Genomic DNA, 144,179 nt, shown 5'->3' on the forward strand with positions numbered 1-144,179 from the left:
CGGCTCCAGCTCACCAAATGGGTTGCATGGCATTAAGCAAATTGTGACACCTTTCTGAGTTCTCCATCTATAGAAGTGCAGACTGACAAATGGGCTTTCTAGGCTCCTTCCAACATTGATGTTTTAGATATCTTTAGGTCTCAGGAATGTTTTCAACCAATAACCTAGCAGGCATTTGGAAGAAGGACAAGTTTATATGATGGCAGAGAAAAGGCCCAGAGTGGACATCCTGGAAGCTCCTGGAAACCATGAACAATGCTGTGCAGGCTTTGAACGAAGAGGCAAGAATCACAGAGACTGGTGAACAAAGAAGTCGATGTGGTGACTTGATGGCAACCTTACTGAGCGAAGTACTTTTCTAGAAATTGTACAATCCTTCTCTGGAGCTGGCAACCTGACAGCTGCCAAAGCTCATGCCTCTCCTCATCCAGTAAATATTTACCAAATGCCTATTATGGGCCAAGCACTCCGCTAGACATTTGGGGTATAATAGTGATCAAAGGCATCATTTTGAGGAGCTAATATTCTAATAAAATATATGTTATATGGTAATAAGTGCTATAGAGAAAAAAATAAAGCAAGGAAAGGGAGGGGGGAGCTGGTGGATAGATGCAGGTGTTACTTTAAATAAAACTGTCAGAGAAGGCTTCACTAAGAAAATAATGCTTACGGAGAGACCTAAGAATGATGAAGGCAACAGCCATTTGGACATTTGGAGAAGTTGAAACCAAGCAGAGGAAACAGTAAGTGTCAAGGCAGGAACGTATCAGGTATGTTCAAGCCCAAATTCAGGACAACACTTGTCATAGCCACAATGCACAACATTATGAGACTCCTTTCTAGATATTTGCAGAGAGCTCAGTTGATATAATAAGTATTAAAAAATCAAATAGATTCAGGGTCTCACAACTCTGACCCTAGCTGTCCCCTTGCTACACACAGCCATGGGTTACTTGCAATGCGGCATGATATTTACACTGATTTATCATAAGTTCACATAGCCTCTAGATATGGTTTCCTCGGCAACCATACTTTTCTTCTTGTTATATTAGTTTCCTTTTCTTTTTAACAGATAAAACTATTAGTTGGGAAATCTGTTTTGTTCTGCTGTAAGCCCTTTCCCTATTAACACTACCCAAAACACACTTTAAGATTAAAGCTTTTTCCTTTGGAGAATAAATTCCACATTTCAGCATAGCCATCCAGTCACCAGGATTATTTATTCCTGCATAGCAGTGACCCCCTAACTTGCAGCTTCTCCCTCATACTTTCTTATGCCCCCAATTTTATTTTTGCTTCTATGTGATAAATTTCAGGCAATCTGGAGCCAACAAGAAGCAAATTTTGAGATAAGGACGTAAAGGTGTTAAAAAGCATTTAATATGAGCCCAAGGGTGTCTACTTAAAATGCTGATGTTCTGGTATCCACCTGATGTAACTGAGAAGCTGAGAATATGGAATGGTGAATTTCATTCCATGGCTCTTCACAATTTTCAAAGTCTTTTCATATGCCTTAATTTACTGTCATGTGGTTCCCTCCCTCACTATTGACCTCCTAATTGCTAAATTCCATGGAAATTCTGGGTTTCCACTCACCCTGGCCTCCCGGCAGCATTTGAAGCTCTTGACACATTTGCTATGTCCTCAGCAATGTGATTCTATTCAGTTTCTTCCCATCACTTTCTTTACTAGACCTCATTGGTAGACATCTCTTTCTTAACACACGCCAGTTTTGGTGTTTCCTTGAGTTCTGGCCCAGCCCTTTTTACTGTAAGATATCCAAATCCTCTTGAGTCCCCTGCCTTTGCATATGCCAAGGATTCCCAAACATAGCCTGTAGTCCTAATCACATATTCTCCACTCATCTGGCTCTAAGTTTCCAGTTGTCCGGAGGACCTGGGAGTCTAACAGGTGCCAAAAACTCAACAAGTCAATAACCAAATAGTTTATATCCAGTGCCTTTGCACATGATGTTCTGTACTGACTTTCTTTCTCTCATCCCCACTGTGGCCCCTACTAGTACATTTTCACAACCCATTCCCTATTCAGACTTTTGCTCAGACATTGTGTCCTCTGTGATCCTTCCCACAACAATAATCAATTTCTCCTTTATACTTCTTCTGCAATAAATAACTTTGTACTATTACTGCAATGAACATCTATCACTGCATATACACACTATGCTCTTATTTTTCTTGCACTAGGATTTTTAAAGTCATCAGTGGTTTTGTTGATCTATATTTCCTCAGTGCCTAAAACTGCAGTCTATAAATGTGTATTGAATAATAAAAGGAAGAAGGGGGGAGGGAAGGAAGGAAGGAAGGATTGACAGGAAAGAGGGGAAAAGAGAAAAGAAAGAAGAGTGTCTTAATCAACTGTTGTTGCTTGTAACAGAATACCTTAAACTGGATAATTTATAAAGAAACAAAATGTATTTCTTACAGTGCTGGAGGCTGGGAAGTCAAAGAGGCACATCTGGTGACAGCCTTCTTGTTGGGTCACCAACAAGAAGAGTCCCAAGGTGATGAACAACATCACATGACTTGAGAGTTGAGTGTGTTAATATGCTATATCAGGTCTCCCTCCTCTTATAAAACCACTAATGCCACTCTAATGATAAACCATCAATCCATTAATCCATTATCCATGAATGAACTAATCCATTCATGAGGGTTCTACCCTAATCACTTCTTAAAGACCCCAGCTTTTAATACGCCATGTTGGAGAATTTCAACGTGATTTTCTGAGGGGACAAACATTCAAACCATAGCAAGAGTTCTCAAAACACATCTTAATTTATATATAGAAAAAAACAGATTCCAGGAAATTTTAAAACTTGTCCAAATCCCCATGGCTAGAAACTGCAATTCCCACACTCAGATGCAGCCTTTTGATTCCAAATGACCAGCACTTTCCTCCTACACTACAGGAGCCTCAGCTGCCACTTTTCCTTCTGTTTTGCTAGAAAATAGCATGGGCATTTTAAAAAAGATAAACCAGGAAGGATAATTCTTTTGGCTCACAACTGGGACAGGACTTTTCACCCAGCCTTTCCCTGTGCTTCTGCAACTTAAGAGGGAAAAAGTATGTTGATCTCAGCAGTCAGCAGGAAGTCATCAAAGCATTTCTCTGAAAATCCTACAGGATTGAAGGTGTCCAGACACATCTAACCCCGTGATAGTTTCATAGTATGCAATCCCAAGTGAACAAGTTGGGAAATGAAAGGTTGTGAGCATGGCTCACTTCTGCCATCCCTGTCTCTGGCATTGCAGTAGCACTGCTTTTAGAGCTTTTGGAGCCCCTTGATCCTCTGCCCTATGGAAGCACTCCATTCAATGCCAGTCAAATGGCTAAATCCAGTGGGCAAAATGAATACACTGACTGTTTCTGTCTACTAGAGTTTCCTTGATAATGAGTGAGCTTAAGAGGATGAGGATGGGAAGAAGAGAAGGGTCTGGTTCTGTCCTCACTCCTCCCCAGGCAGCTTGGTCCTGGCCTGCTTCAATGCGCACAATGTGTCAAGTGAAATGTTGGCCAGAAGTCCTGACAAACTCAGCCTCCTGCTGCTCAGAGTCCAGATTGGGGCCCTTACTTCCTCATGGGCAAGAACTAGTTACAAGAGAAGGGGAGCAGCACAGCAGGGCGACTGCCAGAAGGCAAAGGCTTCTTTAGAGTTCAGTGCTGAGTGAGCTTCTCACTCCCAGCAGGCCCGTCCAGTTATGAAATTTTGCCTCCATTTGGAGGCTGTGGCAGCAGTGAAGGTACATAACTCAGCTCTCTTACTTCGAGAAAGGACTTTCCTTTCAGCTGCAAGGACTGCATTTATCTGATGGCCTCCAGCTGTTGAGTGCTCTGATTTCACCTCAGTTTCAAGGAAGGCTGTACTCTTCCAGGGCAGCACCCAGGTATGGCGGGTGTTCTCGGACCTGGACATTTCAGTCCTATGCAGGACTCCTCCAGTGGATAATCCTTGCCCTGGGGCTATTTTTGGGTTGGTCAAGGCTTTATGAAATCAGCACTACAGTCAGAATTTCCCTTCCGCCTCCACACTCTGTCACAGGCTTTGCACTCCAGTCTTTTGCGCTCCTAACTCTGTATCAGTACTTGCTTCCAGAAGAATCTAAATGACACAGTGGTCTCTCCTGGGATCCTGCCATTTATCTGTGCTTCCCAGTGCTTTTTACTCTTCTTTTTCTATTTGGTGATATTTTTACTCTACCTATCTAATGATATTTTTGCTCTGTTTATCACTATCCATTCATCAGTTGGAGGTTGACTGTGGCATAACTGGGGAAAGAAGACATCATTTTCAAATGCAACGTTAACTTTGTGTACTAAAAGAGAAATTACTTCACTAAGGATAATTACTCAGACTAACATTCTAACCTCAACACCCATTGTATGGCTTCCAGTTGTTTGCACTCATGGACACGGGCCTGAGCTCTAAAGGACTGTCCTTGTCCTGCCGCCACTTTAAAAAGTTCTAATTGTCAACTCTCCTAGCTTTATCTGGGCATTCAAACACTGATTCTTAAAATGACAAATTACTGGCACAAACAAAAAAGATTCAATATGAAGACAAATTTGGGTTTTTTCCTTTCCAAAATGTCGTCTATTTTTGCCTCTTTAATCTTATTACTAGCTGGGTAGAAACTTTGAGTTCACAGCCCCTTCCCCTGAGGGGAAATAAGAGAGGAGAATTCCTTTGGTGGTAGGAGGGGGCATTAAAAAGTTGAAGGGAAGAAGTAGGATGGAAAGTATCCTATGGGTTAATTCACAACTCATTTTTGTAATGGAAGCTGTTGAAGTTCCTCCCTGCATCCTTTCCCGAGCCAGTGCACCCATCCCTGGATGACGTGAGTACTGGCTGCTTGTGACTCTCTGACTCCTGCCCCCTCCTCTGAAGAAATGACATAAGCTGATCTGCAGCTGACCTGCCACCACCCTGGGCTATAATCAGAGACTTACTGAGATGGAGGCCTGAATAACTGGCCCCCATTCCTAAGGTAAGTTTTTTTCCTTCAGGCCAGTTCTTTGCATCCTAAAAAAACTTCTCTACAAAACAATCACTGTGGTAGTGGCCATGCTATTTGTGAAACTGGTAAGAAATTGGCATCAAGTTTGCCTTAATTCACAGTAGAAAAAAGGTTAATTTATTAATCTATCCATTTACCCTACATTCATTTAGGATGTACTCCCTACATAACTCTATGCAATGTTGATCTCAACATTATGGCTTAAAAAATTAATGGCTTAAAATAATGATAACCTTCATTTTTCTCATGAATCCAAAATTTGGGCAGAAGTGTCAAAGATAACTTATCTCTGTTCCACATGACATTAGCTGAAGCACCTCAAAGGCTGGGAACATTCTCATCCTTTCAATGTGGCAGCTGATGCTGGCTGGTGACTGAGCCCTCCACTGTGACTGAAACTACCACACATAGCCTTTCATATAACTGCTAGGCTTTCTTACAGCATGTTGGCTAGGTGCCCCAAGAGAACCAGGCAGAACTTGTATCATCACTATGACAACCTCAGAGTCTCATAGCATCCTTTCCACCATAGTCACGGGCCTATCCAGATTCAAAGGAAGAAACTGCTTAGTGGAGGCATGTCCATGTCACACTGTAAAAGGTCATTTGGAATGGGAGATATATACATATATGCAGCCAACTTTGAAAAATACAATCTACAACAAAAATATAAGAGGTACACCCAAAGCCAGTTGACCTTTATAGCCACTTTCATAGGGTGATGTGAGTATAAGCCAGAAAGCAAGAGTAGGAGTGAGCCCAGGGAAGTATGGTAACAGCATACCCAGCCTTCCTAGGCTAGAGCAGAAGGCTGAAGGGATTGTCATTTTCATAACATCCCTGAGAATGCAGTACCCACTGGATGTGTACATCAGACGCTGTCTTCTCTCTGCTTCTCCAATCATGGCAGAAACTGTTGTAGCCAGGTGAGTTCATTTTATGGTTGACTCCCTTTTTTTAGGTAAAGGAAAAATACCAGGTGAAATTAAATTTAATTAAGGATTCTTGAACAGATAGAAACATGGAAAAGGAAATTGAAAACCCTTGCAATATCTTATTATAGAGAAGCAATTGAAGCTACACATTCCTCTAATGTCCAGGATTGCCAAAAGTAGTAATTTTTTCATTATCCCTCACGTTTCTTTATTGAGCATATTTCTTTAAAGAAATCAGAGCCACAAGAAACAATTTGGTCTGTCCTATTAGTCCTGATATCTATGTAGTAGGCAGGAGGCAGAGAAAATAAATTACAAAGGGCATGATCTTCAGTGCCAGCAGAGTTTGAGTGCAAATCTTAGTTTTACTGTTTATTAACTTTACAACCCTGGGCAAGTTGCTTAAACTCTTTGAACCACATGCAGCAAATATTTATTGAGTGCCTATGCAAGCCAAGCAATGTTTTAGGTACTGAAGACAAAACAAAACAAACAACATCAAAACACAAAGTCCCTGCCTTCACGGAGCATTCATTTTAGAGAGAGAATAAACAAAAAACAGTTTATGTCAGTGGTGATAAGTGCTACACAGAAAAAAATAATACTGGAGAGAAAGAACAAAGCATGAAGAGAATAGGGTAAAATTGGACAAGAAGACTCTCTTATGAGAACCTGGAGGAAGGGAGGGAGAGAGCCACATAGATGTCTGAGGAAAGAACACACCATAAAGAGGAAACAAATGCAAAGGGCCTGAGGTTCCATTGTGCTTGTCATGTTTAAGGAAGAGTGACAAGAAACCCCAATGAAGTCGAAGTGACGAAAGTAAGTACAATGGAGGGGAAAGATGGAAGAGGAGATTGGGAAATAGAAATGTATGTAGCCAGACCATGGAAGGCTTCATAGGCCACAATAAGGATGGTAGGTTTACTGCAGAGCATGGCAAGCCATTGGATGGCATTGGACAGAGAAGTGATATGATCAGACCTTAATGTTTGTCATGGATCACTTTGGCCACTGGGTGGAGAGCAGGGAGTCAAGGGTGGAAGTAGGGATACCAATTAGGAGACTATTAAAGCAGTCCAAGTGAGAGATAGTTGTGGCTTGGATCAGGCAAGTAAGGAAATAAGAAATGGTTTGATCCTGTTTGTATTCTGAATATAAGAGCCAAGTGAATGTGCTGATGGAACAGAAATACAAGTATGGGAAGGCTGTTATGAGAATAAGACAAATAATGTGTGAAGTACCTTGCATACTGCCACATTCTCAGAGAACACAATTTGCCAGCCCACTTCTGCCCCACACTCCTACATTTCTTACAAGTAAAGCAAAATCCCTGAGAATTCACATGATATGTTGGAATGATAGGAAGGAAGAGAGGGGAGAGGAAGTTCCTGCTTTAGGGAGCACAGACACAGCTGCCTTCCTTCCTCCCAGGTTGCCAAAATTCATTCCACCCTGGAGCGCCCTAGCTAACAGGAAACTAGAAATCCTACTCAGGTCAGAAACAGTATGGCGATTCCTCAAGGATCTAGAACTAGATGTACCATATGACCCAGCCATCCCATTACTGGGTATATACCCAAAGGATTATTGGTATATACCCAAAGGATTATAAATTATGCTGCTATAAAGACACATGCACACGTATGTTTATTGCAGCACTATTCACAATAGCAAAGACTTGGAATCAACCCAAATGTCCATCAGTGACAGATTGGATTAAGAAAATGTGGCACATATACACCATGGAATACTATGCAGCCATCAAAAAGGATGAGTTTGTGTCCTTTGTAGGGACATGGATGCAGCTGGAAACCATCATTCTTAGCAAACTATCACAAGAACAGAAAACCAAACACCGCATGTTCTCACTCATAGGTGGGAACTGAACAATGAGATCACTTGGACTCAGGAAGGGGAACATCACACACAGGGGCCTATCATGGGGAGGGGGGGGGGAGGGGGGAGGGATTGCATTGGGAGTTATACCTGATGTAAATGACGAGTTGATGGGTGCAGCACACCAACATGGCACAAGTATACATATGTAACAAACCTGCACGTTATGCACATGTACCCTACAACTTAAAGTATAATAATAATAAATAAATTTAAAAAAAAAAAAAAAAAGAAAAATTACAAGTGTTCTCTCTCTACCTCAGCCCTTTGCATATGCCACTTTCTCCCTCTCAAATACTCCTTTCTTTGGTTCTGCATCTGGGACCTGCTACTGATCCTTTAAGAGTCAACTTGTAATTAGAGAGCGATTTTCAGGACTCCTAACCTCACGTTGTCCCTCTTCCTTGTATGTCAGATACTGCCTCTGACGCTTCCCCATGAAGCAGAAGCTTGCCATTACTTCACACTTTACGACACAGGGATCATGGCAGGATGGAAAATCCATCCACATTACCTTTTTTGTCTACAAAGACAATGTTGTTTCTTTGTTTGTTATGTAACTGGTATGTTCTTCCTCACAAGCATCCCCCAGGTGAGTAAAATAAGAAAACTAAATTTAGTCTAAGCTGTGATTCTTGGATCTGATTCCAAATGTAAAGACTCTGTTGAATTAAGCTAAATGCTCAGAGATCCTCAGAGTCTCTGCCATGTCTAAATCTACACTTGTGGTAGGGTCGCCTCACCTCTCCCTACAGGCAAGTGACTGTCCCCATGGCAAGTCTCTCCTCTCAGCACACCTCCTCTCCCTTCGCAAGTTATGTTCATGCCACTGGAAAACCAAAGGTAATTCAGGGTTGCCAACTTCATCCGAGCCACAGCTATGGCCATTGGACTCCTTTATCCCCATTTCCATTTCCCTTCCTCCTTCCACATCTGCCAGAACTAGACAGAGTGGATTTTCCTCCCCATTTTTTCTGGATTTGCAGTGACCTCCCATGCACAAAATTCTATGACCAACTCTCTTGAGATTTCTGAAGCTCTTCTCATAGGCTCTATCTCATCCCCCTGAGTGTATTATCAGGAGGGTGGACTGTGGGGAAGGGAATCTAGTGTCCTTGAATTGATCCGGTGCCCTCTGACTCTCTTCTGGCTTAGGCTGTGAAGAGGTAGGGCTAGGCTATGCCCTAGAGTGTATTCCCTCAGGGGAGGTCAGTACCACCCCAAGCATCCAGCCAGAAGCTGCTATGATGTCCCTGGCTGGTGTGACTAGCCTCTCTGTTTCTTTAAGAGCTGGAAGTACTATTCCCACCTTGGACCCTCCCTGATGCCTCTCAGGGATCCTCAAAGTCTCTACCATGTCTAAATCCACACTTCCTATAGGGTCATCTTCCCTCTCCCCATAGGCAAGTGGCTGTCCCCATGGCAAGTCACTCCTCTTGGCACATCCCCTCTCCATTCCTGAGTTCTTTTCATGCCACTAAAGGAACTAAAGGTAATTCAGGGATGCCAGTTCCATCTCCATTCACAGCTCTGGCCATTTGATTCCTCTAGCCCTATTTCCGTCTTCCTTCTTCTTCCCACAACTGCTAGAACTAGAAAGAGCAAATTTTCCTTCCTGTCTCTTCTGGATTTGTAGTGACCTCCCATGCATAAAATTTTATGATCTCGTCCACCAGACCTACTTCTGCTATGTTAAATGGGAACTAAAATAATTTAGAACATTTTCTATCACAACTTCAGGCCTGTGTCTGTCATCTAACATCACAATAAAATACTGCATAACAACTACAAAACCTTAGAGTACTCTAAATAAGCACTTATTTAACTCATGTATCTGGATGTTGACTGGCATCAGCTGACTGAGGCTGGGTTCCACAGAAGTGGTTCACTGGGGTGATTCTGTCCGTTTGTTCCTCTTCTCTCCCCTGTGACAATCAAGATAACCCAGGCACATTATTCTCAAGGTGATGGTGGAATAAAGGAAGAAGCCCAAATGAGCAAGCATCTTTCCAGCCTCTACTGGCCTCAGGTCTGCTGATATCCCATTGGCCAAAGCAACTCACATGGAGTAGTGAAATGTGCTCCCCTCAAATTAGAGAGCACTTTAAATTGCATGGGTAAGGTGGTTTCTGATGAGGAAGTAAAAAGCAAGGACATGAACATGGACATCTGGAATATTGACTATTTTAGAATGACTCTTCTACAATCCCTATTTCCATACCTCCACCATGAGACTGATGATTATTTTGGACCAACTTGAATTATTATCCCTGTTGTAGAATTAATCTATTCATCAGTTTCTCAACATAAAGCTGCAACCCCTCTTAAGTTCAGGGGCCATGTTTTATTTATCTTTGTAAGCCCTGAGTGCCTCGATATAGTAACTGTAATGGATACCATGGTGGCCTTCTGTTGCCTGGCAGTCATATGCTTTGGATGACTTTGAGCACACTTCCAGTTTTAGACATAGACACTGTATTAGTTCATTTTCACATTGCTAATAAAGACATACCTGAAACTGGGAAGAAAAAGAGGTTTAATTGGACTTACAGTTCCCCATGGCTGGGGAGGCCTCAGAATCGTGGCAGGAGGTTTTTCACATGGTGGTGACAAGAGAAAATTAGGAAGTCGCAAAAGCAGAAACACCTGATAAAACCATCAGATCTAGCGAGACGTATTCACTACCACAAGAACAGTATGGGGGAAACTGCCCTCATGATTCAAATTTTCTCCCACCATGTCCCTCCCAAAACATGTGAAAATTATGGGAGTACAATTCAAGAAGAGATTTCAGTAATGACACAGAGCCAAACCATATTATTCTGCCCCTGTCCCCTCCAAATCTCGTGTCCTCACATTTCAAAACCAATCATGCCTTCCCACCAGTCCCCCAAAGTCTTAACTCATTTCAGCATTAACCCAAAAGTCCACAGTCCAAAGTCTCATCAGAGACAAGGCAAATTTCTTCTGCCCATAAGCCGGTAAAATCAAAAGCAAGTTAGTTACTTCCTAGATACAATGGGGGTACAGCTGTTCAAAATGGGAGAAATTGGCCAAAACAAAAGGGTTATAGCTTCCATGTAAGTCCAAAATCCAGCAGGGCAGTCAAATCTTAAAGCTTCAAAATGATCTCCTTTGACTCCATGTTTCACATCCAGGTCACTCTGATGCAATAGATGGGTTAGATGGGCAGCTCCACCCTTGTGGCTCTGCAGGGTACAGCCTCCCTCCTAGCTGCTTTCATGGACTAGTGTTTGGTGTCTGCAGCTTTTCCATACACATGGTGCAAGCTGTCATTGTATCTACCATTCTGGAATCTGGAGGATGGTGGCCCTCTTCTCATAGCTCCACTAGGAGTAGTACCTCAGTAGGGCTCCGACCCCACATTTCCCTTTCTCACTGCCCTAGTGGAAAGTGGAGGTTCTCCATGAGAGCCGCACCTCTGCAGCAACTATGCCTGGGCATCCAGGCATTTCCACACATCTTCTGAATTCTAGGCAAGCTTCCCAAACCCCAACCCTTGACTTCTATGCACTCTCAGGCTCAACACCACATGGAAGCTGCCAAGACTTGGGGCTTGCACCCTCTGAAGCCACAGCCCAAGCTCTACATTGGCCCCTTTCAGCCACAGCTGGAGCTTCTGGGATGCAGGGCACCAAGTCCTTAGGTGGCACACAGCACAGGGCTGGCCCACAAAACCACTTTTTCCTCCTCTGCCTCTGGGCCCGTGATGGTAGGGGCTGCTGTGAAGACCTCTGACATGCCTTGGAGATATTTTCTCTATTGCCTTGGGGATTAAAATTGAGCTCCTGGTTATTTATGCAAATTTCAGCAGCTGGCTTGAATTTCAACTCAGAAAATAATATTTTCTATTCTGCTGCATTGTCAGGCTACAAATCTTCTAAACTTTTATGCTCTGTTTTCCTTTTAAAACTGAATGCCTTTAACGGCACCAAAGTCACCTCTTGCATGCTTTGCTGCTTAGAAATTTCTTCCACCAGATACCCTAAATCATCTCTCTCAAGTTCAAAGTTCCACAAATCTCTAGGGCAAAGGCAAAATGCTACCAATCTCTTTGCTAAAATGTAACAAGAGTCACCGATGCTCCAGTTCCCAACAAGTTCCTCATCTCCATCTGAGACCACCTCAGTCTGGACCTTATTGTTCATATCACTATCAGCATTTTTGTCAAAGTCATTCAACAAGACTCTAGGAAGTTCCAAAGTTTCCCACATTTTCCTATCTTCTTCCGAGCCCTCCAAACTGTTCCAACCCTGTCTGTTACTCAGTTCCAAAGTCGCTTCCGCATTTTCGGGTTTCTTTTCAGCAATGCCACACTCTACTGGTACCAATTTACTGTATTAGTCCATTTTCATGCTGCTGATAAAGACATACCCGAGTCTGGGAGAAAAAGGTTTAATTGGACTTACAGTTCCACATGGCTGAGGAGGCCTCAGAATCATGGTGAGAGGTGAAAGGCACTTCTTACATGGTGGCTACAAGAGAAAATCAGGAGGAAGCAAAAGTGGAAACTCCTGATAAACCCACAGATCTCATGAGACTTATTAACTACCGCGAGAACAGTATAGGGGAAACTGCCCCCATGATTCAAATGATCTCCCACTGTGTCCCTCTCAAAACACATGGGAATTATGGGTGTACAATTCAAGAGGAGATTTGGGTGGGGACACAGAGCCAAACTATATCAGACTTATCCCTCTATAAGTTTGTATGAGAATATGTCAAGGACAAAGTTAATCAGTGAATGACATTCCCCTGCACCCAGAGTTCAGGGATGGTTCTTTCAAAGTGAAGCTCAGAATTCCTGTTAGCTTGTACAAACTAACACCTAACTTCCTCACCATCAATGAGAAACCACATAGCCCTTGTCCACTGGCAGCCAAATTGCTACCATCAGGAAAGCCAGTCTAGCACAAAGCAGACCTGAGAGAATCACAGATGAAAGAAGATGGAGACATAAATTGGGCCCTGCCTCTTAAGTTTTCAGTTAAATACTTCACACTCCCATATCCCTACTCCTTGGCATTCTCTGTGCCCTTCTTTCTGCTTAGTATTTTCCATATCACTTATCATCCAAAATATTGCATATGTATTTATTGAGATGAACATATTAATTTGTTCTTTTGCTATCTTCACACACTAGAGGGCAAGCTCCTCGTGGCTACAGACTGTTTTACATACTGTTCTATCCTCTGCATCCAGAACAGTGTCTGAAACTTAAAATGTGTTCAGTAAGATTTGCCAAATAGATGAATGAATGAGTGGATGAATTAATGAATAAATTATTTAGGTCAGTTTAGGTTGAGTTTTCCATGAATTACCACTAGAAGACTCCTGATACACATGGTTCAATACACACTTGCTGTGTATCAGGAGTCTTCTAGTGGTAATACATGGAAAACTCAACCTAAACTGATCTAAACAATTTATGGGTGGAAAAGTCGATGAGAGCATGAGACACAAGAGCTGTCTTCAAAAATTCAAAGGTCATGCTGTAAAAAAAAAATAAAAAAAGAAGGATTAGATTCATTTAATTCGTTCATTCACTCTGTGTGGTTTCAGAAGTGGAAGTTGTATTAAGGCTCAATACAAAGAACAGTTTTCTAACAAGCTGCTCAAGGTAGAACGTGTTGACACAGTAGGTAATGAGATTCCTGTCACTGGTGGTATAACAGGTGAACCCAAGCTACTGATAGAAACTATAGAGAGTATTCTTGCAATAGTGACAGGCTAGATGCTGGATCATTTTCCATATTGATAATGTATAATTCTAGACTTCTTTCCTGGGCCTCCAGGATACACATGCATCTTAAATTGTGAACAGATGAGGATGTCTCTTTATTATATAGCTGTCACTTGCAAAGATTTTCTGTCTAGTCTTAGCTGTGACACTTAGAGTCCTGTGACTTTGGGAAGGTCAGCTTGCCTCAGGGAACCTCAGTTTACTTATCTGCAAAAGGAAGGGATAGGAATGAATAGATGAAATATTTCAAAATTATATTTGTGAGGACTCTTTGGCAGCTTGATGCTGTACTAAAAGCTTTACAGTAGCCTTGGTTTAATGTGATTTTAATAATTACAGAAATCTTTACACTGTGAGGGACACACAACTATTAACCTCTTTCTACAAATCAAGAAACAAACACTCAAAAGGCTAAGTAACTTTTCCCAGGTCACAAGACAAAGAACTTCTGGAACATGGAATCTGAATTATTAATCAGGACCCCAACTTGTGGATCTAGAGCTTTTAAGTCAATCAAGGTTGAGAAAACTCCTACACCCTGTAATAGCCAGGTAGGCTCTTCCATCTCTGAAGGTCTGGGATTACAATCTTCTCCCTCAGGCTGCATTCTAAGGATTCAAAACTAAAATCAACATAGGGCAGCAAGAAAAGGAGCCTCATCCTGTACTGCTGGTTCCTCTGGGCTAAATATCTCCACATACCAGATACCAAAACAATTCCCTAAAAGTTTGTGTTTCTCAAACATACCCTACCTCTGTCCCTTCAAAATTCCTTGACCATAAGTAAACACTCTGAGTCTGAATTTTCCAATTAGGGAATCAGGACCAATGTGGGTAAAAAGGATAATATTATTAGCATCTCCATTTTACAGATAGAAAAATTGAATTTTAATGAGGTGTATAACTTGTGCCAGGTCATTCACAGCTATTAAGTTCAAGACATTTGAACTCAGCAGTAGAACTGAGTCTAAAAAGTCCATCCTCTTCTCTTTCTTTCTTTTTCTCAAATATTGTCCTGGAAGAGATATAAATAATAGTTCAATCCACTTTATACTTTTAGAGAAATGTAACTTCTCCTAATTTGAATTGTTGGAAGAATTGTTAGAGGTATTACTTGTCAACCTTTGCTCTAATGAATGGCCAGATAAATTATTGTGCAGAAACATTGTAAAGTTTCCTATTCTGACTTTTGATTAATGATCAGTTAGCTACTGCCGCAGCAATGCTGTGCAACAGAACACCCCCAAACTCAGGAGCTTAAGACAATGATCATTTACTGTCATGGGTATAGGGGCCAGTTGGGGGTGGCTTGGCTTCAAACTACTGCATCTGAGAGTTGCCTGATGTAGGCTGGGTTCAGCCAGGTACCTCCACTTCAAGCTGCAAGGCTATAGTCTATGTGTCTCTCATTTCCTTGAACCACCTAGGCAGAGCATGTTCTTCTCACAGTCACAGGCATAAGAGAGCAAGTCAAACTACCCAGATGTTTTTTAAGACTCTATTCATATCAAGTCTACTAACATTCCACCAACCAAAGACCATTCTATCACCAAACTCAAAGTCAAGGGATAGCAAAGTACACTCCACCCATCAAGGTCGCATGGTATACTAGTTTGCTAGGGCTGCCGTAACAAAATACCACAGAGTGGTTGGCTTAAACAAAAAAAAATATTTATTTGTTCACTCTTGTAGAGGCTGGAGACTGGAAGTCCAAGTTCAAGGTATCAGCAGGTTTAGTTTATCCTGAGGCCTGTCTTCTTGGATTGCAGATGGCCACCTTCTGGTGTGTCCTCAAAGGGTTTTTTATCTATGCATGTGAATTCCGAGTGTCTCTTCCTCTTTTTATGAGGATACCATTGTATTAGATTAATGCCCCACTTTTATGACCTCTTTAATATTAATTGCCTTTTTAAAGACTGACAGTCACATTGAGGGTTAGGACTTCCACATGTTAATTTGTACAGAACACAATTCATTTCATAACATGGGGTTAGTAAATTTGAACAATAATGCTTGATCTCAGTTTAAGTTTTCTACAACTTGGAGTCTGACTAACCACAGTTTCAAATTCTGACGTCACCACTTCATAGCTGTGCAACCTTAAAAAGACTATGTGTATTGCCCTACTTGTAAAACTGGAATAATAATAGTAATTAACTCATGCATTTGTTCAAAGTTAAACCATTTATAAAAAGCATATAGCACAGGATTTTGCACAAAGTATTTGCTCAAGAAATGATGCTTGTGTTGTGGCTCTTCACAGTTAAGAAGCTTTTACTTTATTCAGGGAGGCTGCACAGGCTGTGGCCTCAGCTACATGCCTTCTTTCTCAGGACCTGGATTGTCTCCTGTAGCAAATTCTATTCCCCCAAATCCATCTTCCTTCAATCTGTTTCTGCAATATGGTGATGCTTTAAAAAATAAAATCCACTTAACGTTTCTCTGCCAATAAATTAGAGACCAGAAAGCAAGAAGATGGTTACACACTTGTCTTTCTAGATATTTTGCAGATGGCTTGTTTGAAGCCATGTCATAGCTGCTGAGGCCCCAGCTAAGTGCTGGACTCTTCACAGCTACGTGAGAAGCCTGTGGGCTCAGAGGAGGACACTGCGTGCCTTAAGTATTGTCCTTTGGGAGATTCTTTTGGGAGTTCTTTTGGGATTAAGGATATAGATCCAAAAAAATTTTTAATAACTTTACAGTCACTTCTCAAAATCAGGTTTGTTATTTCTCAAGCTACAGGCCACTGAGAAATCAGTGAAACATCGACTTCCAATGTCCTCTTAATGCCTCCTCAAAAGAACTGATTATCTACCTACCCTCCTCGGATCAATTCCTTCAAAAATTAATTATTATGTCCAGTGGTCTTTAAATTCTCAGATCCCACTCCAAATATTCACAGCAAGCAGCTGGGCTGGGAAGCACAGGTAAGGGCACCAACATGTATTTCTTCTCTATATACCAACTTATTTAATGATCACAATCTGCCCAAAAAGCAGTTAATGTTTTCCACTTTTTACCATAAACAAGATGTTAAAATTAAGTTTTAAGCAAGGCACCAAGACACAACAGGTGTACATGCCAAAGTTAGATGCCAGACAAAATGCTGGATATAAAAGGAAAGGTTTGAGAACGATTTCCACATTGATTGGCTTCTATAGGCAAATCACAGATATGAAAAAAGGTAAGAATATGGAAAGAGAACATTTCCTTTGAAATATATCTACAGAGCAATGATATTCAAAATGTAGCCTCCAGACTAGCAGCATTAATAACTTGGCAACTTATTAGAAATGTAAATTATCAGACCCCACACCAGAGCCACTGAATCAGAAATTCTGGGAGTGAGGCCCAGTAGTTTCTGTTTTAATAAGCTTTCAGGTGATTCTGATGCAGGCCAGAGTTTGAGAACCACTGATCTAGAAAAAGCTACGTTCTCACTACCTCTTTTCCCCACCCAAGAAACATCCCTAGACTGCCAAGGGTAACCATTTGAGACCATCTGGGAAACCAGGGTCAATTTAACAAGTGGCCTCCCTCACTGCTAGCCATTTTCCAAGACTGGTTTACCCTAGTCATTTGTGGGGCATTATTCCCCAAGCCAGGGGATTTAGAAAAGACAGAAATAAAACCAGGCTGTCTATGAGAAGACTTCCAAGTTTTCTAAAGACATGTGGACTGGTGAAAAGTCAAAACCCTAACCCATCCTCTCTTCATTTCTGTGCCCTCATAGAGCTTGCCACACTGACTTTTTCTAATCCCCGGAAGAAAAAAAGATGAGTCAAGGACTCCTGGGGAAGTTCCTCAAAGTCCCTGCCGGGAACAGAGAGAATTGGCAGACCAGTTTCCCTTACTCACTCAAGCACGCAGACTCAAGTTCAGTGATGAGGAAGGTCTTTGTATGAATCACTCAGGAAGGCTAATAGGTGTCTCCTGGAGTTATGATATTCAGTGAACTGAAATATGACCCTTGTCCTCCAAATAGTGGAGGGCAGGGAACACAACCTGGCAAGTCGATTTAGTGCTTTCTAAAGTTCAGTGCATTGGTAAAGGTGTGCATTTGCAAGTTTCGTCCTGCAAAGGATATGTATTTTCTACGCACCCAACAACAGTGGTATGCATAAAAGAGGCAGCACAGGCTTCTCTTAGGCACTGTATTAGTTTTCCAATGCTGTGTAACAAAGTATCACAAACTTAGTGCTTTAAAATGTCATTCATTTACTAGCTTACAGTTTTGCAGGTCAGAAGTCCAGGCACAGCATAACTCAGTTTTCTATTCAGGGCCTTAAGGAGCTAAAATCAAGGTATCAGCTGAGCTGCATTCCTTTCCAGAGGCTCCAGGGAAGAATCTGCTCCCAAGCTCACTCAAGTTGTTGGCCAAATTCAGTTCCTTCCTGCTCTAGAATGAAAGTCCTTGTTTCCTTGCTAGGTATCAGCTGAGGCTGCTCTCAGCTCCTAAATGCCACCCACATTACTTACCACATGGCCTTGTCCATCTTAAAAACCAGCAACAGAAAATCCCTCTCACATTTTAAATATATGATTTCCTTTGTCGCTGACCTCTACGTCCAGGTTTAAAGGGTTTGTGTGATAAGACGCAGCCAACTTGAATAATCTCCCTTTTGTTTAACTTGAAGTGATTGTTAAAGTAATCTATACTTAAGTACAAGGTCAACTAATTAATTAACATTAGTTGCATGTGCAGATCTTTTTTTCCATGTAATGTAACAATCACAGAAGTCATATCTCATCATAGTCTCAGATTCTACTCACATTCAGTGGGAGGGAATTATACAAGGGTAAAGGTTGTTTCTGGTCATTTTAGGATTCTGCCTACCATAGACCATTTTTTAAAACTAGAGAGGTAAGTGGGCCCCAGCAGGTAAGAGACAAAAGTGGATAACAGCTAGGGATCCTCCTTGGAGGTCAAGGATTTTGCAAAAAAAGGAATCTAAGCAAAAGTATTCCCAAATAGCTCATGAAAGTGTCCTTTGAGAGAGATATACAGGGGGGGCTCTAAACTCTGCCAGGCCTCAAAAGCAAGGAGCCAGAGAAGGATAACACCAGTTGTCAGATGCATAAGAACTTTCCTGTATCCTCGTTTGCCCTCCACGCTCTATAAATTTTCACCCTGGCAAGGGCAAAACCTCTGCTAGCAAACCAGGGAAAGGGGTAAATGCTGGGACAAGAAAGAAAAGTCAAGTCATCACCCTCTCTTCCCTGAAGGCAGGTGGCCATGAAATGCAGGTCTTACCCAGGTAGGGGAAGTCTTGTATTTGAATGAAGATTAAAGTCATGATTAATGTCTGGGCTGAACTTCTTATTCTAGAATTGCAAGTGTGTTTTATTGTTCATTTCATATTCCTTTATTTAACGTAGACACAGGTTTTCTGAGAGTGAACAGAGAAGTCATGGAGACTCCTGAGTTTTGTATAGTGACATAGAAAAGCCCTTCTCCAATTAAAAAAAAAAAAAAAAGGTTCAAAAGAACAGTGTAAGACAATGAGGAAGAGGCAGAAAAACTGCTGCACCCTGATTATACCCCAAACATTATGGTTATTCCACATACTAATAGATACATGTGAGACAACTGAGTGAATTAAAAAGTGAATTGACTTGCCCAACATACACAACTAGTGAGCTAATAAGCCACTGAGCTGGGATTGGAAATCAAGTCTTCCTAACTCTAAAATGTATTCCTTTACTATCATGCCAAGTAGGAATTTTGACAGCAGGCACATTACAAATCTGAAGGACAGAAAGCCATAGAGGAGCTCCATAGAGATACATGCCCACTCCCACTATGAGTAGGTATTTACCATCTCTTTTGTCTGCACCTGGCTTCTGTTCAGGTTGCAGAATCCAACATGACTCTTCACTGTAGTGTCTCAGTACCTTTAAGAAGCCTTAACTGTTCTTCCTAGATGAAACCCCAGACATTCAGACTTTCTAAAAACAGGAGGTAAGGACTCTGTTCTGAGAATAATCTAGTACCTCCTGGATAATCCATCAGTCTGATCTATTCATGACCAGAGGATTTAGTTCACTTGAGATAATTCTTTCTCAGTCTTAGTGGGAAAAAAATATGCAACAGTCTCCAATTTTTATCTTCCAACCAGAATAACAGTTGTTTTCTGGGGTGACCATACCCCAGTGTAGTGAGAGAGGAAGGGGCGCTCTCACTGGAAGAGAAAGTACACTCACTGTGGTTTGTGTCTTCTCTTTCCAACTCCAAGCAGAAAATTGCTACAAAGGAGGAAAGAATGACAGAGAAGAAAAATCACACGTACCAGCTCATGCCAGCAGGAACTGTGGAGCTGGGACACGCATAGGACACCAGGCAGTTAAACGAGGCTCAATAAGGAAACTGAGAAATGAGGTCACAGAGCACAGTAGAGTAGAAACAACAAGGACAGAGAGCTAGACAGCCTGTGATGTGTGCAAACATGGGATTCTGGACATGCTTAACCAGCCCGTGTGACTCTCTTCCCCTCATCTGATAAATAGGCATGCAGCTCCCTAGAATTGCTCTAGAGGATGAAATGAAATGACATGTATATGCTTGGTACTTAGTTGACTTGACTCTTGGTTGTCACCACAACCAATACTATATCTTTTGGCCATTGCCCTAGGAAATTGAAATTTTTAGAGAAGGCTTCGAGATTTATATAAATAATATAGTTCAAATCTGTGATGATATTTGTAATCAATATGGATGTCCACACAGCCTGTGCTCCTCCATTCATCAATTCCTTAGTTCCATCTAGTAGAGTCCATCACAAACATTGTGTTCCCAATTTGTCATGAGGCTGGTGGTCAGATGAGACTCTCAGGGGGAAGATGGACATGACTATTCCCTCCCTCTTCAGAATCAGTGATGGAGTGAATGAAGAAACATAAAGCAGGAATAATTGTATCCTAACCTTGAACATGAGATCTGAGTGCTCTGCTAATATATTTCCACAGCACAAAAGAAGGGAAAAGAGAACTGTAGCAGAAAACACAAGGTACAAACAGGCAGCCAATCTTGAGTGGCTAACTTTGCAAACTACCCAAGCTGATAAAGCTGCAGCCACATAATAATCCTCTTATCCGATTGTCAGCCAAGATGAGAATGTGCCACTGGGCCTTGAAAACTGTAGCTGTGCAAGAACTTGAAATGCCCTTACTTGAAATTTCATGAGCAATGTCTTCACTTGTCTTCTTAGTTATTATACTTTTGCTTGGTGTTAAGAATGCCTAGATAACTAGTCAACATCCTCATCCACAAGGAACTCACAAATAACAGAAAAAAACAGATATCATATTAATCAAGGTAATTAATGCCATCTGCCCAACATACCCAACATTTCAGTGGCTTAATACATTACAAGTTTATTTCTTGCTTATGTCATGTCCAAATGTGGGTCGAGTGGCCTTCCTTCACCCTGTAGTTACACAATATGAGGCATAAGACCTTCAAGATCAAAAAGAGATGGCTGGTAGATGGCAGGAGGATCACATGGGATGATTTCAAAAGTCGAGTTCAGAATTGGTACACATCACTTCTGCCCATACCTCACTGGCCAGAACTCAGTCATACAGAGCTGACCTAATGGCAAAGGGGTCTAGGAGATATAGAAGAACACACAACACACTGTTGCTGAGTCTTAACAGTTTCTGCCATAGAAAAACAAATTTATGATGGCAATTCAATGAGTTAAGTGCACAATGTGGCATAGGTTTGTGATGACACAAGGAAGGGAGACCTGCTTGGGCAGGTCTAAAAATGTTGCATGGGAAAGAAGACACATGATATGAGCCCTAGAAAAAGAGTAAGATAATTGTGGGCAAGAAGAGGGGCATTTTCAGGCAGAGGCATGGATGCATGGACTAGTGTGGCAAGTTTAGGAATTGTAAAAAAATTGGATGCCTGGAAAAGAGAGTGGACAAGAAATGCATGCAGTAGAGACTGGAGTGGTGAGTGAGAACTAATCCTGAGGTTAGGAGGAAAATTTCAGGGGCACAGGAAAGGCATCCTTGAACCTAGGGTTCTCACCAGGCATCAGGACAAAGTCTGGACTCCAGGTATGATCAGATATGTGAATTGAGTCCTTGTAGACCTTCAGCCAATAAGCAAGTGAAGCCATATTCACAGGGTTAACAAGAATTCTGAACAGAAATATGGTTATAATTAAACATCAATCATGCTGCACTTTGGCCCACTTCCTTACTGCCAAAATCACATAGCACTAGATACTGACAATTTGCATCCCCATTGTTCCTATAGACAAGATCTCTGACAGAATTATAAGGCTTTTGTTTAAGCATTGCTTAAGATGTTTTTGAGATCCCAAATTCCGGTGGAACAGCTGAAGCCAATCAGTTGGAAGACCCCCCACAGAGGAATCAAATCAGCATAAAAATATAGTTTCTTCATCTCCCTGTCCCATGACTTCACCCTGTACTCTTCAACCAGTCAACATTCTCCACAATTTGGTCCACTCCAAAATCCTTAAAAAACCCTAACCACAGGAGAGGGATTTGAGGGTTCCTCCCATCTCCTTCTCTGCTGAAACACGGTGTCTCAGTTCACTGACTTACTGCGTGCATCAGGTAATGAACCTATTACAGTTACACAAGGCCTCCTACGTTTCCTGCTTCCATGACAAAAAGGCAGCATTGTAACAGCGATGATTCTAGGCTGCTTTAAGTAGCAATACCAGGCTTCTTTCTTGGGTTAGCAACATCATGCAGAAGGAAGGTAAGCTTGAGCATCAGAGAGACCCGGATTCAAATGCTTTTCTGAAGTTACTCTCTAAGTCGCATTGTTTCTAGAATGATAATAATGACTTCCATAGAAAAATAGCATGTGGAAGAAGTGAAATGCTGTTGTAGAGCCGCAAGAATGGCATCTGATGGAGTGGATCTTCCAAATGTATTATTAGCACTTCCCACTCCCTGCCACATCCGCTTTTCTCTCCCTGTTTCTAATGCAGCTTTTGCTCATACAGTTGATGGACTTAGATTGCTCACAGGGAGCTCTTCCTTTTCACTGAGGTGTCTTTAGGCTGCGTCAGTTGAAGTAAAGCTGTTTACTGCCTTAACCCCATGCTCCGACACACCCACTGGGTAAAGTTCTTAGATGTTCCTGGAATCAGGCTGCCTCTTAGTCTCCCCTTGAAGCCTGCCTGACATTGGAGTCTAGAAGTCTTCTCAGATCCATTATCTCATTACATATTGACAATCACCCTCTGCAACAGACAGCATCACTCCCATTTTACAAATGAGGAAAACCACAAAGGGATCTGACAAACAAAGCCAAATGTATTCCATTTCCTTTAATCCAATTGCCTGATACTCTCCTTGGTATAAAAAAATGACCACTCTTTATTCCTGCCTTAAAAAACAGTAGGAAAAGATGGAGATGCTTTGCCGGGAAATGAGATGGCTCTAAAATCAAAACTTGTCAGACTAGTTTCCCCAGTAAAGCACTTAAGTAATGAACCTAACTCTAGAGATAAAGTACAGAAGGCACAGCTAAGATTGTTGTTTTTAACATACGCTGAACTGAAATAAAATGATCACCAAGTAAAACAGAGGGCCGTAGTGTATGTTAAAAGAATGACCCTCCTCCTTTTTGGCTAGTGTTATTTTACTGAGAAATCACATAACCCATACATAAGATGTACACATATATATCTACCCTTTTTTTTTTTTCTTTTTGAGACGGAGTCTCACTCTGTTGCCCAGGCTGGAGTGTGGTGGTGTGATGTTGGCTCACTGCAACCTCAGCCCTCCGAGTTCAAGCAATTCTCCTGCCTCAGCCTCCCGAGTAGCTGGGATTGCAGGTGCCTGCCACCACACCCAGCTAATTTGTGTGTGTGTGTATTTTTAGTAGAAACAGGGTTTCACTATCTTGGCCAGGCTGGTCTTGAACTCCTGATCTCATGATCCACCTGCCTCGGCCTCCCAAAGTGCTGGGATTACAGGCGTGAGCCACCGTGCCTGGCCTACCTACACCTTTGTATGTAAATGAATGTAAATGTATATGTTCACACACTCATATACTCCAATTAACACAAACCAGCCTATATATACATTTTTTCTTTTTTACTTTATTCTGACATATGTGACCATAGCATAAAAATGGGAAAAAGGACACTTTGGATAATCTGACCCTCCCTCCATCCATCAAAAAGAGTAAACAAAATTGAAAAAGTGAAATGAAGCTTAGAGGGTACAGCATCTCATAGCCAACAGCTCTGATTCAAGTAGCTTCATGATGCATCCTTTCCCTTCCATTGGCTCCCATAGCAGAAAGTATCAGGGCCCACCCAGGTCCTTTCAGGCCACCTTGGAGGTCACCCGCAGACTGTTTCCGTATGCACCACTCTTGGGTCCTGGGCGTATGCTCAGCCTGGGCTTAGGACAGGCCAGAAGTGCCAAGGAGGTAATGTCCTGGGAGCCACTCTCAATGCTCAGCTGTGATAGGAGCTAGTGAGTAAATGTCCCAGCTTTCTCACCCCTTATAGGGACAGAATCTGAAATGTGCTCTAAACAGCCCCTTAAAAGGTCACCATCAGGATTGACACCTGTTGCCCATGGCAGTGACCTGCTTACCAATGCACCCTTTTGGCCTTCCCCACCCACCCTGTCCCACTTCCCCACTCTCTTACTGTGCTGCCTGAGATCATTGCCCAAAAAATGACTTACCCGGATCCCTATCTCAGGATGTGCTTTTAGGGCACTAAAACTACAAAAGTTTCCTAATTCCAAAGCCTCTAAACCAGGTCTCCAACCCCTCATATCAGCATGTCTCCCCCTAAATTCCCTGAATCTTGACATATTTTCCAGATAGTTCCTGAGAAAATGGTCCCCGCCCTGTGCTGTGATAATTTACATTTTGTCTCCCCTGCTGGTCTGTGGCAGGGATTCTGTCATTTACCAAGTGCAGTGCTGGAACAAGGCAGGTGTTCCATAAATGACTAGTGAATCGTCATGTCCTCTCTCTCTGAAAAGCACACACACACCCATCTCTAACACTTCTGGCCTGGCTCTGCAGCCCTGGGGTCAGTCTTACGGAGTTGCTTAGAGGCTTGCAGAGGTATCTGGCCTGGGATCCAAGAGTACCATGGGAAGCCCATCAGTCAGCTCTGGTAATATGCCTTACTATAACTGCAGACACACAGATGGACACACGGACAGGTCCCTGGCCACTTGTGCTCTGTGTTGGCGTTGTGTGTGCCTAAGGGGGCTTGCCTTGTTATAGAACAAAGGGAGAGGCTGCAGGTCACTCCCGCCACCCACATAATTCCCACCAATTCCCAGCAGCTCCTCTCGTACCTCCCTGTAGTGTCCCTGTTCCTAAAGAACACATTCTCAGCTCCTCAGGATGACGCTGTCTTGAAGCTGGACTCTCAGACAAAACCACCCCACATGTTCTGCCAGCAGATCCAGTGAGCAGGAAAAGTCTCATGGATGTCCCAGAGGGAGTTTCAGCAGCCAGAGAGGGATGGCAATCCCGCAGCTACTCAACTTCAGTGTGAGTCCTCCCCTGCTTTGCCCAAGTTGCTCTTCAAGCTCATTCTCTGACACCCATGACCTTCCCCAAGCCTGAGCTCCCACAGACAAGCTGGCACCACACACTGTATGGTAATTGTCATGCACGTCCGTGTGAGGAGATCACCAAACAGGCTTTGTGTGAGCAAGATGGCTATTTATTTCACATGGGTGCAGGCGGGCTGAGTCCGAGAAAGGAATCAGCGAAGGGATATAGGGGTGGGACCGTTTTATAGGATTTGGGTAGGTAAAGGAAAATTACAGTCAAAGGGGGTTGTTCTCTGGCAGGCAGGGGTGGGGGGGTCACAAGGTGCTCAGTGGGGGAGCTTTTGAGCCAGGATGAGCCAGGAAAAGGAATTTCACAAGGTAATGTCATCATCAGTTAAGGCAGGAAAAGGCCATTTTCACTTCTTTTGTGGTGGAATGTCATCAGTTAGGCCATCTGGATGTGTATGTGCAGATCACAGGGGATATGACGGCTTAGCTTTGGCTCAGAGGCCCGACAGTAATGCCTTCTCTACTGGACTTCTTGAGAACAGGAAGAGTTTGTGCATTCTTGTCCCTACTGCCTATCATTATGCCAGTTACACATAAGGCATTTTATATGTGTGTTGAGGACAAAAGTAAGCAGAGCTTTCCACACCAGGTGGAAACGGGCCTTAACAATGTATATTTCCCTTGGAGAGGGAACACAGTAATATACATTCATTCAGAACACTGAGTCTTTGATGTGTAAAGGGGGATCTTAAAAGAGGAGAGGAGGTTTAGAACGGAGAAACTTGAGGACAACAGAGGCATGCGGAGCTTAATTCACACAGAGAATAGATGGGAAGGATGATGCCGAGAAGGGAAGAGGATGCCATCCCCTCTCCGTGCAGCATTTCTTTCGATATTTTAAAAAGAGCAAGAACTCTGAAGATAGAATTTGATTTGCAGCCTAGCTTTTCTGAGATTGTTCATAAAGGACTATGAAAATGCCAAAACACAGTAACAGAGGAGTCTCGGGAAATGAGCTCAGGCCTGTCAGCATTTCTGATTGTTAACCAGTCACACTTGGAGCTTTATTTCAAGCCTGTTTGAGGCCAGTGGAGAAATGAACAGGCCATAGCTACACCAATTACTTTCCAGATGAAGCTTCAACAGTGTGGAGGGAGGTAGTTTCTATTTGTTGACTCAACCTAGAAAATGGTTTAGAAAATTTCCTGGCAGGTATTAGCAGGAACTTGATCAAGGAATAACTCTAGGTAGAGATTTTTTAAATGAAATTCAGAGTAAACACCATAAAGAAAGTCAGCCTTGCAGTGAGAGAGGGATGCTGGCATTCCAACACACCTGGTGGAGACTGAACCTGGCGAGCAGCACACAAAGCTGGCTCTCAGACATTTGAGACCCTCACCACAGATTTGGCAGTGCTGGAGACGATGCATTCAAGCCCTGGCCTGGTGTCATGGAAACCAAGTTTCATATGCACGCTCATCCAAGGTCTCCTAATTTACTGTCTAAAGCAAGCTTCCTCACCATTCTCCATCTGTTTCCATTTCTACATTTCAAAGTTGGAGATAATCCTCTTAAAAAAAAAAAACAAGTGGAGAAAGTGAGTACTTATAGAACATCCACTATGTGCCAGGCTAATACTAGATGTTATACATGAATTATTCCGTTAATCTTCACAATGGCCCAAAGTAGTTAGGTAGGGTGAGGTAATGTATAGCAGTCAGAATTCAGGTTTAGAGTTCAGAATTCTCTTGAAAACCACTTTGTTTTAGAGAAATGGATTAATACAGAGGGTATTAAATACAACGACTAAAGACTGAAGGCTGGTGAGAACTTCTGCTAGCTTTGAAAAAATCAGAAACTATTTGAACCAGAGAAAGCCCCTGCCAATGATTTCATCTGCATGTCACACTGATGTGGGGTTCACAGAAGTTCACCTGGAAGCTACTGTGAATTTCAGGTTCGTTACACGTCTACATGGCTATTCTTCAAAACAAGAGAGCAACAAACGCTTCTCCTTTTCTGTCTTAAAAGGCTGCCTACGTGTCTCACATTGGCAAAAACTTAAACCAGAACCCTGTTGACCAGGGGGTCTGGAAAAAGTAGTTTTCAGAATTTTAGCCCCTAAAAAACTAGGAAGAGCTTAGAATCAACAGTCAATGTCCTGCATTGAGAAATACTATTATGTTTATCTTATTACTGAGGCAACTAAAATTTCAAGAAGTTAAATAACTTTTCTCAAGTTCTTTCTGCTAGTTTGTGATGGGGATAGAATATTATTGTAATGAACCTGGGTGTTTCTCCCTCCAAAACCTAGGAGAAAGAATGGAATTTTGATTCATGAGGAGGCACAAATTTGTTCAATTGCATCCAGAGAGGATATTTCTTTGTTTGCATTGCTGCATATCCACTAACCCTGTCAGCATGAAGGAGACAAAAAAAGGCTGGTTTCCCCATAAACTATGCAAGAGTCTATGTGATATTTGTCCATAAGAATTAGGAAGAGTGTAAGGGCAATAATATTAATGCCTGAGAAGAAACCTTCAAGTGTAACCAGGGGAATGCAAGTTAAAACCACAATGAGACACTGTGTCACATCTACCAGACTAGCAAACATGAAGTGCTAGCAAGGAAATAGAGCCACACCAACTCTCTGCCACTGCTGGTGGACATGATAGATTGTTACAATCATGTTGGAAAACAATTTTCCATTACCTCTTTTTGAGACAGGGTCTCACCTTGTCACCCAGTTCAAAATACAGTGACTGAATCTAGGTTCACTGCAGCCTCCACCATTGGGCTCAAGAGATCCTCTCACCTCAGCCTCCTGAGTAGCTGGGACTACAGACATGTACCACCACGCTGTGCTAATGTTTTGTATTTTTGTAGATATGAGGTTCTGCTATGTTGCCCAAGCTGGTCTTGAACCCCTGAACTCAAGCCATCAGCCCACATCAGCCTCCTAAAATGCTGGAATTACAGGCGTGAGCCACTGCACCCAGTTTTCCATTACCTCTCAAAATTAAATGCATTTACAGTCTATAAGGGAGGAATTTCATTCATATGATTATCTCCTCGAGAAATTACTGTATTTGTACACCATAAGATGAAATACATACATAAATGTTTATAATAGCATTATCCATAATAGATTAAAACTTAAAGCAAACCTAATGGCCATTAACAGGGTGAATAAATAGAGTATATTCATACATTGGAATATTACACAGCAATAGAAATACATAAATTACAATGAGATGGAACAAGATATATGAACTTAAAAGGTTTAATGCTGAGGAAATAGTCACTATTCCATTCATATAAAAGGTAAAAACAGACAATACCAAATAATATACTGTTAGACTCCACACATATGTCACAAAACTATAAAGAAAAGGCAAATGTTAATTAAATATGAAAAATAATGGGTTAATTTAGGGGGAGACAGAATGGAGTAGAACTAGGGAGGGACTTGGAGGAACCTTCTGTGATCTTAATAATAATCTAAGTGGGACAGTGAGTTCAAGGCTGTTTACTTTATTATTCCCTTACGTTATAATTATGTATACTCTTTGTATGTATATTTGTACACACATTTCTTTGTATATTTCATATGCAAAGAAAATTAATGTCATAGTGGAGATTTTCTATCAGCCTCTGCCTTTCTCCAGCCCCACCCAATTACAGTTTGGTGCCGGGGTAGTGGATGTAGAGCCTGTCCATCCCATTCTGGGCTTTCAAATTCAGCCCACTCTGAGACAATATAAGGTCTACGGCGGTATATGAACTCCATCCCCAGAATTCCTCCTGACCACCTCTCATTTGACAGCTTTACAATATGAAGAAACCACGTTGATTAAGAACATGAATTTTAAAACCTGTATTTGGTTCCCAGCCCTGTCACTAAGTAGGGTTGTGACCTTGGGATCATTATATAACCTCCATATTTCTCTGCCAGTCTAACAGTACTTATCTCCTGGGATTGTTGTTGCAAAGGTGCAGTGATTTAATCTATGTAAAATACTTAGAAGATTGACTGCATATGGTGACTATAATTTCATTGTCAGGTTTTACTATTACTTCTTACTTTTTCTCTTGCCAGATTTGTTGATCACCCCATATTTCTTGCTTGACTCCACATCTCAGTAATTACTATGTACTTGGTCCCATTCCTAAGAACAGGGATCAGCAAACTACGGCCTGCTGGTCAAATTCAGTCCACTATCTGTTTCTGTAAGTAAATTTTTATTGAAACACAGCTATGTGCATTCATTAATATATTGTCTGTGACTACTTTCCTATTACAAAAGCAGAGCTGAGTGGTTGTAACAGACTGTATGATCTGCAAAGCCTATCTGGCCATTTACAGAAAATGTCTTCTGATTCCTCCTTGGAATATGGTTGAACTCTGCTCTCCTGGCTTTGATCTTGCCCATCTCCCATAATCTTTCTGCTGCAAACAGGAATCCACAAATCTGTACTCCAACCTCAGGCACAGTGACAAATGAAGCCAACATAATTTATGTTCTTGGGCTATAGGGACTATGAAATCAAGTCCACTCCTTTTTGGCCATTTTTCATCATGGATAGAAGGGGTTAGACACATCGAGTGCCCAGGCCACTCCTGAGCAAGGCAACGCATGTGACAGCTGACTCTGGCATGAAAGGCTCACTACCTCCTACTAGAAATTTCCAACAGCATAGCATGTGATTACCTCACTTTGAAATAGAATATGTAGAAACATAATAAATATGCCAGGTTACATATTTATAAACACATACAAAGATAAGCATTTACTGTCACCATGACCTGGCCATTAAAAGGTTTTAACTCCTGAATATTACATCTTCCTAAGTAAGATAAAGCCATTAAAGCAATAACTGTGAAGTCATATGATTCTCTCAATGGGTCTCAGGAGGAAAGAGGCCAATATAAAAATAGGTGTCTATTTTTTTTAATGTAATCCCTATTCTGCTGACTTCGTCCCTGTGACCTCAGCCAACCAAGATAACACACCTACTTCACAATTCTAAATGAGAAGTCCTCTAATAAGGGTGAAGGGTGACACAAAGACAAAATCTAAAAAGAGAAACCACAAAGACTGCAAAGACAAGGAGTTTCAGCAAATCACCCATTCCCACCCAGGGAAAGAAAGAAACAGCAGTGTCCTCCTTTGTGTGCTATTTTGGTCACATGTGATTAATAGCCTGTCACACTGTCAGGAGAACCCAGACTCGATCAAATCGACACATGGCAGCTCTGAGCACTAAGGCGGGGCACATTTCAGCACAGAATGTGCCAGAGGGATGCACTGTGTGTGTGTGTATATATATATATAGAACACATACCTGCCACTTGCATCCCTTGATCCTGAAATACTGCTGAAATTCCTCTCCCTACACATACTCCCAGAGTTGTGTGTGTGTGTGAGTGTGTGTGTGCATTTTCCCATTTCATTCAGCAAGCAGCTGTGAAAGCTGTTATACTGCCTACATAGCATCAGAAAAGGATCTGGTAAGTGTTTAATGAGGGGGAGGTGTGATAAAAGGGATAAGGCAGTTAAATTGGGTAACTTAGAAAAGAATGAGATAAGATAATGAATGTGTTGCCATGGAAACCAGGTCATAGGCATAATCTAATACTGCTCTCTATCTGTAACATTCTATATTCTGAGAAATGGGCAAATCCTATTATTTTTACTTATAACTATTATCTTTAGAGAGATATTAATAGTCTAGTCAGTGCCTTATTTCCCCACTCATTAGTGAAGCAATACATAAGTGAGATACAAACATGCCCTCTAGACTAGAAGAATGCAAAAACCCTTTGTGAATCCTAAAAGGACTCGCTATATATTTGTTCCTTTTTAATTTGACTGTCACATTTCTCTTTACTTCCCAAAACGTCCTATCCTCCAAGCTTGCTCTTTAATAAAATATGCACAGGAGAATGCCCAATAAATTGATACATTTCTGTAAAATTTTGCTTCATAACCAAATGCACCCCAACTGTCTGTATCAAAAGAGCCCTTCAAGTAATCACCCTGGAAGTTCTTGGGCTGGCTGATTCCCCAGGGTGAATATATTTATAATTCCTCCTTTGGCACATGGGAATTAAGGTGATTTTAAAATACATGTTAAAATACTAAAACATAAATAAAAATGAAAATTTAGGACTCAAAAATGTAAAATCTAAATGAAAGATCAGCATGGGGGCGAGGATGGTGCAATACATATTCACAGTCCTTAATGTCCTATGTGTGCTAGTTGAACTAATGTTTTGAGTGTGCCTTCTGGTGGTCAAAGCAAAAAAGAAAGCATGAAATAATAAATAAATGAGTAAAATGAAACATCTCTCAAAATAAGCCAAGCTTTTCTTAGAACTTCAGTATTGAAAGAAATTTCTTACTTGGAGGTTCACACATGAACCACTCAGATATGTTGTGCACAATAAACCAAATGCAAATACAAGAATCGGTTTATTAGGACCTTCAGCCATGAAACCAACATGCAGATCATGAACGCAATCTTGAGGGGTGGAGAGAGAGATGTAATGAAGGGGAAAGGAAGGGAATAATATGAAGAATTTATAGAGTATTTTTATTTGTCCTGCTTGGTCTAAGAACTACAATACTTTCAAAGAGAAATCCCTCATATTCACTTCCAAATATCTGTTAGTTCAGCTAACCATTAGGGAAGAATTAGAAAGCAGTGTTTTTATCCTCTGATCTAGAATGTAGATCTATTCCGGGTTTAATGATGATCATGTTGATACACGGGCCAGATTTACAATCTTTTATGAAAATAGAGGGCTAATTCAAGACTCTCCAACCAATTCCCAGGTGACGATGTTATTGCATAAGCCATTATTAGAATGAAGCAAACTCGAGATGGTTCTAAAGAGTTAGTGCAACTGGGTTATCCTGGAGAACTTGGTCCCATTCAGACTCCAGCAAAGGCAGAGGCCGTTCATGCTCATCGTATCTCCATGGCTTCTCTACATCTCCCAGCTCCCTTTACAATTAGGTTTGGACGATATAACAAAGTTTAAACCAAAGGAATGTGGGAATAAATGCTGTAAACCCTTAAAAAGTCCACATTAACCTTCCAGTTACTTTCTTCCTTTGAAATGGCAACCTTAGAGGCCATATGTTCCAAGTGGAGTGGCTCCATAAAGCAGTAATGTGAGCAAGAAAAAACTTAAAGCACACACTAAGCCACTGAGATTTCAGGGTTTACCTAGTATGAGTTAGTCATGGATTATCCAGATGACTAATAATACACTAGCGGATAAACTGTCTTCACCATATTACCTGTCATTTTTAAATCATGTTTCAGTAATTTTATTATAGATGTTATATATTTTTGGCTTAAATACCTTTGTAAAAATATAGACAAAAATTTGCAAGATATAACTACTGAACTATCTTTGAATGTATACCCTTACAGACCCAATTTCTCTCTCTCTCTCTGCTTCCTTGCCGTCTCACCTCATGCCTTCTTTTTTTTTTATGCTTTATGTTCTAGGGTACATGTTCACAACGTGCAGGTTTTGTTACATATGTATACATGTGCCATGTTGGTGTGCTGCACCCATTAACTCGTCATTTGCATTAGGTATATCTCCTAATGCTATCCCTCTCCCCTCCCCCAACCCCACAACAGGCCCCTGTATGTGATGTTCCCCTTCCTGTGTCCAAGTGATCTCATTGTTCAATTCCCACCTAAGAGTGAGAACAAGCGGTGTTTAGTTTTCTATTCTTGCGATAGTTTGCTGAGAATGATGGTTTCCAGCTTCATCCATGTCCCTACAAAGGACAGGAACTCATCCTTTTTTATGGCTGCATAGTATTCCATGGTGTACACGTGCCACATTTTCTTAATCCAGTCTGTCATTGATGGACATTTGGGTTGGTTCCAAGTCTTTGCTATTGTGAATAGTGCTGCAACAAACATACGTGTGCGTGTGTCTTTACAGCATCATGATTTATAATCCTTTGGGTATATACCCAGTAATGGGATGACTGGGTCAAATGGTATTTCTAGTTCTAGATCCTTGAGGAATTGCCACACTGTCTTCCACAATGGTTGAATTAGTTTACAGTCCCACCAACAGTGTAAAAGTGTTCCTATTTCTCCACATCCTCTCCAGCACCTGTTGTTTCCTGACTTTTTAATGATTGCCATTCTAACTGGTGTGAGATGGTATCCCATTGTGGTTTTGATTTGCATTTCTCTGATGGCTAGTGATGATGAGCATTTTTTCATGTGTCTGTTGGCTGCATAAATGTCTTCTTTTGAGAAGTGTCTGTTCATATCCTTTGCCCACTTTTGATGGGGTTGTTTTTTTCTTGTAAATTTGTTTGAGTTCTTTGTAGGTTCTGGATAGTAGAGACATAGAAATATAATTAGAAAGAAAGACATATAAACAGTGGATGCCAGACATAAATAAGTAGGTAATAGAGAAGCAGACAGACATCAAGCTTAGATATGCTTCTGTAAGTTTCGGGTGGGCATGTTTTTACATAACCTCAACAGGTGATTGTATAAAGGCAATCCCTGTTAATTTATAAATGTTGGCATTGAGTACTGAGAAGTAAACTGAGATTAGCAGTTAGAAAGTGGTAGGAGAGCATTTTAACTCAAGTAGTTCTACTTCAAAGCCTGCATCTGAATCACTACTTTCTACTGGCCTGAATTAATTATCTTTCATTCATTCCCTCAATTTTTCCAACACCAATTGTTGCTTAACTAGTAAGGTAAGTGATAGGTCATTATTGTTTCTTTCCTGTCTCCTGACAATTTGTGTTTCCTTTTCTGTCAACTGTTTTTTTTTTTTTTAAGGATTATTTATGTATTTATTGATTTGTAACAGCTCTTTATAAAGATATTAATTTTGTATCTGCCATATTTGTTTAAAAATATTTTTCCAGTGTTCTTTTTTTCCTTTAATTTTTCTTTATTTCCTTTCAAATCTTTCCTTATAATTTCCATTATAGTTTTAAAGCTCTTGTCACTCCAAACTAACATAAACATGCACTTATACTTTCCATGTATGCTAATCGTTTCACCATTACATCCTTTGTCTACTTGAGAGTTATGCTTATATAAATGCTTTGAACCCTCCTTAATTTTGTTTCCTTGAGTGTTTTCATTTTTCATAGTTTTCCAAACAATATTAGTGAATATTTATGTTTTATTCTATTGATTTGAAATACTATATTATATGGTACATGAATTGTGATGTAGCAGGGAGAGCAATCTTGACAATCTTGATTTGTAAAGAAAATGACTCTAGTGTTTGCATTTCAAGTACGATGCTGAGTGCTTTGTTAGATATATTTTTATCACATGTATAAACTATTCTTCTAGCTCTATTTTACTTATAATTTACTTTAATCATAAATAAATAGCCATATGTTTTCCCTTACTAACATAACGGATTATCATTATATATTTTATTAATGAGCCATCATTAAAATTCTGTAATAAAACCTACTTAGCCATAGCACATAATTTCTTTAATATACTAGAGTTCAGGCAGTCACCATTTGTTTAGAATTTCGCATTTCCATTCTAAAAGAAATTGATCTATAGTTTCCCGTAGTTAAGCTAATTATAAGAAAAGAAAGAGGGAAACTTACCTTTTATTATCAAATATTTCAAGTGGCACAAAAATTTTGTGTTATATAATGGTTTGAAAGAACTCATTTCTAAAGCCTTACGGGTCTATCATTTTTTCACTGGCTATTTTTAGATACTTTCAATAATTTCTTTCAAGCTCTATTCAGCTTTTTTCATATTTATTCTATGATTGATTTTTATATTATCCTTTAAAATTATTCTTTCATTCATGTCTTTATATTGGCATATATTGGACTAGAATTCTACTTTTTTATGTTAAATGAGTTAAATGTAAACAAATAATGATTTAGTTACATCTTCTTGATCATTCCTAATAAACTATATGGTTATTTCTTTTTCTTTCCCTGGTCATGTTTATGAGATTTTGTCTATTTTAGTGGTCTTAAGTCTTTTTTAAAAAAATATACAAAAAACCTCTAATATTTATTATTTTATTATTTTCAAATTATTATTTGAAAATTATTTCCATTTGTGCTTTTATTTCTTCCTTGGATGGACATAATTCAAATACAACCACTAAACACAACTCATTAATCCTATTACTGATTTACCTTTATTCTGTTATCTACTTAGTATATAAAATATTGCATCCTACTATTATCTTGACTTTTTCAAATTTTTTTAATTTTGTACATTCCTGTGTCATTCATTAGCTAAAGTTTTGTGATTATTTTCATTTTACCATTAGTAATGTAGGCTTTGTCCCTGTTGCACATTTTATATTTTTTCATAAAATGTACTTTTTTAGATCAATCCTTTCTGTCATGGGAGGACACATTTGTCTCCCTTTATCCTTCACCTTCTGCCACGTGAATATGCATCAAGAGGGCCCTTGCCAGTGCCACACCTTTGATCTTGGACATCTCAGCCTCCAGAACACTGGAGAAAAAAATTTATATTCTTTATAAATTGCTCAGTATCAGGTATTCTATTAGAGCAGCATAAAATGGACTTAGGTGCCTACTGGAAATTCATATAGTTGAGTTTCATGTTACTCTAGGAGTTTTCACATTTACATTTCACAGATTTCATGTTCCTAAACATCTTACAACCACATGATCCTGCAAGACAATTTCAAAGAGTGGGAAATATCAATTAAAATCAAAATGGAAATGCTTTGTGGGCATATATGTCCTTCATGCATGTTTGTATACAACTGTATATGTGTGCACACATGTGGGTGAGTTCATGCATACATGTAGTGGGTGTGTCGTCTGCAGCCAAAGATGACCAAAGAGACTGAAAAGTCATCTGACCAATGAGGACTAGGTAAAAAAGATTAACTATCTGGAAGAGCATGTTCATTAGCTTCTTGACTCTTTACAAAGGGTTGCAGTCCAGCATAGCAGCGGTAGCAAGATCCCATAAAATATGATGAGCTATCATATTTCCTATGAAGGCAGAGGCATGTAGGCAGCACAGGGGAGACAAACTCAAGAGATTCAGAAAGACAGGTGAAAGCTAATTTAAATAAAAGGTTGAAATCAAGACTTAATGACAGAATAATCCCTCTAGGAGCTATAGAATTTTACTTCATATCCTTGTGCATATAGGTTGACAGTGGTAATACCTGAAGTAACAATTATAGCTTGCCTGATCTTTGAATAATCAAATTTGTAACAGTGTTGTGATATTTCTGTCAACTTCATGTAAGATCTCAAAATAATTTCTTCATGTTTAGAGGCTCATGCTGGCTACCACTATGGACTGCCTGAACCCTGCAAAACCCTTCTCTACAAGTACTGCACTTGGCTAGCCCAGTTGAGCTGCTAATTCATCTGAGCCAGAGACCCAAAAGGACCTCCCCCAACACAGGGTCCTGGCCAACTGCCGGATCCTGGTGACTGGGCTTAGTCAATCATCTGTTTTTAGAAAGAGTGGCAAAACCATACCCTGCCAAAAAGAAGAGGTAAAATCTGGACTTCCTGAAATGTGTTACTGAAACATGCTGTTTTGGAATTCACTATTCCACTGAGAAATTCTCTCTCCTTCCCACAGAGAAAGACTCATGAGGGTGGAGAGACTAGGAGCCAAAATCCACCTGCTCCCCACTCATTTATTCAAATTGAAAATAGATCCTAAAGAACTATGTGATTTTTTTCCCTGGGAAAGTGTAAAAATATGTCTCTGTTAAAAGAAGAATCATTTTAATACAGCCTTAGGATGATCACATAGATTTTTGAAAGTGAGTTCAATTCATCGTCTTCATTAACAAGTATTTATCTTTCTTATCTTTCTTGGGCAGCCTCCCTTCCACTTTTTATGGCCTATAGGTTGAGCTCACCTGCTCCATCAGCATACAGTATCGGGGGAAAATGCTTAAATACATTTCAGATGTAAATGAACATCTTGGGAAGGAAGCATCATAAGTAAAGAGCCATCCTCACACACCTGTTGCCTCCTGAGGGCAGTTTCTCCATGGAGTCCACTGTGACCTTGTTGGCAACTATCCTGATGATCTAGAAGAGGACACAGATTGATGCTAGCCCATCTCACCTGCATCATGCTATTGGCAGCCCAATTCCATACTCTATCCAGAACTACTTTACATACTGGTATCTCCTTCTTGTTTTATTATATACACAATGTAGTCAACATGAAAACCAAGAAATATGATAAATAAGGAATAAATGAGGCACAGGTGTTCCCTGCAGGTCTCATCACAGCACAAAAAACTAACCCATTAAAGAGGCTCCGCTGCATTACTTTCTCCTTCAGCAAATTTTTATGGCCCCTTACACCTACATGTACAAAACAGGAAGAATTGGGAAGTCAGATGTGCATTTCTAGTGCTCCCTGGTTAGCAGGCCCTGGAGTAAGTGAAGCTTGTGTTTTTCCAGGGAAGTAGCCAAAGAGACACTTTCATGTGCTCTTCCCGGTGAACCTACAGGCAGCAACCCCACATGCCAAAAGTGCAGACTGATGACATGGCCAAATGTTCCACACAAAGCCTGATGTGCTACCTCTTGTTGGTGTTATCATCCCTCTTCTGCAGTCAGAGCCTGTTCAGAGCTACACAAATCCTCCCTGGTTGCTTGAACCCCAGGCACTGGACAATCCCAATATGCAGCTTAAACCCAGTTTTGAAACACCAAGATCAGATTCCAAGATTCTCGTGTAACATGCAGACATACATGATCATGCTTTTTTAAAAATGTTTTTGTGGGCACGCAGTAGATTATATATATATATGAGGTACATGAGATGTTTTGACACAGGGATGCAATACATAATAATCACATCATGGAGAACGGAGTATCCACCCCTCAAGCACGTATCCTTTGTTACGAACAATCCAATTATACTTGCTTAGTTATTTTTAAATATGCAATTACATTATTATTGACTACAGTCACCCTGTTGTGCTCTCAAATAGGTCTTATTTATTCTTTCTAAACATTGTTTTTGTACCTATTAATCACTCCGAACTCTCCCCAGCCCCACCCCCACCGCCCCGCCCCGCCCCTACCCTTCCCAGCCTCTGGTAACCATCTGCATTAGTCTGTTCTCATGCTGCTAATGAAGATATACCCGAGACTGGATAATTTATAAAGGAAAGAGGTTTGATTTACTCGCAGTTCAGCATGGCTGAAGAGGTCTCAGGAAACTTCCACAATCATGGCAGACAGGGAGGCAAACACATCCTTCTTCATCTGGCGGCAGCAAGAAGAAGTGCCGATCAAAAGGGAGCCCCGTATAAAAACGTCAGATCTTGTGAGAACTTACTATCATAAGAATAGCATGACAGAAACCACCCCCACGATTCAATTATCTCCCACTGGGTACTTCCCATGACACATGGGAATGATTGGAACTACAATTCAAGATGAGATTTGGGTGGGGACACAGCCAAGGGATATTATCATCCTTCTACTCTCTATCTCCATGAGTTCAACTGATTTGATTTTTAGATCCCACAAATAACTGAGAACATGTGATGTTTCAGAACATGCAGTGTTTTTCTTTCTCTGCCTGGCTTTTTTTCACTTAACATAATGATCTCCAGTTCCTTCCAGTTGTTGCAAATGACTGGATCTCATTCTTTTTTATGGCTGAACAGTACTCCATTGTGTATAAGTACCACATTTTCTTTCTCTATTCATCTGTCGAATTACACTTAGGTTGCTTCCAAATCTTGGCTATTGTGAACAGAGCTGTAAAAAATATGGGAGTGCAGATAAGTCTTTGATATACTGATTTCCTTTCTTTTGGGTGTATACCCAGCAGTTGGATTACTGGATCATATGATAGCTCAATTTTTAGTTTTTTGAGGAACCTCCAAACTGTTCTCCATAGTGATTGTACTAATTTACATTCCTACCAATAGCATATGAGGGTTCCCTATTCTTCATATCCTTGCCAGGATGTGTCATTGCCTGTCTTTTGGGGATATAAGTCATTTTGTTATAACTGGTGTGAGATGATATCTCATTGTATTTCTTTGTAGTTTTGCTTTTTATTTCTCCAATGATCAATGATTCTCTGATTAATGATGTTGAGCACCTTTTTATATGCCTATTTTCCATTTGGAGGTCTTTTGAGAAATGTCTAGTCAAATATTTTGCCCATTTTTTAACCAGGTTATTAGATTTTTTTCCTGTAGAGTTGCTTGAGCTCCTTATATATTCTGGTTATTAATCCCTTGTCAGACACGTATTTGCAAATATTTTCTGTCGTTCGTTGCATAATGTCTCTTCACTTTGCATGATCATGCTTTACCTAGATAGTAATGTGCATGACTGTTTCTACCATCCACTCTGCCAGCTGTGGCTAGTTAGAGTGCCAGGTTAATAAAACCAGGCCTGTCAATTTCCACTTCCAAGGAGTGTCAAGAGAGGATCGTAATTCAGGTCTCTAAGATTTGTGAGAAATCTTCATATAGGTATTTAACACAGATTCTTCAAGGAGAAAGTTCACATGTTATGTGGAGGATGTAAATACTTTAGCCCGATCCACATGTCTACAATAAACATATCAGTCCTTTCATGGAATCTGTTTCTCCATCTTGACTAAGGGACTTAGATAAGGCAAACACAGATAGGTCAAATTGAAGTGTAACTAGAATTCATGTAGCTGAAATTACTAATGGAAAGTTTTTACCACCTCTATGGTCTTGGATGGTGAGACATGTTTTCACACAGAGCACAAGATAATGAGAATTTCTAATCTGGACTCTCCTCATTATTAAAGCACATCACTCAGAATTACCTCAGAAGGGAACCTTCCATGAATGAAGCCTTGTGTCACTAAAGTCATTAATATTACTTGTTTCAGGCATGAATGAGACCACTACATAAATTTTTCTTTGAAAAATAGGGAAGAAGGGGAAAACAAAAACTCAGTATGTTGCTCCTATGTTGGTTATTATGAACAGTAGCAGCACCAACAATGAGTGAGCTCTGAAAGTAATAAACATAAATGCAGAAAATATAAACAACCAGAGCTATCTTCAGCCAAAGATCAATAAAGCAGCAATCTCCTGACATTGTGTAACTCTAGGGCTCAAGGTGTGCCTCAGAGTGGACTGATTGCTTGCTTTTTGGAGGCATTCTTCCTGTTTTAGAAGGAACTGTAGGATAATCATCAGACAGATTTTTGCAGGCTGAAATGGGGTCTCTCTATTGCTTGGTTTTGTTTTGTTTGTACAACTCCTCAGTAAAAGTTACCAAGAAGGTATAAAATGACACCGCACAGCTCTATTGCACCATAGTATTCAGGAAATCAAAGTGCTGAATGTCATAAAAGACATAGAAAGGGCCGGGCACGGTGGCTCACGCGTGTAATCCCAGCACTTTGGGAGGCCGAGGCAGGCGGATCTCGAGGTCAGGAGATCGAGACCATCCTGGCTAACATGGTGAATTCCCGTCTCTACTAAAAATACAAAAAATTAGCCGGGCATAGTGGCAGGCACCTGTAGTCCCAGCTACTCAGGAGGCTGAGGCAGGAGAATGGTGTGAACCCGGGAGGCCAGAGCTTGCAGTGAGCTGAGATCCCACCACTCCATTCCTGCCTGGGCGACAGAGCGAGACTCCATCTCAAAAAAAAAAAAAAAAAAAAAAAAAAAAAAAAAAACAGACATAGAAAGGAAATGCGAGGCATTTGCAACAGTGTGGATTCAAACCCCAGCACTGAGGCTCTGCTCTTACAAGCAATTGTTTCAGGTCAAGTTTTAATCAAAGAAAGGGGCTCAACTTAAAGCTTGTTTAACAACACGAGGTGATCAGTACATCTAGAATGATCAGACAAAATGCCAGCACTCCATCAGGGTACAGCTGCTTGCCATCTTTCCTCAGGTTGTCTTGAAAAAGAAATCAGGAAATTTAAGTTGAGCCTTCCTAGGAAGATAATTTGCATTGTGATATTTAATTGCAAAAAAAACAGCTATTTCAGAAACCTATCAAGAGATTTTTAGATGTATAGTGAAAAAGGAAAACCAGCAGCCTAGGAACTTGTTGGTCACGATTCCAACATTCAGGATAATACAGTTAATTTAGAGATGAAAGGACTGAGACCTAGAAAAGAGAAATTGTACTGAAAGATGCAGAACTAAAGCCATTGGAAATTTAGAATACAAATAGAAAAGACATGAATGAAGTTTATTTAAAAACTATCTATCAGAGTGGGTAAAATGAAGAAGACAAACAATACTAAGTGAGTGTAGCAATGTGGAAAAACTGGAACTTTCGTAGCATATGCTGCTAGTGGTGGTGTATATTGGTACAATCATTTTGGAAAACTGTTTCATGGTGTCTACTAAAGTTGAGCAAGTGTCTATTCTATGACTCAGCAATTCCACTCTTAGGAAAGTATACAGAAGAAATGTACAAACATGTTCACCAAAAGGCAGGTACTAGACTGTTCAGAACATCATTATTTGTAACTGTCAAAAACTGAAAACCCTCCAAAGTCCATTAAAAAGAGGCTAATAAATTGTAATATAATCATACAACAGAATACCATGCAGTAATAATAACAAATAAGCAACTACACATTGCAACATGGATAAAACTTACTTATGTATCATTGAGTAAAATAAGTTTGAAACAAAAGATTACATAACATAATGCCATTTATACAAAGTTCAAAATCAAGCATAACTAATCTCTGGTGTTAAAAGACTGAATGTTTATGGACACAAGAGAGACTTTTGGAAATCTAATAAGGTTGAATTTTTTAAACTGAGTAATGCTTACATGAATGTGCTCAGTTGGTGACAAGTCATCAAGCTACACACTTAAAATTTGAGCACTTTTCTGTATGCATGTAGTACTTCAATAACATTTTGATTTTTGTAGCTGGTTATAGATACAGAGGATAAGAGAAATTCATCCCACACAAAATTGTTCTTGACAAACTAACAAATGATATATAAATTCAATTATTAAAATACAGAAACTTTTTCAGACATAAAGAATTAAATTTGTCGATGAAAAGGGTAGTAGCCTGCCCTTTTCTCAATTAAAAAGAAAAAAGTAAACAACAATAAGCATTGTAATTATATCCTACCAAAGTCACTGAAATTCAAGGTTAACAAACCACCTTGGGAAGTTCAGTTTCTGGTAATGGTGAATTACATAATTCAGAACAGCATTCCCACTGAAGATAGCTAGTAGAAAAGCTGGACAAAATACTTTTTTAAAAACATGCTGGAAGACACTGAAAAGTGAATAAGGTAGTAAAGAATTGCAATCACAAGAACTGGGACAAGTCAGAGATGTAAGCTGAGCCCTCCATGAGCAGCCACTTTTGGTGTGGGGATTTGCAAGTCCTGAGAAGGCAGTGGAGAGTGCTGGCAATGCGCTGTTTCTTGACCTAGGTGAGGCACACGTAGATGCTTTTTTGTGCTTTGTAAATTTTCTATATATGTGTGATAGTTTGCAACACAGAGTTGAAAAGGAAATATCAATCAATCATTTAAATCAAAAAAGAGTTAATTTTAGATTTATCCAAAGCCCGTACTATCAAAGCCAGAAAGCGGTAGATAACTGGTCCCAATGATCTGAGGAGAAAATACTTCACAAGTCGTCCTTCAAGTATAAAGTGTAAAGGCAACAAACATACATTGTTTAGTATGCAATAACTTTGAAAAGCCAGCACTTGTGGGCCTTGCTTGAAGAGAGTACTAGAGGATAAAATTCTGCTAGCAAATACATATATTAAAATATAAACAATCGGAAAGAAGAAACATAAAATGAGGACTGGTGGTTAACATTAAATTCGTTTAAATATAAAACTTAGTCTAAGCAACTGTGAGAATTATGAGATCACTGGTTCTTTTAATTCCACTGAAAATTTATCTCTGCTAAATAAAAGGATTATGTTTAATATGTTCAATAAAAATAGCATGTGCCTTATAATCCCAATCTTGATAATTATGTTTTTTCCCTCTCTCTCCCCCCATCTATATGTACTCTATATGTATATTAATAAAGAAATATCTAGAATTGTGTTTATAAATGTTAAAATCAGGGCAGTGGAATTTTAGGCAACTTTTTTCTTTTTGAATGTCCCATTTTTGCATTTTTATTCAGAAATGAACATGTTTGTGAAAAATAAGTTATTATTCTTTAAAAAATAAACTGGGAACAATATACACAAAAATAAAGTCTATACACAAAAGTCAGCTAAGAAAGTATATTTCCCTTAGCAACACTGAAGGAGATATTTAAATATAATCAGCATTCAATGAACACATAATTTAGTAATAAAAAAATAGCTGACAGTTTGTAAATTATTCATATTTTAATTTTTCAATTATTTACTCTTTTCAAATATTTATATCTCCCTTTAAAGCAAACACACTTATTCAGGAGTATAACATTTAAAAGGAAGAAAATTTTGTATCAAACTGAGTTTAAATTACATATTGGAAATTTAGGTTCCACAAACAAAAGAAACTTCCAATAGTAGAAAATAGTCAAAGCTATCTTAAATGCTTACAGTACTAAGTCCTTTGTTAAATTCAACTTTTCTAGAATCACTGTTTCTACCTAAAATTATCCCCCCTGCCCCTTGTATTTTTGCTCCTAGCACATGCAGTCTTCTGAACCAAGCCAACAGCTTCCATCACTTTTGGTGTTCTCTTCTGCTTTACTCATGACATCCAGTCAAGGCCTACTGTTGTAACACATCCTCCAATCCATCCATTTTCATTGCCTCCACAGTCAAGCCCTAATTCTTTAGCATCCAGACTGCCTACTATCCAGTGGCCTTACATCTAATCTCTCCACATTCATTCATTCATTCATTAGATTACTTACAAAACCCACTTAAGACACTTAAACCCACTTGGGACACTAAGCTCAGAAACCCACTTAAACCCACTTGGAAATTAGGCTCGGACTTTGGAGACCATGGAATGAATTTCTTCCCATCAATTGGATTAAAATCCCACAAGGAGACAGGCAAGCAAGAAATGCGTATGATACAGCACGGTAAAGGGAAGCAACAGGCCCCAAGAATGAGGAATTATCCATACAGAAGTCCCCAAGGTGTAGTTCACTATTCAGTGATCTTTCCATTCATTCATGTGCTGAAGGTACAATGATGAACAGGAGACAGTGGAGTCTCTTGGGGGAGTCAAACATGAGCCAAAACAGAAATATGATTAGAACTTTAATAAAGATATGTACAAGGTACCTTGGGAGTCAAGCTGATGCATCTTAAGTCTGTCTGTGGATATTCTGAAAGACTTCCCCAAGAGGATGGAGACTGGGCTGAACCTTGAAGGATGAGTGAAGTTCTCAGCTGGCAAGGGCAGAAATGTTTAATAGGTGAAAAATTCAGCCTGTCTTGGCCACAGAGTGAAAGGAAATAAGAAACAGTAGAAAGACAAGTAGGATCAAATGATAAGCCTGAGAATATATTTGGTTCTGCTTTTTTTTCTTGGAAAACTTTTTATTTTATTTTTAATGAACAAATAATTGTATATATTTATGGGCTACATGTAATGTTTCAATATATGTATACATAGTGTAATGATCAAATCAGCTAATTGACATATTCATCACCTTAAATATTTATCATTTCTTTGTGGTGAGAACATTTAGTATACACTGTTTTAGCAATTTTGTAAAATAAATTATTATTAACTACAGTCATCATGCTGTGCAACAAATTACCAGAATTTATTCTTCCTAAGTGAAACTTTGAACTCTGTCCAGCATCTCTCCTTTCCCTGTCCACCTTACCCCCTCAGCCTCTGGTAACAACCCTTCTACTCTCTACTCCTATGAGTTCAACTTCTTCAAATTCACATGTAAATGAAATTATGTGGTATTTTTCTTTCTGTGCCTGGCTTATTTCACTTAGTGTAATGTCCTCTAGATTCTTCTATGTTGTCACAAATTACAGAATTTCCTTCTTTTTTAAGGCTGAATAGTATTCTATTGCATATTTAACACATTTTGATCCAGCCGTCTGTCGTTGAACACTTAGGCTGACTCAATATCTTGGCTATTGTGAATAACACTGCAATGAAAGTGGGAGTGCCGATCTTCCTTTCACATCCATATTTTCTCTCCTTTGGATATATAGTGGGATTGCTGAATCATATGGTAATTCAATTTTAGTGTGTTGAGGAACCTCCATACTACTCTCCAATATGGCTCTACTAATTTACATTTTCACCAACAGTAGGCAAGGTCTCCCTTTTCTCCACACCCCTGCGAACACTAATGTTTCATATTTTTGTCATAGTCATTCTAACAGGTGTGAGGTTACATCTCATTGCAGTTTTGATTTGCAATTTCCTGATGCTTAGTGATGTTGAGCATTTTTCCATATATCTGTTAGACATTTGTATGTCTTTTAGAGAAACATCTATTCAGGTCCTTTGCTCATTTTTAATTGGATTATTTGTTTTCTTGTTATTGAGTAGTTTGACTTACTTACATATGTTGGTTTTGCTTTTTCAAAAGTTCACTCCGGCAAAAGTGAGGAGTCAGGACAGTAAGGGATAGACGTGAAGGCAGAGAGGCCGACTAGAAAGTGTCAAGGTAAACCAGGTGAGAAATGATGAGGGCCTGGCCTAATACATTTTTATAAAGTATTTGGCTTCATTCTCTCTCAGTAGGGCTTGTTGATATAAATAGCAAATGTCAGAAATGATTAAAATCAGATAACCTGTGTTCTGGTATTCAATTCTTGACTTTCTGGGTGAGACCTCTACTCAGACAATGAGCACGGGGAGGCAAGATAAATAGGTTCTGCTGGTATCTGTGGCTCCGGTAAACACCATAGAGATTACTAATCTGTTTTAAGTCAATGAGCTCTAAAATCTGCTTTAAAAAAAAGCTATGAACCTTCCTCTCAAAAATTATATACACAAAATGTTGATGTGTCCCAGTGTGTCCAAAAGTAATGAAGACTCAGGTTCTATACTTACCTTGAAGATTTGGTGGACTTTGCAGGAAATGCTTCAAACTGATAATAGAGCAAAGGTCCTTGCAGATATTCATCTTGTAAATGTGGGCCTGACAGTGTGGGAAAGACAGATGGAAATTGTGGGGCTAGCTCCTAAAACCCAAAGTTATCAAGTACATCAAATATTAACTTTGAAGGTAGTATTCCATAAAAGAAGGGATCTTACCATTAAGAAATAGTATTGGGTGAATCAGCTAAGTCTACATGATGCCTTTGGGAGAAAGGTGTTTCAGTACAAAATTGCCTCCATGTGACAACAAAATAATACAGGCTTAAACTAGGTAGAAGTTTATTTTACTTTTACATAAAAGTCAAAGCTGTTAAGAAATTTCTGTTGTTACAAATTTATCTGTGATGCAGGCTTCTACTGTCTCATTTTCTGCCGTGGATGTTTTGTCCACACAATTTTTGGATGTTTTGTCCACATGATTTTTAAAATGCCTCATCATTATATCCACACTCTGAACAGCAGGGTGGAAGAAAAAGGAAAAGGGTGTGTACCCCTCACTTCCAGGACATGGCTCAGATATTTCACACAACTCTATGATTCCTGCATCTGGAAATTAATCACATAGGTAAACCTACAGGCAAGGAAAGTGGGGGAAATGTGCCTAATTAAAAATTATTGTAGCAGGGGAGAAGTGCAGATGTTCACTTATGTTTTCTTCTAATCAGCTTCCACATTTGATGAGTTGATAGCTACATTAAACAGCTTCCACATTTAGTGAGTGGGGAACTATATTCAACTGCAAGATTAAGTGAGTAAAATTTAAACTTTCCAAAATTCAGGAGATATATATCACCAATACGATGGAATATGAGATATTAGCCTTCATCTGTCCGCAAAAAAAATTAGATAGAAGATAGATATCCACAAACCAAAATAGCACAGAGGGCTCAAGGACCTATTAAAAAATCTGCAGCAACACAGTGGAGCAAAAACCCAAAGAATATTTACACAGAAAGAATCATTGGTGAATTCAGCACACTTGCGACACTAGGACATGGCTAGGAACAAAGAAGAAAGGCAAAGGCTATTGGCATCAGTCATATGGCAAGAGCCACCATGGTCCCCAGTGGCCGGCTCTTCAGTGAACACTGGCGTCTTTTGCCACTGAAGTAACAAACAGCCATTCTCACTGGAGAACCCGAGAAAGGGAAACACAGCTGCACTCCCATCCCCCATCCAAGAAGCAACCTCTGTTGAGCCACTTCAGGAACAGAGCTATCACCTCTCTCAATCCCAGAAATACCCTGACCATAAACACACAGCCACCCCATGAATGCCTCCTCCTACAGACCCAGGCTCTGTGGCTGCACTACCCCACCAACGTCTCAAACACTGGAGCCACTGTCATAACAAGCTCTTTCACACTCCAGGGCCCACAACCGGGTTCTTACTGTGTAGGTCCATGGTCTGGGCACTGGTTCTGCCACCATAGAGAGCAAGGCCCCACCTTAACCCCTGAGCACTCTGATTCTATGAAAGCCTATGCTCGTATTCTCAGCTCCCTGGCTGCTTCACAAGTACCTGTGCCTCATATAATGATACTAACAAAGTAGCTGGGTTTGTGGGTGCCTGAGCCCCAGGTACTTGATCACCCTGCATAGAGAGCTAGGCCCTGCACTGACCCTGGAGTTGCTCTAACTCTGTGTAAGCCTGTGCTCCTTTTATCAGGTCCCTGGATGCTTCATAAGTATCACTGCTTTGCATACTGTTACCACAACAGTAGTGGAAGTGCCTTCGCCCCTGGTTCCAGTACCATTACTGCCTCAGATCCAAGACCTGTAATTTCTCCATGCATGCTTTGGATTCAAATCTCAGCAACATGGCTACCTTATGGATGTCACTTATCAGACACCAGAGCCACTGCCACCATGAGTGGCTCTATAAGCCAGGCACAAGATTAAGAAAAAATCTCCTCAACCACAACTTTGCCAGTGGGAGAAAAAGAGATCAGGAAATCCTAAGCAGTCATCACCACCAAAGATCCCAAAAACCCTCATTGTCACTTTGAACAACCAGAGTGATGACCTCTGAGGATCCCTGAAATCACTGTCAACACCCACGTCAGCTGCCAGAGCTCTCACTGGTGCCAGAACCACTGTATCATAACCAGCAAGCACACTCACACACACTCCCCCCAATAGGGGAAGGTCTTTCCAAAATAAAAAAGTCCATCAAGTCTGAAAGAAGTGACTGGTCAAAAAAAAATGGCCAAACATCAATGTATGGCAACAAGAAACATTAAAAACCAAGGAGATATAACACAGCCTACAAAAAAAAAAAAAAAAAAAAAAAAAAAAAAAAAAAAACCCACAATAATTTTCCAGCAGTTGACCCCAAAGAAATGAAGATATAGAACCTGACTGGCAAAGAATTCAAAATGATTGCTTGAAGAAAGTTCAGATAAATTCAAGAAAATACAAAGAAATATTCTTTTAAAAAAAGGAAACAGTAAGTGGGGCCAAAATGATAAATTTAACAGTAAAATTATAATTTTTTTAAATCAAACAAATTCTGGAGCTAAAAAATATAATGACTGAAATGAAAAATACAATAAAGGGTGTCAACAGCAGAACTGATCAAGCAGAAAAAGAATCTGTAAACTTGAAGACAGGTTATTTGAAAATATATAGTGAGAGGAGAGAAAAGAATGAACAAAGCTGATGGTATTTGTGGGACAGTATCAATAGCACAATTATTCAAATGATAGGTGTTTTTAAATGACAGAAAAAAGAGGTTGGAAATATTATGTAAAGAAATGATATAGAAAATTTTCCAAATATGGAGAAAAATACAAATATCCAAGTATAGGAGGCAAAAGTCTCCAATCACATTCAATCCAAACAAAACTATACATCATGACATTAAATAGTTGGTCAAAAATCAAAAACAAACAACAGACCCTGAAAGCAGAAATAGAAAAAAAAAAAAAAAAAAAAAAAAAAAAGCCAATAACATATGATGACGTTTCACTAAGGTTAGCAGATTTCTCAACCAAAAAACCTTACTGACCAGGAGAGAGTGAGATGACACATTAAAAGTGCTCAATAGGCCGGGTGTAGTGGCTCATGCCTATAATCCCAGCACTTTTGGAGGCTGAGGCAGGCAGATCACGAGGTCAGGAGATTGAGATCATCCTGGCTAACACGGTGAAACCCCGTCTCTACTAAGAATACAAAAAATTAGCTGGTCATGGAGGTGGGCGCCTGTGGCCCCAGCTACCTGGGAGGCTGAGGTAGGAAAATAGCATGAACCCAGGAGGCGGAGCTCACAGTAAGCTGAGACTGTGCCACTGCACTCCCGCCTGGGCGACAGAGCGAGAGTCCGTCTCAAAAAAAGAAAAAAAAGAAAGAAACTGCTAAATAAATTTAAAACTGCCAACTAAGAATAGTTTGTCTGGCAAAGGTGTTCCTCAGAAATGAAGAGATAAAGACTTTCCAGACAAATAAAAGCTGAAGGAATTTATCACTATTAGAATTGTCTTGCAAGAAATGCTAAAGGAAGTTATTGAAGCTGAAAGAAAAGGACACTAAGTAGTAATATAAAACATATGAAAGTAAAAACTCCATGGTAAAAGTACAGATGCAAATTTAGAATGCTCCAATACTGTAACAGTGGTGTATAAATTACCTGTACTTTTGGTATAAAGGTTAGAAGATAAAACTATTAAAAATAAGAATAATTATATATTTAAGAGATATACAATATAAAATGATGTAAATTGTGGCATAAACATAAAATATAAGGGGATGAAGTAGAAGTATAGTTTTTTATGCTGTCAAAGACACATTGTTATCAAAAAAGACACATTGTTATTAGCTTAAAATATCTTATTGTAACTATAAAGTGTTTTATGTAAGTCTCATGCCACAAAGCAAAAGTTATAGTAAATACACAAAAGTTAAAAACTGGCCAGGCACAGTGGCTCATTCCTGTAATCCCAGCACTTTGGGAGGCCAAGGCGGGTGGATCACTTGAGGTCAGGAGTTCTACACCAGCCCCGCCAACATGATGAAACCCTATCTCTACTAAAAATATAAAAATTAGCCAGACATGGTGGCAGATGCCTGTAATCCCAGCTACTCAGGAGGCTGAGATGGGTGAATTGCTTGACCTGGGGAGGTGGAGGTTGCATTGTGCTGAGATGGCGCCACTGCACTTCAACCTGGGCAACAGAGTGAGACTCCATCTCAAAAAAAAAAAAAAAAAAAAAAAAAAAACAAGGAAGAGAGGGAGGAAAGGAAAGGAAAGGGGAAAAGGAAAAGGAAAAAAAAAAAAAAAAAAAAAAGGAAAAGGGATAAATACAAAAAGTAAACAACCAAAGTATTTCAATAGAGAAAACTGCTTGATCAAAAAAGAATATAGCAAGAGCGAATAAAGGAAAAAAAGATGTACAAAACAACCAGAAAACAATAAAAAGGGCAGTGATAAGTTGTTACCTATTAATAATTGCCTTGAACATAAATAAATTATCCAATCAAAATATATAAAGTCGCTGAATACATAAACAAGACCCAACTATGCCAATAAGAAAAGGACTTCACCTTTAAGAACACACATACATTAAAAGTGAAAGGATGGAAAAAGATATTCCATACAAGTAAAATCCAAAAGAAAGCAAGGGTAGCTGTATTTATGTTAGATAAAATAGACTAATTCAAAACTGTGAAACAACACAGAGAAGATCATTCTATAATGATAAAGGGGTCAACTCATCTGGAAGATAAAATTATAAATACATATTCATCTAAAATCAGAGCATCTAAAGATATTAAGACAATATTAATAGATCTGAAAAGAGACATAGACTGAAATACAATAACAGTAGGGTACTCCAGTACCCCACTTTCAACTATGGACAGATCATCCAGACTGAAAATCAAAAGAGAAACATTGGACTTGAACTACACTTTAGGCCAAATGGATCTAACAGATAAATGAACATTCTATCCAACAGCTGCAGAATGCACATTCTTCTCAAGACACAAGAAACAGTCTCCAGAATAGATCACGTTAGGCCACAAAACAAGTTTAAACAAATTTAAGATTGAAATTATATATATTTTTAAAACACATGGTATGAAACTAAAGTCAGTAATAGGAGAAACTTCAATAATTTACAAACATGGAAATTAAACAACATGCTCCTGAACAACAAATGGGTTAATGAAGAAACTAAAAGTAAAATACAGATATTTCTTGAGACAAACAAAAATGAAAACACAACATACCAAAAATTATGAGATGTAGCAGGAGCAGTTCTAATGGGATATTTTATAGCAATAAATACCAACTTGAAAAAAGAAGAAAGATCTCAAATAACAACCAAATGTCAATCTCAAGGAACTAGGAAAAGAAAACCAATTAAGCCCCAAATCAGCACAAGGAATAAAATAATTAAGATCTAAACATAAATAAATAAAATATAGATTAGAAAAACAACAGATAAGATTAACCAAACAGCTGGTTTTATAAAAGTATAAAAAAACGGAAAAATATTTAACTAGACCAAAAAGAGAGGACTAAAATCAGAATCTTAAAAGGAGACATTACAACTAATACCACAGAAATACAAAGAATCATAAAAGGCTCTTATGAACAATTATAAACCAACAAACTGGATAACTTGGAAGAAATGGATAATATCCTAGACCAAAACTAAATCATGAAGAAATGCAAAATCTGAACAGATCAGTAACAAGTAAGGAGATTGAAAGAGTCATTAAAAATTTGCCAACGACAAGAGAAAACCCCAGGATCTGATAGCTTCACAGCTGAATGCTACCAAATATTTAAAGAATACCAAGCCTTCTCAAACTCTTTCAAAAAATTAAGAGCAATGAATACTTCCAAACCCATTTTACAAGTCCAGCATTACCCTGCTACTACAGCCAGAGAAGGACACTACAAGAAAAAAAAAATTACAAGCCAATATATCTAATGAAAGTAGATGCAAAAAGTTTTCAACACAGTGCCACAAATCAAATTAAACAGTATATTTAAAGTATCATTCACCATGATCAACTGGGATTTATTCCTGTGATCACTGGATATATGCAAAACTATGAATGTGATACAACACATGGACAAAATTAAATATATAAAAAATATGATCACTCTATAGTAGTAGAAAAGGTATTTGATGAAATTCAACTCCCTTTCATAATAAAAACTCTCAACAAGTTAGGTATAGAAGACGTGTATCTCAACACAATAAAGGCCATATATCAAAAGCCTACAGCTAACATCATACTCAATGGTGAAAAGCTGAAAGCTTTTTCTGTAAGAGCAGAAGCAATACAACAAAGTCACCCACTTTTGCTACTTCTATTCAACATAGTACTAGAAGTCCTAGCCAGAACAATTAGGCAAAAGAAAGAAATAAAAGGGATTCAAATTGGTTTAAAAGAAGAAGTTAAATTGTCTGTTTGTAGATGACATGATCTTATTTATAGAAAGTCCTCAAGACTCCACCAAAAACTGTTAGAACTCATAGACAACTTGCTTAGTAATTTCTGCAGATACAAGATCAGCACACAAAAGTCATTAGTATGCAAACTATCACTCCACTACACTAGCAGCAAACTATCCAAAAAAGAAATTCTTTAAAATATCATTTACAATAGCTATTAAAAAACTTAAGAGATACATTTCACAGTATACAGTGAAAGATCTGTAGACTGAAATCTATAAAATGTTGATGAAGGAAATGGAAGAAGACACAAATAAATGGAAATAAATCCTGTATTCATGGATTTGAATAATTAATACTATTAAAATACTACTGAAAGTGATCTAAATATTCAATGCAATCTCTATCAAAATTCCAATGATATTTTTCACAGAAATAGATAAAACAATTCTAAAAGTCATATGCAACCACAAATAACCTTGAATAGCCAAAGCAATTCTGAACAAAAAGAACAAAGAAGAAAACATCATACTACCTGATTTCAAAATTTACTACAAATCTGCATTAATCAACACAGCATGGTATTGGCATAAAAACAGACACATAGGGCCGGGCGCGGTGGCTCAAGCCTGTAATCCCAGCACTTTGGGAGGCCGAGACGGGCGGATCACGAGGTCAGGAGATCGAGACCATCCTGGCTAACACGATGAAACCCCGTCTCTACTAAAAAATACAAAAAACTAGCCGGGCGCGGTGGCGGGCGCCTGTAGTCCCAGCTACTCGGGAGGCTGAGGCAGGAGAATGGCGTAAACCCGGAGGCGGAGCTTGCAGTGAGCTGAGATCCGGCCACTGCACTCCAGCCTGGGGGACAGAGCGAGACTCCGTCTCAAAAAAAAAAAAAAAAAAAAAAACAGACACATAGAATAGAGAGCCCAGAAATGAACCCATCCACTTATGGCCAACTGACTTTCAGAAAAGATACCAAGCACACACAATGGAGAAAGGGTAGCTTCTTCAATCAATTGGTGATTAGAAAACTTGATATCCACATGCAGAAGAATGAAATAAAACTCTCTTCTCAAACTACATACAAAAACTCAATTCAAAATGAATTAATAACAAACATAATATCTAAAACTGCAAAACTACTAGAAGAAAACATAGGAGAAATACTACATGATGCTGGTCTTGGCAAGAACTTTTTGGATATGAACTCGAAAGCTTAGGCAACGAAAGCAAAAATAGACTAATGGGATTACATCAAACTAGAAAGCTTTAGCATAGCAAAGAAAACAACACAGTGAAGAGACAACCAACAAAATGGAAGAATATATTTGCAAACCATACATCTGATAAGGGGTTAATATTCAAAGTATATAAAAAATTCAAACAGCTCAGTATTAAGAAAATAAAACACATATTAAAAATGGACAAATGGCCTGGACAGACGTTTCTCAAAACAAGATACACAAATGGCCAGCAGGTAGATGAAAAGGTGCCCAACATCACTAATTATCAGAGAAACGCAAACTAAAACCATAATGATCTGTCACTTCATCTCTGTTAGAATGGATATCATCAAAAAGACAAAAAAAAAAAAAAAAAAAAAACTAAGTGCTGTTGAGGATATGGAGAAAAGGGAACCCTTGCACACTGTTGGTGGAAATGTTAACTAGTAAAGCCATGTGGAAAACTATATGGAGGTCCTGTCAAAAAAATAAAAATAAAGCTACCATATGATCCAGCAATGTCACTACTATGTATATATCTAAAGGATCTGAAATCAGATGTCGAAGAGTTAATTACACTCTCATGTTTATTGTAGCATTATTCATAATACCCAAGATATGGAATCAACAAATAAATGAAATAAAGAAACAAATAAAGAAAATATGGTGTACACATACATAATGGAATACTATCCAACCATAAAAATGAAGAAATTTCTGTCACTTGCAACAACATAGATGAACCTGGAGGTCACTATGTTAAGTGAAATAAGCCAGGCACAGAAAGACAAATACCACTGGATCTTACTTATAAATTGAGAGTAAAACTCGAATTCATAGAAACAAAGGCTAAAATGATGGCTACCAAAGACTGGGGAGTAGGAGAAGGATGTTGGTCAAAAAAACACTAAATTTTAGTAAGACAGGAGCAATACGTTCATGAGATTTATTGTACATCTTGATGCCTACAACTAATTGCAATACGTTGTATACCTGAAAATTGCAAAGAGAGTAAACTTCAAATGTTATCACCATAAAAAATAAGTATGTAAAGCATAAGTAGCTTGATTTAGCTATTTCACAATGTATACACATGTCAAAACGCCATGTTGTATACTGTAAATATATACAATTTTTACTTGTCAATTAAAAAATAATAAAAAATTAAACTCTCCAGCTTGTCTTGTTTGAGAACCACAAAAAATGGTTTATAATACCAGGTATCAAAAGCCCTAGTCTCTTGGGCCAGAGAATCAAAAAGCACTGAAAGTGACCAAGGTGACATTGCAGAAAGTGCAAAGAGTGATACCTAATAAGCACATGAATTAGGACATGGTTATCATACATTATCAAAAGCAACCACAGGAGAGAGGGCAAGGCACGGGGTCCACAGCTTTCAGTGACTACTGAAACTACTTGATAAATACCATCAACAACAAGAACAAGAACAAGGATAAGGGCAAAAGTCAGTATTGGTCCTCAAGAATGTAGTTGCCCTGGGATCCATCAGGGAAGTGGCACTGGTGTCTGAAGATTCAGCCAGAACACTACTTGAAACTTCGTATAAGGATTATTTTCGTTGAAAATAGCAATGCTACCAGCATCTAGATGATGTGGATGATGTATCTGGAGTTATCCGTGTGTGAAGAAAGCGATAGAGAAGAAACCCTTGAGGAAGGTCTGAATTAAACCAATCATTCTCTCACGTAGGACATATACACCTGCTTTCCTCATGGAATTTTAGGGTTAAATGTTACCTTTATTCCAAAACACATGCATTTTGTTTCTTAGTAGGTTGGTGCTATATGAAAGTATGAAAACAGTCTGAGAGACTAGATTTCAGAGTCTGACTTCCCTTCTTGCTGGCACTGCAGCCTCAAGTAAGTTATTTACGATCTCTAAACTTCAGCTTTTTCCTTACATTAAGTGTAGAAGTTACTTTGGTGAAAATGAATACCCTCACAGTGGTAAATCTTCTCATTCACTTTGTATCTCTTAGTAAAGTTTTCCTTGTGCCACATTTCTTGTTGACAATATTCCTGGATGTTATATAATTTTCTTGCTATGAAGACAGAGATCTTCTTCCTAATAATATCCACCAGTATGCAATAAACCTAATGGTGTTTTACATGCATATTTTCTAACTAGCCACTGTAGGAAGCTCTTTTATTAGTCCTAATACTTTTACAGTTGATTTTTTTAGTTCTTTAGGAAAATAATACAACAGCTTACTGGAGTCTAAGTTCTATAAATGTGCAGATTCATGACGGTTAATTTTCAAGCACCAGGCAGAGTAACTGGAACATCCTAGGAACTTTTATTAGTCATTTTTTTCTTTGTTATACTGCCGAAACAGGTAACTCTAATTCCTCAGTTGCTTTAATCAACAAGAGTGTATCTGAATCACATTATATGTTGGCAGCAGGTAGGCTGAGACTCTGTTCTACAGCTGTAGGTCTCTTTCTATCTTGTTTTTAATCCCAGAATCCATGCTGATAGAGCAGATCCTATCTAGGACATCTTTTCTCCTGGCAGAAAGGAAAGAACAATAGCAGAAACACAGGTAAAGCTCATTCTTAAATCTTCTGCTCAGATGTTGTACACAGCACTCCTGCTTATAATCCATTGGCCAAAAGAAGTCATATGGCTAAGCCTAAGAACAACAGGGAGCCATATTTCTCCTACAGGGAACCACTGCAAGTCACACAGCAACAAGCAAGGATGTATTAATCCTTTTTTGGGTAGGGCAGCAATTTGGGAACAACAACGCAATTCATCACAGTACTCAGGAACTGCTTGCTGAATAAACTAATGATTGCTTACTTTTTATTTTACCTTTGTCCTGTATGGACATGTATTGGATTTGGACTCTGGTTTTTTCTTTATTCCTAGAATTTCAAAATATTTTAGGCTATATTGGGGAATGAGTGTCTATTTATTCATCTTATCTAGACCTTAGTGAATCTTTCATATCTCTAAATTTTATTTTGGTGGGATTTTATTTTGTTTTAATCTTAGAGAAATGTATTTTTACCACAGTTGTCTCTTATTTTCAGTTTTACATTCTGCTCTTTATCTAAGTTTTGTTACAAGTATAGTTGATATCCTGCATCTATTCCCCACATATCTTTTCTTACAAAGTTTTAATATCTTCATTTTTCTGTGAGCTCTGGCAGTATTTCTCTTGCAGTTACCAGGCTCCTAAATCTATTTCCTGTGAGGGGCATCATTGTTCATTTCATATAACTGACTTATTTAAGTTTTCTTTATGATTATCTTACCTTAGAAGGATCAGGAAAAAAAGAAAGCATGTGTCAGCCTCTATAGAGCATTTTTCAATAGATTAGTACATTTTCCCTCAAAAGAAAATTAAAATAAAAACCATATGACTATGTTTGTGTTGGACATTGTGTTTTGGTCTGAAATGTGTGATAAATTAATGAAACCTGGGTAGACATATGTTTTTATTTTTATTATAGGTAAGGGACTCATTAATCTCACTTTGCCCATTTTGCTAGCACAACCAATGGTTCTTATTTTCACTCTTAGAAAGGGTCTGGTTTGGAAAATACATTACATGGTCACCCTAATCATTAGTCACCTTTTGTTTCCTTTAAAATCAGAGAAATTAAGAATAATTCAACCCCACTCCTCTGGATATTCTTAGGAGGATATAAGTTGCTGAAAAACAATTTCTCACTTCTGATGTTACATCCTTGAGGAAAACAAACCAGTGCAAATCTGAGCCTGTTTTGATAAGCAAGAAAGAAATGCTATAAAAGGGCTGGTCTATAGACAAATAATGGGATTGCTGCATTTGATTAATATATCCACACTTCCCTGGTCTTCGCAGATGATAAAAAGCAGAGTTCTCATGGAGCAGGTTCATGGACACGCCATATCCATCATTAGGTAAAGTATTCGCTTTCTCTGGTATTCACCTGGCCAGGGACTGGGGCAAACCTTTCTGGGTTCATAACACCAAACAATTGAGACTTTTTTTCTTTTGGTAAATTTGTTTTATCTGAGTTCTGTCTACATAAACTTTTGGGAAGGCTAATGGAAAATGAAATATGGAGCAGATAAATCATTCAAGTTAGTCCAGAAGTCCTACTGCAATAGACTTCTTTGAAAATCTTTTTAAAATTCCTATTAATTATTTTGTCTCCAAGAACTTTTTCCTATTTCCATGAAAAATAATTGTTTCATGATTCTTTACTTTTGTTTTATTGACTCAATCTTCTCTCTGATCTCATTGAGTTTTTATTATTTTTTCTTTTAATAGCAATAAGTTCTTTTTTAATGGACTATTTGTCCATATTGGTATCCTTGTTATTACTATTTTGATTGATAGATAGACAGTTAAATATTCTATATATAGAAATATTGGTGAAGGTTTTTATGTTTATTCATTCTTATGTGATGGTAGGATATTTATGTTTGTTTAGTTTAAGGACCCATATGCTATTGAAGGTTATATGGTGCAAATATAATAGGGTTCAAATCTTTAGGAAAAGACTGCAAGAAAAAGAAAAAATTTGAATTTATTGAGAAATAGTCATCTTTTGAGAGACAGTATGGGTATGGGGGTATTTTGGTGAATACAGGCAGAAGAAGCCAGATTTGAACAGAAACATCCTTTGGGGCTAAACACTCTTTCCAACTCCTAAACCTTTTCTCCCTTCCCCAAACTGTCTACCTAATCAAACAGAAGGAAACCCACTGAGACAAGAACCCCCGCTCTAAACTAGCCCAGTATTTGTATGACCTTCAGTTCAACATGCACATCCCAGGTCATTTGGGGTGACACTGTAGGATTATTCCCACTCTGTATAAATCCTTGCACATTGTATAGGGTTTGTTGGAAGCTCTAACATGATTATAATTTGCTCCTCACACATATTCATTGCCAGTAACTAATCCTCATTTCTAGGCCCTGTTTGTTCACTCAGGAGGAATTTACCAAGCTTTTTGTTTGGTTGGTTTTGTTATGTTTGCCAGGGGTCTTCTTAAATTCCAAGGTAGGCAATTCCTCCCTATGAGGATAATGGAAACTAATCCATTCTTTTTTCTTCATTCTTATCTCTACTGTCTCTTCCCATAAATCTCTAAAGTTTTAGGATGATACCATTTGCTGATTCACAGCCATGATATAGGAATTTCTTTATTAATTGATCACATTCACGAAGCTGTGAAAGAATGAAAGAATTAGTGCTGTGGGCTTAGATGGCTGTATAGAACAGAAGTTGGGAGAAGTCCATTACTCTGTTTCAATGTGCTTCACGTCATATGTCCAGTTCATTCCAGTATGCAGATATTTCCGTGGGTTTCAAAGTAACCCCATGAAACATTCTTCAGTCACATGAAATGGCAAAGTGACCCTTCATCTGAGTCCTTCAGCAGACATCCCTTCCTTCTATAACTTTGCCTGGTATCTCCAAGGCCACCAACAATTAAACCAATGTGGGATTAGCCAGTATAGAACACCAAATAATTGAATAGACTTTCCCAAGGTGATAATACTGGGTATTCGCCTCTCATTCTTGCTCTGGTTCTGGAGTCAGGCTGTTCTCTTATTTAAGGTACTGAAGCTACATAACCTATTTGTTGGAATTTATGCTATAAGAAGCTCATTAGTGTTACATCCATTTTTTTCAGCACGTGATCCAACATTGGAATTGTTGCCAATAAAGATTACATTATACTCTTGGTGCTTTATGTACATAGGTAATTATGATCACATTGCTACTATGTGGTTTAGAGAGGTTGGTGTTAGAGTGAGGGGGTAGAGGCACAGTGTAGTTATTAGTGGCACCACTGTCTCTGTTTCTAGTTCTGTTTAACTACTCAGCAAAATGCTGGCTATTTAAGAGTTTCAACAGAACAGCAATTTGTGAAAAAAGATATGTGAGTTTACTGGAGTTATTTTTAACTTTGAGCTCCACCTACACACACCTGCTAAAATTGTGGACAAGATGGAGGACATGTGGTAACAGTCCTTGGGCTGAAAAAACTCAGAGGAATCTAAGAGAAGCTTAAGGGCTCTGGGATCCTCTTAAGGGAATTGCAGACTCTGTGAAAATGTTTCATCCAGGTATCTTCCCTCTATTTTGAAGACTTGAACAACCAGAAGAACAAATTGCTGATTTGAATTCCGAGTAGGAAGCATTAATGTGTAGACCTTCAGAACAGACTGTCCTCACCTGAAAAGATCAGCAAGTCATGCATATTAACAAAGATGAGATTAAGGCCTAAAGAGGTTAACAGTTTTATTTTCAGCTGGGTAAACAGTGGACTTGGGTGTTCTAATTCCTAGCCCAGAGTTCTCATCACCACCCCACACACACAGTGTTCAAAGGTGTGTGTCCATAATGGTCTGGGCAAGTAAGTGACACTTCATTCAATAAGACTGATCCTTCGCTGGACATGGTGGCTCATGCCTGTAATCTCAGCACTTTGGGAGGCCAAGGTAGGGGGATTGCTTGAGCTCAGGAGTTGAAGACCAGCCTGGCCAACACGGTGAAACCCATCTCTACAAAAATTACAAAAACTAGCCAGGTGTGGTGGTGTGTGCCTATACTCCCAGCTACTTGGGAAGTGGGGGTGGGGGCTGAGGCAGGAGGATAGCTTGAGCCTGGGAGGTCAAGGCTACAGTGAGCCATGTTTTTGCCACTGTACTCTAGCCTAAGTGACAGAGTGAGACCTTGTTAAAAAAAAAAAAAAGAAAAGAAAAAAAAGAAAAGAAAAGAAAAAAGACTGATCCTTAATTTCCAAAAAAGACACCTATACTAAAAGCTTTCAGCTATCTCTGATTATCCTCTCTCTCACACTTCTGATCACTGAGGCGGGACTGTTCAAGCTTTCATATCCATATCCACCCTCTGTTTTCCTGCTCCACAGGTGCTGTTTCACCTATGTCTTCAGCATTTGGGGCTCAGTTCTTGTGATGGCATCTTAATGCACTCCTTTTCTTTTACTCTTTCACATTGCAGGTTTTCACACAAGCAACAGGTATATCTTCTTCCTGTGTGATTTGAACCACTTCCTTCCTAAACAACCTGTTCTAGATTATCATTGTTTACACAGTCCCATCAAAAATCCTTAGCACAGCTTTCCAGAGCCTGAACCTAAAAGGATTATCCTGCTTCATCTCTCGCAATTTCTCTTGACCAACTCTATGCTCCTGACACAGGGGCCCGCCAGACTTTTCCAGGAAAAAAAAAAAAAGCCATGGATATTGGCTTCCTTTCAGTGTCCCAGGTCTTGATACATACTATACTTCTATCCAGAATACTATGCTTTTCCTTGCAAATTATCACAATTTGAAACAATGTATTTAATTGAGTGTGAATGAACAAAACAATAGTTGGATTTAGTACTTATTCATTCCACTTTGTTTATATTCCATAATTTACTCTTCCAATTCCTCTAGATTAAGAGCTCATTGAGAATCAGAACCATAGTACCCTACTCCTATGTCAAGCACCATGTATTTTTCCTGAAGAATAGTTACCCTGCTATGCCCTTCTTCTGTGTTCCTGCTGCTGTGATGTCCCACAAGTGAGTCTGCTGCCAGGACATTCTGACCTAATTGGTATGGGACCTGTATACCCCACTTTCCTATCATGGCATGCCCGGAAAATGGAACATAGTAATGGCTACTGTTACAATGAGGGTCTGGTCCATACCTAGCTGCTACCACTGGTCCTCTCCCCAAAGACAAATGCATACCAATATCAAAGAGAAGGCCCGTGGTCAAATGTGCACAGTGCCAACGCAGGCCATGCCTGGTCAAGGATCGAGGCCTAATGACCTGGCTAGCAGGTCTCAGGAAGGGAAACTGTCCAAAACTTAGATGCTAATTTCCCCATAGGGTTTCCTGAGGCCACTTTTCAGAGGAAGAATCCTTGAAAAACAAGAGTTCTGGTAGAGAAATAGTTCTCTTACAGTGACTAAGGATCGGCAGGGTGCGGTGGCTCACGCCTGTAATCCCAGCACTTTAGGAGGCAGAGGCGGGCAGATTACCTGAGCTCAGGAGCTGTCGACCAGCCTGGGCAACATGGTGAAACCCCATCTCTACTAAAATATGAAAAATGAGCCAGGCATGGTGGTGCACGCCTGTAATCCCAGCTACTCATGAGGCTGAGGCAGGAGAATCACTTGAACCCAGGAGGCGGAGGTTGCAGTGAGCCGAGATCACACCAGCCTGGGCGACAGAGCAAGACTCCATCTCAAAAAAAAAAAAAAAAAAAAAAAAAAAGGTTACTAAGTATCTATATGCAGAAGGGAGACAATTTTCCCTATTTCTCGTCAGGGGGATTAGTCTTCAGGTGGGAAAGGTCCTCGCTGGAAAAGATCCTTATAGAAACAGGGTCCTCACAGAAGAAGGTTTCTCATGGGTAGAGGAACCTCAGGAAAAAAGGGTTCTTAAAGAGGAAAGGTCCTCATGAGGAAGTGTCCTGGTAGGGAACAGTCCTCATGGGGAAAGGTCCTTGTACAGGAAGAATCCTCTTGATTCTAGAATACCTATAGGAGAAATGCCTTTGTGGAGGAAGAGTTTCTGTCAGTAAATGATCTTTTTGAGAATTATTCCTCTACCAGGACCCTTCTTCTTTCCTAGAAGAGTGGGAAATGTAAGGATGAGGCTCCTAGAGTGCATGTTTGGAAGAAAATCAAGGGACCTAATAATAGCAAATGTTCCTTGAACTCAAACTGTGTACCAGGCACAGCATGGTACCCTTTACAGTAGTAGCTCATTTATACCTTAATAATACCAGGAGGTAGGTACTATTATCACACCCATTTAATGAGGATAAAACTGAAGAACAACAAGGGTAACTAACTTTCCTAAATCATACAATTGGAACATGGTAGAACCAGAGTTTGAATCTAGAACCCAGTTTCTGGTTCATTACACCATTCCGCAATACAGCCAAAGACCTTACATTAACCTGCCGTCAGAAAGAAGTCGAAGATTCTATAACCCTGGATCAGGATACCATAGTTTGTTAGACTTTATTGCTTTCCCATTTTGTTAACTCTGAAATAACTCCTTCCCAGAAGAATAAACCACAAAATTCTTGAAACACAAAGATTTTAGTGTCTGTTTCAAAGAAGCTGAAGAGACTGAGTTTCTCTTACTACTAAGTTTTGAAAGAGGAAAATCCAATGGTGTAGTGCAAATTGGCTACTATTGAGAATAAAAAGCAAAACAGAGTACGTCCTTGGAGAATTGGTTCAAGGAAACAGCTTAAAGAGCTGGTTTGGGGCTGACTAGAGAGAGCTTCCCAAGGGTTCTTGACATCATCAGCATATCCGATGACACGCAGAAGTCCAATATGAACCCAATCCTAAGACACTGTCTGAGGCCTCTTTGAAAGAACACCCATCACTCGCAACTGGGGCATCAGCCCAGGAAACAAGCATCTGCCTTTAGATTTGAACTGTGCTCCTGCCCAGGGGCTGCCTAAATTATAATTCCAGGTGTTGCAAGAACAGTACACCTGTTTTTTGTTTGTCTAGCCAATGTGCTTTCTGAGAGTCCTAACCAAACAAGACTTCCAGAAGTGAAGCAAAAATAAAGCAAGTGAGATGGACACAAATGCTGGATAATAACGCAGAGAGCTAGTGAACTAACGGAAATTTCTGTGGACCACACTGAAAATTAACTTTCAACAGCTAAGGGCCAAAATTAACCCCAGGGTAAAGCAGATTACAGATTAAATGACAGAGTGTTTAAGGCTACAATCTTGAATTCAAGTCATCGATAGCTTTGTGTCAACCCTTACACCAAGTTGCTCCACATACAATGACTAGTTGATCCCATGTAAAGATAAGCTATAAATAAAAATGGACCAGCTTCAGATCTACTCATTAAAAGATAATAACAATAAAGAAGAAAAGAGGAAAATAACACAAGATAAAATGCATCCATATGGAAACAGAAGAAAGACTCGCGCAAATAATTCTTCAAAGTCTCAAAGAATTACACAAAACTCTTTCTTTTAAAAAAGGGCTTTAGGGCCGGGTGTAGTGACTCATGCCTGTAATCCCAGCACTTTGGGAGGCTGAGGCGGGCAGATCATTTGAGGTCATAAGTTCAAGACCAGCCTGGCCAACATGGCGAAACCCTGTCTCTACTAAAAATATAAAAATTAGCCAGACATGGTGGCAGGTGCCTGTAATCCCACCTGCTCAGGAGACTGAGGCAAGGAATCTCTTAAACCTGGAAGGCAGAGGCTGCAGTGAGCCAAGATCATACAACTGCACTCCAGCCTGGGCAACAGAGTGAGACTCTGTTTCAATAAAATAAAGAAATAAAATAAAATAATAAAATAAAAACAGAAAGGACTTCAAAAAGAGAACTAAAGGTTCAAAATCTTCAGAAGAGATTATAAGATAATAAAAGGAGTAATAAAGTGACCTGATACAGCTCAAGTAGAAATGTAAAAGAAAAATGAAAACATTGCAGAGATTAAAGTCATATTAAAAGCAGAACTCTATTGACTATATATATATATCTAAATTTGTAACTAAAACACAGCCAGGACCCTAACAGGGTTTAGGTAATATTCAAAGAGTCAGAAAAAGAACAAAGATATTCATTTTATTTTAAGAGGACTGATAAACTAAAAAGCAAAGAAGAATCAACATATATATATATATGTGTGTGTGTGTGTGTGTGTGTGTGTGTGTGTGTGTGTGTGTGTATAATTGGTATTCTGAGAAAGAACAAAAAAAATTAACAATAGTAGAAGTACATTTGCCTAAAATAAAAAATATTACATCCTGAGGAGGAGTGGTGGAGGTAATTGATTACAGCATATTCATTAGCAATTCTATTGTAATAAAAGTACCAAACATCAATAATAAAAATAAAATAAATTAGAGACTCAGGCTTCTACTTTTAATAATAACTAACTAGGTACTTTAGGCCAGTTCTCCCACTGGACACTCAAGAATTAAAAGCAAACATAAATGAGGAGCAAGAAAATCTAAACTAAAACATGAACAAAGAAAAAACCAACAGAAACAAGAAACAATTAAAACAGCTTACAGAAGTTTAAGATAATGGAGTTCCCAAACAAACTTAGAATAACCATCTTTAATATATTCAAGGAGATAAAATACAAGATTGAAGATTTTGAAAGATAATTAAGAATTATGAAACTAAACTAAAAATTATTGAACTGAAAAATACAATTAGCTAAATCAAGAATATTACATACAGGTTTAGACACTGGTGAATAAAGAATTATTGAACTGGAAGCAAGTTCAGAAGAAAATATCAAAAGTGAAACATGGAAAGATAAAAGGATGAGAAATACAGGAAAGGGGTTAGAAAAAAGTAAGACTGATATCATAAAATACCAGAATGAAAGGATTGTATAGAAGCGATATGTGAAGCAATTATGGGTAAGAACTTTTTTTTTTTTTTTTTTTTTTTTTTTTTTTGAGACAGAGTCTCGCTCTGTTTCTCGGCTGGAGTAGTGCAGTGGCAGAATCTTGGCTCAGTGCAACCTCTGCCTCCCGGGTTCAAGCAATTCTTCTGCCTTAGCCTCCCAAGTAGCTGGGATTACAGGCACATGCCACCACACTCAGCTAATTTTTGTATTTTCAGTACAGATGGGGTTTCACTATGATGGCCAGGATGGTCTCGATCTCCTGACCTTGTGATCTGCCCACCTTGGCCTCTCCCAAAGTGCTGAGATTAGAGGCATGACCAACTGTGCCCAGTCGGGTAAGAGCTTTTTTAAACACTGATGAAAAACTTTAAGCTACAGGTTCAAGAAAACCTAAACAGAGTAATTAAAAAAAAAAAAAAAAAAAAAAAAAAAAAAAAAAAAAAAACCAGTTAAGCTTCTCATAATAAAATTGATGAAACTAAATAAAAGAGAGTCTTTAGAAAAGTGTTATGGTCCCTTACAGAGGCAGATGGACCCCAACCCAAAATTTGGTTCACATGTCAAGACTGAAGGTGCTGCACACATGTTAAAAGAGTATGAAGAGGTTTATTATTTACATAATTGAGGTCTCTGGGGAGAGCAGAGCAAGCCTCTCAAACAGGTCTGAAATGGCTTGAGAGAGCAAGGAAAAAAAATACTGGCCTAGGTTTTTACTGTATTTAGAGGGTGGGCCAGGGTGAGAGTTTCCTCACGTGGGCAGAGACTCACGTGGTTTGAGTGCCACTGGCAAAGGAGGATGCACTTGAGCTTTCTCATCAACTTGTCCGAATGTGGGGCAGAAAGGAAAGAAGAAGGTGTGAGTCCTAAAAATGGTTAGCAGTCAAGTATTTTTTAATATGGCATCAGACTTCTCATTACAAAGAGTGACTCTCAAGTTGATAGGTGACTAACATCTCAGTAAAAGCAATTGAACGAGAAGACAACTGACACATAAATTCAAAGTGCTGAAAGACAACAGTGTCTGTCTGGAACTCAATACTCGGCAAACATATACTCAGAGAATGAAGGTGAAATAAAGACAAAAATTGAAAAAATTCATTAGCAGCAGATCCAGACCACATTTATGGAAATAACAAAGGATGTTCTTCAGGCAGAAAGAAAATGATCTCATATGGAAGCTTGCAGATGAAGGCAGAAATAAAGAGCAACAAAACGCTAAATATGTGTCAACCTAAATGCATATTTTTGTGTTTTATATTGTTTAAAATACAGAGAGAATTAAAATGTACAACAAATACAACAACTCATATAAGTTGATAAGATGTTAAATAGAGTTAACATCTTTAACATTGCCTAGGAAGAAGACAAAAGTTCCAAATAACATTAGACTTTGATTAAGACAGATATATATGGTGTTATCTCTAGAGGAACCACTAAAATAAATATATATAAAAGGGGGAAGATTCAAATGGACATCTAGACAGAAAGAGAAAGTTATATGCAGACTTACGGGGTGTGTGTGGGTGGGGGGAGTGTAAGTGTGTGTGTGTGTGTGTGTGTGTGTGTGTGTGTGTGTGTGTTGGAGAGGGATCTGGTGAGGTTTTTACTGATCTCAGCTTTACCCAAAGCAACATTTAATTTAATATCAGTAGAAAATGGTGCAACATGCATAAATTCTAAGTAAAAGAAGGCATGACAATAATTGTATACATAGTCATTATTCAAATTCAAATGAAACTGAGAAATATCCTGAAATATGCAAGAACTCAGGAAATCCAACACCTATGAGCCCTGCATGAAAAGACATTATTAGAATAATAAAATATACATAAAAAGCAATAAATCAAAATAAAGAAAGAGGAATGGAAATGCCAAGGTGAAGCTGATGATCTGTTTAAAAATAGAAGAAAAATTGACAATTGTGGGAATTACAGTTAGAAAAAGGGCTTTAAATATTATAAAACTTGACAATATTAAAATAACTAATAAAATTAGAAGTGCTGAGGAAAGACAGAAAAAAATGTTTGCTAATTTTTTCATCTTTTTAGAAAGATTTCCAAAGGTACCCTTCAAAGTCAAATTATGTGGTTCAAATATTATTCCAAACTCATAAAAGTTTTCATAATTGTTTAGAAATATGTTTTATAATAAATAAATATTTACCTTGAGTGCAGCCATTTTAATTACAATTTACATTGTACTTTTTAGGTAAATTTCTAAACCTCTACCTACATACCTAGTTGGTTATCTGTACATAAGCATGGAGAGATATCTGAAGTAATTTTCTTTTTTTTTTTTTTTTTTTTTTTTTTTTTGAGACAAGAGTCTTGCTCTGTCGCCAAGGCTGGGGTGCAGTGGCGGGATCTCAGCTCACTGCAAGCTCCGCCTCCCGGGTTTAGACCATTCTCCTGCCTCAGCCTCCCGAGTAGCTGGGACTACAGGCGCCCGCCACCTCGCCCGGCTAGTTTTTTGTATTTTTTAGTAGAGACGGGGTTTCACCGTGTTAGCCAGGATGGTCTCGATCTCCTGACCTCGTGATCCGCCCGTCTCGGCCTCCCAAAGTGCTGGGATTACAGGCTTGAGCCACCGCGCCCGGCCTATCTGAAGTAACTTTCATCAGAACTTTGTTGATTACTTCTAGGGTTTGTTTTTTGTTTTGTCTCTGGGAAATGGAATTTGGAAGAATTTTTACCTTTCTATGATCTTCTCTGCTGATTAAATGTATTATGAAGGGCAAGTAGCATTTTTTAAATAATAAAAGTCATTCTTATAAAATAACAAAATTGGAGGACTATTTGCAACATATATGACAAGCAATAGTTAATACACAGCAATCTAAATAGCAACAGGAAAAAGATAAACACCAGAGAACATGGGCAAAAGACATGAAGACCCACAAGCATAGCCAACCAAAGCAATATGGACAAATGGGATCACACTAAGTTAAAAACCTTCTGCACAGCAAAGGATAAAATCAAGAAAGTGAAGAGACAACCCACACAATGAGAGAGAATATTTGCAAACAACCCATCTGACAAGGGCTTGAAAACCAGAATATATTAGCTTGGTGCAAAGTAATGGCAAAAACTGCAATTACTTTGCACCAATCTGATATAAGGAGCTCATACAACTCTGTAGGAAAAATACTTAATAATCCAATCCAAAAATGGGCAAAAGATTTAAATAGACGTTTCTCAAAAGAAGACATACAAATGGAAACAGGCATAGGAAAAGGTGCTCAATATCACTGATCATCAGAGAAATGCAAATCAAAACTACCATGAAATATCACCTCACATCAATGACTTATATCCAAAAAACAGGCAATAACAAATGCTGGCAAGGATAGGGAGAGGAGGGAACCCATGGACACTATTGGTGTGAATGTAAATGAGTACAACCACTATGGAGAACAGTTTGGAAGTTCCTAAAAAAACTAAAAATTGAGCTACCATATGATCCAGCAATCCCATTCCTGAGTATATACCCCAAAGAAAGGAAATCAATATATCAAAGAGATATCTGCACTCCTATGTTTGTTGCAGCACTGTTTACAATGGCTAAGATTTACAAGCAACCTAAGTGTCCACCAACAGATGAATGGATAAAGAAAACGTGATGCTTAGACACAATGGAGTACTATTCAGACATAAAAAGAATGACATCCTGTCATAGGCAACAACATGCATGGAACTGGAGATCATTACGTTAAGTGAAATAAGCCAGGCACAGAAAAACAAACATCGCATGTCCTCACTTATTTGTGGGATCTAAAAATCAAATCAATTGAACTCATGGAATAGAGAATAGAAAGATGGTCACCAAAGGCTAGGAAGGGTAGTGGGGGATTAGTGGGGAGGTGGGGATAGTTAATGGGTACAAAGAAAATAGAATGAATAAGACCTACTATTTAATAGCACAATGGGGTAAATATAGTCAATAACAACTTAATTGTATATTTTAATATAACTTAAAGAATGTAATTGAATTATTTGTAATGCAGAAAATAAATGCTTCAGGGGATGCATACCCCATTCTCCATGATGTAATTATTACACATTGCATGCCTGTATCAAAACATCCCATGTCCCACATAAATATATATACCTGCTGTGTACCCACATTTTAATAATAATAACAACAATAATAAAAAGATATGAAGAGTCAACACAGGAAGAGAAAATAGCAAATATCTATAAATAAATAAACAATATGATCTACTCTATTAGTCAAAGCACAAAAAATAAAAACAGAAGATACAAATATTTGTTTATCAGTTTGGTAAAAAATTGAGACATTACCGGTCTACCTTTGGTGAAGGTACGGAAGTGACCTACTTGTGCATTATTGGTGTGTGACTCCTGGTTTGCTACTTTTACATCCTATAGGCATATAATTTAGAGGAGACAAAGCGTGTTGTGTATTTTTAAATATAGTGAATTTTAGGCAAAACGGGACATTTAAGAGATATCATATGGCACAATAAATATTCATGCATAGGAACTCTATTCATGTTCCAGTTCTCTTCCAAAATATTCAGTCTTGTCTTTTCTCTCATATTCCATGAATAAGTTTCTGCCACTTTACAGCGATTTCCAAACTAATTTTATTACCTTGAATCAACAAAAACAATCAGAATTTTCAAACACAACTAATGGGAGTGAGAAATGGTACAATCACTTTAGAGCACTGTTTGACCATTTCTAATAAAGTTAAAATACATCTTCACCACAACCCAGGAATTCCACACCTAGCTGAGTACTCAACAGAAATGAATTTATATGTCCATAAAACCCTACACAAAAATATTTATAGCAGCTTTATTTATAATAAACAAAAACCCAATGTCCATCAACAGGAGAACAACTAAATTATGGTTTATTCATCCAATGAAATATTACTCAACAATTTGAAGGCATACTACTAATACGTAAAATAACATGCACGAATCTCATAAAACTTATTGAGCAAAAGAAGCCAGATGCAAAAGAGTACGCATTATTTGCTTTAATGTATATGAAGTACTAAAACAGGCACAATTTATCTATGGGGAAAAATGTCAGAACAGTGATTATCTTTGGGGAGGGGAGCATTGACTGGGAAGACATGAGAGAATTTTCAAGGGTAAGAGAATTGTTCTATATCTTGATCTGGGTGTTGGTTATAGATATATGCAAAGGTTAAAATTCTTCTAGCTGTACACTTATACTTTTTGCATTTTATTTAAATAAATTAGGCCTCAGTAAAGTACTACTGGCTTGAAAGAAAGGCTATTTCCTCTACCTAAAAGGAACTGAACTCTACTTGCTATTACCATCCTCCAACCTTCCTAGCACCTTCTCTCCCAACACTTAGTAGACTCCTGCTTGCCTGGAAGTCACTATGGGCCGAAGAGGATCTGAAGATCTGTGTGGATTCAATCCAAGGAGAGAAAGGGGTGACTGACCTCATTTCATGACTTTGGATGAAGCTGTATCTATGCTGTTTGGTAAAACGGCACAAATGTAAACGAGGTGTAAACTGCTTTCACATCTCATTTAGGGAACAGATGAGGCGTGAAATGCATTTCACAGGCACAAGTACTGGAGGGGTATGCTTAGCATGGTGCAATGTAGAACATTTGTTCCTCTTCCCTCAGGGATCCTGGATTATTTCTGAACATGGCTACTGTAGGGGTAGGAGGAAAAGCAGGTGGGTGTAAGCGCAGGAGGAAAAATAAGGGATCTGCTCTCTTCTATCCTTATAATGCCCTCCTCCCTTTTTCTGCCTGCCTACCTCCTACACACCTGTTAAAGTCCAGCTCAGATATCACCTCTGTGCTCACTACTCACTCTCGCCGATTCAGTGGTTCTATCTGGTCACTCACATAACTTGGCTCAGCATTCAAATATGTTACTTACTTCCATCTATCCTGCCATCTATAATGGCAGAGAATGTGTATTCTTCCTGTAATCGAGTGTTTAGACTCAGTAATTGCTCAATTAATTTTTTAGGAATTAATGTGAACTGAGGCAGCAGTGATAGGGAGGAAGAAAAATGTATCTAGGGATGGCATTTTAGCAGCAAAACCTTTTCCAGACACCCAAAAGAAATATAAAGTTCCAAAGGCTATTTAAGAGCTTAAAAGATTTATATCATTGTATATCTCTCAAAGACACACATGTGCACAACCTTCAGGGCAAGGTTACTTGTAAAAATAAACGTGGGAATTATATTTTTTGATCTTTGAAGCAATGTTTTGCCTCTTTTGTGAGAGGAACATTGATATCCTAGGTTTATGTTATTGTGTCTCTATCACCTATTCAAAAATATTTGACTAGTTTTGTAGGCTTTTTCTTAATAATAAAGGCAGATGTTTTTGAAGAGAAGCGTTTGGGATTTTGTTCCCAGTGTCACTGCCTGATAATAATTGCATATGTCTCCAAGTAAGTTGCAACTTATATATTGAGCGTCAACTCTTTACTTAAGGTGACTAAAACAAGGATGATTCCAAGCTAGAACACAATGAAACTATCATACTAGAGACATTTTACTTAGAGAATTTCAGTGAAGTCAGGAAAACTGAGGTGGTAGCGTATTGTGAAATAAACAGTTCACTGAGATTCAGATCTGAGATCAAGTCTAGTGACAAACTTGACCTTAAAAAATTGCTTAACATCTCCAGACCTCCATTTTCTCCTAGGTAAAATATATCAGTTCTGGAATGTAATTTGTACTTGTTCTGTGATCTAATGATTACTTTCCTAGGAAGATACTGCAGACAGGTACCTAAATTCAGATGCACCAAGATATTCATCCTCACATTGCTTATAAAAGCAAGGAATTAGAAACAAGCTGGATGCTTATCAATATGGGCATGGATAACTAACATTTGCATGTTAAATAGACCCACATATCCTAATTAAATTGGTCTCAAAAACAAAAGATTAGTGAAAATAAAAGACGCAGTTTGGGATTTACAGCACAAAAGCATTTAGGCAATCCCACTCAACATCGAGGGGAATGAGAATGAGTATTAGAGATAGAGGAGACAAAGATAATATAAAATATTGAATAAAATCAAAAGGAACTATATATGAAGTAATGATAAATTAGGTATTAAATCTTGGTTTATCAAAGCAGAGACAGACAAAGATAAGCAACTATTTCTAAGTGGGTAAAGTTTTATTTTCCTGCTTATCTCATGTCAGAGCCCCAAAACCCAAGATTTTCAATAACTTTAAACATGGTTTCACATTCTGACTGTCATCCACTGTATTTGCAAAGAGGTTAGGCCCCCTCATGTTTAAATAACATATGCTGTACAATGTAAGTGGTAGATTGTCACAGAATTTCCTCAATATTAGCAATCAAGGCATCTTTTATTGTTAGTGCGATGTTAATTGGGACCATGCTAACATTTAATTAATGGTAAGCACAATAGATCATTTGTCAACAAAGGGGGGTAAAAATATTAATTGAAACATATGTGAATGGTTATTTGCTGGGTGTAGGAAACATCCCACAATTAAAGTTAATCACAGTGTGATTAATTGATTTTAATTGATTCAAGATGGGTTCCTGTGGCATAACATAAGTCTGTCAATAAAACTTATAATTAAGCCTCATTATGAAAAAGCAAAGTTATTGAGTCAAGCAGTGAAGAGGAGAAGCAGAGACAGGCTGTTTCTTTATAATGCAGAAGGAAAGAAAGACCAACAGCCCAGGGAGGACAATAGTGGCACAGAGACTAGGCGTTCTGGGAAGGTAGAAGAGACTCAGAATAAGTCTTCAGCCACATATGGGAGCATACTTAAGCCTGGAAAATGGAAAGCGATTTATCAAAGCTTTGAAGATGAAAGGGTTGGGCAAAAATCTGAGTCCACAGGTGGATGGGGAAGGTCAGTGAGACCAGCAGCTCTGTTCATCAAATATACTAATAAACATGGCTCATATACCCCATGGGGTGTACAGATGCATGGATCCAGGATGTACCAGAGGCTCTGAAATGCACTGGAATGGGCAGGACCTGTCAGTCCTAGGAGACAAGAGTAGATTTTTCTCTATAAATGAAGATTATGTTGGATCCTTTTCTGGTTAACATTGGCAGGGCTCCCAGAGCCTCCTGGGCCCTGGATGTCAGTCTTGACTGTTATTCATAACTACAGATGCCCACATGGCATCTAGGAAGTCTTATTTAGGATTCTCACTTCAGCATTTGCTTCTGATGGGTATTCAAGGCCAATACTTTCATTCAATTATTCTAAACTTAGAAAATCAAAGTAATTATCACTTGTTTTCACTGTACACATGACATCTAAGGCCTTCCATGATGGAGTCCCATCAAATTCTATGACTTCTTCTCACTCAATTCATGAGGAAAGCTTGGAACCTGCCAACTAAGTGCTTTTTTTATAGGTGTTGGGTGTGGGTATAAAAACCTCCGTGTTTTAGTTTGAATTCCACCCAAAGTAAAACTGTGGTATAATAAATAAATCTAATTTTTGTCCTCAGTTCCTGGTATAGAATTTCAAAAACCCTTGGAACTTCCTGAATGATAGGGGTGTCTTTGTTCTTCCAATGAGATGGCATATGGCAGGGTCCCTACATAGGTTCAGGATGTGGGCCAGTCACTAGGAAGACTAATCACATGATTCAAGGGTTGGAACTCTGATTCAACCTAATCTTCAGGGAAAGGAGGGGAAGCTGGAGATTGAGTTCAATCACGTGGCCAATGAGTTTATCAATTATGCCTGTGTAATAAAACCCCAATAAAAATTACGGATGCTGAATCTCAGTGGAGCATTCTGGCTGGTAGAAAACATGAATGCGCAGGGAGAGTGGTACACCCAGATGCCACCAGGGAAGGGCATGGAAGCTTAGTGTCTCCTCTTCCTAGATCTTGTTTGATATGGTTTGGCTGTGTCTTCACCCAAATCTCATCTTGAATTATAGCTCCTATAATTTCCACATGTTGTAGGAGGGCTCCAGGGAGAGATAATTGAGTCACAAGGGCAGTTTTCCCCATACTGTTCTCGTGGTAGTGAGGCAGTCTCATGAGATCTGATGGTTTTATAAGGGGAAACCCCTTTTTCTTGGCTTTTATTCTCTCTTGTCTGCCACCATGGAAGATGTGCCTTTCACCTTCCACTATGATTGTGAGGCCTCCCCAGCCACGTGGAACTGTGAGTCCATTAAACCTCTATTTCTTTATAAATTACCCAGTCTCAGATATGTCTTTACCTGCAACATGAAAACAGACTAATAACAACATCCTATGCGTCTTTTCTATTTGACTGTTCCTTAGTGGTATCCTTCATAATAAAACTGTAGTCATAAGTATAGCACATTCAGTGAATTCTGTGGAATTTGTTCTAGACATCATTAAACATGAGAGGGTCACAGAACTCTCTGAATTTGTAGCCAGTAAATTAGAAATATAGGTGATCCCTGTGACTCGCAATTGCCATCTGAAGTGAAGGCAGACTTGTGAAGGACTTTGGCCCTTCACGTGGGATCTGTGCTAATACCAGCTAGTTAGTGTTAAAATTGAACTGAATTGTAGGACGCCCAGTTGGTGTCAGAAAATTGATATAAGAACATGAAATCTTGAGACAAGAACTTGGTTGCAGTTCTTAAGATACAGTCCCAAGAAGCAAAAGTAAAGAAGTGGGAAAAGTAAGACAGAGAAGGGAGAAAAACCAGCATAAAGTACATTAATCACTGGTTACCTCTGTGGGCAACTAAGACAACTAAGCTGTTGGAGATGATTTAAGGAACTATGAAGAATGCACACCCAAGGACAGAGAAGTCAAGGCACTCCTCCACTGATTCTCTTCTCCAGTTAGTTAAGAGTTGCTCTAGGAACGTGGTTTTGATTGTTATTTTCTCTACTGCTCTGGTTGTATCTAGCAAAGCTAAGTGCTTTTCTTGGCTTCAGAGAAATTCCTGAGTAAAGCAGATTTATATATATATGTTTGGTGTAGATGCCAGAAACATACAAGAATCAGGGGGCTCGAGAGAAAGTGGCTTGGTGCGTGACAAGTACCTGCTGCACTCGTGAATCTCAATATCCTCTATAAAGTACTCAAGTTGCTTTTTCAGACTAGATAATAAACAAATTATTTGTATGGCAACACTGAAGCTTTAGAGTGTCTCTCCCTCTCAGTTTCACCTATAGTCCCTACAGAGGAAACAACACTAGCGCGTACTTGAAAATAAGTCACCATGCTCATGCTATGTGACCTTGGTCCTTTTGCAAAAACTGATTGGATTAGGAATTATACACATGCTCAGTAAGGTAATCTGTGGGCCAACCAGTGGTCCATGAATGTAATGAAGGAGAGGATCATGCTGTCGGTGTTGGAGCTAGAGTAGAAACAAAGGGATGCTAACTGAGTCCTGATAATGAAAGGATCCTTATACTGTAAGGATATGCCAAGTTGTTCTGAGGCAAGAGCTACCTTGGATAGAGCAAATTCCCAAATTACCTTCCAGTATCCACAGAGTCCCATGCTACGGCTGTATTCCTGCAAGAGGCCTGGGTTTTTCACTGACAACATCGCCATAGTTATATTACAGAAGCTAGTCCAAATTGTCCTATTCCTGGCCAGGACAACAACCATACACAACAGACTTCTTCCAGTGGGGGCTCTCAGATTCCCAGATTCCACCTGCTGTGGCCACCAGAATCAGCATTGTCCACATTGAAAGCTACTCTTCTCCATCCAACATCGCTTTTCTATCCTTAAGCCAACAATTATTCCAACAAACAATATCCCAGAGACACTTATTGAGACAGGCTTTGGATGGAGAAACCACAGGGAAAAGAAGACTCCATTCGAATGTAAGTAAGCTAAGATGCATGGGGACTTGTCAAGGACAAAGGAAAAAGCATTGAGTAGACACACACTTAGATAAGTTCTGGAATATTTTTTGAAGTACATACATCTACTCGGGCATTGGGGATGACATCTAAAATAAAATCTCTTTCCTAAGACAATTTCAACCTGCCTTTTGTGGCTAAAGCAATCTTACTTGCTTATAAAAGGGTCAATGCTAATAACGTGGGAAAATTGAACCATACCTCCTTACTTTTCTTTTCTCTACACATTGGCATCATTCTTTTATATTGTGGTCAGATTTTCACCATATATTGGGACACCTGAGCAAACTCACATTCTCCCAACCTTGGGACCAATTATCATGGTCAGGAAGATACAATAATAGTAATATTAATATATACTGTCTGAGCCTGAGTCACTTGCCTAACCCTTTGGCTGGAGTAAGGGATATGGACCCAAAATAAGGTGTGTGGGGAAAGGAGGGGAGTAGATGTTCAGGTCAAACAAACAATACTCACTACACTTATTCATCATTTTATCCCCATGTATTCATTCCATCAATATATTTAATACCTACTATGAACCAGACCCTATACCAGGTACTAAGATAAGGTAAGCAAAACAATATAGTCCCTAGTCATGGAACTTACAATTCAGCATTTCTAGCTAACTTTGGAGACGAACTATCTAATCACTCTGAACTTCAGTTACAAATATCATCTGTAAAATTAAGAGGATATTGGCCAGGTGCAGTGGCTAACACCTGTAATCCCAGCACTTTGGGAGCCCGAGGCAGGAGGATCACGAGGTCAGGAGATTGAGACCATCCTGGCTAACACGGTGAAACCCTGTCTCTACTAAAAAATACAAAAAATTAGCCGGGCGAGGTGGCGGGCACCTGTAGTCCCAGCTGCTCCGGAGGCTGAGGCGGGAGAATGGTGTGAACCCGGGAGGCGGAGCTTCCGGTGAGCTGAGATCGTGCCACTGCACTCCAGCCTGGGCGACAGAGCAAGACTCTGTGTCAAAATAAATAAACTAACTAAATAAATAAATAATAAAAATTAAGATGATATTTCCCAGAAAACCAAATACCGCATGTTCTCACTTATAAGTGGGAGCTAAATCATAAGAACACATAGACACATAAAGGGAAACAGACACTGGTGTCTACTTGAGGGTGAAGGGTCGGAGCAGGGAGAGGATAAGGAAAAATAACTAATGGGTACTAGGCTTACTACCTGGGTGAGAAAATAATCTGTACAACAAACTCCCATGACACCAGTTTACCTATGTAACAAACCTGCACATGTACCCCTGAACTTAAGTGTGAAAAAATAAAAATAGAAAGAAGATAAAAATATAGACAAGGAATCTAGTGCTCAACATTAGCAGTTTAAGCTGTGTTCCCAGGGCGGCAGCTGTGGCGTTCCCATTGCTTCCAATTCTGCAGTGAGATTTTAGGAATTGTGTCTGGCTGCACAGCTTCCAAATCTTGTTCATTAGCTTTGCTGGAGATACTGTGCACAATCTAATATTCCTTAATAAATTGCCCTTCTGCTCAAACCAGTTTTGATTGTGTGCCACTAAAAACCTTAACTGATAAAGAAAGTGCTTAATAAATGGTAACTATAGTTACTAATCCCTTAGCTTGTCCCTTTATTAAGAAAAGTATAGCTGAGACCCACGCAAGGTGGAACCCTGAAGAAGCATCCCTAAGAATTAAATCTGACCCTAACCCTGGCCATGGCAGGAGTTGAAAGCAGCTCCCAATTCTGATGGACAAGCAGGGGGAAGAGTCCTTTGTCATTTTCCAGAGACCAGAAGAAGGAAGGAGGCAATTCTGCCTTCCACATATAGAGGTAAAATCATGATTTCTCTAAAGGGGTTTTCACGCACTGCACTGATTAAAAGTAATAACATGCTGCTGCTTCAACTCCAGATTTAATTTCAGACATTTAAATGTGTTATGGCCTTTCAATTGAGTTCTGTGTGTTCAGTGGAGCAGAAAGGTAGGGAATCTTAGATTTTCCTTGTCATCTGGCAGACGTTAAGGGGTGTCACGTCCATATTCCTGACCTTCACAGAATGGATGCAGGACATGATTATCCCATTGACCCACAACCTTGACCGTGGTGGGGAACAGGTGGTATCCATGTGAGAAAACATTTTAGGATTTTGTCAAACAGAGCCAGGGCTGATCAGACAGCCCTTGAAGAGTAGCTGGGCCACTATTCAGAGGTCTAGGTGAGTCACTATCTGAGCACCTGCTTGAGAGGAAATGCCTGTCTTCCCAGAAATACATACGGATGGCAGTCTAATGACTTTGGAATTTACCTGGTCTCATTTCTCCTGCTCTACTCTCATACAGCTTGTGATTCATATTACCCCAGGGGCTGCCACTTACATCCTGTGATACTTTGAAGTTAACCTTCCTCAGGCTCAGTTTCCTCACTCTTAAAATACAATCATTTTATCTAATATATTGTATTTAAAACACAGATTATTGAATGGGACATCTACAAAATGCTTAGATTGTATAAACTGGTTAGCCATAATCTCATATTAAAAGATCAATTGTATCAATTGGTTAGCCATAATCTCATATTAAAAGATCAATAATTGCAACTAATTGCATACTTACCTTCACCTTAGTAGAAAGCAGGGCAGAAAGATCTGGGGTGGTAAGTATAGCTCTTTTGTTGACTTGGCCCCATGTCTGTGTCTCATCTCTTTGCTTCCATTTCTTCCAACAGAGAGATGAGAGAAGACCAGCAACAATGACTATGCTGTCACAGCTCACTGCCTCAGGGAGAGTTTGCCAAGAGATGTTGGAACCCCTTGTCCTGGCCCCAGTTCCAGAAATGGAACCCATTGATAATCCTCCTCTGGGCTCCCAGTGGCCGGTCCAGTAATGCAGAGAGATATATCTTATCAGCACGCAGAACTGTGACCATCCTCATGGTGACCCACCCTCCAATATGTCAGAAAAAAAGACTCAGACTCTGGAATAAGAGCATGAAGACTTCTTCAATACATTTGTGAATTTAGAACTCATTTAGTGGTTCGTATGGAAGCATGAAAGATTTCGGAACAGAGAAATAGAATGGAAAAACCAAGTTTAAATTCCAGCAATTACATTGAGGTGAGAATGATCAAGATTACCTTAACATTCTCCTCAGCTTGACTAAACTTTAGACAGGTTTCTTCCTGTCTGTAAGTCCCACCCTCCTTTTCTTTGAGTATGCTTTAGAAAACTTTCAACTGTAAATTTTTTCTCTGACCCTTTGAGATGTAAATATTCTCTCAGTTTTTGCTTGTTAGTTTTATTACCCAGGAATACCTTTCTCAAGGACCTAGGAGCCGTTCCTTTGAAATGTAATCATCAAGATAGATAGGGCCCCTAACTCCCAGTCTCTGTGAGAAGGTAGAAGCTTAAGTGTCACAAGTGCCAAAAAGCAAACACAGATCTCATCAACAAACCTTCCTCCTAATGTCCTCCAGCACTTTTCCTCTAGCTTACCTCAATGCTTAAAACCCCCTCACCCTTTTGTTTCAGCAGAGTTCAATCTCTCTCCCCTATTGCAATCCTGTTGAAAAAAGTCTTCCTTGCCTTTGTAACTCCATCCTGTGAACTTTTCTTTGGCAAACATGGTTAAGAGAACAATTTAGAAGCTGTTACTTTCCAAGAGAAAGAGGCAAAGATAGCAGAGCTAGAAAGCATGGTTTGGATTTGGAAGAAGGGAGTAAAAGACAATTTAAAAGTCAGAGTGACTTCCTGTTACTTTTAGCTTCTGGGCAATAGGACTGCTACCCCATATGTGCCAAAGGTCAGGAAGGAAACTGGGCTGGAATAGAAAGACAAAATGATAAGTTCTTTTTTAACATGTTGAATTGAAATTTCCTCTGGAAAAGACAGAGATACAGCATTAGAGGGCTGCAAATGAGGCAGGGATCAAGGTACAATATTATCTATATTTCTTTTCTCCAAAGTAAGATGTATTTTTAAAAAATCATTCAGAGGTAATACATAGATGTAGTAGAAAGCTGGAGCACAGATAATTACGACGTAACAAAGCAAAACAAAACCCCACCCAGAACCTCCACAAAAATAGCAGCCATTCTTTCCATTTAGAGGTTGTCTGTGCCTAAGTCACTGATGGGCTGGAACAGGAAAGGTAAGAAAAGGGATCATTGTAACTAAGGCAATTATTGGTATGAAAGAGTGTTAGGCAGATGCTATGGGAGGATAGGAGGGTGGGCAATAATCTGAAAGGAAGGGGATGAAGGAAAAATCATCAGATGGGTGACATTTGAGCTATACTTTAAAGTATGATTATTGTAAAGTAAGGAGTTTAATAAAAAAAGTAGAAAGACAAGCTATCGCCTGGGATAAGGTAGTTGCTCTAGAGCACCTATCAAATAACTAATATCCACAATTTTAAAGAACTTCTACAAAGCAATGTTTTTAAAAGGCAGACAACCTAATTTTTTAAATGGCTGAAATACTAAACAGGTACTTCACCAAAAAGGTATTTAAGTGGCCAGTGACCATATTAAAAAGGTACTTAACTTTACTGGCTACTGAAGAACTGTAAATTAAATCCATAATCTTCTATTAACACACACTCTCCAGAATGACAAAAATTAAAAATGCCAAGTGTGGGTGGGGCTGTGGAGCAATTAGAACTCAAACTTTTTAAATAGGAGTATAAATTGGTAAAGCATATAAATTGATAAAGCAACTTTTTATTTCCTTTTTTTGAAATAGGGTCTCACTCTGTCACCCAGGCTGGAGTGCAGTGGCGCAATCTCAGCTCACTGCAATCTCTGCCTCCTGGGTTCAAGCAATTCTCCCACCTCAGCCTCCAGAGTAGCTGTGATTACAGATGTGCACCACCATGCCCAGGTAATTTTTGTATTTTTAGTAGAGATGGGGTTTCACCATGTTGGCCAGGCTGGTCTCAACCTCCTGGCCACAAGTCATCTATCCACCTCGGCTTCCCAAAGTGCTGGGATTACAGGCGTGAGCCACCACACTCAGCCTGATAAAGTAACATTAAAAACAGTTTAGTAGTATCTGCTAAGGCTGAATCTATGCCAATCTCTGAAACAGCAATTCCACTTCAATGCGTAAATCCAACAGAAAGAGGATGTGTATTTACCAAAAAGCATGTTTAAAAATGTTAATAGTGGCAAAATTTATAATAGTGTCAAACTGGAGAAATCCAAATGTCCATCAGTAGTAAAATGAATAAAATGTTCATTATACAGAGAAGAAAACAATGCAAATGACCAAACTACAAGTACATGTAACAACATGAGTAAATTTCACTAACATTAAAATTGAGAAAAAATAGCCAGCCACAAATTGTATATACTGAATAATTCCATTTCTATCAAGTTTTTCAAAAGTCAAAAATAATTGATAGTATTAGAAGTTAGCATAGTGGTAACTCCTGAGGGTGGGAAATTACTGAAAGGGGGCACCAGGAGATTTTGGGGAGCTGTTGGTGCTCTGTTTCTTGATCTGTGTGCTGGTCACTCCATTTGTTCAGTCTGTGAAATCTCAAGCTGAAAATGTACAATTTGTGCACTTTTCTGCATGTATGTTACACGTCAGTAACATTTACATTAAGTAAAATAGAAGTGAAAGGGGCTCATTTTGTCTGAAACGCAGATTGCCTGGGAGAGGAGTAGGTCTAGGAGCTAGATCCTGTGTTTGATGACTGCCTGCACAGTCTCCTCTTAAAAGCCAGACTGGAAAGAAATGAGGTGTATGGAGGAGCAGAAATCTGCATTCCTCAGAGAGGAACAGAGAACAGGAGGCCAGAGATGTAGCAGGAAAGGAAAAAGATAGAAGCAGTTGAAACAAAGATGCTTACAAAGGCTACAGACTAGAAATTGACACAGTGAAGCAGGCAATGACTTGAAAAATAACAGTTGGAAAATTTGTATCTAAAATATAATACAAGCAAGAATATTTAAAATCAGTAATTCTGCAAAGAGCCTAATTGCTCTCACCACTGTCCACCTAAAAGAAAGAAACTGAAGCAAGATTAACATAAGTAGAGGGTTTATTTGGGCCAGTCTTGAGGATTGCAACTTCAAAGCACAGATTAAAGTTACACTGAATATATAGTCCAGTCCCATCAGCAACAGTTACAAGTGGATTTTTAAAGGAAAAGAAAAGGCAGTTCCTAAGTTGTTTAGCAATAATTTACATATGAAAATAACATAAGCTATTGATCTGGCTATATGTTTTTCTTTGTTTCCTAAATTACAAGAAAGGGAAGATAATGGGTGAGGCAGCTAGTTAGGAACTAAATGGTTTTAAACAATTGCCTCCAAGTGTGGGTGCTGTCGGGGAGCGGGAGCATGACTGAAGTCCCATATACTCACGTTAGCCCTGATAAAGTTTTCATACCTCACATAGCTCAGCCTGCTCTGAGTTTGTTCTTTTTTTCATTGCTTTGATTCACATGGAGTTGACGCTGCATTCTGAAGCCAAGTGGAGTTTCTCATTACTTTTGCCCAACAAAGCAGAAGAGACTTCAAGTAAGGGTCCAGAATTCTTACACTGAAGAAGCAAATTGTTCCATTGCTCTCTAACCTTCCCTCCTCTCCCACTCATAATCTGACCCTCATCTCTGCTTCTCTCTGCTAAATATGGAAGCTGCCACGCCCACCCTGATGCCTCTGTCCTTCCTCCTCACTGCCTTGCTGCCTAAGTGTCAGCTTCTCAAATGTCTCCCTGTCACTCAGATGCCTTGACAGAAAGGGCCGGAGGACACCGGGCTCAGGGACCCGAGTCTTCACCCTGCAGGCTTTGCTGGAATTTGAGCAGAATCCAGCATCGTTCATCACTGTCAGGTCTGGAGTTATCACTACAGCAAATGCAAATCCAGCCATTCAGATGTCAGAAAGGCCTTCACAAATTTGCTTTCTATCTCAGGCGCCCAGGAAGGTGACTGTTCCCTTCTCAAGTTAGACGATTTCAGGTCAGAGGCCAGAATATGGGAGGCATGCCTGTGTCTTCACAAACCTACATGGCTTTGGAGTAGCTGGGACCGGACCCCAAGGTCATGGTGAGGAAAAAACCATACTCTTCAGCCAAAGTGTGGTGCTTACTCTGCAGAGGTCCCGATAAAATAATAAGCTTCCTTTTGGCATGTGGCTATTTTCTGCTCCTCCTTGAGCCCATGGATTTCAGAAAGACCTAACTGTTGGCTTATAACACAGTCCAGCATCTGGGTCGAGAAAGGGGAACTCTAGGCTAGCAGTCCTCAACCTGTGGTCTCCAGGACAAGTGGTATCAGCATCATATGGGAACTGGTTAGAAATTCAAATTACTGAGCTCCACCTTAGAACTACAGAACCAGAAACTATCAGGGTAGAGTCCAGCAATCAGTGTTTTAACATGATGCCTTAGGCGAGTGTGATGCAAGCTCAAGTTCCAGAAACACCACTCTTAAGTCTAAGAAGATGAATGTTCTAGGACTTCAAAGTACTCTAATGCTTTTCCTATGGTAGAGTTAGCAGGAGTTCATTTATTATTCGTCCAGGTGCTGATTTTGCAGTTCCAGGAATTTGAGTCAATGCCAGAGCAGTTGAGGTAGAGCAAGGAGGAATAACAAAAATGCTGGGATATCGTGGTGTCCAGACACAGGTGAGCTTTTTGGAGCCTCCCAACTTGTCCCTTAGTACTTAAAATTTGTCACAGATGCTACCATCAGCCATATGACATGGATAGAGGAGAGTCTCCCCCTTTTGCTGATGTATACCCCAAAACAAGCCATAGAAAAAGCAGGCTCCAAGATTTCTTGGCTCCTGTTGTTCCAATCATCTTCTACCCTTCTGTCCCCTAGACCTGTAGCACTAAAGCCAGCTTATTTAAAATAAATCTGCCAGTCTGTTTCAAAGAGATTTGTTCTCTTAAATTTGTCCCAGACTGAAAACTGCACACGTCCAAGGTTTAAGAGGTTATGTTAGGAGAAATTGAACATTATCTCAGGATAATGTTTTCCTACTGCTACTTAAATTTCCAGAGGCATTTACAAAAATTAAACATCAATGGGAAGCCAAGTCCTTTATTTATGAAGCTAGCAATAGACATTGATCCTGTGATAATGTTATTATTTTTCTTATTGCTCTTGTCAGTGTGCATTTCATCATCACTGGGTTGGATGAGTATAGGGCAGCATGGGAAAACAATGTTTACTGATTTGCAGTTTCTAGGTGCTTTAAAAATAAATTTATGCACAGGTACATATGAGCATATTAAAGCTCTTAATTAATTGGTGTTTCTAATAATTTCTTCTTGAATTTCTAAAAATATGACACTATGATTAGCATTTTATTAGCACGTGTACAATCTAGCCAGTCACCTTGAAGTTAGATTAGATGGCACTCATGTCACTTAGCACAGGTGAATCAGACAGAGTTTAGACCCCTCTGTAAACTAGGAAAATGAAGACAGTGACTTTATTTATAAGAAAAATGAACTTGGCCAACAACATTAGAGAATGCTTACTCATTCTGTACCTAGATGCAGAGGAGCTTGGAGCAGACCAGGAGAAATGAGACCATTATATACCCTAAAATTACAACTTGTCTAATTGATCCAAGGGGAAGCAGAGAAAGTTAACTGTAGGGCAGCAAGATGTAAACTTGGGAAGTCAGATAAGAATGGACTTTGAAAGGGGTAGGTATGCAGGGGACCAGGGCACAACTGCCGAGCATGATCAGACACTGTGTGAGAAGAGGAAGTCTAGTCCCAATCACTTAAGAAGTACTGATCCCCTAGGAAGAGGCTCTGGTACAGTATCCTTCCCCTGTCTTAAAGGCACATGGAGTCTCAGCTGCCCAGCAGGAACGTCTAGAGAAAAAGTATCTAGCTAATTTTGTGGGCAGGGGTGAGGGAAGGAGAAATATTGTCTGGCTCAGGAAGAGTGTGGTCCCCACAGTAACACAGATCCCTGATGTGACATTTGAGGCAGCATCCCTTCTTTTTCAAGATTGGTTCTTCCTCTTGCATTCTGGATCTCTTCCCTAGTATCCTTTCAGAGCATCAATTAACCCATCTCTCTCTTATCTAGTCAACCCTTTCCTTGCAATCACATCTTCCCCAAAATACTTAAACAGGCTCAAGCTTTCCCCACCTTAAAAATATCTTCCCTCCACCCCACACTTCCTGCAGCTATAGCACTCTCTCCTCCTCCTCACACTCAAAGTTTTCCAGAAAGTTATCCATCTTTGCCATCTCCATATGCTCCCCTCCCACTCCTCAACTCACCTCGCTCTGTCTTCCACTCCTATCACAGGCTTTAAAAAGCCACTGCAATCATTAGGTGACCTCGCTGTTGCGAAAGTCTCAGGACATTTTCAACCCTACCTGATTTGACACCTCTGCAAGCTGAAGGTCACTCCTTTCATCTATGCTCCTTCCTGGATTCTTGGAGCTCCATGATCTCCTGGGCTTCCTCCTACCCACCTGCCTGCTTATTTATTTATTCTGCAGGCTTCTTCTCCCTACCCAACATCCCAGAGTTCCTGCAAGCTCCAGAAGTCATCCTTGACCTCTCTCTCTTCCTCACCACTCTCCAATCCAAAACATCACCAAATCTTCTTAATTTGGGCCCTTTGATGTTTGTTTATTCTATCGGGTTTTGTCTGTCTTCACTCCTCTCATCCTCTAAGAACTGCAGTCACCTCCTCCACAACAAAGAGAGAGAGTTGCCTAAAGTCACCCAGCTAATGAATGATGACCAGGAGTGGTTCCCAGATATTCTAGCCCTTAGTGCTGTGGAGTTTCCTCATCACCCTAATAGAATCACTCTTTATTCACAAAAGTAGAAAATTAATTTTGGATATGTCATTTATTATCAAGATGTTGTTGAGGAAAAATAGGGTCATGTAAGGTGCCTCTCAGCATCTTCCTTCAAGTTGCCAGGATTAGAAAAACAGAGGCAAGATTCTATGTGTGTCCTCAGAAGACCTTCCTGAGAACCATTCCCCTAGGAACTTAGAAAAATTAAGCCTCCAACTCTTTCTATCTTAACTGTGTAACAGAGGAAGGTGATGACAACTGAGGAAGGAAGGAGACAAGCAAGACTCAGACTTCAAAGGCTTGGCAGCTACCATCAGCAAGAGGTGAGAACAGCAGACAAGACAGCAACACTCCTGAAATAATCAATCCATACGGACTGCCATGTGAAATGTGGAGCAGACTCGTTCTAAGTGGCTCCAGGAGGCAAAATAAGACACAACAGGAGAAGTTACTGATAGATTTCAACCCAATGTGAGACAGAAGGAAAAAAAAAAAAAAAAAATCAGTTGGAACTGTCCAAGGTGCCAGGAGGAGGAACGGGCCAGGAGGGACACTTATATCTTAGGCTGCATACCACTTTCTTATGGGTTTTGTCAAAGAGACTCTTGCACTATGATGAATAAGATAAAGTAAGATCTGGTTTTCATACCAGACCTCACAGGTAAGATAGCGTTCTGTGGCTTGACCTTCTCAACAACATTAAGAGACCACTGGACAGATACTATTCCCTACTCAGATGAAAGTTAGGTAAATTATCTGGATCACACAGTAAACTAATAGAGGATCCAAGATTCATCCATCCCACACTATTTTATGGAACACTGTTATGTTATACAGACTCTGGTAGGCATTGTAGATGAAATTGGAAAAGTAATCTCATACCACCAAGGAGATGATCAATAAAGATGATACTCATGCAGACCAATTAACATACAGGGAGATAAGATGGAGGTTAGAAAATCCAGGAGGTTTATAGGACAAGGAGGAGGTACATTTAGAAGGCTAAAAAGGAAAGAAGCAGTCAGAGAATGTGTGGCCAGGGCCAAGTCTTGAAGACAGTGAATAGAAGTTAACGAAGCAAATTTCTTCAGGTGGCTGGTATGCTGCTGCTACTCCCCGCAGATGTCCTTTACCAGAGCAGTAGTCCCATTGTCAGGAGCTTCAAGTGTTGGCTGCTATGGCTCACATCTGCCTCCCTTCTCAGGACAATTGTTCCTGACAAACTGGTGGCACCTCATCTTGGAGGTTACACCCCTCACCTACAGAAACATCCTACTTCTAATGGCTGACCCACATGGGAGTACTGGGGCCTCTTCCTCAAAGTGAGACAATCTCTATGGTGCAATTCACACTCCAGAACTCCCTGAGGGATCCACTAATATCTCATTCTCCTATAACTCCTGCCCCTTACCCTATCCTGGCTCCTTCCCTCCCCTTCTCCTGAGACTGTTCCCTTAATAAATCTCATAAATCTCTGTCTTCATCCCTGCTTCCAGGGAACCCAACCTAAGTCAAGGGGGAAGGATGTTCAAGGCAGAGAGGAAATGGATGTGAGAAAGTACAGTGCAAGAAAAACAGCAATAGGTTGGAGCAGAGAGGTGACCTGCAGTGTGTCATGGAATAAACTAGGGCAGGTGAACAGGGGACACAGTCCTACCTCCAGACATCTAACTCAGTTACATTCAACCTCTCCAAACTGACCTCTAATATTCTACATGGCTCCAAGCTGACCTCTGATATTCTACATGACTGCTTTAGATGCAATATTTCAGAGCACATCTAGGCCATGAAGTGAGTTTATAGAGGAAACAAGTGACAAATAAATTCCTTGATTTATTCAGTGGCATTTCACAGAGCAGGAACAAAGATGAGCCCCCTGGAATTTCCTGATTCTCAGACCATATTACAGCTAGGGAACTTGCCACGGAATCCTTTTGAGGGAGAGCAAATTATCTCAGTAGGCTATTTTGCCCTCCCTTGCCTCTCCAGAAATGGCAACCTCCCCCTGCCCCTTTCATTGGCTCCATCTGCTTTTCCTGCTTTCCTTTCTGGCCTCTATTCATAAGGTCTTGCCCCTGGGTCTCCGTGAGTATTGGATTTTAATTCTAAACGTTTCCAAAGCCAATGAAGCTCTTTAATCACAAAGTTGGATTGCCAAGGAAAGAATGCTAATTGGAAACTTTTATTTCTAGAAGTCCTGGGGAGTTTAGACATGGATATTTTTCTTTGGTCTATCATGCCCTTAGCACAGAATAGACTCAGGGAAGCAAAAAATAAAATGTGGCCCCAAATATGAGAAATTAACCTGAGAAATATACAAACTCCTAAGAAAATGAAAGACCTCTGGATTTCAAATAAGGATAGTGACCCAACTGGAGGTACCTGAAACCAAGTTATATTTTCTTAGGAAGCAGAGGACTGGGCAAAGGTAGACAGAGAAAGACCCCAAGAACCCAATGAGAGCTCATAATTAGGGTCAGGCCCCAAGCAAGGCCCAGCACCTGCAGCCCTGCTCAGGTTCAGAGTATAATCTTCCTCTTTCACAATCACACAGGTAACCTGCTATGTTCCAAGCCCCTTGCTGGTCCCTGAGCCATAGACAAGAATAAGACACAGTTCTCGTCCTCAGAGCCTAGAAGGAAGAAGAGAAATAGAGGCAAATATTCACAGCAGCATTGCCTGAGGAGACAGAATACATCACTCCCTCTGGGGGTGGAGGTAGAGGGCAGGGTAAACTTTCCTTGAATGAACTATGCAGGAGAAAGACTCACTTCCTTCCCAGACATGATATCCCCACAAATCCAGACCACCATCCACATACCAAGATTTCATGCTCCTCTGTTTCTTTGCTTATACCAACAGAACGACCCTGGCTGACACAGGCCAAATAATAATATGTTTGAAGACTTTGTGACGGTTCACAGAATACAAGAAGAGGTTAAGGGAGTAACCTTGGACAAAGCCGGGACCAGGGCAACTTTGGGGATTTAGGTAGCAGATGTTAACACCAGCTGGAAGTGAAATGATTTTGCCAGAGGAAGGGAGGGCGGATGCCCTTAGGATCCAATGTGGGGCACACAGGCTACATGAGCCTGCCTGAGATTTTCAGCCAATAACTGCTAAGTTTTCAAAAGCCATTTGTGGATCTACTGCATCACAGGAGTCCTTATTTAAAAGGTAGAAATTCAGCTGCTTCACTGAATACAGTGACTAAATTCCTAAACATGGCCCAGGAATCAGTCTCTTAATAAGCAACTAAGTGGCTCTACCAACATAAGATCACTGAAGCCAGACCATTTCCTGATGCACCACTAAGGAGTGAGTCATCCCTGAGATTCTTCAGGTGTTGCTGGTTATGGCTAGAACTCTTCAGAGTGATCTTGCTCCCAAACCTACTGGACTCTCTGCTTCATGTGCAGCACCTAGAACAGTGGCTCTTCCATATTAGGATCTCTGTGTATTCAGTGAAGGAAAAGAAGGGAGGAAGGACAGGAAGGGGGAAAGAAATTTCTGAGTTATCCACTACAATTCAACTAGAGAATTAATCTACCGAGTACCTTTTCACTGAGACTCAGGAAGAGCAGACCAAGGGAACCAATACATCTGACCAAAGCAGCTCCTGAATTCAGAAACATTATAGTATTTTAACCTGTGGATGTTAGAGAGGTTCTATTACTCTTTATTAACACAAGCAAATGAACAAATGCTTTGTTCCTGAAATGCTTTAAAAATGGGCTGGACCTTTAAAAAAATTTCAAAACCAATCAGTGCTAGATTATTTATTGTTCATTACTGCATAGGGAGGGAGGTGGTGAAGAAAAAGCTCTTCCCCGTGGTCCTATCTTCTGAGTTAAGCCACAATATAGACTGGGGAAAGTGGTGGGGGGAGGGGGGTGGCGGGGGGTGCAATTTCAAGATTTAACAATGGTATCCAACTGATCCTTGCAGGATTGCAAATAAAGGAAGTTGTATCCTCAGGAGTGCTATTAACACTAAGGTCTCTCAGCTCCTATTGTTAAAGAACATTCATTACCAGGCTCTCATATAAAATCCTGAGAAGGAAGCAAATATGAGTCTGCAATGTTCTCAGTAGTTCTTATGCAATTGCCTCTTGGGCCTAATTAGAGCTGCTTTTGTAATTCGCCAGCTATAAATTCCTTCCAATGTTCTCACAGCACTGGGAGATTGGCCACCCTAAGTCAGGGTTTTGTGCTGATACTGCAAGTCTACCCAGTGACCTGAAGCTGGTGGCGATCCCTTCAATGGCCATCGTGTGGCCAGTGGCCCTCAGACACCTGGAATAGCTATCCAATTTGCTAATTGTTTTTCTGTTCTCTGCTGATTGGGTTAAAAGATAACTTTGCATATTGTGTTAGGCAGCACCTGCTTTTTCTCAGCTAATTTATTTTAAATTGGTTTAGTACAGACTTTTTACCCCATGATGTCTACAGAGCTATGAATTCATTTCCTCAACTACCCTCTTGAATTTGATTAAGGAATGAAAATAGCTATATAGCTTTACGGTGAGACTAAAAGAACAGACACAGAGAACCCAAGCCAAGCTAATTCTGAAACTGGAAAACAAATATTTCAAAAGGTTTTATCTGTAGTAGGAAATAGCAGGACAGTAGTTACACAAAATCTAACATCTGATAATGTGGATGACTAGACTATATTGTACTAATCTATTGAACTTCTGTAAAATATCTAGCCCTTTACACAATTTTTCTATTTTCATGTAACCCAATGGAGACAGGTATCTATTAATCCTATTACAACAACAACAACAAAGAAACTAAAGCTTACGGAAGTTAAATAACTTGCCCAAGATTACTTACCCAATAAGATGTGAACCTAGGTCAGTTCAACTCCAAAGCTAGAGACCTTTCTACATTATCTATATTTTCAAATCCCTTTGCTTTGACCTTCCAAACAGCTAAACCAGGAGGTGATTTCAGGTGTTACAAAAAGATTATTTACTTTCCAAAAGGATTTGCAACAGGGTTCCTTGAAATAGCCAATCCCCCTATTGTGCTGAAAATATAATTCAAGCTACAAAATTTCTATTTACAAGAAACATTTCTGCACCACATCTGCTGTGTAAAGAGAGTAGGGTTTGACATAGCCACTTGCCTTTTTTAATGGAAGCACCAAAGACGTAGGGCCTATAAGGGTAAATATCATGAGAATGTAAATTTTGTCATGACCATAATGTGTGGCACCTACTAAACACTCAAAATTGTTATCTGCCATTGCAATACATTTTTCAGATGTCTCAAAATGCAGTCTGTGATAGATTGCAAAAATGACCATAAACTTCTTTCCTCCCATAAAGAAATGGAATCTATTTCTTCACCCATTGAATCTCCATGGACGGTGTGATTTGCTTTGGCCAACTGGACATTAGCAAATTTGATGTGATCAGAGGCTTGAAAAGTGCTTGAGCATTCTGGCTTGCCAACCTGCTCAGCTTGGAGCCCCGAGTTCACCATGTGATTCAGTCCAAGATAGCCTGCTAAAGGAGAACCGAGGCACCCCAGCGAACAGGCATCCAGACCCTGGCTGCCAACCTACCGACCACTAGGCATACAAGGAGACCATTCTAGATCACCAGGCAGATCTGCCGGCTGATGGCAGCAGCATAAGAGAGCCAGCCATGATCAAGCTGGGCCAGCCCAAGACAGAAGAACTGAATGATCCACAGAACTGTAAACTAAAGAGAATGGCTTTTTGTTTAAAGTCACAAAGCTATCTTACATAACAAATTAACCACCACACAGTCCTAATGCATTTTTTTATCTGTTATATACCTAAGCCATACAAAAAGACAAGAAAACCATAGAATGGCAAGAAGTAAAAGCTAGCGAAGAGAGAGAACAAGGTGTCCAAAGTATGAACGAAGTCACTGGAAAGTTAAGGGACTCAAAAAATCACATTTATCGTTAGCATTCAGCTCTTTTCTCTCCCAGTTCACTGATCTTTCCACTACACCAATCTCTTTCTCTGAATTTTTTAGTCTAACTGGACCAATTCCATGTCCCATTGTAGTCTCCAGCCCTGGGGGAAGCAAGTCAATTGGAGTTTTAAGTTAATAATAAATGAAGAATTTTTCCAGTGTGCTTCTTCATTTCTCCTTCTCTCTTCAGATCTCTTTTGCAGGTTACTCAAGTCAGCGAGCCAACTATGGGGGAAATGGATAAAAGGACAGACAGGAGCTATAGTAATGTTGTATGACTAGAGGGTGTTTTTCACCTTCAAAGCACATTGGCCATAAATTCCAGGATATACTTTCACAGTTCACATTCCTATATAACGTCTACTTTTGAGTTCCCTAGCAGGGAAGAATGTTAGTTTTTTGTTTTTTGTTGGGTTTTTTTTTTTTTTTAAAGATATAACACAAGAATGATGAATGATGTGTTCCCCTTGGTGTAAGGGGAAGGAAGTAGGATATTCAGGAGCTATCAGTTGTGCTTATCAGTGGTCGAGCTAAGCAATCCACCTTTCACATTGAAAAGAGTGGGGAGTCTACTCTGATAAAAGGTAAGAAGGTGGCCTGTTCCCTCCCTCAACCATAGAAATCCGCACAGTTATCCCGCAAAAATTAATTGGGTATTCCGGGTTAAGCAATAAAATTCAGCACCCACCTTCAGAAGCCACTGTTTAGAAATGAGAGAGACATGTAACCACAACTAATATACAGCAGGTACACACTATTATAAGTTATTCAAATATGTAAATATCTCCATATTGGCCAGTAAATAGTAAAACTGCCATAAATGGTAGAATTAATTAATAAAGTAAATTCTAGCATGTGGTTTATCTCAGAAACCACACAGTGCAATGTCAAGAGACTCTTCTAATTTGGGTACTGGATCTGCTGCAGTTCATTTTTCTTTTTTTTTTTTTTTTTTTTTTTTTTATGAGCTGGCAATTTGCCTCCTGGTTTAAAAGGTTTTGAATGGGAGAGAGAGGCTAATGGGACAAGGTGAGGAGGGTCTATACCCACCCATTGGAAACATCTAACCCTGTCAGGCCTCGGTGGTGGCTGAAGAGATAGTCAGGGTCTGTGGGCCGAGACAGATGTCAGCACAGGACTCCCGGGTGTGCCTGGGCAGCCCTACTTTATCTGACAATCCATCCCTCATGGGGAGTGGCCCTCTGTGACATTGTGAACAGTCTTGGAGGAGAATTCTGCCCTGGACATCCCAGCCAGTGGCCAAGAGAGTCTCACTGCCTCTCGAGTAATCTCTGGACAGAGGAGCCTTATGCCACCCAGTGCTTCCCACCACACCCCACCCTTCCCATGGCCAATGCAGCCAACGCAAATAGGCCATCAGTATCCATGAGGGCCTCTTTCTTTTATGTCCACATTTCTTATTGTCTCTCCCACTCTGCCTTTTTTTCACTTCACAGAGAGCACCCCAACCAGCTGCCTCCTTGTCAATGGTGCCCACTCTCCTGGGACTGGCCAAGGCAGGGCACACTGTCCTCTCCATCAGAAAGGCGAACCAAAATGCCAGATCCTGGCTCCTGCGGCAACCAGGAGAAGCCAGCTTGCCCCTCCCTTGCTATTCCTTTCCCCTGTCTGCTTCCCTCTGCGTATGGCAATTCCTTTTGGTCCCTGCCCTCAAAGAACCACCTGATACAGGGTCAGAACCTCGATGGTACCAATCTGACCAACTGTTGGGGGAAGAGAAGATAGAAAGAATGGAGGCCTGGAGATCATCAGAAAGCTCAATGCTAAGATGGGGGCAAAGGCACAAACCCCATTCAGGTTCTGTGAAGAATCTCAGTCTTCTAATGACAATCAAGGGTGGGAAGGGGAAGGGTGTCGGAAGCCTTTGATGCAACTGGCAAGCCATGGTTCTGACAGGATGCCATTTAGCTAGTGAATGCTGCATCAACCAAAAAAGCATACTGGCAATTTCCAAAAACCAACAGACAACTAGAAAATTATATTGAAGTGACAAAGGATTTCTGTTACAACATATGGTACTTTGAAATAAGTTTTTAAAATATATAATGTTTAGTTTATATATAGTATAACCACAATATAAACATAATATAGCATAATATATAATATAAAAGTATAGTAATATAAAATATATACAGTATATATAGATATAATTTAATTTATATGTAGTATATACAGTTTAATTATAGAAGAGGAATATATTTATTTTCAACTCTTATATTACATATCAGTTTTTAAATATTTTAAATACCTAGAGAAAATTAAACTACCTAATTGATAATATATAAGAGATATGAGTTAAGAAATAATGATCTTGTACCATCACAGATATGGAAACTTTAGTATCATGATGACTAATTCTCTAATATTCAATTTGCTCCAAATAATTAGTGTAAGAATATCACAGTAATTCCATCCCTTACCAGTCAGTCGTTAAAGAATGGCATATAACCTAATTCTAGCCAACAAGAAATAATGAAAGTCTCCTGGGATTCAAAGAAAAGTCTTCTCCATGTAAAAAGAAGGTCACAAGACAGACAGTCCTTCTCTCTGGTGTTGTGGTGGCAAGATAACCTGGAACTACTGAGGTCACCAAGCTGCCAGCCTGATGACAAAGCCCACGCATTGAGGAAGGCACAAACTGAAATTCTGAGGAAGCCAGAGCCATCACAAATGCATCACAAACTGTATCTATGGGAAATAACGTCTCCTTCTCCCTTAACAGTTTGTATCAACTGTTTCTACTCCTGGGTGCAAAAGCATCTCCTCTGACATAGGATCTCATGCCTAACTCCCAAGGAGGCCAAGGTAGCCATCACCTTAGGAGAAAGAGAGTACCTCCCAGACCCTCACCTTCACTCTTCTTTTCTCTCTTTCTGCGCTTTAAGCCTCCTTTCTCTTCCCACCTGGGTACCACTTCTCTTGGTTATGGCCTCCAGCAGCGATGGACAGCCCCTACCTGTTTTCACTGTTGTTGCTGACTTAAAAGAGGAGATGTTCCATATTGTGAGGTAGAGGGGGAGGGAAGAGGCTATTCATGTGGGATTTGAGTGCAGCATGTCTAAAGCACACTCAGACCCCCATGCTGTGGGGAGTGACTATTTCCTTGCTAGCACGCCTCCCCTACCGGATTATGCTAAAGGCAATGTCTGCCTGCTTCTTAGACCTGAGTTACCTTGTAAAAACTCTCTTATACTTCCTTAGCTCCCAAGGCAGGGCAGGCTAGTGGCAGGGGTGTGAAGAGGAGGGTACCATCCAGCCACATAAAAAATGAAAGAAAATGTATCTCCTCATGGCAGTCTCTGACAAATATGACAAAACAAACCTAATCTCAAGAAGAAAACCAACACAATTTTTCCAGCTAGAAATTATCAAGATGAAATTAAAGACATTTAATATTGGTCTGTTATCAAGTTCTCTGTCTCCATTTTTCCCTGAGTTATGTGTTCTAGTAAGAGGTTCTTGTTTGCTCCAAATTCTCCAGAGACTTACAAAAAAATAGACACTGAAACAATGTGTTCAGGGGCAACTGAAACTTTTTAATAGCATGTATAACAGATGTTTGGGTCCCTGGTACCATTTGAATTTTAATAGCTTTGTAGATTTGTTCTTACTAATATAACTATAGCAGTCACTAATGAAGGTGAGACCATTCAAGGTGATTTACGTGAAAGGGCCATTAGTAGGGGACCCATCCAATTTCCCCTGGGAGAGTTTGTGAATGGGGATAAGCAATCTGAGCAGTTCAAAGAGGGGCTAGAAAGTTGGAATTATTTAGACACGATATTTTTTAAAAGATAACACAGCTATGACCTCGTCTAAGTCATATAACTGTTATTGATGTCAGGGAACATTATGGTTAAATGGAGACAAATGCTCAGATGGCTTTCCAAATAATAATAAACAATATATTTTGATTTTGTTTATAACTTTAAGTTCAGGGTTATGTGTGCAGGTAACAGAGGTAAATTTGCATCATGGGGGTTTGTGGTACAGATTATTTCATTACCCCGGTATCAAGCCTAGTTACTTTTCCTGACACTCTCCCTCCTCCCATCCTCCATCCTCAAGTAGGCCCCAGTGTCTGTTGTTCCCTTTTATGTGGTCCACTGTTGTCATGATTTAGCTCCTACTTAGAAGTGAGAACATGCAGTATTTGGTTTTCTGTTCCTATGTCAGTTTGCTAAGGATAATGGCCTCCAGCTCCATCCATGTCCCTGCAAAGGACATGATCTCATTCTTTTTAATGACTGCATAGTATTCCATGGTGTACCTGTACCACATTTCCTTTACTCAGTCTATCATTCATAGGCATTTAGGTTCATTCCATGTTTTTGCTGTTGTGACTAGTGTTGCAATGAACATACATGTGCATATGTCTTTATAGAATGATTTATATTTCTTTGGGTATAAACCCAGTAATTAGATTGCTGGGTTGAATGATATTTCTGTCTTTAGGTCTTTGAGCAATTGTCACACTGTCTTAATTCAACAGTATGTTAATGTTAAATATTTGGAGAGTCATGGGATGTTCTGTTATAAACACCTAAGGAAACCCATCAATAGTAAAAGGAGATGCCTCTGTTTAGAGAAATAAATAGAATTCAATTCAGTTCAATCTGAATGGTGACATGCTAAGTTTAAAATGCTGAGAAGTATGGGTGTAAAAGTGATAATACATAACATCTAACATACTCATTTTCAAAATCCTCAACTGCTGAGTTGTCTTATTTCTACCCACTTCCAACATGTTGCCAGTCTCCAGAAATAGGAAGGGGGCATATCTTAAAGATACCATTTGTGGGCTACTGCATAGTGCACAGGGGTCCTTGTTTCAACCTTCTATCATCTGGAGGAATAGGAAGGAAACAGAAATGTAGAGTCGCAGAGAAGGCAAGCATTTAACCTAGTTCTCAGACCCCGACGTCTGTAGTAACAGGGTTATGGACAATCTGCCCACTCCTTGTCAGGTCTTCCTCTGGGATATTTTAATAAAGTGAGACTTGGATTTGCCCAGCAAGGGAGTTTCCTCACTTATTGGTTGCACATGGCTAGTTGTAGCAGCAGCAGCAGCAGCAGCAGGAGTGGAAAGAGTCCAGTTTCCCAAAATCTGTCCAGGGAAATTGTCCCCAACCCTCAGATATAGAATGACCTTTAGAAACACTGACAATGTGCACACGTTTCAACACTAAGTCAGTGTTTAAAAAGTATGTCACTGACACCATGTCCCTGCCAGTACCTACTACTGATAAACATGAGTAAGAGAAGGAATTGTTGTGCTCTCTCCCCAAACGTAGCCTTCACCCAGCAGCTCTGACATCTGAGAGCTGGGAGCTCCTCACAGGCTTCATGTGAGTAAAATTTTGAAAACAGTCAAAGGTGATGAAGCCACTATAATGGCTCTCTTTAAGCAAAGAAGGGTGAAAATAAGGACTGAAATATGGCAGCCCTGGTGGGCATAAATCTCATCAGAAACCCAGCAGCAGGAACAAACTACATTGATCAATCAATCAAGAGAAAAGACACTGTTAGGCCACAGTCAGAACATTTCCCCTCTTGCTTGAGAAGCCCTCAGGGGACAAGACACTCAGAGCAGAGACAGGCTGAGATCAGGACTGATGAATGTAACCTGTGTGTTTTGCTTTTCATTTAAAGCCTCACAAAGTCTTCAGACCTCAGAACCCTGCAGAGTTCTCTGCGGTATTTGTGACTCAGGGCACAAATACTAAGTAAGCTTGTAACAATAAAGTCTCTAGGGATGATGGCCTGTATCATTTAGGATAACACCAGCTGCTATAACAAGCCAAAAAACAAACTTGAGAAGCACAATAGAAAGTTATTCCTTATTCACATAACGGTGCTTGGTAGAGAACCAATTGTTCTTTCCATGGTCATTTGGGGACCCAGTGGATCATAGATCTTTGACACACAGCTTCCAAGATCACCTTGGAAGTCATCTTCATACTAGGTAGTGGGAAAGGTAAAGAACATGAAAGAACTTGCTTGGGGTTCTATGAGCCAAACTTGGAAGCGGTACAAATCATTAACTCATCAATCCATTGGCTAGAATTCAGTCACGTGCCCACACTAAACTGCAGGGAAGGCTGGGAAATGTAGTCTAGCTCTGTACTGAAGAAGAAAAAACATTTTCATACATAGTCAGTGGTCTCTGTCTCAGGGCCAGTCTAGGGATAATGATCAGCTCAAAACTTCTTAATATTGTTTTTTCAATTTGGTATACCTATAAGAGGAAGAAAGCCCTAGACAAGAATCCAGTTTTCATATGTCATCATGTCTCCATAAGACGGAGAGACTATAATGGTTCAGATCTTGCTAACTTGGCATCACCCTGTCAAGTGTTTCTTAAAGTTCATTAGCAAGTGGCTCAGGGGTTCAAGCTGTGTGTGTGCGTGTGTGTGTGTGTGTGTGTGTGTGTGTGTGTTCACAGAAAAATAATATAGACACATTGAAACATTTTTTTCATAAGAAATGGAAAGGTACTATAAAACATACATTTCAAAGTCTGACAATACTGAATGGTAAAAAGCAAGCCAAGAAATGGCATTGTCCAAATAGAAATATAATGATGCTTATCTTTCAGGAAAACACTATAAACCTGCTATAGATTTGTCATGATAGCAAGTGGAAAGGCCAGGTGGAACATTCTTTCCACTGGAACCATCTAGAATTTTTATTTAAGTTTGCAGCATGCTATACTAAGAAGAATTTAGACTTTGAAAAAAAGACTAGACTCTCTTAGTTATCAGCTGTGACTTCAGCCTTCCTATCCATAAATATGGGAGTAAAATTATAATCAATAATAGGTTACAAAATGCCCAAGTCAGCATCAACTCCACTGTAGTTACTTGATAGATGCTAGTATTAGTGGTGGACATAGGGAAGTAGAAATTGCCATTAGAAGGCCCCTTCCCTTGAATTTGACAAGGTGTGAATGTGTTAGGTAAGACAATTCTACCTACATTTGAAGGCAGGGAGCAGATTATGTGTTAACAATGGAAGTCTCTTTCCTGGTCCCTTTTTCAAATGACAAATTCTTATTTGTCCTTGAAATTCAGGCATTACCTCCTCCAGAAAGCTTCTGTGACCCCACTAAGACTGGGTGGGTGCTCCTGAGCTGTGATTCCACAGCCCACCCTCTAACCTGTGTCTTGTCACTGTCATGACCTCATCAGGAGGGAACCCATAATTGTGTATTCATCTCTACAGTGAAGTCATTTTAGGGCAGGATTGTGTCTTATTTATTATATCCCTGTCACCTCACAAAACACATGGCACTTAGTAGATCATACATGAATAAACAAATAAATGTCCAAGCCCAGTGATGCCCCAGGGATGTGTAGGCAGTTGTCAAGAGAAAGATGTTTATGCTCTATGTAGCATTGCAGATCTTGGGGGAAGAAAGCAGTGTTCATGCCCACTAATGCTGGTTCTTTCCAGACCAATCATTAAAGTTCCCATCAGAAAGCTTTTAACTAAGATGTCTGACAGCTTCCTCCAGGATACTATGGTATAAGACTGGGTGCTGGATTGAGGAAAGCCGGGAGGATAAGAAGGCTGCCATTCCTTTTCATTGACGCTATTGAGAAAGACTTTGGTTCAATGAAAAAAATATATATATATATGTATCTTAAATGGAGTTAATTTGTTTTTCCTTTTCACACAAAACTGAAATAGGGTTATTTTCTTAATAGCTTGTGGCAGCTTGTTTTCTATAGCAGCTCTTTAAATTGAGCTCATATGGTAATAATTTACTTCAAAGCAACTGAAGCAGTTGGAAAAAATACTGGATGAGGAAAATGAAGAGAAAGGCACTGGCCAGAAGAGCCAACTGAATCCCTCTTGCTTCCTTTTGAGATTGTTTATCATTAAAGCACAATATCTTTCTTCCAGACCTGGATGATTCAAACGAAGACACAGTAAGCCAGCAATCAGCTGAACAATACTCTAAGCTAGAAGATCTATTTCTTATGGTAAATGTGATTTGAATCACTGAAGTTTTTAAATTCACCTCAGGATGCTCTCAGGCCATGCTGGCAGTAACAGGAAAATTCCAAGCTATTTGGTATTCTCTCCCAAGTGAGTTGGGCATCATTATTACATGATCACTGTTGTTATTTAACATTCAGTGAATATCTACAGGAGTTAGACACTGTTCAGATTCCATTAAAGACAGCTCCTGTCTTCAACCTGTTTGCATCCTGGAATGACAAGAGAAAGAAACACATGGAGTGAAATATAGGATTCTAGGATTCTTGACATGGCTTGCATGCTTGGTTGAGCATGGCAACTTCCATCGGGAGAGAAATTTCTCTCCCCAAAATACAAGTGACCCCCATACTCAAGCCATCTTACAGGTGAGTATGAGAGGCCAGGTAGGTACTGCATTCTTACTCCCACAGTTATTACAAGTTAAGGGGCCTTGCACCACTTTAATTTGTAAAGGACAACTTGTTACCTTTTTCCTTTGCTTCTGGCAGATAAAATGACCCCTTAGACTTAGCATTTTGTCAATAGAGATAGCTAAATAAGGCAATCTAATGATAAACAGGACAGTGGCTAGATAGAATGCCAAACCAAGCAGAGGAGGAGAACCTGGGTTACTCACCATGGGGTCACATATCAATTTAATGACAAGGACTGTCCAGGTCTAGAATTCATAAACAGCTACTCCTCTAACTTCCAACCACCAGCCCTCCACTGATAACGCCTACCAACACACACACTCTAAATAAAAAAGAAACAACATGAAGATTAGAAAAGGAGTTAGAAGAAGTAGCAATTTGGAAGACTTCATCCATATGTTTGCATTTCTTGTCTGTGTATTTGGTCTCTGAACAGCTTGAGAAAAAACGAATTTAGTCCATCCTCAGCCTTACCTCATTAAGATCCCAAAGTGGTCTAGAACAGGTGTCTCTGGATCTCATTTCATCTCATTAAAATTCCAAAATGATGCAGAAAAGTTATAGATATACATCTCTAGACTTTATCTCATTAAAATCCCAGGGTAATCCAGAACAGAGTGGCTCCAGAAGAAAAGGATTTTCTGAAGTCTCAGAAGAGATAGTTTTCCCCATTGAGGAATGCATGACCACTCTAAAAAAAAAAAAAAAAAAAAAATAATGAGTGGAGCCACAGGGGCAAAGTTGGAGAAAGGAAGGCAGTGGGCTCCTTTCTTGTTACATAAAGTTCTGTAACACAATCCTCAATTTGGAAAGATATCTCCAGTTCTAGGGTTCATCTTTCCTTTTGGTACCTATACGTTAGCTAAGGTCACTTTGGTTTTGAAAATCAAATAAAATTGTCTTGATCTCATCTGACACGCTGTGGGAAACCCATGCCCTGCTCAAGGTCTCACTGAATTCCCTTGCATCTTTATTGTTCTCAAAGTCACATGAATCCATGTTGGCTAGCAGCTCTCCGTCTAACTCTCACCACACTCTCTGTGCTTTCTACTTTGACCCAGTGGTGAACACTTTGACTTCTCCAAAGCACCATTCCTAAAACATTGTGCATTGTACGCTTTTACTGATTCTTCAGAGTAAAAGCAGGTGAGTATTACAGTGCATCTAAGTACAGACTAGCAGACAAACCTGGATGTTAGACAGCTTAAACAGTGCCTCGGCAACACCAGCTGCATGCCCAAGACGCACACACCTGTCACAGGGGGTTTTCTCCTCAAGCCCTTTGGAATTTTGTTGGGCTGCTCTTTCATTTTCCAAATTCTTTTTGCATCTATCTGTTAACAAGGCTACTTCCAGCCCTCCAGATTTTTTTCTTTTTTTAAAGCTTTATTGGCTGGGCGCAGTGACTCATGCCTCTAATCCCAGCACTTTGGGAGGCCAAGGCAGGTGGACTACCTGAGGTCTAGAGTTCGAGACTAGCCTGACCAATATGGAGAAACCCCATATCTACTAAAAATACCAAAAAAAAAAAAAAAATCACTGGGTGTGGTGGCGTGTGCCTGTAGTCCCAGATACTTGGGAGGCTGAGGCAGGAGAATCACTGAACCTGGGAGGCGAAGGTTGCGATGAGCTGACATTGTGCCATTGCATTCCAGCCTGGGCAACAAGAGAGAAACTCTGTCTCAAAAAAAAAAAAAAAAAAAAAAAATATATATATATATATATATACACACACACACACACACACAGAGAGAGAGAGAGAGAGAGAGGTCTACTTGATACACAAAATAATGTACATATTAAATATTTATGTTTTGATGCATTTAGACGTATACCTACACCCATCATTGTAATGAAAGTACTAAACATAGCTATCCCCTCCAAAAATTTCCTTCTTTTGTGGTGTGTGTGTGTGTGTGTGTGTGTGAAAAACTCTTAATATGAGATCTGTACTCTTGACACTATGTTGTTACAGAGGCACTATATTGTACAATAGATCTCTAGAATTTATTCATCTTTCATAACTAAAACTTTATACTGAATTATTTCTTTTCATTTTTAACACAGGGCAGTTAAGCTGCCTACAGCTTTCCCCTGCCACACCAGAGGGCCCATTAGGACATTATCTTTAACAGTTCTGAAGCAATAAATTTTTCTCTCAACCATACAATCTCCATTTCCCAATCACTACCCTAGCTCACATTTTCATTATTTCATGCCTAAGGAGGATTCTTCCCTGCTTCCAGTCTTTTCCTCTTTTAATTTAATCTGATGCTAGCAGATGCATTTTCTGAAAACCTGTTTTCATGCAGTCAACACTCCCCCCCTTTCAGACACCTTCAGTCACTCCTCACTGCTACTCTCATTTTCAAAACTTGATTTTCTAAAGGGAAATCTTGAAAGGCATGAAAATATGCCTCAATATATCACCACCAAAAGAGAATCGATGCTGATCAAAAAATAAAGCTACAATTAATGCATCATTAAACAGGAGTTGTTAAGTGCACAGAGGTCAAAAAAAATCCAGTTATGTTTCCCATGCACAATAATTAATAACACAAGATATCTGTGGCACTTCACATGCTTGGAACACTTTATAGACACAGGCTAATTAATTACACAGATAAAGATATTGCAGGTCTTTCTTTTGATATCAGTGGGTTCATTAAATTTGACATCTGGTTAACAAAGTAGTTTTTTATACTTCTGCATTCCTGAGTCACAGAAATGTCAAAAAGAGTTAGCCTTCACCCTTCCTCCACTTTCTAGGAACCTGTGGGAAGGAAAAAGTCTGTGAGGGACACTCAGACACTCATGAGTCATTGCTCTTAGAAAAGAGTTTGGGAAGGGCTGCCCCAGTTTCAGCCAACCTCTACCTTAGAGCTCACAGTTGCCACCCTGATATCAAGCCCCTGGATGTAGACACCAGAGCTACCTCTGCCCAGGACACCACAAGATGGGGTAGAGGTCTTCCCATAGAGGTAATGATACAGGTGGGGTTTGAGACCCCTCTAGGTGCTCTGGTTATCAAATAACTCCCCAAAAGAGAAAATGCCAGGACCTACATGACAGGCCCAGATCTCATTCCATTCATTGTCTCTGACTCACTGTCATCCCTGCCTAGCACACAAACCTGTGCTAGGATTTGAACTTTCTTCTGTGAATTCATTCAGGAAACTTGAGTCTGGATGTACAACTTTAGAAATCTAGCTCTATCATGACCCATGAGACAGGGGTCTCTGGTCCACCTTGGGTGCTAGGCCCGTAGAAGCCTAATTTACCTATTAGACAAGACCTGAAATATTGCACATTCCTAATGAAAACTGTTGGAGACAGTCCCCCACCACCTTTGCCTAATTACCAAGCAGTGTAACAAGGCTTATGCAATTTCAATGCAGTGTAACAAAAGCACCACCAGGGCCTGGCGTGGTGGCTCTTGCCTGTAATTCCAGTACTTTGGGAGTCCGAGGTGGGTGAATTACTTGAGGTCAGGAGTTCCAGACCAACCTGGCCAACATGGTGAAACCCATCTCTACTAAAAACACAAAAATTAGCTGGGTATAGTGGCAGGCGCCTATAATCCCAGCTATTTGGGAGGCAGGAGAATGCTTGAACCTGGGAGGTGGAGGTTGCAGTGAACTGAGATCAAGCCACTGTACTCCCACCTGGGTGATGGAGTGAAACAGAAAAGAAAGGAAAAGAGAAAGAAATAAAAGAAAAGAGAAGAAAAGGAAGGGAAGGGAAGGGAAGGGAAGGGAAGGGAAGGGAAGGGAAGGGAAGGGAAGGGAAGGGAAGGGAAGGGAAGGAAAGGAAAGGAAAGGAAAGGAAAGGAAAGGAAAGGAAAGGAAAGGAAAAGGAAAGGAAAAGGAAAAGGAAAGGAAAGGAAAGGAAAGGAAAGGAAAGGAAAGGAAAGGAAAGGAAAGGAAAGGAAAGGAAAGGAAAGGAAAAGGAAAGGAAAGGAAAGGAAAGGAAAGGAAAGGAAAGGAAAGGAAAGGATTAGCAATGTGGTGCAGGTTGGATCATCCCATGAACTTGGTCAAATTTTAATAACTTCTATCAACTCTAAGAGCCAACATCATATTGTGGAAAAGCTTGAACTCTAGCCAATTGACACTGGGTTAAAATCGCAAGTCTGCCAAGATGAAAGGAATACGAGTTTGAAAGTGCCTGGCATATAGTAACTAGTAGGTAGGGGTATTTGTTTAGTGTAATAACGTCAATTGCCCTTACTGTTACACTAATCAGGACTGTAATCATGGTACCTGCCGTCCTAAGATAGTACTAAAACAGAGACTTTTGGCAGAGCATATTAAGAATTAGTTTTATTTTATTTTGATGGGAAACAAAGGAAAGATTTTGACAAGATCTTCTCCAATTTTTTTAATTCCACACTAATTGCTCCCACAATTCTAGTGCTTCCCAGTACAGCTCCACAGCCACCCATGTAGTCCTTTAATGTTCTAAGAATGACAAAATCAGATTCTTGGACACCCTTTTCCAGACTTAGTTTTTGTTCCAGAGAGGGTGAAAGGAGTATATTTTTTTTTTTAAGAAAACATAAGTCATGGTGCAATTCTTTTCTTTAATTTTTAATCTTTGTTGGTACTTAATAGGTTTATATATTTATGGGGCATATGGGATATTTTGATACAGGCATGCAATGCATAACAATCACATCAGGGTAAATGGAGTATCCATCACCTCAAGCATTTATCATTTCTTTGTGTTCAAATATTCCAATTATACCTCGTTATTTTAAAATGTACAATAAATAATTGTTGACTGTAATAACCCTGTAGTGCTATTAAATACTAGCTCTTATACATTTTATCTAATTATATTTTTGTACCCATTCACCGTCCCCCCTTCTCCACTACCCTTCCCAGCCCCTGGTAAACATCATTCTACTCTCTATCTTCATGAGTTCAATTGTTTCAATTTTTAGCTCCCACAAATGAGTGAGAACATGCAAAGTTTATACTTCTATGCCTGACTTATTTCACGTATCAGAATGAATGTTCTCCAGTTGTGAAATGGATAATCTTGTTTACTCTCCTGTACTCTTGCCTACAAGAGGCCATAGCTGGATTCAACACCAATCAGCAGGAAAGGAATGGTATGGAGGAACTTCATTCTTCTTTTAAAGTAACAACTCCTAAAGAGTTACTGGGAGTGGAAGCAAAGATTGGAAGTTTTCTACCTGTTCTAAGTGCACTGAAAGTGATAGATTAATGTAATATTGGACCTGTATACTATGACAAACTCTACTGCGCAACAGCACAGCATTCTTATAAGATGAGGTTTTCAATTCTTGTTTTACAATTGGAAAAACTTGGACCCAGAATGAGGATTCGAAAGAGATCTGAAGAGTTTGAAGCCCAGTACTTAAACCCTAGATTATAGGGAAATAGTTACTTTTCTCATCATCTCCCTTTAGAGAGAGCCAGGTATGATCAGAGAGCATTTCCTAACCTGGAGCAGCTGTGGTCTGGGAGCAGGGGATTAACTGCATTCAGAGAGGAAAGGATGAAGTAAGAGCCATGAGTAAGGCCAGGTGCTGCTGAGAAAAGTTCTTTCCCCATGTCCCAGCCTTGAGCTCCATGAGAGAGCTCACCTAGCACAGACAGAGGAGCTAGTGGCAAAAACAATGCTGTTTTTCACCCACTCCTCTTCTTTTCTTCTCAGAAATGCAGCTAGACATTTCCAGGCATCCCCCGCAGCTAGGTGCAGTTATGTGATTGAATTCTATGTGGGCAGAATTTATACATGCCACCTCTAGGCGAGATCCATAAGGCCACCTTCACAATCCTCTACACACCTTCTCTCTTTGTCTCCAAGCCAGATGCAAAGGATCCAGTGGAGGTCTGAGGATAGAAGAATCTTGTGTTCCTGAATGACTGCATGGAGCAGAGCATTACCATCCTGGCACCTGCACTGGACTATGACATGAATGAGGATAAACCTACACTTTGTTAAGCCAGGGATATTTGAGAGTTGTATGTTATAGCACCTAGCACACCCAAATGCAGACCTTTACTTTTTATAATTTCACCACTTAGACAGGGGTTTTGGCCTCTTTAGCCTTTCTTTTCACTCCTCTGATGAGCCCTTGTTGTCTTTCCATTGCTCATTAGCACTTCTACCCCAGCCTGTGTTGAGAAAATTAAAGAAGATGAAATTTAAATCAGTCAATTTTTTCCTTGTTAGCAGCTCTGGTCCTATGAGAAAACAAAGAAAAAAACATTAAAAGTTCAATGGAATCAGAGAGGAGGTTGAAATTGTTGCTGAAGATGAGGCATGAACATTATCTGTAGATTTCAGTTTTCTGTTTCTCTTCCCATAATTAATCAACAGCTGATTCTGTTACCAGGGAGCACAGTGTGGAGGGTCACTGCTTTCTGAACATTTGTCTACACTCCTTCTGGGCAGTCTGAGTCTTCATCCCCCATGAAACCTCTCCAAGATGAATGTTGACAGCCACCAAATATGGGAAGATGTCTCCACATGTCACTTCTGCCTCAGCTTCAAAGCAAAGTATCATATGATGCCATCAATGACAGAATGCTAGAAATCATCTGGTCTTACTCGGTCATTTTGCATAGAAGTAAACCAGAAACCCAGAGAGGAAAATTGATTTTCTCACAGTCACACAGCAATGTCTAAGACCCAGGTCTCCTGCTTCTCAAGTTAAATGTTGAAAATATAATTTCAACTGTTTATTCAAACTGTTTAATTTCAAATTTTGAAAATAAAATGTCAAAACCTGTGGAAAAGATGAGAAAATAAATTAATGTGTGTTAAATGGCAAACAAAGAATACACTAAAATATCAGGGAAGGTCTGGAAAAGGGTCAGGCATCTCTGCAAATAGCATTGTTCAGATATCCAGGAAGGGAAGGGAAGGGAAGGGAAGGGAAGGGAAGGGAAGGGAAGGGAAGGGAAGGGAAGGGAAGGGAAGGGAAGGGAAGGGAAGGGAAGGGAAGGGAAGGGAAGGGAAGGGAAGGGAAGGGAAGGGAAGGGAAGGGAAGGGAAGGGAAGGGAAGGGAAGGGAAGGGAAGGGAAGGGAAGGGAAGGGAAGGGAGGGAAGGGAAGGGGAGGGTAGGGGAGGGAAGGGGAGGGGAATGGAGGAGAAGGGAGGGGAGGGGAATGGAGGAGAAGGGAGGGGAGGGGAGGGGAGGGGGAGGGGGAAGAAAAAAGAAGGGCAAGAACATTCTGTTACCCAGAACAACTACCCTCTGTAAAGTCCTGGCCCCTGTGTTGGCTCCCCTGTGGCCTTCAGCAGCGGTACTTCAGCAGCAGTCCTCCTCCTGTGGACTTTGTGCTGAATCTAGAGCATAAGAGCAGGGCCAGGTTATGCTGTGTGGGTTTGACTGTCCCCAGTGTTAGTATCCACATGGAAATTGACATCAAATGCATCTTGAGCCAGAAATGACACTCCAGAAGCAGCATCTACAGGATACATATGGATGGAGGACCCCACACTTCACTCTAAAGTGGGGAGTTTAAATTATTTAAATTTAAATTTAATCATTTAAATTAAACCCACCCTAAAGAAAGCCCTGATTAGGAATCAGATCTGAGGGTGTCAATGGGTTCACTTTAACTGACCAAATCTAAGAGTCGAATCCTCTGATATTTAGAACCTCTTGCCCAGGACCAGATAATATCATTCAACTCTATCCCACTCATCCTCACATCCAAGAGTGCCAGGCACAAGTATTGGAATACTGGGGAAATGACACTCCAAGGCCTCCTTTCACTCCTGGGTTCCATTTTTTTTTCCAAGAAAAATGTCACTTATCCAATTTTTAGAAAAGAGTAAGGAAGAAGGATGACTCTTAGTATAGGGCTAAACTAAATAAATTCTACCTCCTTCAGGGTCCCTCTAGTATCTCCTTGAATCACCAAAATTCTCATTCACCATCTAGATTCCCGAAGACCCTTGATCAGCCAGAGTTCCATCAGGATTCAGAATTCATTTTAGATGGATGGTGCAGATCCAGAGACTTTATGGAGGGACCACTTACAGGGTGTGGGAGAGGCTAAAGAAATAGGTGTGGGAGAGGCTAAAGAAATAAACAAGAAGTGTTATAACATTCAGAGACTAGCAAAGCAGAACACCACTAGAAACCCCTAGGACTGTCAAGGCAAGGGATGAAAATAGTGTTACTGGAGCTCTGTGAGAGCTGGGTTGGGGAAGGGTCACACAATAGGAGGTATGGCCATGGAGTGCACAGCTACATCCAGACGCTTGAGAGTGGAGGCAAGAAGGAGGCAGAAAAGAATAATCTGGCCTTTCCCTCCTCCTGTTCTCCAGGACAGGGCTTACCATTGTCCCCACCTAACTGGAAGCCAAAGGGCATGGGAGCCCACTGAGACAGTTTATGTAGATCAGCATCCCAGGGCACAGAGCAACACAGAGAAGAAGGGACAATGTGAGAGGGCAAAAAAGGAAGAACCATCTGAGATCCCTTCCTCATTGTGCCCCCCAGGCTCATCTTTGCTTCTCTTTCCAAAGTCTTCCAGATCCAAAACTACCTGTTTCTACTTCTCCAATTTAAAACTCACTTTCCCCTTAAAGTAGAGGACCCCAGCTATCTTGAAGAAGAAAGTAACTAATTCAGGCTAAGATATGGAACCCTTTGATGCCTATTTCAAGTACAATTTAGTGTATCATGTTTTCAAAAGCTAAATGGAAACCATGGTGCTTTACTGTCATTACTTCAACCTCCAATTCTCATTATAGACATCAATAATCAATTACAGTTTCCTCTCATACTGAGCCTGAATACAGCATCAGAATCCTTCCCAACACAGTAGTCCAAGCAGTCACTACTAATCGACTGCAGTTTGTATTTGAGTTTTTGAAATTTAGACCTACTAGACTTCCTTGCTATAAATACTTCTCTGATAGAATTTTAGGTCCTCTGTCAGTAAATAATTGAAGATTTAGAAAGAGACTTATTTTTGGATGTACAACTGCTTGAAAAGAGAAGCCCAGTTTCCTAGGATTCCTTGGACAATGAAGAATGGGGTCCTCGGATGAAATTCATGGAGGACATCTGATGAAGTGTCCTCCTCCCACCATCAGCATTTAATCTTAGAAATGCTTCCTTCCTCATAGCCCCTTAGGCCCTCTTTTCCCTCCCTAAACTGGTCTCCTCCTCTCCTCAGGGATTGAACTACAGAAAACTGAAGCATTGATCCAAAATCTCTACATTCCTCTGCCTGTGTCCAAGAAAGCCATCTTCACAACCAGCCTTGCTCTGAGAGACCGAAGGGTCGCTGTCTTAGCATCACCCACTCCTAGCAGGATATGAGCAAATAACAAGATGGGTAAAACCTCATGATCAGAAACTGCTTAGCCTCTCCCCAAACTCAGATCCTCCTCCTAGGCCCACAGGTAGACTTTATCCCCAGCATCTCTTGTCCTGGGCATATGACTGAGTAATACCCAACAGAAATAGGAATCGAAGATTTATCCGACATAAAATCATCCAAAGCATAACTCTTTTTTTCACTTTCACAGTCATCTTGGCAGAAGTGTTGAAGATGGCAGAGCCAAGAGAGGAAAGGAACCTGGGCCCCTGAATCGTTACTTAGAGGACAGCAACCCACCAATGAGGAACATCTATTTGGACTTTACACATATGAAAAATAATCTTCTGTCTTATTAAGCCTGAGACTAGAGGGATCTATCTGTTATCACCATTAATGTATCTTAACTAAAACACACTACTTTCTCAGATACATACATGTCAACCAATTGAACTCTGGCCCTGTATACTCTAATTTCATTACATGCTGACTGAGAGGCACAGTCCACTTATCAGAAATTAAACATTTGAGTAGTTTTAGAGGGACATTGTTTTCTGCCCGTAATTCTTAGGTATCAGACAGCCAACCCAACTGAAAATACACAGATTTTTAAAAGAAGAAAACCTTTTATCCCTGGGACTTTTGTTGTTGTAGCCATTTTGTACAGCGTCCTAATGTTGGTTTCCTCTTCCTTCAGGAAAAGCCTCACTGGTGGGTACCAGTGGCAGGAATGGCAGTAGGGGGAGAAGCAGAATCCATCCTCATCAATTTCAATTTGCATGACCTGGAGGCTCCATCCTCAACTCCCAGAGCGGCTGTGTAACCAATGCCTATCCACTGGACACACTAAGTGGTTCAGTAGGGAAGCTATAAGCTAAGCTGGTTCAACCAGATTGAATCTCAAGACTTGTTGGAAATGCTAAGAAAAACCGTTCCATTTTTTCCCACTGGACTGGACCTTAGGATGATGTGGTCCATGGGCCTCTGTACAGAAGTTAAGAATGGAACCAACCCAGGTGAAGCAGCACAAAAGAATGGTCCTGGTAACATGTTACTCTAACCCCTGAATCAATCCCTGAAGACTGTTCAGTTATATGCATCAGAACTTCCTTTCTTTGTATCACCAGTTGAAGCTGGGAGTTTTGCTGCCTGCAGCACTGCAACAGAATGACTGTAGCTGGCTCAGGTGCCTTCTCCTCTTGACAAAAGACTTTGTCCTTACTCAGCAAGAAGGATGCAGCTGAATGGCTCTTATTCTAATTAGGGTAGCTGAGCAATCTTTAATTTGGCACCTGGAATCTGCAGTTGTTACTGTTGCAGAAATATCATAATATTGGGCTTCAGAAGCCAATTGCTTCTTTATTGTAATTGCAATTGACAATGGAGAGGAGTTGATTTACAGCAAAGAAATTGACAAATATCATGGGTCTACTCTCTGTCCTGTGTTGAGAGATTTACCTTAATATAATCCTTACAAAAATCTAGACAGGCAGTTATTATTATCCCCATTACATGGATGAGCAAACCGAGTTCATGGCAGATCCTCCAGCTAAAGTATTGATTTTACAAATGAATAGATACTACCAGAGACTCAATACTCAGAGTGGAAGGAAACCTGAATAGATATCACCAGAACACAGATTTAATTCCAGCTCTGCTCTTTTTATTGTTTCAACACTAAAGTGGTCACAGGAGCACTGCCCTGCTACTTCAGGTGGCTCTTTGGAAAATTGAATATTCTGATGGTACCAATATGGCAGAGCCAGGATATGGGCATCACCCATATGGGCTCCTTCATCCCCATTGCTAGTGAGACAGGATTTTGAAAACAGCTTTGTGAGTACTGACAAAGAAGGATAAAGTAGGCCCTATCTCCTCCCTCAGCCTATGCCTTACCATAGGGCACACATGTACAAGTGGTTCCCACCTCCTGGCTTGTCTGTCCTTTTGTACAGAGAAATTGCAATGGTGCAGGAAGGCCAGATCTCCATGGGCTTGAAATCTCTCCTCAGAGTACTTCACAGATTTGTTTTGAGCCATTGCTCTCAAGGAGTGTAGAATCCAGTGGGAGCCATGCAATAAGCAAATAGTTACACACAAAAAATGATGATAATTGCCATGCCCTGGGTAGGTGTCTATCTAGGAGACCTGATATGATTGGGTGGAGTTGAGAAAACATTAACCACCCTTAGATTAGTGAAAGCTGATGACTTATCACAATAGGGAAGAAGAGAGTGGACAGTGGATAGCAGATAGAGTACCTGAGTTAATACTCAGTCCATTTTAAAATAGGACTTTGAAGTTCCTATCAAGGCAGTTGTCATATCAACAAGAGACACATTTTCTATATTTCTTGACCCCCAAGGGCTTGGAGCTGAATTTTACCACAAGCCAAAGAAAAGAGAATAATTCAGGATATAATAAATCCCTGCCCCACGAGAAGTACCAGCCTTTCTGGTTTTATGCTGAGCGTGGAGAAGAGAAATAGATGGAGAAGAAAACAGTCAGAAATATGTGCCCTGGCTTCCCTCCAGCCTGACATCCCAGAAAGTTTGTGCATGGTAATAATCTTATAGTTAGAGACCATCAGGCTAGCACCTTCCTAGATCATAGTTTGAGCAGAGAGTCCTCCACTCAGCATGTCGCAAAGTCCAACACGGCAAGGGAGTGATGGTATAACGTGGATGGAGGAAGTTATCTAAGTACACGGCCTGAAGTGGCAACTTTGACTCTTTGAGGTTGGTGTGCAGTAAGCAGGGGACACAAAAGACTTTGTGTGTCTTGATGAGAGGATATGGATATATCAAGAACACTTGTGAACCAATTGAGCTTGGTAAAAACAAATGGTTATGGAGAACCAGTACTTTGTAATAAGACTTCAGCTTCAGGGAACAGCATGCACCCTGAAAAGTCAGATGAGGTCACCCATAACCAAGTAGACATCTCCCAGTAGCTCAAGAATTAGCCTGATTATCCCGGTTTCATGGCAAAGGCCAGGAAGAACCCAGGAAAAGTACAATGCATTACAGGGTCTCTTTCCAACACTATAAGGACACATAAACTACGCCTCCCTCAAAATACCTAAATACCATCTTTGGAAATACAAAGAGAAAGGGAACATTAATAGGAACTGGCCTATTCCTAGAAAAATAGTGAGTTACCTCAATAATATAGTTTAAACAGAGACTGACAAGGATCTCTGACAAGTGTATTTTGCAACTCTAGCAATGGAGAGAGAGAGAGGGGACAAGGGCACATGATTAGCATGAGGTCAGTTACAGAAAAATGAAGATGAGGCACCCTCTGCATACTTGAATAGAACTGTGTGCATGCACTAACCCATGACCAATGTCACCGTATCCCTCCTTTCCAGCATCATGGAGGTCTCGTTGATTCTTTTCATTGTGTTCTAATTTCACACATTCTACTATATTCAGTTATTATTATTTCATGTCCCTAAAGTCATTTTCTTATATTCTTTTTTTGTTTGAGGAAAACACTTGAAGTAATTATGTTCAAATTGGCTACATGGGTGGTAAATATTTTGAGTCCTTGATTTCTCAAAAATATCTTTAATTGAAAGTTTGGATGGAGACATATTCATAACATGAGATTTGTCATTTTATTCCCCCAAAAAATTATTTTACTCTTGCTGGTGAACAGTCTGATGTCAAGCTGATTCTCACTGCATCACAGGTAACCTGCTTCATATTTACAGAAATTTGGGGAACATTCTTTTTATTCCTGGAGTGTTCCATTTAGCAACTATGTTGCTGCTAAGTGTGGATCTCTTTGCTCAGCATCCTGCTCAGTGTGATTTAGGGCACTACACACAATACTTTCTTACTTCAATTCTGGGGAACTTGCCTCTATTTGCCTTTTTTTCTCCTCACTCCATTATCTCTGTTCTCTTTCTGAAACTCTTAATGGATGAATGTTAAACTCCTCATTCCTCAATTGTCTGCACACTGTTTTTACTTTCCTAATAGTGAAAACTGGATATGACCTACACTTTTAACAATAGGGGAATGATTAAATCCATCATTACACATTTGTTGGTGAGATATGCAGTAGTTTTCAAAATGATGATTTATAAAATGAAATCTATGTGGATACACAATTTAAACAACAAAAAATAGTAAACCACAAATGTACTTTTTTAAAAAGCATCAGGAAAAATAAAATTGTAATCTCAGACTACGAAAGGACTTTCTGAATATGATAAAAATCCAGACTATTAAGGATAAATTGGTTAATTTGAACACATGCAGTTTTATATTTGTTTTACTTTCTGAAGGTTAAAACTTACAAAAGTATACGTTAAAAATGTACACAATTGTACACATTGCTGAATTTTTACAAAGCAAACCACCTGCGTAGCCAGCACTTGAAGAAAGAGAATATCACCAACACAGAAGGACCCTCATGCTGCTTCCAGTCACCACCACCCCAAGGGTACCTTTTGATTTTCTTGGCTTTAATGCCATAGGTTAGTGCTGCCTGTTTTTGAGCTTTATGTATATGAAATAACACGGCATGTACTCTTTGTGGCTGGCTTCTTAAATTCCCTAACTTCACGCTCATGAGATTCATCCATGTTGTTGTGTAGAGTTGTAATATGCTCGTTCTCACTGCTGTATAATATTCCACACATAAACACACTCCAATTTATGTCCATTCTACTGTTGATAGGATGCTCTCTTTAACTTTTGTTTTTCATTATGGGAGATGTTCTTGATTTATCTTCCAACTTTGGTCTTTAACCTTGGCGTTTCTATTTCTTTGTTAGTCCTTTGATGTCTTTTTTCCATTGTATGAACACATTTTTAGTTTCTAGGGATTCCTTTTTTTTACTAATGCTTGTTCTTTTTTTCTTTTCTTGTACTTTGTAAAAATAGAAACAATATCCACCTGTTTCTGTTTCCAAGGAAATTAGAACTTTTAAGTTCTTTTATTATATCTCAATGCTTTCTCTTTCTTCAGAAGATTGCTCTGGGTGGTGGTGGTGGTTGTTGTTGTTGTTGTTTGTTTGTTTGTTTTACAGAGTGATCTTATTTAGCTATCACAGTTCACTGCACCATCAACTTCTCAGGCTCAAAGGATCCTCCCACCTCAGCCTCCTGAATAGTTGGGTCTACAGGTGCACACTACCATGCCCGGCTAATTTTTAAATTTTATGTAGAGGCAAGGTCTCACTATATTGTCCAGGCTAGTCTTGAACTCCTATGCTCGAGCGTTCCTCCCATCTCAGCCTCCCAAAGTGCTAGGATTACAGGCAAGAGCCACCATGCCCAGCTGCTTTTTAATCTTGATCTTTCTCTTTTGTGTTCTTGGTTTTCCTTAAATATCTGGTGATTCTTGGTTGAGAATTCGTATTCGTAGGAGCTAGATTTCCTTTGCAGTCAGACAATTCTGTTTCCTCAGCCGGCTTCTCCATAAGTGGGACAACTGAAAGCAGGCTTCTCGTGGGGGCAGGGCGGGGGAAATGTGGATGGAGGTGGTTGCTGGTGACAAGCAGCCTTCCCTGTGTGGTGCATGGGTAGGGAGCTGTCTGCAGACTGAGTCCTATATAAAGAGAGCTTGGATTTCATAATAGAATGCTTTCCTGGGTGAAATTGCTTCTTGGTGTCCTTGTTTCTCTCTTTCTAATGTTAATTTTGCTGAGTTCATTTCTGATTTGCTCAGCTTTTCTTCGGATCCTCCAAACTGCAGAAGGATACCTTCCTAGAAAGACCATACACATTTTCTTTAGACATTAGTTCCTGCATTTTGTGCTGCTCCTACCCTCACTCATATGCCCTGCACATAAGGAAACATGAGATAAAGAGGGACACCCCCAGAAGATTCAGCTGTTCTAATTTCAGTTTTTTAAAAGTTAAGAACCCTGGTGATCACCCTATGGCCAGCATTTTGTATTGGTCGGCTTTGACCTCAGAGCTTTTTCTGCTCCTCCTTTGAGAAGACTGCTCTCATATTTGGTGTTTCAGGCTGAAATTTCTCCCATTCTGTCAACTCTGTTAAACTGATCATACCTGTCTTTTATCATCCAGGATTTTCCTAAACTTACTCTTTTACTATTGCCTTCTGTCTTTGTCTTCCAGCACTGCTGTGTTTAAATTATTGTTTTAAAAATCTCCCCTTGTCCTTTTATGGGGCTTTTGGGAGATAGGAAAACTAGCTGTATCAGTCTGCCCTCTTAAATCTGAAACCAAATCTGCATTTTTATAGGTCACTCCTGTGGAGGTAAGTAGAATAAGTTGGAGAGGGACAAGAACAGCTTCAAGAAAGCACGATTGTAATAATCCAGGCATGATAAGTCAGGTCCTTAGGTTAGAATGAGGGCAGTACCAATTTAGAAGAGTGGAAAGATTTAATAAAAATCATGGGAGTGAAATCAACAGGATTTGGTGAGGGATTACACATGGGAATTGAGAGTAAAGCTTCAAAATGACCCCTGAAGTCTGGAGAACCAGCAGACAGAGACACAACATTAACCGAGAGGCACTTAATAGGGAATGTAGTAGTTACTGTTGTAGCTGTTACTTTGCTATTATGAAGAGGTGACATTTTAATATATCAAAACATTCCTGATTATAACTTAAATATTCCATAAACTGAAAGGTACAAAATATTCAAGTTGAACCCAGTAGAATAGTCTTTGCATTTCCAGAGTCATCCTTGCTGATGAGATGCAACCAGGACTCACTAGAGATTTTACCAGTCAGGCTCAGAAAATAGGCAGCAATAAATGCCAGAAGGCTTAGACTTTGAATTGTGTCTTGGGCTACTAGACTGTTTAGACCACGTCTCCTGAACAGGTTTTATGGTAACTTGTGTAAACTTTGAGAAATGGAGCATTTTGGGTACAAGTTTAATCTTTTTATTTCCTCTGGTGTACTCCAATATAATTACCTTCATGTCAATAAATGCTATATTTTTATAGCATACAAAATCTGAACTGTTATATTTTGATGCTCTTGGCACTCCATATGGAGGCGGTCTTCAAAGATGCTAACATCTGATTTCAAGTGGGAAGGAATAAATTAATAGTATATTTCCAGAAGCAAGAAAAAGTGAAAACTGAACTCAGAGGAGGTAGTCTCCAAGCCTAGAAGTCTTGGCCTCATCACCACATGCTCCATATCCCCTTCCTTGAATGCCTACCAGCTCCTTGGCTGCTGTGTGATCACGGCAGACTGAATGGTGATCTGAGGAAGAGTGATTCTATGGTAGCAAACATCTTATGAAAGAAATGCTGAGCACACATGGGCTATTTGTAGAAAAATACCGGGGTTTATTTGCAGTATCTTGGTTGTAACAACACAAAATCGTATTGCAGAATAGGCCAAATCAAAAGACTGGACTCATTTTGTTTTCTGTGTATGAATCTAGATTTTGAGCATCTAGGATGATTAAAGTACCTATAAAATTCCAGCCATGTCATAGCATTGTTAGATCATATTTATGTCTTCCTCTTGGTCAGATTCATGAGGAAAATGAATTCTAAGAGAGTCAGAGTACCTCAAAGAAGACAGAAAAGACATGAGGCTTTACTGGCAGGGGAAAAAAAGCATCAAGTGCTTGGTTGGGAGAAAGGAGGGAAGAAGGGAGGAAGTTTAATAAATGGAGAAAGACGTGCTCAAGACCAGGGCTGAGGCCCTGGAAAATGATACCTACCTTTCCCTCAGTACTTTATAAGCTTATAAAGCACTTTCACTGCAATAATTTTATCTTTGTTTTCTGGGACACACAAGGGAGGGTATATTATCTCCATTTTATGGGAAAATAAGACAGAGATTTTAAAGAAGCATGCCAAGGGTTTCACAGCTAGCAGTTGAGGGAAGTTCCAGGACTACCAAATTCCAGCTTTGTGCTCAGTTTTGTGCTACTGAAAGACTGCAGTCCTTCATAATTTTGTACAGGCTACAATCATTCAAGCAGGCCAATCAACCTTCAGCCTTATTGATGTTATTCTCTGCTAAAGGATAAACGAACGATCCGTTCAGTTCAATCCATCTAATTGAAAGTTGACTTTGTGTAAATGGGGAGGCAGGGAGACAGTAATTTGGACTTCCAGCAAAAATGTTATGCTACATTTAAAATTGCTTTCTAATCACACTGTGTTGATGATCTCAAAGTAATGTCTACAAATTAATGAGACTCGGTGTAACATGAAATTCATAACCATTGATGTGGTAGTCAGTGTGTCATTTGTATATGCACATAATAGAGGGATACCTGGATTACCTTATCACCATCTGCCACGCTGCTTTGGTTATGGTGTGTGTGAGCATGTGTGATGAGGAAGGTGTACAGGTGAGAATGTGTTCATGTATCTGTATAGATCTGTGTGAGTGTGTGAGGGGTGTTTCAATGTGCTACAAGGAAATCAATTTTGAATCTAGGACTGCCCTTCTCTAAAATGAAAAGGTGATACAAGAAAACAAAATAAGCATATAGCTTTGCTCAAATTCCCCGGAAGCAGAGTCTGACACAGGGATGCAGATGCATGAGATTTATGGAGGGGATGATCTCAAGATGGACGTGGGAAGGAGCTGAGCAAGGCTGTGGTCTCAGCTGGAGATGAGCTTCAGACTTATCCTACTAGGAGCTCTGGAGCATGAATTGCCTCAGCGTCCCAGCTTGAAGCAAGAGGACAAGTTTTCTTTACCCCCATATCAGTCAGTCATTGCCTGTGGGCTCTGGGAAGTAGGAAGAGGGCATAACATCTTGGGCCAGGCACAGGCACCTCTTGCTTGACTGAGGGCCAATTTTCCAGAGAAGAGGCAGCCATAAGCCAGTAGCAGCCAACACTCACAGCAGATGAGAAAAGACCCCAGTTCTCCCAAATTCCAGCTCTGTACTCAGTTTTGTGCTCTTGAAAGACTGCAGTCCTTTTTACTGGGCACTGGCCCAGTAAAGGTGATCTTGCCAGAGCATTAATAGTATCCACTAGATATTACATTTGTTTTTATTTTTTGAAAAGCAAACTCATCCAGAGAACACTGTGTGTGTTCTGCATTTTTTGATCAGCAGCTATTACCCCAGGGGTTAGAAACCATTCTGATGATGAACCAATATCAAGGCTACACAGGTTATATAGGTCCACTGGTGGCTTCACGCTTTAGTAAAAATGGGCTGGGACAAAAGCTGGTAAAATCTGAGTACGATCTGTAGTCTAGTTAGTTATTTTGCGCCAATGTCTATTTCCTGGTTTCGATAGTTTTGTAAGACGTTTCCACAGGGAGACGCTGGGTGATGGATACACAGGAAGTCTTTGTACTATTTTTACGACTTCTTGTGAGTCTGTAATTATTTCAAAATAAAAAGTTTTTTAAAAGTATAAAATCTTTTGAGTATCAGTTTCAGCAGCAATGAGCTGAGCAATCCACTAGAGTTTAGATAGAATACTTAGAGGGAGCGATCATGATTTACACTCCTCCATATTTCCTGTTCTATCACAGGGCCTGGGCCATATATATATATATATATGAAAGAATAAATCTCTCAATGATTCAATTAATAAGTGAGTGAATAAATAGTTGACCTTGAACAAATTACTTAAGCTCCCTGAGCTTCAGCTTCTATATCTGTCTACGGGGTAATTGCAAGATCGGATATATTCACATACAAACAATGCTCTGTGTGATACAAAGTTGTTTTTGGTCAGGCACAGTGGCTCACACTTGTAATCCCAGCACTCCAGGGGTCTGAGGTGGGAGGATCACTTGAGACCAAGAGTTCAAAACCAGTCTGGGCAACAAGCAAGACTCCGTCTCTATAAACAAATTTTAAAATTAGCCATGTGTGATGGCACACACCTGTAGCCCCAGCTACTCAAGGGGCTGAAGTGAAAGAATCACATAAGCCCAAGAGTTTGAGGCTGCAGTGAGCTGTGATCATGCCACTGCCCTCCAGTCTGGGCAACAGAGTGACACCCTGTCTCAAAAACAAATACATAAATAAATAAATAAATAAATAGTTCTTTTTTGAGATGGAGTCTCATTCTGTTGCCCAGGCTGAAGTGCAGTGGCACAATCTCAGCTCACTGCAACCTCTGCCTCCCCAGTTCAAGCGATTCTCCTGCCTCAGTCACCTGAATAGCTGGGATTACAGACGCGCACTACCATGCCCACCTGATTTTTGTATTTTTAGTAGAGATGGGGTTTCACCATGTTGTCCAGGCTGGTCTCGAATTCCTGACCTCAAGTGATCCACCCACCTTGGCCTCCCAAGGTGCTAGGATTATAGGCGTGAGCCACTGTGCCCTGCCAATAAGTTGTTCTTTATATGATCATCAGGACGCAGGACAGGCTGGCAGGCTTAGAATCACCTGGGAAGAAGCTTAGAAATCCAGACACTCAGGTCCAATTCAGAATACGTGGGATGAAGCCCCCCGAATCTATAATTTTAATTAGCTTATCCGAGTGACTGGTGATGCAGCCAAGCTTGGGAACTATTTATGGAGAAGAACCTAGTATGTTATTAAACTGCTAACCTAGAGGGAAGCAAAGGAAAAAGGAGGAGAAAGAGAGAAGGAAAGAACTAGGAGGTGATGAGAGATGAGGTGACAGCTGCCAGCATCCTCTCCAGCCTTCCTGGTACAGATTATTACCAGGTCTGTAGCAGGCAGGGAATTCACAAAGAGAACTGGTGAAGCAATTTGCATCCCAGTTGCCTAGGAGCCCACTGATTAGAGGATGTTGTGGACCCCTTTCACCGACCCCTGAACTTACCCAATATAAAATGACTTAGATTTTGATTCCAGAAGAAGTTTTAAAAATATCAGGCAGTGTCGTTTCTATATATAAAATGTCTGTCGTTAAGGAAACATGTCTCAAATAAAGCTCCTTTTAACAAAATAAAAGTCCTCTGCATTCACCCGCAACATTTCATAAAAAGAGAAGGAAGCAAGCCGTGAGAAAGATGATAGCTGTGGGGAAAAAATAAAACGTGCAGGACCTTTGTACCCAGATTAGCATGCCACTGCCAGATTTCTAGAATCGCCAAGCAAGTTTTTCCCTCCTTCTCCCAGGCTCAAAATCAGAATTTCTTGTTTGCGTCATAAAAAAGTGGGGATTAGCCTTTGAAAATGACATTTTCCTCATTTTATGGATTATAGGTACTTGGTAAATGGTCTTAACTAGCTGTCAGGTTCTTCTGGAGTACGTATGTGTATATCTGTGTCTCTGCATGTGTGCCTGCATCTGTGTGTCTGTGCGTGTGAGAATGAATGGTTCTTTGACTACTCATAGAATGAGAAATATGGCAGTCTCTCTCTCTGAGAAAATGATTTCTCTCCCCCAAAACTAGGATGACCCTGGTTCCTTCCTTTTATATCCTGGGATGCCTCCTGGTACCGGCAAGGATGTAGCAGAATAGCGCTGGGCTTGGAATCAAAAGATCTGTATTTCAGGCTGTGTTTGACAGTGGACAAATCACTCGGCCTTCTCATCCCTGCTTTGGGAAAATTTTACTTGCCTTGATCTCACAAGGAAGTCGTGAGGACACCATGAAAGTATAACTGTATGCTTTGTAAACTCCAAAGCAGGATGCAAGTGTGTTATTTTTATTGCTGGATAAATTGTGTTTTGCTGTCTCAAACACTCTTACCCTGAAGGGTTCTTATCCCCTGTGACAATTTGGGCAAACCTTCCCTGGGTGTCCCTAGGCATCATTAGCCATGGGATAACACGTGTGGAAAATGTGCCGGGCACTATGCTGAGTGCTATGTTCATTTACTTAAAACAGCCCCCTGAGGTAGGTCAGAGAGGAAACAGACTCAAGAAGGCTGGGTAACTGTTCCCAGGGTCATGCAGGCAGTAGGCAGATGAGAGAACAGTGATTCTTATTGCTGTGATTCCACAGCTGCTGCCGTCCCCATGAGGCATCATGGTCTATGCTCAATGTCACTACTTTATAGGGTACTTTCCTGAGGCCTTGTGTGGCTTCCCATGGCTCCTGCCTGGTTATTCTTAACCTTTGAAGGCTGAATCAACATATGTGCTCAATTAATTGTATTATCTCATTCAATGTATGAGGAAGAGTGGATTTGGGGGCTGCCACAATAAGTCACTTTTCATTGCCATTTTCCACACTCTAGAATGCCCATAATGTGATGCAGAATGTTTTTCCCCATACAGTCAAAATTCTCAAGTGTGTGTGTGTGTGTGTGTATGTGTGTGTGTGTGTGCACGCATGCTATCAGACTGATTGCTATGTTCATCAAGGTCACTGATTCTCTCATCTATCCAACAATTGATGTAAGATTCTAAAGAAGCACCCCTTTGTTCTAGAAATACAATTTTAAAAGTCTGAAAAAGCCAGCATTTGCATGATGTTAAACTTAAAATTCTCTGTAATCAATGCTAATTTGACATGATGACATGCAACACTTTCCATCTGAAAGCTCTTTGCAAAAATTAATTACCAATTAATCTAAAACTTTAGAGCATTATTTATTATCTGTACACTCTGAACTTGAAAATGTTTATATTTAAAAGTATGACATGTAAAACTATTCTATTATGTTTTAAAGTGGGGGGAAAAAAGTTCGAATTCTCAGAAAAGGACAGATCACAAGTACATCAGTGAAATGAAACTGCCAGATTATTCTGAGAACTGTTAGTATCTCCCTGGAAAATGCTATACAAATATCCAGTTAGAATCTTGCTGAAGGCATTTCTCTGAAGTAATAATGCTAATCAGTCTAGAGCAGTGAACTCTGACATGAGACAGTGAGCTGCTCTGCCCTTTCTTTCAGAATCCAAGGAGTTTTATTCATAGCTACTCCCTGAAATAGTGCTTGGTGGAAAGGAGGCAAATTGGATTGTCTCAACAGATAAATGAATCATTAAATCAGAATGAGGGGGTGGTAGGGCAGGAGGAAAAAGAGAAATGGAAGGATGGGAGGGAAGGAGCAAGGAAAGGGAAGAAAAGAAAGCAGAAAAAGAGGAAAAAAAGAAGGAAGAAGGCGGGACAAAGGGAGAGAAGAAAGGAAGGTAGGCAGGAAGGCAGGAAGGTGGCATGCAGTTGGTTTGAGATTAAAGGTACAATGCTTAATGTTGCCAAAAGCAGGGACGATTTCTGTAGAAGAAATATGAACTACAAACACTTGCTAGGTCTTAACTTTCATTTTAAGACATAAAAAGTAAACTCTTTTCTGAGACAACAAAATAAGTCAGTCGACTTCTGCCTCATCCAAAACAAGCCTCTCTTTAGCCCCACCTGGTGGCCCTTCTCCCTTCAAACTGTAAGTTAGGCTGTGAGCTATAAAAACTTGCAGAAAATCCATATACAACAATCCTAGGCTAGGGGCACACAATTACCTGGGAAGATTTTTCTAGAAACTGATCAGAAAGCATATTTGTCTAGAATTAAGCTATCTCTCTGTTGCCCCCTCCCTTTCTCCCTCACCACCTCCCTGGGCTACAAATTGTGGTTACAATTTATTTTGAAGCTGACAACAGAGCTAAAAGCCCAGATGACACCCCTAACACCTCCTTGTGGGAAGGTGCTGCAGTCTGAGCAGGTATGAATTCATAGCACAGTGGGAACAAGTCTGTCATACCCCAGGCTGTGAAAAATCCTCTGAATTTCCACAATGGAGGGAAGCAAACTGGCTGAACAGAGGCATAAAATGGACTTTGAAAGAAGAAGATGGATCCTAGCTCTGAGAAGGAGTACTGGGACAGCTTTCAGGCAGGGATGTGTCTTAGCAATAGTAGCTCATGCGTTATTAGGGATTTTCTTTGGTAGACATGTTGATTGATTAATATTTACCCACAGGATCTGTACTGCAGTTAAGAGAAAGAATGGAGAAATTCACAGTTTCAAAGGTGCCGTTCCTTCCAGAAACATCAATACCTCAAACTGTGTAACCCTGGACCTCTGGAGGGTCCCAGGTCTCAGAGGACAAGGTGAGGGTATGACTGCTGGCTATAAAAAGCTTGCCAGCTTCACCTTGAACTTCCACACTGTTGCCCAGCCTCTATGTCCCTGGCCAGCTGACCCTGCAGTCCTGCTTCTCTTTGTACTAAAGCTCTGTCAGCAATACTTCTGTGGAGAGGGAGCTGGCACAGCAGCAAGCTGACAAATATCATTTTAAATTAAATAGTATATTTTAAACTGTGTTTCACATGTTAAAGGCACAGATGGTGAGGCGTCCATGCCTTAGGAGACAGCTGTGCTGAGGAGAAAACAGGTGTGGATTGCGGTTCATCCTCACACCAGCTTCCTGGCATGGTTTCCTCTGTGCAGCCGAGCTACCTGATCCGCCTCCATGCCCTTGGGCTGGGGATCCTGCTGGCAAAGATCTAGCCCACCTGGACCATACCAGAGGAGCTTCTGATCTTGAGCTGGGGTTACTTCCAACGAAGAATACGGTGCAAAACCATTTTACAACACCAAGGATACAGCTTTTTTCTTATTTATCTTTTTGTGATGCTTGTTATTATTGTTTAGGATCATTTTTGTTGTTGTGAATTTTTTTTATTGCTTTGGTTAGTTTTGCAAGAAGGATACAAGTGAAAAAAGAGCAGGAGCAGTGTGATATATATTCACCTGGATGAAATGTCCAGATTTTTCAGAGATCCCCAGCCTTTGGGGATCACTGAAGCCATGTCACCCTCCCTGTGAAATTCCCATATTAACCTAAAGCAGTTATTCTCAAAGTGGAGGTCCCTGGATCTATGGTGTTAGATGTTGGAAATGCAAATTCTCAGGCCCCATCCCAGGACTACTGAATCAGAAGAAACTCAGGAGTGAGGCCCACCCATCTGTGTTCTAACAAACGCTCCAGGTGATTGTGGTTCTCTTCAAGACTGAGAACCACTGGCCTATACTATCTATCTACTGCAGGTTTGTTCACAGGAAGACAGGGAGATAATGTCCTGGCCTGGCCTATTCTAACACCCTGAGTTTAAAGGAATCTATTTCCTATAGTGAAACTTACTGATTCAGTTCCTTTGTCTCTTGGGAGCTCCTTGGCATATTTGCATCCCTGGAACTCTGGTTCATGGCTGGGTCTCCATTTCTGCATTTGTAGGGGGAGGGCCAGATCTAAAATTGTGATGAGGGTACCAAGGTAATGCCATCTTCTAACTCAGTCCTCAATGCCTTCTTCCCAGCTTATCCCACAGCAGGTTCTGTGCTCATAGAGAACAATGAGTCAGGTTTGGCCCATGGCTCCGTGGGAGTTCACAGTACAGTGGTGGAGACAGCCTTGGAAACAGACTCTTGTAATGCAAACTGATTAGTGCTGTAGAGAGGCCTGAGCCAAGTGCCTGGGCACATAAAATAGCCCTAGGGAATACAAGAACACAATTCTGCCTTAATTTCTCCAGCCCTGGCAGAGACTCAGCAGCCCAGACAGGCAAAAGGTACAGAAAATAAAATACCTTCTTATATAATACTGTTCTCTGTTTCCTCTTTGTGAAAGGACAGCGACAATGCCTAGTGTGGGGCATGCCACCTGGACCCCTGGAAGCAGTTAAGAAAAGGAGGCAAGGCAGCCTCCTCAGCTGTCCCAGCAGTGCAATTTAGCTCTCTCTGAAGCTCCAGGGGGTACATTTGCAAGGCAAGTGAAAGCTTATCTATTCTTTTTTTACCCTCAAGAAGCAACAGTTGAAACTAAATTTCTAGAATTCTATGACCAAAGTCACCTCAACCTGAGGTCTTAATACTCCCCTCTTTTGGCATGTTTCCTAAAATTCAACACCACTGCTGTATAGTAATGACAAAGGCAGGATCCTACCCATGCTAACCTCAGCAGAGGGGCCCATCGCCATCACTCTGACTTCTGCCAAAGGCCAGGGAGCTTTTTCTATCATCCACATTGACTCACCTGAAATTGCCCAGAATTCCAATACCCATAATTCCACGGGACTCTGCCTGGGAGCTCTAGGTCTGTGACTCTGGAGGACTTGTGTCTTCCCTGTTCTGGTTCCACCATTAATGAGCAAGGTCCTTCATCTCTCTGAGTCTCCCTGTATCTGCACTGAAAATGAAGCAGTCCATTCCTGCCAACTTAAGGGCAATGTGGTAAGGATCCAATGAGACATCTATGGTATGGAGCCTGGCCCTAGTTTGGTTTGGTAAATGATAGTATTAGGAAAGCAATTTACAATGAGAATGTTGTTCTAGAGACTCTCCTTTAACCAATTTAAAGGATTACGTGGGATCATGGCACCATGTTCTCTGTCTGGCAGTGCAAATTCTCTGGTCTGCGCCTGATGATCACCCAAGACACACTGCCTCATGACCATAAGAAGCTCCAACTCAGGGAAAAAACAAACAAACAACTAGAACTAAGGAATGGTGAGCCAAAAAGGCAGTAAGTCTAGAGGGTAGAAGAAGAAATCAGCTCTGATTGTGGCATGGGCAAGTTATCTACTTCACTGATTACATTTCACCATCAGTGAACAAGAGCACAGGCTGTACTTCCTCTTGCGTAGGCTGAGCAAAGGGTGGAACCTAGCTGCCCAGCCTCATTCTGACCACCAAGGCTCTTTAGCATGTCCAATGCCTACAAAATAGTAGTACAGAGGACTACGAGGGGCCAAGAGGGGACTGGAGTTGCTGTGGCAACAACTTCTGGGCATGAAACCCCATCACAACCCCTGACCCCTTTACAATGGCTAAACCAAGATTGACTAAAGCTTCAAAGTCACCAAAGAAACAGTGTCATGTCGCTGGGGCCCAGCTGGAGGTAACAACCCAGTGCTGGAGAGAGACTTTATTCCTGGAAGCCTAGAGAATCAGACTGTGTAGGAAAGAAACCATAGACTCCACAGTCACCCAGGGAACTCCACTGGAAAGTTACAAGAGAAAACAATGCACTAAGGACTCTCCTATGCTGAACGATACTGTCCAATTAGTACTACTATTATCCCTAGTTTATACCTGAGGGAGCTGAGGCTTAGAAAGGTCAGGCAATTGCCCAAAGCTACATAGCTGGCAAGCGAAAGAGGCAGAGCCCTGTGCCCTAAGTTTCTGTAGAGACCACCAAACTATCTCCTTTCCTGTTGCACTCAGCAGAGTCAGTAGGAAGGTCGTGATTCCATGCCCTGTTAAGGGAAAGTAGCCCCTAGGAATACTCTGGTGTCCGGATGGGTAAGAATGTGCTTGAAAGATGTATTAAGAAGCCAGGATACTCTGGACTTAAAACTCAGCTCTGCCACTTACACTCCTCATTTCTTTCCTGGGTCTGCCAAAATGTAAGAAGAGTTTTCACATTTTTTACTAGTTTCTCTCTCCCATGACCACCCTTTCTCAAAATGATTATGCAACATCCCAGGATCCCCCTCTTCCAAAATTCTTTGCAAAGAGCAAGATTTTCTTCATTATTTCTGAATTCATCCACACCTCTATTTCTCTCTCTTTCTCTAATTCTCTCTTCTCCCTACTTCTTTTTATTCTCCCCTTCCTCCCTCAGTGGTTTTCTTTATTCTTCTTGCCACCATCTCCATCATCTCCACCCCCATTAGCTCCCTTTCCCCTGCTTCTCTCTTTTGCCACTTTCTCCCCGCATTTCCTCTCCTTTACTCCCTCCCCATGTCCACCCATAAGACCAAGAGCTCAAATAAAAAGTCAAAACAATCCACAGTGTCTCAAATGACCTGGAGCACCTCATCCTTACACATAAGCCCTCACCATAAACCTGGACCTGGTTCCTTACAGCTGCCCAATTAAAGCACCAAGGGAGGTTTTGTCTGGAGATGGTTTTATAGTGTTTGCTAAAGGGGGTAGTTGTGTTTTGTCTCCATGCCAAAATGAAGCAAACCTTTTTGGAACAGGAAGTCAAACATAAAAATCCCAGCCAGCCCCTCTTAGTATTGTTCTGCATGCCAGCAACTTGACGCTTTTTCAGTGTGGGAGGAGAGGAACTACAAATGCCACCCTCCATACTGGCACAGGCTTCCTCCCGGCCAGCGTACTCAGCATGGTAAGGGCAGCTTTGAACAGGAGACAGCAAAACAATAGGAAAACTAGAGCTTTTGACCCAGACACAGAGGCTAAAAATGACTTCTACCCACACAGGTAGTGTTATTCAGTATAAAGGCGATGGGAGGGAGCTGAAGGCTTTGTAAAGAGATGGCTTAGAAAATGGGGAGGAGTGAGCTAGGGAAAATTTTTATCTATTTCTGCAGCCCACAGCCTTAGGAGCCACCGGGGCAAAAAAAAAAAAGAGAGAGAGAGAGAGAGAGAGAGAGAGAGAGAGATGTTCTTAGCATTTGCAATTTCATTTCAGAAGACAGAATTAAATCCCAGGTCTGGGAGAGGATAAGATTAGCTAGTCCCACCCCTTATCTTTTCAGATGAGGTGACTGAGGTCCAACAACTGCAGGTTCAATGCCCAGGTCACCTCTATTGAAAGAAGAGGAGAATAGCATGCTTCAAACCTGCCCTCAGCCTTCTACAACCTCCCACATCTGCTTTGCAAACAGATGAGCAGTGTCGCCTGGTCCTTGGAATTTTCATCAAAAGGGACTTGAACCCCAGCCCCACAGATGTTTGGGGCCCCAGGTGGCAGTAGCAGCCCATGCCACTAGGGGCAGAGCACACACATGCTTGCTTTGAAGAATCTGAATTCTCTTTCATAAACTTGGCAAGAGGATAAGGGTATCTGTCCCTCCATTTCATTGCATCATTTACCTCCAAATATTATACTCTCAGACTATGTTCTCTAATTCTCATCCTCATATAGGTAGCTGTTGAGAGATTTCTCCTCCCCCCGCCGCCACACCAATATTTTATTAACTTCCATCTCCACCATTTCCTGGTGTCTTGGGTTTCCTCTGAGTGGAGGCAGAGGCTGAGACAAGGTTTCTGGTGCACACACACTATGGGAGAACTCTCAGGGAAAGGGAGGAGGGGAGTAGGATAAGGCAAAGGAAGGAGCTAAGTAAGCAAAGCTATGGTCTCAGATAGAGTCTAGCCTTGACTCAATCCACAGGGAGCTCTGAAGATAAATTACAATGCAAAGTATTCCTCGCCTTTAAGTGCAACCTTTGTGCCCCCATAGGAGTTCATTATTGACTGTGGGCTTCCCCAGAGTGGGGCATGTGCAACTTCCAGGACCAAACAGCTGAGGACAATACTCTGGAGAAGGGATGCATCTGTGAGCCTTCAGCAGCCCACACTTGCAGCAGCTGGGTGATGGGTACTTCAGCATAATAAATGGTACTGAACAAGGTGTCAACCACATCCACTACAGCTAGCACACTGGACTTAGAAATCTTCATACAGTTTTCGATGGATCCTACCTCACAATACCTTCTCCTGGACCTCTAAACCAAGGAGGATCAGAAGAGACATGGTGCCATTCCTTTCTCCCTACTACCCAAGGCCAGACCCAGCAGGTCTTGTCTTTATCTCTAGGGCCCACTTCCTAGTGCAGATTTCATCACCTCTTACCTGGACAGCTCATCAGCTTCTCCACCAGGCTCTCTGCTTCTAGTCTCAACATCTCTAACCCATTCTCCTGCCAGCTACCAGAGAAAACTGGGTAATTAAACCTAAACTTCCCGCATTCAACGGCATTCCACTGTCCTCAGGATAAAGCCCAAATTCCCTAACATAGCAAACAAGACTCTCAAGACTTGGCCCTTGCCTACCACTCTGGCCAAATCACATGCTTCACCCCCTCATACTTTATTCTCCTGCTTGCTTTTTTTCTTTCTTTCTTTTCTTTTCTTTTCTTTCTCCTTCCTTCCTTCTTTTTTTCTCTAATCCAAGCATGCTCTACTGTTTTACATCTCTATGCCTTTACACAGTGCTTTCACTACCTGGAATGACTTTTTTTTTTTTTTTTTTAAATGGAGTTTTGCTCTTGTTGCCCAGGCTGGTGCAATGGTGTGATCTTGGCTCACCGCAACCTCTGCTTCTTGGGTTCAAGCGATTCTCCTGCCTCAGCCTCCCGAGTAGCCAGGGTTACAGGCATGCACCACCAGGCCTGGCTAATTTTGTATTTTTAGTAGAGATAGGGTTTCTCCATGTTGGTCAGTCTGGTCTCAAACTCCCGACCTCAGGTGATCTGCCCACCTCAGCCCCCCAAAATGCTGAGATTACAGGCGTGAGCCACCGTGCCCAGCCTGGAATACTCTTATCCCCATACCTACCTGGTTATCACATATTCATTCTTCTAGATTGAGTTTAAAGGTTTCCTCTTGACTTGAAAATGGCTGAGAGAGTAGACTTTTAAGAGTTCTTACCACACACAAAAAAAAGACAAGTATGTGAGGTAATGCATATGTTAATTAGCTTAATTTATCCATTCCACAACATATACATATATCAAAGCCTCATGTTGTATACTATACATATATACAACTTTTATTTGTCAATAAAAAATAAATGTCTGATGCCTTTTCTGACCTCACAGCTATCACTTCACCTTGTACGAGTCTCTACATTACAATTTCCACATTTCGTAGAAGTTTTATTTTTTAAGTTAGTATCTCCCACTGGATCATGCATTTTCTAAGTGTTTGAGCCATGCCTTATCTATAGTAATATCCCCATCTACTCTTATGCCTACCCTATAGTAGGCATCCATGGATCTTCCTTGAAATAATGGACAACTCCATTCAAGGACCTGACTGTTTCATCTCTATATATCATCACCAATCCTAAAGAGTTAGGAAATAAGTTTCCTAGGTGGTTAGCATCCCTTTCAAAGATACTCATGACTGAGTGGTTTTCTTATTTCATGCTAATCATGCTATTTGTAAGCATTCTTATCTCTAAGTCATTGCTTAAATGGCCCAAGGCCTTGAAACATTATTTATCCCCCTCTATCCAAATCCTATGCATTATTGGGTCATAGTCTAACCATTATCCTACCAGAAGGGTCTTCTGCCAAATATTATAGTGGCAATTTTATTTTCCTTCATTAGACAGAGAAAATTCAAGCTTGGTACAGAAAGCAAATCTCTTTTTAATCACTGGAGTAATGTCCCTCTGAATGGTAAGTGCAGAGTGAGTAGTCCTGGTTTTTCCATAAGAAGAAGAACCACCAAGCTGTTTTCCTTTGGTAGCTGTGGTAAATATTATCAGGGTTCCCCAATACCCACTTTTCCTCCACTTCCTGAGGACCTGAAAGATCATGCTTTGCAGGCTAGATCTGGCCAGTGAAAGGAAAGCAGAGATGAAGCGTGTCACTTCAGAGCTGAAGCAGGAGGAGGCCTGTGTAAAACTGTCACTCCTCTCACTTCTCCTGCTCCAACAATCCTGAAGGAGGCCTCATGTTGAAAATGGTCTGATGTTCTCAGTGACTGCTTGCAGGACAGCTGCCCTAGGGAATCACCTGGACCTGCTGAAGACCTTGCAAGGAAGGTAAGTAAAGTTCTCTCATATTAAGTCACTGAGACTTTGGAATTGTTTGTTCCTGTAGCCTGTCCCTTCCTGACAAACAAGAGATTTGAAAAATAAACCACCCCACTACCTGTGTAGACAAGGGTGACTCTTAGTTATAAAGAGGTTGACCCCAGCAGTGGTCTTGATCCAGTGCTCGCAAGCTGACTGTGTCCTGATGAATATATCTGTGTATAAGATAGAGAAGCCCAATCCAGAGAGTCACAGATTTGGGCATCTAAGGCTGTTACACACTCTTACTCAAGCTTGGCATAGAAGTGAGATTTTCTTTTACATGAAGGATCATCGGTATCTGTGCTGGAAGCTGGACTAGCCAAAACTCACAGCAGGAGTGACCAGTCATCTACTGGAGTAGGCGGGATGAGTATGAGTAGTGTAACCAATTCACATCAACATTCTTGAGTTTACATGAGGACAGCCAAGCTTCCCCAATATAAAGCTATGCTCCTTATTTTGTTTCAATCCTCGAAAGACTAAAAAGTCCAAATCATTTCCATCCTTGGCGTGCTGGCAACAACTGTCTTCACCATGTTCCTGCTGATCCCTTGCACGTTGTTTTCAGGCCATCAAAGGTCCTGGAATGAACCAGACTCCAAAGTCCACCAAACAGCAGCACAGGCTCTAAAGAACTGCAGGAGAAAAGTTGGTCTTCAAGGGGTCTGAAAGTCCCAGATTATGCCCTACCTCTCCACAATGTGGGAGAATAATAGCTCTTAGTCTGTTCAGGAGTAGATTAACTCTAGAACCTGTAATTTAGTCAAAAAAAAAAAAAAAAAAGTACTGAATGCCTATTGTGATATAGACAGTATTCTCAATATTGAGAATTCAGCAGTGACCAAAGACATAATCCCTGACATCATGGAACTTATTTTCTAGGGTTGGGGAGATACATAAAATAAACAGATGAACAAATTGTGCATATCAGTTAATGTCAGATTGTGCCAAGTGTCATAAAGACTGTAAAATGGTGGGTGTCATAAACATGTAGTTGAGTTAGGCATGACTGCTTGGATTGAGTGGTCAGAAAAGGCCTCTCAGAGCAACTTTGGAACTGAGCCTAAATTATAATAGTAATAGCTAACAGTGATTGAGGCCTTTCTTTGTGCCAAGAAATGTTCAAAGCATTTTACATGTATGGATATTCTTAATCCTCTCAACAACTCCATGAAATCAGTACTATAATCTCTGTTTTACTGATGAAGAAACTGAGGCAGAGAAGGGCTTGGTTACAAACCTAACCTCACACAGCTAGGAAAAGGGGGAGGCAGCCTTCTAACCCAAGCAGCCAGGCTCTGGCATCTGCTCTTAACTATTATACTACACTGTCTCTTAACAAAAGCCATTTAAAAAAAAAAAAAGTAAAGTATGTTCTGGCCAGGCATGGTGGCTTACATCTGTAATCTCAGCACTTTGGGAGGTTGAGGTGGGCAGATCACCTGAGCTCAGGAGTTCAAGACCAGTCTGGGCAACATGGCAAAACCCTGTCTCTACAAAAAATTAACCAGGCATGGTGGTGTGCATCTGTGGTCCCAGCTACTTGGGAGGCTGAGGTGGGAGGATCACTTGAGCTCAGGAGGTCAAGTGTGCAGTGAACCGAGATTGTGCCACTGCACTTCAGCTGGGTGACAGAGGGAGATCCTGTCTCAAAATATATATAAAACATACATATAAAACATGTATATATATATTCATTCTGAGATTTCAGTAAAAACTCCAGGGCCAAGGGTAGAGCAAGTAAAAAGTTCGTGTTTGGAAAGCAGACTTCTGGCCCCCAGCAGTCTCTACTGGGACCACTCAGTTATTTCTAAGTCTGGTGTAACCCAAAACAACTGCTAAAATCAGGATAATTTCTAAGTCTGCTCACTATGGTGCCCAATAACGTCCAACAAAATATTGCACAAAGAAGATGTTGCATATTTTACATGATCTTGATATCAAGCCCAACGTAATTGCTCTCTGAAATATTAAAACTCTGCTATGGCTCCCACAACCATCCAGGACCTTATACAGTCTAATTTCATCTAGGCAAAGCTTCTTGCAAGATAAACACACGCCTATTCAAGGAAGTCTTAATTCAATGGCATTCAAAATATGCCAGCAGCTTATCAAGACAGACCTACAGGTTTGATAGAGGCTTGATGTGCTTTGAGCCATGTCCATTCAATAGATAATTTATTAAGTAATCCTCAGTGTACAAAAACTGTGCTGGACAAAGTAGAGGTACAGAAATTAGAATATTAATGATAATATTTAGGATCTCCACTTTAAATATGACAACTATAGCAATTTTTGGTGCACTTCTTGGCATAGTAAAACTTCCCCAAATTCGAAAGAGGTGATAGAATTTTGGAGCTGGAAAATGAAGGAAAGGCTGGCATATGCCCTGAATCTCTGATCAGGGAAAAAGCTCAAGACTATTAAACTGTTCAGCAATAGTGAAAACATATTTTTCTCTCCATTGTGGCAAAACACAATCATTTCAAGGACTGACAGGATATAAAATGCAAAGTAAAAGGAAAACTACAATGAAGCTTATGCACCATTATCCAAATGCAGGGCTGCAGGAGAGCTGAAAGCAAGGCTTCCTCCTTTGCAGGCTGAGACGGGGCCAAGTGCTGAACACCACAGGTGTGTCTGGGCATGCACAGGTGAGAAGAATAAAACACTATCACTGGGACATGATGAAGGTTCCAATACAGGGTGGGCATCTGTTGGGGACGTGGGTAGAGATTTCGAGTGATTTCTCAATCTCAAAGCAGGTGGGCCACGTCCAGAAAGCAGGCCAAATGTGAAAGCAGGTCATATCAATGAGAGTCCAGATTCTTTTGACCCATCGTTCTTAAATTCGCATCTGCATCAGAATCACGTGGAAGGCTTGTTCAAACTCAGATTTCTCTCCATCCCCACAGTTTTTGACTAAGCAGGTCTGGTGAAGTCTAAGAATTTGGATCTCTAATACATCCCAGATGATGCCAATGCTCCTGGTTCAGGAACCATACTTTGAGAGCCACTACTTAGTGAAACAGGACAGGAAGGCAGAGGAAAGGGGATTTTCAGGGGTACATCACTTTTGGAGTGAGAGAGAAGCAACAGGGGGCAAAGAACTGGGAGCTCCATCCTTGATCAGCTGTCCAGAATGGTCTCTGCATGGGACTTCCCACCAAAGCCACCTCTCTCGGGGAAGGAAGAAAGTAGTGCTTATAGCATATGCTGTGTGCAGGCACTATTGCCAAGGACCTCCATAAGAGTCATTTTACTTAATCCTACAACAACCCTATCAGATGAGTATCATGTTCCCATTCCAGATGTGGAAACTAAAACCCTGAGTGGTAGACAGATGAATCAGAATTCAAATACAGAAGCACAGGCTCTTCTCTGAAGCACATTTAGCACTCAGGCACTGTCTTTTGTGGCATTTCAAACAGATGCATTAATAAAGTACTAAGGAATATTACCAAGTAGTCACCATGCTCAGCAAACAAGGCCCTATCTGTTGGGTGGGCTTGTTTGTTCAGAGATTTAGGAGGCTGCTGGTGTCTTGAGGACTATCAAAGTGTTGTTTTACTGGGTTCCTGAGAAGCTGCTGTCAAAAAGCCTAAGGATGGAGATACCCAAAAATCTGCAGCTCACCCGTGAAGATGCTGCCACCACAACTACCACCACATTCACCTTTACTTTCATTTTCAGTGTCACCTCCAGGACCACTACAGGGTGTACCATCCATTAAAGCTAATAAGTAACAACTGGTAGCTGTTACTTCTACAACACTAAACCAACACACACACACACACACACACACACCTGTCACATAATAAAGCCCTGGCCTAAGTTTTTGTGACACAGCCCCCCTACTCCCGACTTTCTGTTTATGAACCCTGGGAAAGTTCCATTCAAGTGACTCCTCCCCTGACCACTGCAGGATGATAAAAGGATGTGGTCCATTTAAGTACCTATAACCCATTTTCTTCCCTTCAAGCTGTTCAAATATGTACTGCCTTATAAGTTTCCTTAAAGCCAAACACCGTGTGTGGCAGGAGATACATTATTGAGTGAAATGTCCAAGACGCATCACAAATTCTCCATTAGACAAGGGGAGATAGTCCCCAGAGACCACTGGGGTTCCACTGAGCTCCTCTCTCTTCTTTCTTGTCCCTGATATACCATTTTCAGGGGCCTTGGCCCCACCTATGGAGTACAACAAAGATAAGAAACCCTGAGGATGGAATTCTGATGCTGATGAGTGTGGAGTCCCATTTCAGTTAGGAACATTTCACAGTTTTGCTAAAACTGGTAGCTGTCACTGAGAATTATCCCTACCCTTGTGTTCTTTGAGCAATCTTAGCTTGTGGTAAGTATTCCTTTAATCATGATTGGCAGGACCCCAGGTAGCAGGAAAATCCTGAGACTGGCTCTGTTATAATGACCCAAATGCGGTGGCATCATAAGTGGGCAAATGAGGAAAGGCCAGGATTTTGGGGAGTGTTTAATCTCACTCCACCCTTTTCCAAGGACATACATGAACATATTTTGACCCATTGTCTTTTGTTAAACAAATATGTCATAACTTTTGGAAGGCAAGTTGACAGTGAGAATCTAAAATCTTAAAAATGTTTATAGCTTGGGATCCAGTAATTCAACTCCTGGGAATTTAGCCTGAAGAAATAATTATAGTGCTTGAAAAAGCTTTATGCACAAAGATATTTATCATAACAATGAATCAGTTGAAACAAAATATATGTCCAACCCTTGTGAAAAGTAAAAGTCTGATACTCTGAGTTTTCAGTCGATCTCTGCTGGGAAAGAATCCCTGAAACCTATATATCTAAAATACAAATATGGAAATCAAGGCATATCTATGCTTTGAAGTGTGTAGCCAGTAAAAGTGTTTTCAAAGTGTAATAACATATAACATGCTTAACTTTATATATGTTGAGAAGCACGTCATTTTCCTGGAATGTTTAGAAGCTGCCATATTCTCAAACAGTAATTATTTTGAAATCTCCTAGTGTTGTGAATCTCAGAAAAAAATGGTAGAAACTGTATATAAAGCTGTGAAGACAGCTGTGCATAAAGATAATAGATTGAAAACATCTGATTTTTCTTCTTTTCAAAAACTCTATTAAAGCTATAGTGGTTTTTTTTAAAAGACATAATTCCACTAGGATAAAAAGAACAGGGGAGAAGATAACAAAATGTTGAAAATTGCAAAGCTAGTGGAAGATGGACAAGGGGTAATTGATCTTACAAACTAGAAATCTGAATTTTAAAATGGCGGTAGGGAATCCAAGGCTAACCAAAGTAAGACGGTAGAATCCTCAAAAAAGCTTAAGGTACTGTGAGCAGCAAGAACAGGTTGAGAATTCCTAATTCAAAATTTCAAATGCCCCAAAATCCAAAACATTTTGAGCACTGACTCCAAGTTAACCTGGACACATTATTCTTTTTCACTGTATTAATGGTATGTCATATTTTTATTGCTAATTATTTCTGTGTGAATAAGTACAAGAAAATAATTGCTGGTAAGTAGCACACAAATACAGAGTCAGGAGTGATGGCGATGCCAAACAACCACAGATTATCTCCATGAGTGGCTGACATGACACCTTTCCTTTCTGATCCTCCAATTTATACAAACTTTGTTTCATGCACAAAATTATTTAAAATATTGTATACAATTACCTTTGGGCTATGTGTATAAGGTATATATGAAACATAAATGAATTTTGTGTTTAGACTTGAGTCCCATCCCCAATGTATCTCATTAGGTAATATGCAAATATTCCAAAATCTGAAAAATTCCAAAATCAACACTCCTGGTCCCAATAATTTTGGATAAGGGATACTCAACATGTATCTCTGGAAATGGGGCGAGAGAAAGAGTAGCTAAATTTAAACGGATGGATGAAAACTATTCAAGAAGCAGGTAGATCTCCAGGTCCCGTCCTCATTCCACACTGCGGAATGACTGCCCACCTGGAAAGCCTAGAAGTTTCTTTCTGAGAAGCTTAGGCAGAAAGTCCCTGGCCTGGCACAGATGAGGGTGAGGAGTCATCCAAAAGCAGTGGAGTTCGATAAAGCTATACATGCTGAACACAGAGGCTAGCCCCCTCCCCTCTCTCAGCTCTCAGGCATGCCTTTACCCTTGGCCCAGTCAGGGAGGCAGGATCCGAAGATACTGACATTAGGGGTCCCTCACTCAGACTATCCTACAGTGATGCTCACCACCTTCCAGCCAACTCATCTACTCAGGGTTTCCAAGATTTTAGTCCACATACGTTATCCATGAGTACAAACCAAGGATCACTAGCCTTCTAAAGAAACAATCCCTAACACGAAAGTATGAGAATCAAAACAAATTTTCTTAAAAAGGCAACTCAGAGAAAGCAAAATCTCTGCAAGAATGAAAACTTCCAGGAGATATGCATTGTACATCACCTCAGAGAAATAAAATGCATTTATAAAACAAGAACAGCATACTAAAGAAAAGGAACATCTGAGAACAAACAAGAGATCATATATATAAAAACACACAAGCAAAAATTTAAAACACCACTGAAGAGTTGAAATATAAAGTTGAGCAAACATCCCCCAAAATAGATCAAAAGTAAAAGAGATAAAAAAAAGTAGAAAGAAAATATAGGAAAATTAGAGAATGAGTCCAGGAAAACCAATAACCAAATGGAAAGGAGAAAGGGAAGGAGAAAAAACAATGAAGAAAGGAGAGAGAAGAAAGAAAGAAAAAAAATAGGTGAAGAATTATTAATAGAATTAAGAAAACATTTCATAAACAAGGGATATCATTTTCCAAATTTTAAGGGACTACCAAGTGCCCTGCATTTCACTGTGAAAGTTCAGAAGACTCAACAGACAGAAGGTTTTATGGGCTTCCAGACAGAAGGCAAAAACAAGTCACATGCAAAGGATCAGGAATAAGAATGGCTTTAAATTTCCCAACAGTATAATGGAAGCAGGAAAACCACAGACCAATGCCTTCAAAACTCAGAGGGAAAGTTATTTCAAATTTCTAATTCCAACCATATTTTCAATCAAATAGGAGGGTAGAATGAAGACTTTTTCCCCTTGGGAAAAAAATGGCCACAAATGACCAGTGGTTGCTTGCTGGCGTAGACAGCTTATTTGAGCCCTTAATTTCAGCAGGCTTTGCAAAGCTTGTAAAGGGATTGCCTGAACCATAAAAACATTCACCACAAAAAGAGATGAAAAATCAAGAAACATAAAAAAGGAGCGGCAAAGAGCAAACATGGCAGAATTCATCATTTTCCCCAGGACTTTCTTGCTTTTTTTAACCCATGATTCTGGTTTGGGCCCTACTCTAAATTCCAGAAGCTTGATAAATATACCCTTCCTATTTGATGTAGGGGTCACAGTCCATACACACCTACAAAGCCCAACATTCTACTGTTATAAACATTATAATCCACTCTAGCCAGTTTAGGCATAAACTAGTTTATCAAAAGATACCATGTGGACACAGATGCAGAGCAACCAGAACATTCATTCAAATCTATTGTACAGTTTCTAGCTAGCAAGGCATGACCTAGTATTTCAGGTCGTGTTCTCCAGGAGCAGATGCTGAAATGGAGTTTGGTATACAAGATATTCATTAAACGTCACACTGTGGAAGGCGAGGGTTGTGAGGCATAAAGGATTGAGCTGAGGGAGAAGGTGGGATATGGTACAGACGCAAGAAAGCCTTGGCCAGCCCTCCAGTTGCTCTGGAGTAACTGTGGTGTGCTGCAGTTGTTCCCCTACTACACTGGCCTGTAAAGACTAGGTCTTAATACCCCCACCTCAGTCAGTCACTGATGTGGGCTACCCCAGAGAGGGTATTCCCTCAGGTTAGGCAGCTCTCTGAGCTGAGGCAGACCCCAAAGGACCTGAAAGCTGGGGCAACAAGTCCTTCCTTCAAGGGGATTCTGGATGGTTCCCGTCTGCGTTCACCACACCTATAAATTCCACCCCTACCAATAAACCCAACAGAAAAGTGTATGTACGCAATGTTCAGAGCAGCACTATCAACAGTCACTCCAACTCAACTCCCAGATGCCCATCAACACTAGAACGGATAAGTAATTTGTGATATACCCATACAATGGAGTGCTATACAGCAATGAGAACAAACGAATTAGAACTATGTGCAACAATATGGATGAATCTTACAAAGATCATTAAGGAAAAGGAGCCAGGTCAGAAAGAACATATATGGTTCCCTTTATACATAGTTCAAAAATAGCCAAAACCAATCTAGGCTGTTAGATGGTAGAATAGTGATTCCCCTTGCACAGGCAGTGACCAGAATGAAACACAACTCAAGGGCCTCCTGGGTTTCCCTTTCTTAATCTGGACACTGGTTACACAGTGTGTTCTCTTTGAGAAAAATCATTGAGATGCACATTTATGATAGCTGAAACTATCTCTACATATCAGCAAAAATTTTTAAACATTGAGTGGCTCACAAAAAAATAAGATACTAAGTTCACAAAATCTCTGATAGTGAAGGGGCAGGAACAAAGTGACCAGCGCTATTGTAGTGGGTGAAAATATCCAAGCAGACCACAGAATCATTTAATGAAAACCTGTCTACAGCTGAGTGCTCCTCCACACCCAGGACAGTGGAGACTGGATACCAGTTACTCCACCAAAGGTGGCCCAAAAGAATCAGCAGCCTCCGCCACAGGGTTTACCAGATCAAATCTGCTTCACATGACTAGTGCCTCACATTGTTCTTATCTGCCTCCAAGCTCATTGCAGGCCCAACAGCCTGGCTGAATTCCAGTCACATGAAAATCTTAGAGGAAAGGGAGTCAGGAAAATGTAGTTTTTAGTCTTCAAAAGCTGGAGAATGGGTCAAAAAGTCAAAAGCTGGGGAATGGGTGTTGATGAGCTAGTCTACATTACTAGCTACAAATAGTGCCTTTACTACAATGATAATATCATGTCTTTTGAACTAGACCCCACCTGTAATAACAATTTTTTAATCTCTATTGCCTGTATATCACCAGGCAAAATTCAACTTCAAATTCCACTTCTCTTAAAGAAAATGTAATTGACTTTCAGCAAAGTCAGTCATGGACATGAAAGATTTCTGAGTATACTTAAAATTCCCAGGAAGTTTTCTCTGATTTTTACCTACTAAGAAAATTAGCACCCATTGGTAAAATAGAGATAGGCTTTTCTGACTCCTTATACTTTTTCCCTCTGCCTTTGCATTTCTTTCACATCGAAGAGTTCCAGAAAATGCAAAAGCCTTCCTAGCTGAAAGGAAATATGTCAATTCCTGCAAATTTGGAGGACTTAGCTGATATGACTGTGAAATACAAGTGCTGTATAGATGGAGTATCAGATGTTTATTTCAACAGGTGACAAATGATCCTTGTAGAATCAGTAAATCTAGGAGAAGTGGAGTTTGGTTATGGCAGAGAACAACCAGTAACTGGAAGATAATGACAGACTTCAGCTTCTTTCTTTTCCAGCCCTGCTCAGCCCCAAGACACTCAGCCAGGTCCTGCCTAAATCCTGAGCCCATCTGTACAAGGCCACAAGGTGCATGAGCAACCCCAGCCATGCCATTCAGTGGGGATCTGGATTTAATCATGTTGCCAAAGGCCTAAAATCTGATGAGCCAGGGCCAAGCCAAGGATATTCAAATCATCACAAAGCCATATTTTCCTCTGCCTGTGTCATTCTTACCCTAAAGACAGGCATGGATGTCTGATTCCATCTGGCCACTCCTGCTAGAGCCCCAGCTCTTTTGGCTTAGCTACATCCCAGCCCCTGCCCACCCTCAGCTACTTTCCAGGGTTTTCTCATAACTGCTGGTTAGTGATACCATATTAGCTCCTAGCCACATCTTAAATATCATCTGCCTGTTATTGTGTCTTGCTGACAAACTGAATCAGCCAGGCCAATGCCACTGCTCTGAAAACACACTGAGATCCAATCCTTTAGCCAGATCAGACAAACTGTGATTTGTCTTCCTTCTTTTCTCCCCTGAACCCATGAAACAGAGGTCTCAGCAGTCATCTTGAGCACTCCACTTGACTATGACAATAGAATCATTCAGCTTCTCATTGGCCTTGCAGGGTCACATCTGACAGGAATGGACAAGATATGGAGTCGGCACATGACAGACCTTCACATAGGTTCTTTCCTCATGTTGAATAGCAGTAGTAGTAATAGTTCCTATTTGTACATAGTTCTGTGTAAGGCATTGGGCTATATGCTTCACAGAAATCAATCCACCCATCCTCACGGCAACCCTTGCTTGGTTAATATGATTACCTCCGTTTTATAGACAAAGAAACATGACCAGAGAGGCCAAATCACAAGCACAAAGTCACACAGGAAGTTGGAAGCATTTTTGTGTAAACAACAATATAATGCACCCTATGTTCACATCCCTTGGATATATCCAAGGATCCCTTGGATGAATACAGGAGATATGTATTCCACAGAAAATTGACAGGGTTTCCACACTAAGGCCTGCAAAGCCACCGGATTAGGGGTGCTCCCCAGGAAGAAGGGTCATTTCTCCCCATACCCATTTCCTAAGAAATAGACGGGTCCTCACATAGGGAATAGAAACCCCAGAGACAAGCTAGAGATGAATAAAGGCTTTCATTCTCTGACTGTTTTCTCTTGGACCTAGATTGGATCATTCAGTAGAGTGTGGATGAAATAGGCCGGCTTCTTCACCACTGCTCTACATGGGAGCACTGCCTTCCTTCCCACCCCATTGTGCCTTTTTGCCTACAACAGTCTCTATTTCATTCACCTATGGAAAATTACTTCTTTTGAGAAGCCTGATCTTCCATCTCCCTTGGCCCAGTAAAAATTAATCATTTTTTTACTTTGTGCTCTCTCAACACAGTGCTGTATTATAAGCAAGTGTTTACAAAGAGGTAGTATCCTATTGTGGGAAAAGCTTTGAAACAGGAGTTCTATGATCTGGATTCTGGGGCTGTCATTTACTAGCTCTGTGATCTTAAACAAGGCTCTTGTTCTCATCTGTAAAATGCAGATAACACTGCTTCATCTGCTTTGCAAACAGGGCTAAATGAGATGTTTGGGAAAGTGCTTGTAAACTCTCAAGCCTAGTGCCTGGGTTGGTGATTTTTCTTTTTGTTTGGGTTTTGTTTTGGTTTAGTCTGACTTTTGCTTCTTCCCCTAGACTGTGAGGGTGGAGACTTGTCTTAAGGAACTTTGTATTCCACTTGGAGCCCACAGAGAGCCTGCCTGCTATAGTGCTCAATGGGAGTGTGTTCTCAATAAATGTTTATTGAAATTAAAAGAATACAACTGTGAAAGATGGAATCTCTCATTCTCCATATAGATTTAATCACCACACCTCTCTCTTTCCCTCCCTGCATGTGTACGTATGCCATTCTTGATATCATCCTTTTTTCTGAGCTGTGGCATCCCAGCCCTGCAGAGAAATTCTGACGTTGATTGACAGAGCCAGACAATGACTGTGAAAAGAAGTCTTTTCTCCAGATTCACACTGCCAGCAGGATTTTATTTAAAAACAAATCGAACCCACTGTCACTAGCCCTGCACCTTTCAAATCAGGGCAGACCCACCTTGGTGTGCAGGCTCTGGAAAGCAGCACAAGCAAGACCTGATGGAGATTGATATCCTAGCTAGGTGGGTCAGCTCAAAGCCAGACTCCATGAGCCTCAGCACAGCCCACATACAAGGCTTCTGTGCCTAAGAGGGGACAGAATTCACAAACAAAGACTAGTCATTCTTTTCTGATGTTCTCTTTGGAGTGATTTGGAGAAATAGCTGGCACTGTGCAACACGGAATGTGGCCCTTCCAATTCACGACCACATAACAAAGTACAATAACTCCAAGGTCTGCAGATGTACAAGTGGGTAATCTGCAAGATACAATATACAATTTTCAGTGTGGATGACTTCAGGACATTGACGAGAATTCTTCTCCATCCCACTGATACAAATTCATGGCGAGGCAAAAAAAAAAAAAAAAAGTTACTGAGACAGATCTGGATTCTAGTATGAGCTCCATATACATGTTCTTAAATGAGTTGTTTAAGCTCTCTCCTCTTCCTTCACATTTCATAAGTGCCTTCCACAAACTAAGTAATTACTGCACTAACACTACAAATAGACTGGAACAAGACATGTTTCTAAGGTGAAGGTGCCTCAGCCTAGTGAATGACTCTGTGTAGAAGTGTCTAGCTACACATGTAGCAGTGCTCATGCTATAATACGTTTTTTTTTTCTGTTCATCCCTGTCTCCTTTATCATAATCCTAAGCAGTTATCTGATACTTTGCTATTAAATCTTTATTTTTCAATTTAGGAGTTCAAACTTTTCATCATTCACACTCATTTTTAATCTCCCTCATGAATCACATCTCTGATGGGTTTTTGAATAACAGATGTTTGGTATTTATAAATTATTCTTTAGCACATGTTAACTCAAATAATCATGCAGGTTGATAGAATTAAAGTTCAAACCAAGAAACTTGATTTATCTGCTAAATGGCTGTTTCATGAGCAAGTGTTTTTTAAACTTAAAAACAGCTTAAGGATCTCCTTTACTATCTACACAAAATCTTGAGGTCCAAGTTCCCTAGGTTGGAAGCCATCACTATCTGTGGCTCTGTTTCCTGGTAATATACATTCATGCCCATAAAAAGCATTCTCTCCTCATATTCGTTGCCTACCCCTTGGTGTAAATCGGTTTATAATTCTCGCCTTGTAAGGCAAGAGAGATCATACCAGGTTAGGAGTGGGTGGTTAGAGCTCTCAGAGCAGGCAATGGACAAAGAAGTGGCAGTGTAACCCTAGTAAGAAAATTTTACAGATATTGCCCATGGCCAGCTCTGAGAACTTACTGAAAAGTTTCAGATATTGCTACTTGGATGAGTTGTTTATGCTTATCCAAAAGGTAACCACCATCATACTTACCACTCTAAGGTACTGCCCGATACAAAAAATTCTTCAAGAGAAAAGCTTACATGTACACAACAGAAAATGTATATGGATCTGTACTTATTCATATATATTTCTAAGGCTTATGAGAATGCATATAACGTTAAGATTGAGAGTCTTTCTGCCTAAAATATCATTACCTCATCATGTCACCAATGGAATGAAAAACAC

The sequence above is a fragment of the Macaca thibetana genome, chromosome 2 (genome assembly GCF_024542745.1).
Source record: "Macaca thibetana thibetana isolate TM-01 chromosome 2, ASM2454274v1, whole genome shotgun sequence".
Taxonomy (NCBI): domain Eukaryota; kingdom Metazoa; phylum Chordata; class Mammalia; order Primates; family Cercopithecidae; genus Macaca; species Macaca thibetana.